Source organism: Pteropus medius, unplaced genomic scaffold (genome assembly GCF_902729225.1).
Source record: "Pteropus medius unplaced genomic scaffold, Ma_sr-lr_union100, whole genome shotgun sequence".
Taxonomy (NCBI): domain Eukaryota; kingdom Metazoa; phylum Chordata; class Mammalia; order Chiroptera; family Pteropodidae; genus Pteropus; species Pteropus medius.
The window spans coordinates 26,651,722-26,794,495 of NW_024352787.1; the positions used below are offsets into that span (position 1 = coordinate 26,651,722).

Sequence of the window (142,774 nt, forward strand, 5' to 3'; positions counted from 1 at the left end):
TCTGGGTGTCTGCAAAGGCAGCAGGTGCCAAAGGAGCTGGGAGGGAACCACCAAGCCCAACTGCAGCCTTTCATGCCCTCGTCAGGCAGTGGGCTATGGCTCTATAGTTAATCAGGCATTCATAGAGTGGTACCTCCTCTCTCTAGAACAGCCCTGTGGGGTAGCGGGGCCCAGGCCAAGTCAGCCCATCCGGCCTCCACTCTCAGGGGCTCCCAGATCGATGTGCAGTGTGACTAGGAAGCAACCAGCAGGCTTCACTGTGCGCTCCATCCCCATTCCCTGGAGTGACTACTACGCGGCTGTCCAAAAGGATGCAAAGGTACTGCAGGCACAGAGAGGCACTTCACAGAGAATACAATCAAATGTGGAAAAGATGCAAATCTAGGTGCAACCCATGATTTAACTGCTTAAACCAAAATGTGCAGCAGGAAAAAAGATCGGAAGGAACTGTATCACAGTGGTGGCTGTGATTACATTCAGCAAGGAGGTAATGGGTATTTCTTCTTTTGTAACTTTCAAGTTTTTCTGTAATGAGATTATGGATGGGTGGAAAGAAAAGAAATTACTCTTTAATGAGTTTTGTACCTGCAGGCACTTCGCACTCCTTAACTGACTTGAGCCCATCAGAGAGATGTTATCATCCCATTAGTAGCTCAGAGAGGTTAAGTAACATTTCCAGTGGCAGAGCACATTAGAGCTGGATCAGAGTCAGATTCAGGCCCCTTTTGATCAGGGAGGGAGCAATGAGGAAAGAACTCAGAAGGTGCTATGGGGCTCTCTCCAGCAGAAAGAGGGTCATGGTCAGCCACACACACACACACACACCCAGCCCCCAGCCACCACTGGACCAAGTTCAGCCTACCCTGGCAGTGAGTGCAGATATCAGATATTCTCGCCTGGGTGACTATATGTCATTGGTCTCCTCATCCCAGATCTTAACCCCCACAGCCTGTTTTCCACATGGTGGTCTGAGGAATACGAACATCCAGTTATTCCTCTGCTAAAACCCTTCAACGGCTCCCACTACACTTAAACCCAAATCCCCTACTCTTCATAATCTGCCTCTGCCACCTTCCTTAACCTCATTCACACTCCTCTCTACCCAGACTTGTCTTCCTTTTTCTCAAACCAAATTAATTCCTGCCTCAGGGCCTTTGCATCATTTGTTCTCTCCACCTGGAACATTCTCCTCCCTTGTTTTCTCTCACCTGGCTTCTTTGCATTGCTCAGGAGTGCCTCCGATGAGTAAAGGAGGATTTTTCACCTCAGAGGGGAAGTAGGGACCTGCAGACGAAGCTGTACGGGCAGATCTGCCTGTGTCGGTCTGCCCATGGGCCACACCGCACGGCTTCCTCATCCTTTCATGCTGGTTGTTTGGCTCTGCCAAGGACCTGGGTCTATGGATTGCCTATGCCTTTGGCTTAAACTTTCCTTTACCCCACTCAGGGCCCAGATTTCCCAGTCTGGCCTCTGGCTGGTTTTTGTTTCTCCAAACTTCTGTGCCAATCAGATAGATAGATAGATAGTGTCTTACCTTGACGGCTACAGTATAATCAAATCAAGGATTTGTGCCCAAAGATGTTCATCACAGCATCATTTATCAAAGTGAAAAATAAAAAACAATCACAATTTTCAACTGCAGAGAATGGGTTAAGAAAATTGTTCTAATTGCCTCTCTCACATTCCTTTTGATTTACAATCCTCCAGTGGCTTCCCACTGCTATTAGGATGGACATTCACTCCTCGCACAGCCCCAAGCTGCCCCCGCCAGGTCCACCTCCATCTCACCAGCACGCTTCCCACTGGTCATGTTCCAGCCTCACTCGCTTTCTTTCCCTCCCTTGTACTCACTTTGATTTCTGCCACTGAGCCTTTGCACGTGCTGTTTCCTCTGCCTGGAATACCCTCTCCTCTTCATCTAGTGAACCATCACCCTCTAGACCCCAGCTCACATGTCCCCTCCTCAGGGAAGGCTTTGCTGACCTCCCAGACCTAGTCAGGCCCCTGTTGTAGGATCTCATGACACTCGGCCACCCCCACCAGACTGGCAGCCCCCTGAGGGCTGGGACCACATCCTGATTTGCTCAGAATGAGAGCTCTAGTGGTTAGGAGTTAGGACTGTGCCAAGAAAGCAAGCCCTTGACTTATATTTGTTGAATAAACAAGACTTTACAGCCATTAGAAATAAAGAACATGTGAAGTTTTAATTACATAAAAATTCACCCAATTGTATTAAAAGGAAAAAAAGCAGATTTTCAAGTTGTTTATGCAGCACAATTACAAACAGGTAAGAAAAGAAGTAGAAGGACGTAAACCAAAATAATAGTTGCCTCCAGGGGGTGGAATTATAGGCAATTTTACGCCTGCAGCAAACTTTCCAAATATCCCACAGTGGGCTATTTTGCTTTTATCATCAAAAAAAGCAAGTAACTAACAGCTTTCTCTACCATTTGCCCTCAGAGCTGCCTTCAGATTTGCCTTCAGCCAGGGCGCCCTCTGCCCGCCAGCAGAAAGACTAGAAGTCAGATAAAGAAAGGTTAAATGGCTGAATGGCATGGTTCTGGGTGGCAGACAGGAAGACTGGTGGGAAGATGGGGCTGGCTCCACAAGGATAATCTCAGACCCTGGAAGGGGAATGAACGGGAGCGGGGAGGCTGGTGGAGGCTGGAGTTTGAATCCTGGCTGTGTTTTATGGGCTGAGTGACCTTGCGCAAGGTGCCAGGTCTCCCTGGAACTCCATTTCTTCATCTCTAAGTGGAGCCAACAGTGGTGCCCGCCTTCTGGGTTGGGAGAGCATGAAAAAGAATAGCTTACGTAAAGTATGCGTCAGTGCCTGTAGCCAGTTAATTTTTAAAGGGATCACAGTCAGACAGAAAGACCTTCTGTATTGATGGCCTCCAGGCTGGCCACAGAGTGGCTTTTCCAAGAAGTCCACTGCCCTACCTGGCCCCTCGCCCTTCCACCCTTGGCCCTGCGCACCTTCCTTGGAGCCGGTTGCTGCCACCGTGGCAGAGGCTGAGGTTGACCCAGTAGACGTCCTGCCCATGGGGCTTGAGTGTTTCCCCCCACGGCTGGGGGGCTTCAGGCCACTGGGCTTCTGCATGGTGGTGCCACTCAGTGGGTGGATAAGGGCCCGCACAGGTCACATTCTCTCCGCCATCGTCACTCACCTGCAAGAAGAGAAGAGGAGTGGTCACATTATAACATCTCTCTGAAGCCAACACAACGGGACTCCAGGAATTCCAATCCTGTGAAGCAGGGATCATCACCCCTTTTTTCTATATAGGGAAACTGAAGCACAGAGCATAGCAGCGGCAGCAAGTGTGGGCCCAGCGTGGTGGTGGTGCTCTCAGGACGAGTGTCCTGGTCTGTGAGACTCGGAAGTTGGGCACACTCTCTCTACCCACCTCCTGGGTCCAGGAAGCAAAACTCAGGAGCAAACTGGCTTGAGTCTGTAGCAATGCCATATGAACCCCAGCAGCCCCATACCAGGACCCCAGCAGCCCCATACCAGGACCACGAGAGTCAGCACAGCCACCAACAGCTGAATGTGGCTCTTACCACAGAGCACAGACTGGTATGGATTCTAACACACATGGCAACTTGGTGGGTTACTCTCCATCAGCCCCTAGGTTCTCTAAGACCAGCCAATAACTCACATCCCTCCTGATGTGGGCCAAAGTAACACCTAATTTCATCAACCAGCTCATTGTTCTATCTTGCCACATGGGCCACACTCCAGCTCTAGGGCTCACCATCCCAGCACCTGCCCACTCCACCCAGTGTGGGGACATATATACAGAGAGGCCTATACCAGCCTCAGGCCTATACCAGGATGGACTCACTTGCCCTCCTCTGCCTGCCCTTTCACCGTTATAGGTCCTTGCCTTTATGACTAAACACAGAAGAGTGCAATGCCTTCAGAGTATGGGGCACGAGTGTTTGACAAAGGGGACTCCAAAGAGGGGAAGTCTCCAAAGTGATCAGTTCGGGGCACCAGGTGCCAACAAGATGGGGCTGGCTGCAGAGGGACGGGAGGAGAGGCAGAAAGGACAGGCCCACCATTCCCCGGCCTCCTCCCGCACTGTCCTGTGTGTGTACACCCATCCACTCTTGCACCAAATGTCTATGAAGGGTGCACCGTGGGCCAGGCCTCATTCTGCCTCAGAGCCACAGGCCTCTGCCTTGGGGAGCACACGCTCCAGTGGTGAGAGGAAATACAGAGCACCAGGGGGTGAACGGCAGATGCTGGGCAAAAGTTTCAGTTCTCAGGACCTTGAGAACAGGTGGGGATCAATGCTGATGCAGTCAGGGCTGCCACACTGTGCACTCATCCAGCCATATCCTTATCCCACCCTTGGGAACAGAGCATTGCTCCATTTTAAAGAACTCATTTCTCCACTCTTGATCCACGTGACCTATGTGGCTGAACCTGCATGTACACCTTGAATAGACACATGATCCAGGCTTGGTCAGAGCCCCCATAGCTAGCTGAGGAAAGATCAGGTGACCCAAAGAGCATCAGGGCTTGGACTCTGGCCGGAAACTTTAAGAAGAGGTGCTCTCCTTGCTCTGGGGCTGCCGGGCTGTGGGTTGGATGCCAGGAGCTACAGAGGCATCCCAGTTACCGCATGGGAGAACCTGCCAGGAGCGATGCCAACACAGAGACAGTAGAGCTGAATTGTTGGATTTGGAAGACCGGGATTCAGATGAATCTGAAGCTGGTAACTGGAGCCCCTCACTTGCATCATGCGACGAATCTTCACGCACATGTGCACTGTCTTCTCTTTTTGTCAAAATCTATTTGAGGGACACCGTTGCTTGCAACCAAAAAAGTTTTCACTAATAGAGAAGTTCTGACTAATACAGAAGCTAACCCAAAATGCTCACAGTAGGAATATGCAAAGTGTCCCCAGAATGGCCTCGGGCCAGTAAGATGAGCCAGCCATTACCTGTCCTGTCCTGTCCTGTCCTGGTACAGCTGAAAGGATCAGCTTCTCATGTGGAGCTGCCGGCCATAAGAGTAGAGAAAAATAAGCTTCCCCAAGGCACACAGTGATGATACCTACAAGCCCAGGTGAGCCGACAGAATGAGGCATGCCTGCCAACCCTGACCTGGCCTCTGGAGCCTGCCAAATCCAACACTACAATCCCCTGATTGACAGTTCTGATTCCCTAGGAATTCAGGAGCCCAGAGTCACCTGATCAGGTTAAGGTATGAGGCTACTTCCTTGCTCCCCAGGACCTGGCCCTCCAGGAAGCTCATTCACTGGGGAACTGCCCCGTGGTTTGTGGACATCTCTCTCTCTGAGCCTGGTTAGGCTGTGTCAGCATCCCCAAGCCTGAGAGGGACTCACTGAACCAGCAACGGCATGTGAGAGTGGTCTCTGGTGACAGAATGAGTGGCCACTCTGTGGGTGGCCAAATGGGCTTCCTGCTCCTGTGGCTTAGCCAGGGGACCCTCTGACCTAGGAAGTCTTGATGCAGAGCCAGAGCCACACATGCCTGAAGCAGAGAAAGAGTGTATTGCTGGGTCAGAAGCGAGGTACAAGGACCCCCTCTCTGTGCTCTGTGCCCATTGCCCCTGCTCTGCCCAAGACCCTTCCAGAGAAAAAGCTACGAATCGTATGTATATCTAATAAAAGACTTGTATTCAGAACACATAAAGAACTCTTACAACTCACTAAGAAGGCAATCTAACAAAAAATGAACAAAATATTTGAATACCATTTCACAACCATGAAGATATGTAAATAGCAACAAGCACAAGAGAAGATGACCAACATGGCTAGTCACCAGGCAATGAGGATCGAAACCTCAGAGAGATACCACTTCACACCAACTAGAATGGCTAAAAACAGAAAAACTGACAATGTCAAGTACTGCTGAGGAGGTGGAGCAACTGGAACATCCGTGTTGTTGGTGGAAATGAAAAATGGTACAACCACTTTGGAAAAGTTTGGCATTTTCTTAAAAAGTTAAATACATACCTACCACCTGACCCAACCACCCGAGAGAAATAAAAACGTATATCTAAACAAAGATTTGGAAAAAAAAAAGTTTGTAGCAATGATATTCACAATAGCCACAAAACAGTAACAACTCAAATGTCCATCAACTGGTGAATGTACAAACATTTGGACATCTATACAATAGTACACCACTCAGCAATGACAAGGAACTACTGATAATTGCAACAATATAGACAAACCTCAGAAAACATTATGCTAAGTGAAAGACTCTAGACACAAAATACTACATATTGTATGATTCTAATTACATAAAACTTCAAAACTATAGACAGAAAGCAGATCTGTGGTTGCCTGGGGGTAGGACCAAAGAATGACTGAAAAAAGGCATGAGAGAACCTCTACATTCCTGGGAAGTAGAGATGTTCTAAATCTGGATTGCGGTAAGGGCTACACAGCTGTATGTTTATACTAAAAGTTATCTTTTAGTATACTTATACTGTATACTTAAAATGGGAATTGTATCTTGTGCAAATTAAACTTCAATTTTAAAAAAATTTTTAAAAATTCTTGAAGGCTCCCCATAGAAGTTAGTGTGATGGCCTTCAAGGCTCACCTCACCTTCACCACTATGACCCACCCTCACCATCTCTACTCCAGTCACACTGGCCTCTGGCCACTCCTGGATCACACTAAGCATGCTCCAGCCTCAGGGCCTTTGCACATGCTGTTCCCTCTGCTTGGAATACTTTTCCTTCAAATATCCAGGTGTGTTGCTCACCTACTGCAACGTCCCCTTCTAAGATTAAAACTCTTACCCAGTCCTCCCTACTTCGACCTTGCTTTTTCTCTGCTGTAGGAGGACAAAGACTTGGGTCCTAACAAGAGAGCCTGGTGCCTACAGGATAACTGTTAAATGAATGAATGACACTGGCCATGGGGTAAGAGTCTCAATCGCCTCCTCAGAGCCCAGCACTCAGGACTGAGTGGCTTGTGGTGATCAGTCCAGCTGGCTGTCTGATGCTACGGCTTTTCATATAGCTGGTCTGACCTCCCCACTAGCCAGCGTGCCTTGGAGACAGGAACTAGGGTTATAACAGTGTTCTTGCACTGGAGGCTCCACAACCAGCCTTACTGCTGATGACCCTGCATTTCCTCACCACTTGCCTGACACTTTCCCACCTCCTAGTCTGTGCCTATACCTTGTCTCCCACCTGCTTCACATCCAAATCACCTATGAAACACCTAGCTCAGTGCCTCTTCCAGCAGGTATCCCAGGATTTTGGCCCACAGGAACACAGGATAACACCCTGGGCCAAGAGAAAGGATACTGTTCTCGTTTATCTTCATCTTGCCTCCTGAGCAATCACAGGCAACCCCCCAGTCTCTCCTTCCTGAGAACCCAGCCCCAGCATGGTACCTGGCACAGAGCCAGTGGCCTGGAAACTCCATAGAAAGTACACCTGCAGTGCACTTTCCATCAGCACTTTCAGGTCAGTACTGGACTGATCACCACAAGCCACTCAGTCCTGAGTGCTGGGCTCTGTGGAGGTGATTGAGACTCTTACCCCAAAGGCCTTCAAGGCCACGAACCTTGAGAGGCTTCCAGGAGAGGCTCCTACAGTTGCCCTCCTGCCCTCCCTGACCCCAAATGATCCCAGCAGCCTCGAGTAGGAAGAACCTATTATGTGCCAGGCCTTGTCGGAATATGGCCTCATTAGTCCTTGCAAGTCCTGATGAGGCACTGACCATCATTCAGGTAGAGCATCTGAAGCTCAAAATGTTCACACACAGCTCAGTAGCTGGGACCAGCCTCTGGTCTGGCCCTCCACTGCCTCCTTGCACTGCCTGGCCCAGGCCTGGAAAAACCTTTGTGAGACCCCTGGCCTCTGGGGAAAGCGTCCACGTGCCCTGCACACAAAAGACAACAGCGGAGCTGCTGGGAGAAGAGAACAGAGGCAGCGCGGACTCAGTCCCTGCCACCGCTGCTGAGGGTGCGGGGAGGACGAGGGGAGAAGAGGCAAGAGCCCACTCCCCCACTCCTCCCAACCTCCCTTCAGGCCTCCGGAGCTGAGGGAGCATGAGGAAGAGAGAAGAATGGTGAACAGAAAGAGGGGGAGGAGGACTCAGGCCAACTGGCTTTTGTGACTCAGCCCTGCTCATGGAGTAGAGGAAGAGAAGGGGTTTCTTGGAAAAAGCTCTCACACAGTGATAAATTGGCCTCTGAAAACACTGCAGCTGATCGGGGAGGACTGGGAGGCAGGGGAGGGAGTAGATTTCAGCCTCATGGCGGTCCAAACCCCAGACCCACAATGAATGGCTGTGGGAGCTTGGCCCAGTGCCTCAGTTTCATCACTTGTAAAATGGGGTAAAAGTATTGCTGCCTTGTGGGGGGCGCCAAGGAGTGACTCAGAGGACACAATCTACAAGCATCCCTCCATGCCTGGCACACAGGAGCTGTTGGGTAGGGCAACTGTTGCTACTGTGCAGTGTCTATTATGATCTCCAAAGGCCTGGGGTGCCCACACCACCTCCCCCAGGGACTCGGGCCCAGACGAGGCTGGCGTGGGAGAGGCAGGAGAGGGTGTGTGGCATTCAGATTAACAGGCCCCCTTTGTGCTTCTCTCAACTGCCATTTACTGAAGACAAACCTGGGCTGCATTTCAGGGTCTCCATTTCAGCTGCCCAGGGGTGATGCACTGCAGTTTCAGTGGAGATGAGGACCGAGAACTTTCTGCCAAACGGCAGTCCAGGGTACAGCCCCGACGGAAGGGCAGCTGGTGCCAAATAGGGCAGCGGAAAGCCCATCGCCTAGTGCCAGCCTGCCCAGAGGGAGAGGGAGGCAGCACTGGGAAGGGGGCTCCCAGGCCAGACTCCGCTGGGGGACTAGGCCATCCTTACCCCGGGCCTCGTGCTGGGGGGCAGTGCTGTGGCAGGACGCTGCTGCTGGCTGAGGCTGCACAGCCCAGACCTCAAAGAAACTCATCCTGCTCTCCCAGGGCCGCTCCTCCTCCTCTCCACCCAGGGGTCCTGGCAGTTGGGATACCTGTGCTCCCCACTCCTCTCCTGAGCCTGAGACCCAAATGAAGGTATGTGTGGTGCCGAGATGAACTTACAGTACGGCCTCTGTCCACTCCCTGAAACCCTGAGGCTCAGCCCACAACGCACGATGGGGGTGGGGGTAGGGATGAGGGAGTGGGCTCTGTATCAGGGAGTGGGGTGGGGTTTTGGAGACAAGGCAGGGAGTGAGGGGACTGCGAGGCACAAACCACACTCTGCCAGGTCAACCAAATAGCTGAGGATTTAGTGGCTAAAATGTATGTTTGTGGGGGATAGGGGCAAGTAAGGCTCAGAGACCGGATGGGTCAGGGATAGGGAAGGTGGTCTTCCAGTGATGCCCGGACATCAAGCTGAGAGGATAAGGATCCGTGGGGGACGTCAAGCAAGGGATGTGACAAATCAGATGTGCACATTAGCAAAACCGCTCTTGGGAGCTGATAAGGACCATGGAGGGAATAGGGGGCAAGGAAGCTGCTGTGATAGACAAGGGATACGACAGTGAGGCCTGAACTGCAACAGAGGCAGGGGAAAGATGCTGAGCAGAATTTGGTGGAAAATAGGATATGGGGGCGCCCGGGGCTCCAGCGGGTGGTAGAATCTCTCATACTGGGAGGGACCTGCTGGAAGAGACCTAGGAGAAGGTAAGGAGTGGAAGGGGCATGCTAGGTGTGACGTGACTGAGGAACTCTAGGGAGGGGGAGAAACGGGAGGCAGAGTGATAGGTTGTGCCCTTGGGAGAGTTCCTGGGGACGGCTAAGGCATGGGCCTGGAGCACCCGTATGTCATGTGAGTGGCTAAAGAGGGAAAAGGCGCCACAGGGTACAGACTCAAGGACACCGCAATATTAGACAGTTTTCGTGGAAAGGATGGAGGACTGGAGGGCCGCTGGGCCTCCCAGAGATGAAGGAAACGCAAGCCCAATCACAAGGAGCTCCCATTCCCCACCTAATCAGGCGAAAAGACAAAAAGCCAAGTGACGCCAAGTGCTGGAAAGACCAGGGAGCAAGGGCTGGTGGGCCATTGCGGACACAGCCTGGGGGAGCACTCCAGGGGCAGGAGACTCAGCTGGAACCACGGATCCTTAGCTGTGCATCCTGGGAGGCACCCACAGGGTGCTTATCGCAGCCTTCCATGCAACAGCTGGGAAATGTGGTTTGGGGGGTGGGAAACAGGGCTGGAGCAGGGTAACTGGGGCTTCATTTCTATTTATAAGATTTGTTCCTTAAGTCCTGCAGGATGTACATGAGTGTTCATTATATCCTCTCTATTCCTTTATTTGAATGCTTAAAATATTTCATAATCACTCTTTAAACAAACAAACAAACAAAAAAAAAGTAAAGATAGACACATGGGGAAGGGGGAGGAAACAGCCCCCAAACAGAGTGGACCCCCACAGGTGCTGACCACCAGGCCAAGGCTCCCTGAACTGACAGCGAGCTCTTACGTGGGCATGGCACAGGCTTGCCTAGTCCTGTCCCCCTGGGCACCCTAATGCTCACAACTGCACCAGAAACCCAGTGCTACCTCAACCTCCAGATCCAGCAGGGGTCCCAATGACAGGTGTGACCACAGTCCCCACAAGCCTGCTCCCAGTGGGCTCCCACTGCCTATCCCATCCAGCGTGGAAGGGAGGTTCATTCTGTCTGCATTTGACCAAGGTTCAGGGAACCGCGCCCAGTAGCAAAGCTAGAATACTCACGCACAAGCGGAGAGTGGGGGAGGGCAGGGATAGGCTCCCTCCCTTGAGTCTTGCCAGCTTGAGGTGGAAGCCAAAGCTCTGAGCCTCAAGCCAGCTACCCGTCCAGCCTAGAAGAACTGGGGAGATGACGCCTGTCTGCCGGTGCCCTGTCTCAACACCCACTCTCTGCTCTCACTGGGTCAGTGAAGCCCCACAGGAAGCTGGAGCCAGCTCTGGCTGTGCAAGCCCAACACTCAGCACAGCTGCCAGCCAGTGATAGGGGATGGGGAGCCCAAGAAGAATGTGGTGGTGACGGGCCCTGCTTCAGATCTCGAGTTGCCTTGGAAGTACCAAGGGGCCTGGCAGTCATCCAAAATCAGTGTGGACAAGGGACCCACTCAAGTCTCAGAGCAGAGCTGGGGCTGGAATCCAAGCTCCACCAGCCAATATGGCTTTGAGGAGGGGGAGGGAAAAGGAAGCTGGGAAGATGGTGGGGCAGGGCAGGGCAGGGCACGCTGTGACAGCAGCGTGAACAGGAGTACAGAGGCCCTCATGGTGCTAAGCAGGGAAAGACAGTCCAACTCAAAAGCCCCAAGTCAACTCCCACCTTCTCTGGCACCTGCACTTGAAAGACAAGCCTGAGTTCCAGTCTCATACACTCATCATCCTCACAGCTTCTAAGCTTGGGGCTGCAGTCCTGTTTTGTAAAGTCAGCATCTTCCCTGTCCTGCCAACAGCCAGAGTGACTGCAGAGCCCTGGGAATGGCCAGCCAGTCAGTCTTGCCTGAGCTGGACACACAGGGCTTGGCCATCCATCCTCCCTCAGCTTTGGAAGGATCCTGTCTTCTAGCAAAGAATAAAGGGGAAAGAGGTTGTGTCAGATCTAGGGAAGGGAAGAACATCAATATAGCTCCCTGCCTTACCTGCAGGCACGCACATGTACGTGCATACACACACACACACACACACACAGTTGGCATGCTCAGAACCAGGGCACAATCATGGTCCAAGATCCTGCTCCAGGCTATGTGGCCACCCACAACCCTGCCAAGCGGATAGCTAGACCCTCCTGCCACTGCTCCAGGATGCTGGGCAGGCATCTAACTGGCTCTGCCAGATGGAGTCCCCCACCAGGGGAACAGCATGGCTCAAGTTTCCCTCTGACCCATGTTTATTCCCATTTCAAAAAATGGGAAACTGAGGCCCAGAGCAGAGAAGTGGTCAACACAAGGTGACAGAGCAAGAGAACAGGACACTGAGGTTCAACGGCTCAAATGAACAAAGTCTGTGCTGGGTAGGAGGATCCTCTAGACCAGACAGAGTCAGAGGCCCAGGGAGAAGAGGGGCCTGCTGAGGTTACCTCACCCAGCAATCAGGACAGACAGGAAGGAATAAGCCCCCGTGTCCTGCCTCCCCCACCACGATGCTGACCCAATTGTTCTTTCACTATTGCCTCCTCCACTTCCGCTTTCTGTGGCAGCTCTACCCAACACATCTAGACCAGGTAGCTGCAGGAAAGCCACCCCATCTCCTGGGTTCTCCTCCCTAACCCAGCCAGTCAGGCCTCCTCCCTATGGTCAGAATTTGCACAAGCAACTAAAAATTACCCCTGAGCAAAGGACAGTCTTTATAATAAGTGGTGCTGGGTCAACTGGATAGCCATGTGGGGAAATAATCATGATCCCTCTTGTGGTTGGCAAAATAAGGCTCCCCCAAAACTTGTGAACCCATTAGTTTATATGGCAAAGAATTAAGGTTACAGATGGAATTGAGGTTGCTAATGAGCTGACTTTGAGATGGAAGATGATCCAGGATTATCCAGGCAGGCCCAATATTAACCACAAGGGTCCTTATAAGTGGAAGAGGGAGGCAGGAGTGAAAGAATCAGAGAGATGGCAGTGTGCAAAGGACTCAGTCCAATATTGGTGGCTTTGGAGACAGAGGCAGGGGCTACCAGCCAAAGGATGCGGGCAGTCTCTAGAAGTTGGAAAAGGCGAAGAAACAGAATCTTCCCTAGGGGCTCTATAAGGAACATGGCTCTGCTGACATCCCAATTTTAGCCTAGTGAGACCCATTTCAGACTTCTGACCTCCAGAACTGTAAGATGATATATTTGTGTTGTTTTAAACCACTAAGTTTGTGGTCATTTGTTGTAGCAGCAATAGGAAACTAATACATTTCACACCACACACAAAAATCAATTCCTGATGGACAGCATGTCTAAATGTGAAAGGTAAAACAATACAGTCTTTAGAAGAAGATGTAGAAGATCTACATAACATTGGAGTAGGCAAAGATTTCACAAACAGAACACAGGAAGTTCTGAAAATAAGGGAAAAGATGGATAAATTGGACAAGATTAAGATTTAAGAGCTTCTATGCATCAAACGATCCCACTGAGAGTGAGGGGGGTGGGCAAGCCACAAAGAGGAAGAAGACACTGGCAATTCCTATATTCCACAAAGGCCCCATATTCAGAACGTAAAAAGAACTTTGACAAGTCAAATTAGAAAACTCAGCAAAGGACTTGAACAAAGCACTTTATAAAAAGAGGGTATTCAGTAAACATATGAAAGGATGTTCACCTTTATTAGTCACCATTTTAACACCATACAGCCGCCAAAATGTATAAAATGAAACAGACTGACCATACCATGTGTTGATGAGGATGTGGATTACTCAGAATGCTCATGCACTGCCAGGAGGAGTATAAATTGGTGCAAGCAATTTGGAAAGCAGCTTGGCATTACATACTAAAGCTAGATAAACCCAACCCCAAAATCCAGCAATTTCATGCCTAGGTACACCCTCAAAGAAATGTGTAGATACTTGCACCAAAAGACATGTTCTCAGGGTGGCTCCATAGTGTACTGGTTAGCACATCTGCTTTACACACAGAAGGTCCTAGGTTCGCACCCCAGGTGGAGCCACAGACCATACCCCAGGTGTGCCAGGCCCTGGGTGCGCCAGGCCCCCTGAGTGCGCGGGGGGGCGCGGGGGGCGCCTGGCCCTGGGTGCACCAGACCTCACTTGGCAGTGAGTGCGTGGGAGGAACCTTCAGGAATCATTCCCTGGGGAAATGGCAGCATCCATGGGGTCGGGGTGGAGTGTGGAGTGGGGGTGAGGGGTGAGGGGCGGGGAATTAAAAGGGGGCGGAGACATGTTCTCTTCCTAATACTCGCAAACCGAAAGTAACCCAAATACCTATCACCAGTAGAATGACTAAATAAGTTGTCATTTAGTCATGTGTGTAAATAAATTCACACAATGAAATAAAATATAGCAATGAGAATAAATGCACTACAGCTATGAGTAACAATGTGTGTGAGCCTTGTGATTAGAATCTTAAGTGAAAGATGCCAGATATAAAAGAGTGAATGAAGTATAAATGTATGCTTGCATTTAAAATTAAGTTCAAGGTCAGGCAACATTTATTTACTGATGGTGTTAGAATCAGGGAAGGGGTCACCCTTGGGTCAGGGATAGTGACTGAAAGTAAAAACAAGAGGGGCTTCTAGAGAGCTGGCCGCTTCTGGTTCTGGGTTTGGATGCTGTTGCACAGGCATTTCACTTTGAGAAAATCAACAAGCATTGCTCTTATGACATGAGCACTTTTCTGTATGGGTGTTGTACTTCAATAAAAAGTGTAAAATTACCTGGGCAGCAGTGGAGGAAGCAGGGGTGGTCCCTACACTCTGGCGCCTTCCCACCCATTAGACTGTCCCAGCCGGTGGCACCCAACCATGGGCACCTACTGGAGTGTCTGTCTCTCCACAGTTCTCTGAGCTCCCTGCAGGAAGCCTCAAGCCCCATGGAATTAAGACACCCAGGGTCTAACACACAGTGGTGCTGTGCTCACTAAACAACTTTCCTAGACACCAACCTTCTTCCCTACAGAAGGTCAATTGAGTCAGCACCCTGGCCTCCTCTCACTCCAGAGCCTTCTCCTGAAGAAGGCAGGGAGGAGGCTGAGCCCACTGAGATCCAGACCTGGTCTCTCTGTGACATGAGAGGCCCAGCCAGAGGGGTGGGGATACAAACCAGGGCCCACAAGGAAGGGCCAAGGTGTGGCAGCTTGGAGAAGGGACGAACAGCCAGGCGGCCAGGGACACTATCTATACCTCTGAAAGGCATAGATAGTGCCTTTCACCAGCCTAAGGCTGCTGGAGGGCAGAGGAGGGAACAGTGGAAGAGGGACAAAATTTGGTGGTCCCAGGGGTGAGGTCACTAACAAGCCCTCAAAGTCAGTTGTTTCTTTCATTGTTCCCAAAAGGCAAACCCTGTTCCCTACTGTCCCCAGCCACCAAATTCTGGCAGAATGCCAGACACCCACACACGCCCATACACACTGTCACATTTCCAGGCCTTTGCATGTGCTGTTCCCTCTGCCGAGAATGCCCTTCCTCTAGGCTGCTGACAAACTCCCTCAGCTCTCATTGAGAGCAGCTTAAGAGGGCTGGTTCTTTGCATATCTCGTTCACTGCTGGGCTCTTAGTACCTAGGACAGCGCCTGGGTCAGGGCCTAGCACACAGAGCTCAAAACATGTTTAATAATCACATGAATGAATGAAAATGCCCTCCTCTGCTACCCTCATCCTCCTCACGTTCAGTTGGAGGCCCATAGCAGCTTGTCCACACCCCTTCAACACACTCACTGACTGGCTTGAAGCGATGTCTGGGAAGGACGCAGCAGAGCAACTCAATGCTCTGAATGACTCACATCCTGCTGGAAATCCAGCACCAAGCACACCTGACATACACAGTGGATGCTCACTGGGTGTTGGTCCAACAAGCAAAGCAGGCAGTGAGACCCCTATCACTGGAAGAGATTAAGCAGAAACTGAGGCCTGCTCTTGGAGCAGGCTTCTTTTCCAGTTGGCATAGCTGCCTTGAAAAGCTCTCCAACATTGTGCAGCTATTATTACATCAAAAACAACATTAACAGGAAACTGCTGAGTGCCCCCCACCTTCCAGGGCTGGCCCACCACAGGCAGAAGGTTGGTCCCGTGTCCATACCTCTCTCTGTCACTGGACTTTGTTCTTCACTGTGTTTGACTCTGAATCTGTGTGGGTGTACCTGGTGCAGGGGACTCAGGGTGGGGTGACACCCCATTCTCTGTTGAAGTGCTCCAGTCTAAGGAGCTACAAATCTGTAACATTTTTTCTGCCCCAGGCAGCAGTCTAAGTGCTTTATAAATATTAACTTATTTAATCTTCATGATAGCCCTGTAAAGAAGATACTGTTATGAGTTCCACCTTACTAATGGGGAAACTGAGGCCCAGAGAGGTTAAGCCATTTGCCCAGCGTGACGCAACTGATCAATGGCAGACCTCTGTCATTGAATCTCAGGTCCTCTGGCCATGGAGCTTATGTTCTTAACCACTTCTCTTTACTTCCTCAGAACCAAGACCAACTCTCCTCCAGGCACCAGGGTTGGGGAGTTACAAGGGCAGAGATTTAGACAGAGGTTAGGAGGGCACCCCATGGCACTCAGTGGCCAGGCCAGTCCACAGCACCTGTGCCCACTGATCCGGTCCTCTCCTGTCCTGGCCTTGTTTCCTGGGCCCCCTTCCCTGCCAGCGCCCTGAATTCTAGCCTCCCTGAACTTCTCATTGCCCCTTCAGACACCCAAGTCACTTGTTCTTCCAGGGATGCCTCTGACCACTTCTACCCTTGAGTCAGCTCCTGAGGTGGAGTGGGTATGCACAGCCCTATATCATGGTGCCCCAAGCTTCCTCAAGAGAGGGGGATTCTTGGGGCAGGGACCAGTCTAGTTTCTGGTGCATCGGGTCTCACCTAGAGCCTGTTAGATACTTATGGAAGGGTTGGCTGCAAGCATCAGCTGCCAGCCAGGACCCTCCAAGAGGAGTAGAAGGATCAGAGGACGGATCCACCCTCCCTCGATTCCTTTGCATTCTAGATGTCATTTGCCCAAGACCACACTCTCTGTCCCTCACTCAGGCTGTTGCGTTATATATAGCATGGGCTTACACGAGACAATGTGAAAATACGAAGCTACGCCAAACTCCTTGTCATTCCAAACTCCCGTTTGCCCCTTACATCTAGCTGCTAGAAAGCTCAGAGTCAAATGATCTCCCATAGAAGGTGCAGAAGTCTCCTCAGGCATCATTTGATTTCTGCTACCCTTGGTTTCCTCTTGCCCCAATTTTCAGTGCCTTTTTCATCTCATTATACTGTTAATTTTGCAAATCACCTCAAGTCCTTTCTGGAATCATACAAGAATACACAAAACGCTCTCGGATGTCTTCCCTCCTCTGCTCCCTGGTCCCTGAGTCCAGCACAGCTGCTGGCCTGAAAGAAGCAGACTGAGCTAAGTGACTGAACTTACAAACAAATGTATGAAGGGAACAGTCTACATTAGAAACAGACCTAAGCAGAATCACAATACAAGATAGCAAAAAAATTGAAGACACCAAATGTCTTTCCTCTCCTTATCACAGAGTCCCACTACCAGGCACCAACTGCACACTCCACTTGGAAGGATGGTGGGCTCCACACTGAGCCCCCAGACAGACACTCTTCTCCCTGTTGCCCAAACTTCTTGATTTTTCTCCTTTTGAGGCCATCCTTCAAGATGCAGCTGCAGTCCTAATCCTCCAGGAAGCCCCCGAGGCCAGGGGTCCCCAACTGGTACCAGTCCATGGCCTGTTAGGAACCAGGCCGCACAGCAGGAGGTGAGTGGCTGGCGACCTAGTGAAGCTTCATCTGTGTTTGCAGCCGCTCCCCAGCACTAACATCACTGCCTCAGCTCCACCTCAGATCATTAGGCACTAGATTCTCATAGGAGGACCGGTCCCTGGTGCCAAAAAGGTTGGGGACCGCTGCCCTAGGACATCTCACCCACCTAAGGCCCTGCCTACCTGAGTAACACCTAGAATAACTTGCAACTATTGTCAGGGCAATGTTCCCATTGGGCATTGAGGTATCTCTTCTACTCTGGCCTTAAAATGTTTCTCAAAGTTACTAATCTTGTTCATATTTCAGAAAGGGTACTGATGTCTTTCTAATTCAGTAAAAGCTTCTTGAAGGCAGGGTCTGAAGCTGGTGTGCACTCTGCTCCCCACACACTGAGAGGCTAGTTTCCTTGCAGCCATCACCAACTCCTACCCTCAATGCCACATGTGGGGGAAGAGGGGGCTGGGGCACCACAGGAAGGAGCTGGAGCCAGGTCGAGACCAAGCAGGAGCAGATCAGCCCCGGACACCCATGGGATTGCCTCCTTAGGGAAGGGAGGTTGGAAAACCAGGCATTCCTCGTGAGCCTAGAATTCCACCCTCTCATGGCAAAGAGGCTAAAGGGGCAAAGAAGGAAGTAGAAGAGGAGTGGGTTTCTTTCCAGCTGCAGCTGGAGTCAAAGGTATAATTCCAGGGATGGAGCAAGGGCTGCTGAGTGAAGACAGAAGCCAGGAAGTGGACGAGGCCCTGCATTTATGCCTTGTTAATGAAAACCACCTGACCTGCTCTGCTTTCTGTTCAGAAGGGTAATATTTCATTATCATTTTGAAGCATTTCTTTTGAAAACATGAGTTTTGTACTATTGTGTCTATGCACCAAGCCTGGCAGTGCAGACCAGAGAAGTGAGAGGTGGGACAGGTTAGGTTGCATGCTGGCAATGGGAACCCCCAGTCCCTAGGTGCTGAGAAAAGTGCCCTCCTCTGCTCCCGAGCCAGGGCTGGAGGAGGCCCATAGGGTGCAGCCTCAGCCACCCTGTCCTCCCCCCACACTGGTCAGATCAGTGCTCTCCGGTTTCTCCCAACGACTCATACTGCTGAATGGTGGAGACTCACACACTGTATCCTGAAGCATCACAGTAAACTGGCCATGAGTCTGCCTCTCCCATCAGACAGAGCTCTCAAGGATGGTGACACCCCCATTCTCCCATCCACCCCCAGCACACACCATGTGTCACAAATGCAGCCAACACTGTATCGGCTGTGCCCAGCGCTGTCTCCCACTCAGCCCGAGACCACGTGGTCTACCCCCCACCAACTGAGCAGACACAGTGGGTGCCCTTCCCTGGGTTGGGCCAGTCAGTCTCGCTCGCACCCCGGGACTGAGGGAAACACCCCCAGGAGGTCCTGTGGCCTCAAGCTAAATCCACCATTTGGGGCAGCCATGCAAACCCAGAGAAAGCCAGCCTACAGGGAGAAGAAAAGGGACAGATGCACTGGGAGAGGCAGAGAAAATGAAACCACAGTCCAGAGAGGAAAGCTGGAGGAGGGGCTGCCTGCCAGCTTCCCATGTCCTGGGGGAGCCAGGCCACCTGCAATTGTTTGCTGCACAAGTTCCCTTTCCCTCCTCTTAACTCCCCTTTCACTTAACCTAATTGAAGGAAGTTCCTGTCCTCTGCAACAAAATTATCCCAGACACATGGTCAGAGCCCTCCCTACTTCCGGCTCAAGAGCAGGCCTGCTTATCAAGCCATGCCCACTACTTAGTTTATAAGGTGAGGCTGGTCTGTGTAGGGAGGGCACTGGAGAGCAGTGCTAGGAAGGCAAGGCACAGCCAGCTGGGGCCCTGAGAGCCAGATAGCATTTGGACTTTGTACTTGAACAAATGGGGTGGAGGTGTCTGAGGAAGGCATGGCCAAAACTGTGCTTTAGGGAAATGAACATGGTAACTGGGCCTGACCGGCATGCAGGAAGGGGGCATGTCTCCCAGGCACAGTGGGTGCTTAAAAAAATGCATGGAGGGCAAACAGGGAAATCTCTCTATGCCTTGATTTCCTCATCTATAAAACAGGGATATTATTAAGATACCCGCAAACTAACACATGCATTTAAAGAGCTCAAAACAGTTCCTGGTATACAGTAAGCACTCGATATGTGCTAGGTTTTTTTTTTTTTAAGCCCATACAAAGGCTAATGTTCTCCCAAGAACCACTGGGCAGGTGCTATGGTCTGAATGTTTGTGTCCCCCAAATTCCTATGTTGAAACCTAACCCTCAATGTGTCAGTGTTAGGAGGCAGGGCCTTTGGGAGATGATTAGGTCATGAGGATGGCACTCTCATAAGTAGGATCAGTGCCCTATAAAAGAGGCCCAACAGAGCTCCCTAGCCCCTTCAGCCACATAAGGACACAAGATGTCTGCAACCTAGAAGAGGGCCTTCACCTGACCATGCTGACACCTTGATCTCAGATTTTCCAGCCTCCAGAACAGTGAGAAATAAATTTCGTTTTTTTATAAGTCTGTAATATTTTGTTAAAACAGCCTGGACTAAGATGGCAGGGAACCAGGAGGGTCAAGAATGCAGCTTCCCTCCTCCTCTGGGCATGAAAGCAGAAGTAGGATACATCAAGAGGGCAAGGTTAATCTTTAGGGTGCCAAGGCCAGGGAGGGGAGGCCATCGTGGACCAGACTGGAAGGAGCAGAAATGGCTGGGACTGTGGGGATGGTGGCCTTCCCATCACCAAGGGAGGCTGCACCGGAGCAGATGGGAGCAACTGACAGAGGAGGCTACAGTGAAGCGGAGAACTGCAGGGCCTTGGTGGTGCTAACAGGCAGACTGCCATCAGGCAAACAGCTGGGGAGGGGATGAGCCCTGTGTGCGCGTGCGCGTGCGCGTGCACGGAGGTTGGAGGGCCACCCGGCGCAGTCACAATAAGAAACACTGGGCATTCAGTCCACCATAATGCACACACTTCTGTCTATTCAATTCTCTTAACAACCCTAATAGGTAGATACCATAAGTACACTCATTTCACAGATGGGAAAATCGAGGCAGAGAGATGTGTAACGACTTGTCTGAGGTCACACAGCTGACAAAGCAGGGATTTGAACCCAGGCTGTCAGAGTCTGGCATCTTAAGTCTTAGCTGCCAAACTGGACAGGAAATGCTGGAAAGGGATTGGTGTCCAAGGGTGAACCCCCAACTTGGGATTTCAGGCCCCGGGTACAGAATTCCAGGCACCACCTTCCCAGCCTACTGGGTATACCTGGGGGTTTGCAGGTACACACTCATGCGCCTTAGGCTCCCTGCCAGGTACCTTCTGCCAGGTTCTTCTTTCTTTGAAACTCCTCTCCATTTCCACCCACCTTTACCCATCATAGACCTGCACATTAACACCACTTATAGGCCAGGTACTGCAGACCCAAGGCATCCTGGGCTCATGGCTCATGGAGGAGGGTGTCTGAGGGGCCCCACCAGGAAAAGTAAGGACAGGACAATCTCTTCCCTCAACAGAACTCCCTTGCCTAAACCCCATGCTCCATCACCTAAATCCTTTGCTGTTCCTCTAACTCAACAGTCACGAGGCCTCCTGCCCTCTTCTCTGACTCCTGGCCCTGCCCATGCTATTTCTCTGCCTGAAACTCCTTTGGCATCCTGGCAGTAAACTTCTGCACAGGGCTCCATCAAGCTTCCTCTCCAGCCCATCCTCCAGTTGTCTCTCCTCTATGCTTTCAGCTCCCCCACCACTGCACTCAGCTATGCTCCCTGGGGGTAGCCGTGCTCTCTGGGGCCAGTGATGCCCCAGTCCTGTGTACCTGCCAGCCCCTGGGCAGTGCTGGGCCAGGTGACAGCAACTGGATGAATGAAGACTCATTGTTTACATTACAACTGGTGGGGAGTCTGCCTCACGCACAAGGTGAGGCGGGCCCCACGTGGTGCTCCCTGCACCCTCCTCCTCCTCTGCTAACAGTCCTAGGCCAGCCCCACCCCCGCTAGACTCCCCCTAGGATCTTACAAGGGTGAGGGCAGCATCCTCTCATTTGGACTTCCATTTCTCACCCAGAAGGGAGAGGTAGGGTCTCAGCGATTGAGAGATGGGTGTGTGACTCCCGGCAAGGTGTCCCTCTGCCCAGCCTCCCCAGGGTGGAGATGGGGCTGCAGCCTGCGTGGCAGTGCCCAGTGGGCATCCGCCCCGCCCAGGCCCCGCCTGAAGAGCCCAAACGGGCGGGTCCTGGAAGCCCAGGGAAGCATCCTTGGAGGCCGCGGCCCCTCCCTGTGGAGAGGGCAGAAAATCTGCTTCCTCAGCAGCATCAGCTTGGGGGGCACTCCTGCGGGAAGCTGCCCTACTCCAGGATCCCTTAACCCCTTCAGCCATGCACTTCAACCAAGTTTTGCAAAGGGCATCGTCCAGGCGACGCTAACCTGCCGGCGGGGGCTCCGTGTCCTCCCGGACCTCGAGTCTGCGGGCCGCGCCCACCAGGCTGTGACCCCCGGGCCCGTGAGCCCAGAGCCTGCGGCGCGTCCAGAAGCCCCGCGCCGCCGTTGCGAGAGGGGACGGGCAGCCCCCCAGCAGATGTGCCAAACCCCCATCTGTGGGTGGGGGAACAGAGGGTGCTGGCGATGCCCTCACGACAGGGACACGCAGTCTGGGAAGCGTCTCCCAACGCCAGCAGCGCCCCCTCCTCGCCTGCAGGCACGGAGAAGTTGGGGTGCACCCCAGGACCAGCTCCGCTCACGCCCACCCGCCAGCCCCGACCCTGCGGCCTCTCCCACGCCCGACAATGCTCCCACGTCCGCCCGCTTCTGCCCAGGCCGGGGCCACCGCATCCCTGGGTTCTTTGTTGCCCGGCGATCCCCCTCCTTCAGGATCCCCCCGCTGCTCCTACCTTCGCCCCTCCGGCATCAGGCTGAGCGGTGGCGGCCCGACGCCGGCCTCCTCGGTGGGCCCGGCCGCCGCGGGGGGAGAGGATGCTGCGGCCGCTCCCCGCCGCCCCCCGGCTTTGCCTTCCTGACGCCGGGACCCTGCGCTCGCGCTCCCGGCCTGGGCCTCGCGCCGCGTGTGCGACCGGCCGGCAGCGGGCGAGCGGGAGGAGCTGACCGAGGCAGCCTGGCCGCTGCCTGCGCGCCCCGCGGCCAAGCCGAGCGAGCTGAGCAGAACGGAGCGAGCGGCCCGGCTCCGGGAGGGAACAAAAGGGGCCGGCGCTGGGGCGGGCGCCGGAGGGCGGGGCCTGGCGCGGCGGGGGTGGGCACGCGGGCGCGCGAACTCGCGGTTCTAGGGCCGCGGCGCCGAGCCGCCAATGGGCGGGCGGGCGGAAAACGCAGCGGAACCTCGTTGTCAGCCAGTAGCTGTGAGTTGGTGGGTGTCCGGGATGCGCCAACCCCGCTCTTAGCTCTGGACACCTATTGGTTCTTCAGTCGTGTTTGGTGAAATAGCGTCCTTCAGACTTGCTCCTCTCGGGAGGATGGCCTAGACCATTTGGAAGAGATGGAAATTCAGGAAGCTGGGGGTAGGGATGGGGAGGTTCCAGGAAGACTTCACAGATGAGGTGACGTTGGACTGGACACAGGAAGAGATGAGGAGGGGATGGCGTGACCGAGGGGCGAACTCTAGGTCTTACTGAGCTCTTCAGAGGCCAAAGGGGTTGGTAATAAATGACACGCGTTTCTTGGTAATATGCTCCCAGCACGTCTTTTCCAAGACACAGATGGAAGCTGTAACCTCCTCCCCGGGACAGGGTCGTTCTTCCGAGATAGAGAGATTGGCACTGCCTGGCTCACCTCCTGGGGCGGGGGTGAGGTGGGAGTGGTGGCGGAGGGTGGGGACAGAAGCTAAATGGCTGCCCAGGGATGAGAAGTGAACGAATCCCAACCAAAGGTGACTGGGTGTGGCCGGCCTCTGTGCCTTTGTGTCCCTTTTCCCCTTTGGTAAACTAACCTCCTCCGAGCCTTTGCCTTACTGAGAGCCTTTGCCTTGCTGGTTCTATCCGTAGCCCTCTCCCTCCTTTCTTTGATAAATCATCACTCCCCTTCAAAGCCCAGCTCAAATTGACCTTCATTTCCCTTGACCATGGGACCGAGGGTATGTTGGGTGGGTTGTGGTATGTACAGCGAGACTCATCTGGAGGGCAGGTACCAAGCAGTCTTGTTTATATCTTTTAAGGCATCCAGTACAGTGCCTGGCTAAGGGTAGACACTCAATTGACACTTGTTGAATGAATGAATTTGCTAAGTTGCCACCAACCATCCCTTCACTGCCCTGGTATCCATAATGTTTGAAAAATGAGTTAATCTCTGAAACCCAGTTTCCCCAACTTTAAATTGGGGATAGTGTTTCACTTCAGTTCAGCAAATGTGTAATGATGTATAATGGTGGAGGCTGGGCACTTGCCAGCCCTGAGGAGCTGGTGAAAGGTGCCAGACCTGGAGACCAAGTCGGTAAGAGGGTGTAGGGTGAGCCCAGAGGAGAGTGGGCTTCTAGGGGAGGTGTCAGCCTGATGGGAAGGCAGGGGATTCAAGGCAAAAAGGCTGTATTCAGGAACTAGGGAGCAAATTGTTCCGTGTGGTTGGGATGGGTGGTCTGGATATTAAGAGATAAGGCCTAAGGCATAGTGCAGTGGTAAAAATCCAGCTCCATCACCTCCAGCTGACCGGCAAGACTTTCTGGGCCTGTTTCCCCATCTATCAAATGGAACTAATGTTAGACTGTCTCCCAGGGTTGTCAAGTTTGAACATGTTAATCTAGGTGAAAGGAGTAAAAAAGCGTGCCTAGTAGGCAGTTAGCATTCAAGAAGTGTGGATTCTTTTTCAAAGAGCAAGGTTGTAAAAGGACTTGAGTGCATATTAGGAGTTTGAATTTTCTACTGTTAATGGGAGATTTCTAATAGAGACTTCCCTCGCCATGGAGAGGAAGAAACAGAGTGAAGGGCAGGGCTTTTCAGGTTGCTTTCCTGGGAATTAGTGATAGAAAGGGAGCCCAGGATGGTTGCAAAGTCCAGGCTGTTGGGGTCTTGATGATGGAAAGCAGGTGAAGCCCAAACAGAAGCCATTCTAAAAGTTTTCCTGGCAGCTCATGGAGGCAGGCTGAGACCCTGAGAGACCAACTTGAAGGCTGTGGGGGTCCGAGCTAGAGCTAGAGGGGGACACTGTGAGAGAAGGGGAGCGGCAGAGGAAACAAAGGGGAAGGCCGGTCCAGGTCAGGTTTTTAGGGCACACAGCCCCTTTGAGACTCTGAAATCCATCGAGACTCCCCCAGATATGTGATATGCTTACACACATGTGTGCACACATCTTGTAGCATGTATCTACACACACACACACACACACACACAGAGTTTTGCAGACAGGTCTAGGTAGTTTTCAGATCTCTTGAAGCCCCACCTGGCCTGTACACTCAGGTTCTAGGGCAAAAGAGGGAGCTCAGAAAAGACAGGGCAGGTGAGATGTAGCAGACAGTGTGATTTGCCCAAATGGATGGATTTCTGCCCCAGACCAAATGGTATGTGGGGCCTGAGGGCACCTCTCCCTTCTTTGACATCTGAGGCTTCTGGAACCAGGAAAGCCACCCAAGTTGTCAGGACATCAGCCCATCAGGGATGGACTAAGAAGCATCCTTATTAGAAACTAAACCATCACTTTGTCCAGGCCCTTGCTTGCTCAGGTGAGGAAATTGAGGTCTAAAGAGAGGCAGAGATTGCAAGTCACACAGATCCTGTTCTGAGGCACCTGAGCTCACTTTTGCCAACTGCTTTGCCAACTGCTTTGCCCTCCGGAGGTGGGTGGAAGACCCACCGGCCCCCTCCCTCACTGACAGCCCTCAGTTCTCTCAGAGCACTAGCTTCCCCTTACCTGGACTGGGCAGGCGGAGCCGCAAAGGTATGACTCACCTGAGAGGAACATTCCTTGCCTGTGCTGCTGCCAGGCGTGTCCTAAGTGAGGGAAGATAGGCTTCTATCTTGTTGAAGCTTGGATTTGGGTTTTCTGCTTCCTGTGGCCAAATAAAGGATGCAGCCATGGAAGGTGGAGCTGGGCTTGATGCCCAGGGCATTAGGCCTGGGGGTGGGAGTGGGAGAAAGACTGGGGGAGGGGGCTCTCCCAACAGACCTCTCACTCAGGGCTTTTGTCTCCACAGAAAGTGCTGATTTGGCCATTTTCTTGCTGACACTGGCTATGACCAGCAGCCCCACAAGAGTGGGGGGGGGCTATTATGGGAAGAGCACATCAGGAGTAACCGGGTGCTGGGGCAGAGGTCTCGGAGGCCTGTGGTGGGGCAGCCACAGGTGAGGCCTGGCTGCCCTGCAGGTTGCTGCCTCCCTGTACTTTAATTATTTTATTTTATTTTTTAGGACCAACAGGTCTTATCCACATGAGGGGATATTATATAATCTCTGAATCTGTTTACAAGGAATTTGTAATAAATGGAGAAACACTCCTATATTTATGTCAAATGAAAAATGCACATCATACAATTGTGAGTACAGTAGAATTTCAACCTTGTAAACTGTAGAGAGAAAAACTGGTCACGGTGGTAGGCTTTGGGAGGGGGAAACCCATGGGAATTTTTCTTCTCCTTTTCTGGATTTTCCTAAACAAGCATGTGTTACTTTTAGAAATAACAAAAGAAATTTAAATCTAAACTCTTTTCTGTTGAAAACAAAAAATGATTGTTTGGGTGTTATGAGTGGCCTGTGGCTGGGAGCGACATCACCATGGAGATATCGGCTGAGGTCATTACCCTGAAGGCCACACCCCTACTTTCAGACACGTGGACTTTTGCCCGAGTTCCCTTCTTCCTTCCCCAGGAGAGGAAGCCATGGCACCTCCCAGGGGTTGGTACAGTCCATGCAGCCTGTGGTGGAGGGAGTCCAGCAGTGACATAAGGTGGCATGGGCACTTCCTGGTAGAGATTTCTAGGCTCCTGGGCCTTTTTCCATGCCATCTTCCTGATTCCCTAAGGGCTGAGTGAACGAGAGCTGGCATTTCTAAGTTGACTTATTACAGGGATGATTCTAAGCACCAGAGCTTCTGTAAACCCCTCAGGACAGCCCATGCTCCATCCACAGATGCCTGTTCACGTAGCAGAGAGGGAGTGGCACCCGTGGAATCCAGGCTGCCTGTGGCCAGATTTGTTGTTTTACTCCCTACGCTTCCTGCTTCTCAGACATAGCAGTGGCTGTGACTGGGCAGCAGTGGGAGCACCTGCAGTAGTCCAGGTGACGCAAACCCTCTGCTGAGGCACGATAAGGTGGATTGCTTCTATTTGAGTGACTCCTGAATGGGCTTCTTCAACTGGGGGCCCTGGCAATGGGGGAAAGTGGAAGGAAAAGGCCATCCTCTCTGTGGGTAGACAATACCCTCAGTCACCAAGGGTCAGGTGGACAGATGTTTAAGGACTTTGCTGCTGGAGTGGATATCTGGCTCTCTGGGAAAAGACTTCAGGTGCTCATGGCCTATACTCACCCTGGGGTTCCTTCCTGCTTGGGTCCTGAGCTGGCCACAGACGCCCGGCCTCCTTTTAACAAGGAAAATCTCCAGAAGGTGCTGGCTTCGAGGCTCCTCTCAGTCCCTCAGCTTCCAACCCCAAGGCCTTCCTTCACAGCTGCTATTCTTCCTCTACCCCTCCTCCTTACACCCCCAAGTTTGCACATCTGGGTATGGCGCCACTCAGCTGAAGTGGTGACACACCCTGGAGGCATGTTTATTCTGTATCTCTATGAGTCTTTTGCCTGGGGACACTGGCAGTGTCTTTCTCCCCAGGACACTGCCCACCGGCCCCTGCTCCTTCCAAGGCTGCCCACCCCTCACAAGGCTGTACTTTCTCTGTAGCTCAGGTCTAAGAGGACATCTCTTTTGGGTCTTTTTTGTCCTTCTGAGAAGTCACACGAATGACCAGTTACCCCACCAAAAACAAAAATTAGAGACCGACAGAATGTTTCCAGTTTGTGATTTTACCATGAAAAGGCACTGGGAAAAAATAACTACTATTGCCATCATTTCCTACAAGAAAGAATGTTCTAATACCAGATAACAGAAAAAAGCATCATTTTGGAATAAAGGACAGCCTTTTAAACCAAATAAATCTGGCTTTCTGGAAAAGTCTTGTTTTGTTCACTTTGCTGCTGATGGAAGAGTACTTGGTCAAGGCTGGCAGCTGTTCCTGGAACATTTGGGAGCCAGTGTCCTAAGGAGGCTCACTCCGGCTTAGAGGCCCAAGGCAGTGACTTTCCCGGTCCTACCCTCCCCCTCCTGGTGCTGTCATCCATCTTGGTTTCCTGACAGAATTGCACCGCCTGGTCTGGCTTTTCTTGGACCAATCCACACACTCTTCCACCTTCTGGGGCCCCTCTGAGCCTTGGATGTCATTACGCCCCCAGTGTCTGTGAGCCAGATGTTTGGAGATAAGCTAGGAGGTCATTTGTCCAATCCTTGCAGCTTTTCAGCAGGAAAGATAAAGTACCATCAGACAGAGCACCATTAGGGAAGATACCAGCCCTTTTAAAAAGTACATTCTCCTGTCTCTAAGCTTACCCCTGTGGTTTCATCGTTTATAAACTGCCTCTTAATCCCATAGATGTCGTCAGTGTGTATAATATGCAAAGTTAGAGCTCTTGTTCAAACTGCTAGTGTCCCAGCAATGAAATCCCTTTTACTGCTTTTAAATCCTTCAGCCCCTTTTTGGCCCAGTATGTAGCTACAAAATCACTTTGAAAAGAGATACGCAGATATACACAGTATAAAGGGATAAGAGTTCTGAGAAGTCTGCTTTGGGCCACAATCTCATTCTCAATGTGTGGGGCCAAGGGCAGCTTCCTGGAGGGAGTGACAGCCCAGCTGTGTCTTGAAGGATAAGTGTGTGGCAGGCAGAGAGAGCAGCCCAAAGGTGATGGTGGGAGGAACCATGAAGAACTCAGGCCACCAGAGCAGGAGAGAATGAGGCTAAGGTGAAGGCAGAGAGACAGCAGGCCTTGGGCAGAGAGGGCCTTATGTGGCTGGGCTGTGGAATTGGGCTTTTTTTCCTAAGGGCAACAGGGAACCCTGAAGGGCTAGGGCAGGGGAGAGACATGAATTTTAGACCCGAAACCTGGCTTCCTAGGCCATGCAGGGACAGCGTGGTGACAGCTTGGAGGAGCACGGTGGTCAGGGAGGTGGGGCTGGGGGAGTGGTTGTGTGGAGAGAAATGGCAAGCATTGCTGCTCAGCCACCAGCCTCAATGCCTGGCAGGGTGTGGGCTGAGAAAGAGCAAGTCATCGAGGACTGGGCCCCCACACTCTGGACTCCCAATCTCTCCCCAAAAAAGGGGGACCCTAGCCCCCGATGCCTCTGAGGTCAAGAGGGAGGTTATTGCTGCCTATAGTTGGGGTGAAGGGTAGACCTCAGTTGCCTGCTTAAAAAGCAAGGCCAGGGACAAGGATGCACTTGTTTTCCAAGCTTGCTGCCCCGCTGGGAAAGTCTATACTCTTCACATGCTCATGAAGGGATGTGTGTTAGAATCTTCCTCTCTGTGGACGGAGCTCCCTGTGACCCTCAGGAATGAAGGCTGGATCCAAAGAAAAGTGTTGCCACAGACAGGGATGATTCCGAGGGGTCCTGATCAGGTATAAGAGCACCTGGCTTCACATCCCTCTGGAGCTGTGGTTATGATGATTTCGCTCCTCACTTCGGAGAAGCAGCGCTGGGAGAGGTACGTGGTGGAAGAGAGGCACAGGCTAGAGAAGCCGCAGACCCACGGGAACTTGAGCTCTGTGTGATGCTTGCGAGGCACCAGCTATGCGACCCTGGACGAGGGACTCAGGTCCCAGCCTCAGTCTCCTTTTCTGGTGAATGGGAATGACGGGCTTCACCTCCACACACAAGGACAGATAGACTCAGTCCAAAGCCCGTAAGCACTCTGATGGAAGCATGGCCGGGGTGCTTGGGGCCACGTCTAATTCTCAATCGTGAGACTAAGAAGAGGGCACATGCACCAGGTGACTTGGGACAGTGGAGCTGTTTGTGTACAAAACATTGCCACACTTGTCTTTTCTGGTTGGTCAGGCCAGGTGAGGCAGAAGCAGAGATGTTAGTCTGGAGTGGCCAGCCCTGGTCAAAGCTTTAACAAGAGAGGAGAAGGGGACCAAGATGAGCCTTTTTTGTCTTGTGTTTGTCAGGAGGGAGGGTGTCTATGAATGTCATCAGCGAGCTGGATCCTCTCCTCCCTCAGTCTGGAGAGCTAAAAGCAACCTCTGCACAAACCCACTATAGAACCCTATAGAAGACATGTAACTACTATGTGCCTCGGTTTCCCCATCTCGCTACCACCCTTCTTTCTCTTTTATTCAACCCCACCCCAGTCCTCCCCACAAGGGCCTAGGGCAGGTGTCCTGCGCGCAGCCCCAGCCTAAGGTGCTCCAGCTCTGTTCAGGGGAAGTGCTGGTGTGGAGCCCAGGTCCCGGCGCCCCCACACCCTCAAGCTCCTTTTCCTCTCTGCAACTCCATCCTCCCAGCCGACCCTGGGAACTGAAGCCCCGAGAGGCCCCGGGGGAAGTCCAAGCGGCTGCACAAATGAAGAGCCATGTTATCTACCAAAGGCTACCCAACATTACCTACCAAAGGTCTTCCATCTATTGAATCACAGGGGGCCCGCCTACTCACACCCAGTCTGCAGCTGCCATCTCCCCAGGTTTCTTGTCCACAGGATCTCTGCCTGAAACCCAGAGGAGAAAGCCAGTGTGTTGTTCTAGGCCACCTCTCCCCACTGTCATACCTGGCAGCTCCTCACAAGTATGGGCGCATCAGGGACAGTTCACCAGCCAGATGGGTTTACCTTGTGGCACCTTTGCCCTGGGTTTGGGATCAGCATGCTGACCTGGGTCTCCTCACTGGAGCCTCCTAGAACTACGGGGATCAGAATCACAGCAGGGCCTGTGTGCGGATCAGCGTGGGAATAGGAGTGGACCAGGGGAGTCTTTTTAGGTGGGCAATGGAGTTGTCTCTAGATCAGGGTGGGATGGGTGGGTATGAAATAATAGAAAATATATATTTGGTCTCTGTCCCCAGTGACTGGTACAGAGCTCCCAAAACTTTTGCGACTTCCTAAGTGATGCATTTCCTAAGATCTGCTCGGGGTGTCTTTTGTTCTGATACTTGGTCTTCGACCCCAGTTCTTGACACAGAGCTCCTAAATCCCTTGGAATTTCCTGAGTGATAGAAATGTCTGTTCCACTGAGGCCACTCTTGGTGGGCTCCTAGATGGGGGCCTGTCACCAGAAAGATAAGCCATGGGTAAAGGCTTGGAACTTTCATCCCCGCCCCCAATCCTCCTAGAAGGAAGAAGGACTAGAAATTGAGTTAATGATTGATCATGCCTATGTGATGAAGCCTCCATAAAACCCCAAAAGCATAGGGTTCAGAGAGCTTCTGCGCTGGTGAACAGGAGGGCAGTGCACCTCAACTTCACAGAAACAGAATCTTCTGCACCCTAGACCCTTCCGGACCTTACCCTTTGTATTTCTTTATCTGGTTGTTCATCTGTATTCTTTATTATATCCTTCATTATGCAATAAATCAGTAAACGTAAGTAAGTATTTTCCTGAGTTCTGTGAGCCATTCTAGAAAATGATCGAATCCAAGAAAGAGATCATGGGAACCTCTGATTTTACAGCCAGTTGCACAGGTGACCATCTGGACTGTGATTGGCATCCGAGATGGGGACAGGGGGCCAGTCTTGTGGGACTGAGCTCTTAAACTATGGCATCTCAGTAACTCCAGGTAGATGGTATCAGAATTGAACGAAATTGTAGGACACGCAACTGGTGTTGCAGAAAATTGCTTGGTGTGGGAAATCTGCACATCTGGTGTCAGAAGTGAAGTATGGTGTGTGAGTAAGGACACACACAGGGAGTTTGCCTGTAGTGGGAGCATCTGTAGGTTAGGGTGGGAGGGGAGATGGAGGGTCTCTAGATCAGGATGGGGCTGGGGGTGGAATCCTAGGCTCTGCCCCCAATTCACTGTGTGACTTTGAGCAGGTTTCTCCCCCCACCTCATCCTGGTCCTTAGTTCACAAAATGGGGGAAGTGTGTGGTAAATTGCTTTTGGTTTTGATTATGAAATATCACACATATAAAGCACATTTATAGGCATGACTTTAAAGATAATAAAATGAATGCCTATATTAAAAATACCTATATTATTAAAGATAATAAAATGAATGCCTATATTATTAAAGATAATAAAATGAATGCCTATATTAAAAATACCGGGCTTAAGAAATAAATTTCCCAGGATCTTTGAATGCCCTATACATACCTTTCCATCCCATCCCCTTTCCAAAGGCACCTGCTTTCTTGAACTTGCTTTTCTTTTCTTTATATGTATGTCCCCTGAAACAATGCTGTGTTGATTTTGCATGCTTTTAACCTGTAGGTAAATGGAAGCATGCTGTAGGTATTCTGTGATTTCTTCTGTGCTGCAGTATGATGTTTGGGATTTGGTCACACAGATGAGGGTGGCCACAAAGTGTCCCATTGTATGCTGTTCCTCAACATAGTCATTCTCCTGTTGATGGATCTTCAGGTTGTTTCCATTTGGGGGTCCTGTTTAGTTTTGTCTGTTTTTGCTGTTTGTCCCTGTCTTATGGTGTTCATTGCTCAGATGCCTCTCGGGTGCATAGTTAGGAGGGAAATTACAGTCTTGGGGAATGTGCACTTGACCTTGATTTGATAACGTCGAACTGTTTTCCCAATTGGTCGTACCAATTTTCACAGCAGAATATAAGTTCTTTTGGTCCAGTATCCATGGTGACACTATATTGTCAGACTTTTTCATTTTTGCTGGTCTGGTTGTTGTATAAAACAAAAACAAAGCAAAACAGACAAACAAAACCTGATTACAAATGGGGTTGGGCATCTTTCAAAAATGTATGGGTCATATGTGTCTCCTCTGCTGCGAAATAGTTATCTGTGCGTTCGTCTATTTTCTATTGAGTGGTTTGTCTTTTTTCTTAATGATTTGTAGGATTATTTACATAGTGATACTATTCCTTTATCAGTTAGAATTGCCAAGACCTCTCCCAGTTTATGGTTTGTCATTTAACTTTGCTTATTGTATGTCTATGAATGAGCAGAAGCTTTTAATATGAATGTAATAAAATTTATCTTTTCCCTCAGTTTAAATCTTTAGGGCCTTGTTTAAACCAGAGACTTTCAGTTTACTTTTTAATGACATAGCTCTTTGTTCAAAAGAAGCCACATATGGATCCCCACACAGAATGCCCACCCCCTTACAGGGCCAATTCTTTCCTTAAAGAAAATTTCCTGAGCAAACTATCATAAATCAAAGACTTAATTGTCATGGAGATTAATGTTACACATTTTTCAATAGTTAACAAAATAAACACGTAATGCTCAGTGTTTAAATAATTGAATCTTTATTGCTATAACAGCAATGAAACCCAGGAAAGTAAAGACAGAATATATCAATGACAGTTTTGCAAATGCAGCCCAAGGTCACCCAGGCTCGGCTGGCAAAGCAGGCCAGCGACACACTACCGGGCCAGGCTCCATGGTGCTCTCTTCTTCAGCCACTTTTTTTTTTCCAAATAAAATCAAGTTAATTCACTTTACAAAATGATTCTTTGCTTTGTGAAGTCATTTCAGATCATTGGTAAATAACAGGCTCTGGTTCTGCACTTAAAATAGAGATATATTTTTAATCCAAGTTTCCAGGGAAAGTAACTGAATAAAGCTTAGTACTTATTTTAAATAACAAATGTATAAAAGACACAAATTCACAGTATTTTGGAATGTTATAGGATCCTGGAACATTTTAACCAAATTTCTTCATTTTATGAAATAGAGGAGTAAGGTCCATTTTCTGGAGATCTTGACATGCAAGACGCCCACAGCAGGTCCCCGGAAGATGAAGAGTTGCCTGGGTGCAGAGGGGGCACGAAAGGAAGCTTCTCAAACCTGAATGGCTGCGTGTTGTCCTGTGGCAGACTGAGAAACTGATTGCTGGCTTACACAGGTAGCAGCCACCTTAGCCTGGGACCTGCATCCAAGGACAGGTCCCTGTGGGGTGCCTGATCTCCTGCGCGCCCCCACCTGGGCCCTGCCAGTGGGCCTCGTATGGCAGCCCTGCAAGGTGCCTTTTGGGCCTGGTCTCCCTCACCTCCTTGACCTTGCCAGAGCAGCACCACCTCTAGCAGGGAGGTGAGGGTCCCTGCCAACCCTATCTAGACTTCCTTTCCACTTGGGTCATGGTTTGGCTGTATGTTACAGTGCAGGTACAGCCATTTGTCTTCCAGCTGAACAGTTCAGCCTCCATGTGGCAGCAGCAAGGAGTGGGCTGAGGTGGAGAGGGCACTGTCCCATGGGCCCTCCTACCTTTTTGGCCTTGAGGCCCCAGCCCAAGGAACCCAGGGCTTAGAAAGTATCCATGAATCTAGTCTCTTCAGGAAGCCCCGCTCCCATGATTGCAGCTGGTTCTCTGAAATACTCTTTCCGATTCCTTCCTACCATCCAACCAGACTGAGGCCACAGATATCTGGGACCCCTCATCCCTGTCCCCCCTTTTTGCCTCAGGTAGGAGATGAAATGACACCTCGGCCCCAGGTTCTGGTGTACTTTTTAGGAAAACACAGGAGGTCTAGGGTGTCTTTCCAAATACAGAGGCTATAGGACCAGGTAATGCAAACTTTAAGGACCACCGCCTCCCCCCGCCCTTAGAATTCTGGTTCTGCTGCTTACTGTTGGTGTGAACTTGGATGACAACCTTCACTGCTCTGTACCTCAGTTTCCCTTTCTTTAGGGCCCTTCACACAGTACCTGGCATACTATAAGTACTCTATGGGGTCAAATAATTATGTGCTCACAGAGCAGGGATTGCCAGGGATTTGCACTGGAGGCTGGGGAACCCCAGGGCAGGGCTCCCCTAGAAGGAGTGACCCCAGTGCGTTGCAAGTGCCCTCCCAGCCCCAGCCAGGCAGGCTCTCTAACATGCCCTGAGGTGATTCATCCACCCTGACCAGCCCTGTGTCTGCCCCCACCCCACACACACTGCTTCCTCACTAGTGTGGTGGTGCCCTGTGCTCCTGCTGTTCTTGCTTCTCTCCCACGCCCCAGCTTCAGCCCCAATAGCACCCATCCTCCACCCTGACTTTCACCGCCATGGGAGGGGAGATCCGGCCCAGGGCTGGTTGCAGTCTCTAGCTCCTCTCCTCTCTCCCTTGAGTCCAGGGTAAGGCCCCAACAGCCTAGCCTATGGCAGGACTAATCTAGTAGATTCCCAGATGGTCCATTTAAGCTGGAATGCTTGACTTTCTGTTTTGTTTTTCATCAGCAGTTTGCAAAGAAAAAAACTTTCTTTCCCATAAGAAGCATTTCTTCAGGTTACTGACACTCACCCCACTCTGAAAAAAAAAAAAGGAAATTTGAGATACTTTTTATTTGGATGAAAATTAAAATTAAGGACTGCCCAAGGAAGCAGTGGAGGTTTAAAGCTCTGATTTTGCGTGGTGACTTGGGTTCAAATCCCCCTGAGGCACTTGCTGACTGCCTGGTTTTGGACAAATCACTCAGGGTCTTATTCAGTTCTCTCTTGTACCTGCATATACAAATAGAAGAATTTCTTCACTACAAACTTGTAGAGATTAGATAAAATGTCACAGTAAATGACTTCTAGCACAGAGCCTGGCATAGGAAAAACACTTGATGTCCAAGGAAACAAAACTTCTCCCTAACTCACTCTCAGTCGAGGTTTTACAGAGTAATGGGAACAGAGAACAGAACTAAGTGAGTGGTAAAAATTCATGAGAAGAAATCATGTTGAGAAAAAAAAAATTTAAGGCGGCATCGGAAACGTAAGGGAGAAAAAAACTCTGAAACTCAAAGTAGCAAGTGAAGGCACCCACCTGAATCCTTTTCTGATTATAATTAAGGAAGAATTTTGTGTTGTTTTCCAAGAATTTCCACATCTTTGGAAGGAGCACGACTTGGACAAAGAATGTGCAATATTCGTCCAATCCATTAGGTCTTCATTCTTCATGAAGAAATTTTTACGCGCATTAAAAATATATATGTGATGCATATTGCCAAGTGAAAGAAGCCAGTCTGAAAAGACTACATACTGTATGATTCCACCTATATGACATTCTGGAAAAGGCTAAACTGTGAAGACAGTAAAAAGATCTGTGGTTGCCAGAGGCTGGGGGAGGGGAAGAGAACTGAACTTGTGGAGCAACAAATAATTTTTAGGGTGATGAAATATTCTGTATGATACTGTAATAGTGGATACACGACATTATACATTTGTCAAAACCCATAAAACTGATGACTGTAAAGACTGAAACTTAATGTAAACTCTGGGCTTTAGTTAATAATAATAATAATGTATCACTGTTGTTTAACTAACTATAATAAATGTACAACATTAATGCAAGTATATTTAATAATAGGGAGACTGTGTGCCTGGGAAGGGGGTGTATGGGAACTCTGTGCTATATGGTTAATTTTCTATAAATCTAAAACTGTTCTGAAAAATACAGTCTATTAATTTAAAATTGTGTACTTGCAAGAAGAGTGATAGGGTGGGAATAACATGGGACCAGGTGACAGGGAACCCTGACAGATAATCACTGATTAGCTGCGTGGCCCTGGGCAAAAGCCCCTTGTCTTCTGAGCCTCGTTTTGTCATCTTTAAAATGAGGGGTTATCCTCTGAATAAAGTTCAGGGAATGTGAGCTGCGAGTAGCTTAGTTCCAGGAGCCCCCAGGTAGTGTAGGAAATGCCTGTTCTCCTGCCCCGGTCACCTTGACCGGCTAATTCAAATTTCCTCCAAATACCACGCGGGCGGTGACATCAACCGAAACACTAAACTGCTTCTGGTCCCTTCTAGCTGGCGGGGTTTCTTCTCTTCTTGGCGCGACCTAAAAACTCATATTTTATTCATGAAAATTGAGGCCCTGGGAGGCTTCGGCATAAACAGGATGTAAATATTTGCGGGCGGTGGGGATGAGGTGGTATTTCAGCAGGGGCTGACCAAAGCGGGGACCTCCAGGACAATGCTTGCTTAGGACCCGCCCATCTCCATCTCCTCTATAGGTTGGAGGTGGGGGGCTTGTGCGGGCTGTACCCCTGCATGGAGACCGGGTTTGGAACTCCAGTGCACTCCAAGTGAATGGCGATGTTGCTTCACCTTCTGCTGCATCCCATTCCCCTAATCATCGGAGGTCTCTTCCTCAGCTTGAGACAGGATTGGCTTTCTGGCACTTGTAGAAGTGCCTGGCCTCCTCTCCAACCCCTTACTTGTCCTTCCTGCATCTGGGCACCCCTTGTTTCAGCTCTGTGGAGTCCTCAGAGATGAAACTGTACGTTTTCATGGTGCCGTCCCTTTGCTTATTCCAGTTGCTCCACCCGGTGTGAACTTACCCCTATGGACTTCCACTGGTTTCTAAGACCCGCTCCAGATGTTTGCATGGACTACACCCTTTCCTGGAACTCAAGGCTCCCCATCTCTTGGGCTCCTCTAAGAGAATGACTTCTGTGCGGCTATCAGGGCCTCTGAGAACTGTCCCTGCTGCTTCCTCCCCAAATCTGGGTTCAGAGTCCTCCCTCCCGCTACCCATAGCCTAGGATTCCCCATATTTCAGCACCTGCGATGCTGAACTGAAGCCCTTCCTCATCTGCATCCCACTCTCTGATAGGGCCCAGACTCTGGTGCTATTTATTCACTAAATAAATACTTGTTGAATAAATGAATGGATAGATAGATAGATGAAAATGTAGCTCAATTACCACCTGTGTCTGTGACCATCTCTGACTCAGAATGTATGTATACTCCCTCGGCCCCGTGGAACTCTTCATTCACAGGCATCTGCCCCATGGACAGCAGACCTCACTCTTTTACTGCCTTACATGCATTGTGCAGCAGTCATTCTTTTCTCACGCGTGTCCCCCATGCCTTCACCCCATAGCCTGTGCGCTACATCAGTGCATGTAGGACACTTTCTAGAGAATAATAAGTGGCAGTCTGGGTGGGATCTCACCGGGTATGGAGGATTTTCAAAGTTACACCCTACACAGGTATGAGGAAAACATTTCTGTATGTGAGACATAATCTTCTTGGAATTGATACCCTTGGAGCTTCCAAAGAATGTGGTGAATGTGTGTGCACATGAGTGGGCATGCTGGGACTATGTTTACAATGTTCATGACACCTTCTGTGAATAATGAGACCCATGCTTGACTGTTTCTGGCATTAGGATAAACGTAAAATATACCCCCAATATTGGAGCACCACCTGGCCAGATTGGATCCAGCTGAATTACCTCCATTACAGTGGAGATGGTATTAAAATGGTAAATGTGATCTCATGCTGAGAAATAATTTCTGGGGATATTGCTATTGAAAGAAATGTCCAACTGCTCAGGTGAGGTTTTTTTTTAAGTACAGTTAATCAACCCCCTAACTGATCATGTGTAAACATGTAGATTTTTTTTTCAGTATATATAACACTTCTTAGCTTAAAGTAGGCTCACTGATCTAGCAGTCCAAATACCCAATGCCACAGAGAGCCCAACGGGAAAGAAAATAAAGACCTGCAAAGCAGCCTAGAGAGCCTGCCTTGCCCCTCACGTTGCTGCCGGAAGAGTGCCCAGACCCCTACTCACACTGCTGTCCTTGCATTTATCGTCTCAGCAGAGGTTCAGCCCTGCCGCATGTCCAGACCCCCAGACCTGCTACATCAGAACCTCCGCAGTGGGCCCAGACCTCAGCATTTGTGTAAAACCTTCTAAGTGATTTTATGCAGCCAGGCTTGGGAATCCTTGACAGGTGCTTCCTGAGACTCTGCATTTCTAACCTGCTCCAAGCTGATGCTGCTGCTGCTGGTCCCTGGGCCACACATGAAGTGGCAAGACTTTAGACAGAACAATTTTTACTTGAAATAAAAAATTTAGGACACAAGTAGTTCACAAGTAATTCTTATTATAGAAGACTAAAACTAACAGAAATGCATTGAGTGAACCATGAGAGAAAGTTTACCTCCTCTCCTTGGCCAGCATCCCCTCCACACCCCGATCCTCCCCAGAGGGAGACACAGCTAACATACGTTGCTTCGGGTAGAGATACAGTTTCTTTTTAGGTACATTGAATTATGTTTTTTCCCCAACTTTTTTTTTTTTGCACAGAATCAGTATACATAGATGGCTTTCATTTTTAGTGACTGTATAGTATAAATATACCATAATTTACCTATCTATTCTACTTCTGATGGGTGTTTCTATCATTTTCTGTTTTCTCCCATTCTAGTGATGAATGTCCTAGTACAGCTGTCTTTGAGCACATGTGTAAATATTTCTGTAAGACTAGTTTCTAAAAGCAAATTCTGGGTCAAAGAATGTATGTATACTTCTAAAGCATTGCTAGAAATGGACGAATTGCTCTCTAAAAGAGTTTTACAGTTTGTACAGATGAGAAAATGAACAAATCATAGAAGAGTTCAATACATATTAAATGTAAAAGGTCAACACACGTTAAAATGTGTTTATCAAGAAAATGAAAATTAAAACAGCAATTACATATACACTCATGTTGTATTACATGTAATAAGTGTTATATATATACGTGTGTGTGTGTGTGTGTGTGTGTGTGTGTGTGTATACACACATAAGATTGGCAAACAAAGAAAAATATGCACTCCCATCTTGGATAACTGGTCGTAACTGGAATGAGCTCAGGTCCCACATCCCTCAGCAGATTTAGAAGTGGCCACTGGGAGGCCAGGGCAGACGTGCTGACTGAGAACAGGAAGCAGAGAGAACTTGGATGAATAAACAAAGAGAACAAAATTAGAAGTAAAGAATCCAACAGCCTAATGATCCAGGCTCTACAGTGGGGAGCAAAGCTCCCCCATACACCAGTAGCCTAGGGTCATCCCCACATCACAGCACACAAATCACTTGAACTCTGCAGCGATAACCTTAAAGCATCAGGAAAAATTCTGGACCCTTATTTTTAAGAGGGCAGGGAAGTGTGTAAAGCAGTTTTCAAAGATTCCCGGTTGTTAAAATTTTAACAGGATAGTTACAATGAAAAGGGCTTTACGCTTTTCCTCACGACCCTTCTGTGAGGTTGTTATTATCCTCATTACAGATGTGGAAACTGAGGCCCATGGTACCCCAGGTTTCTCTGTCAGTAGGAGATGGAGCCTGCATCCAGCCTAAAGGTCCAACTCAATGAAAAACTTGGCATACAGAGGGCACTTAACTAGAACACGTATTTATGTAGAATAGCTTGTTCTCTGGGAGGGTTATCAAAGTATTACTACTCAGGATTTGCTTAAAGCAGATAGCTCTCTTTGAAACCATCAGGCTCACCCACTCTAAAATGCCACCATGTCAGGAAAAATAAAAGTTTTTTAAAAGATGCGTAGACATCTTCCCCGGCCCTCAAAATGGAGGTGTCAGGAGATAGGACCAGAGCTTTTCTGCAGAGGGTGTAAAAATTTAAAAAACAAGAGTCCTCCTGGACTCACTGGCTCAGGAGCACTGGCTTTAAACTTGAGCTGTGCTACCTTTCAAGGCCAAGCTCATAGGTCATCTTTTTGTGGAGCCTGGGCCACTCTGCCACAAGTGACCCTTCCCTCCCTGTGGTCTCCAGCTGAACTACCCCACTGCAGTGGAGATGGTGTTAAAATGGTAAGTGTGACCTCATGCTGAGAAATAATGTCCTGGGGATATTGCTATTGAAAGAAATGTCGAACTGCTCAGATATCACCACCAGTGGTGTGTGGGACACCTGAACATCTGCCAGAGTTCTCAGACTATGAACTTGTCAAACTCATTTTTGCATCTCCTGCCACGGTCAGAACAGGACACAGCACTGGTCCTTTGTGGACTGACCACACGAGAGCCACATTCAGACTCTAAAGCAAGGCCTGTCCTTGTCAAAAGGGATGCCTTCTCCTGGATGCCTGCGGAGACAACCCACCAGAGGTCACCCCATGATCTCAACGAGAATGACAGGAGCAAGAGACACACACTTACACACTCAGAGACACATGACACACACCAGGGAGAGACTCAGAAAGGCAGAGGCAGGTACGGAGGAAGGATCTTGTTCAGATGGCAGGTGCATTTCCTCTGTGGACAGACTGACTTTAACCTCAGGCCACCAAGGCCCCCAGGAAGCTCATGGATAGGCCAAATGTCCTCATAGAGCAGACTTGAGAGCAACTACTCAGACACAGTGAGGAGTACAGGCTCAGGGTTGGACCTTTAGGCTGGATGCAGGCTCCATCTCCTACTGACAGAGAAACCTGGGGTACCACGTGCCTCAGTTTCCACATCTGTAATGAGGATAATAACAACCTCGCAGAGGGGCCATGAGGAAAAGCATAAAGCCCTTTTACCCAAGTCTATTGTTAGTTACTATAACTGATTCTCTGTGGGGCCTGAAGACTTTCACCAGCCCCAGACTTATCAAGGTGACGCCAGGGACAGCAGGCAGAGTGGGGAGCTGGGGGCTTGAGTCCCAGCTGACTCGGTGTGCATTTGCAGTATGGCCTCACTGAATCTCAGCAGCCCTCAGCTTTCTCATCTGTAATAATAATAGTACTGGACCATTGAAATAGTACTTTTAAATATTATCTCTTAGAATTGCTAGGAGCGTATACTAGCACAACCACAACCCTTTGGGACACTAGTCGCAATACCCACGCCATGGGAATGTGGGTTTTCTGGTGGGCCCTGAGACAATTTTTATTGAGAAGTTTATTTGGAAAATTACTTAAAACAAATTTTTTTTTACTTTTGAAACTTACAAATTCTAAAAACCTCATTCTTCCTCAAGCTTCCAAGTTTACTTTACAAATCTTATTTTTCTTTTCATAACTATGGCAAATTTTGAAAATAACTCTTTAAAGTCTTTTTAGATACAATATAATTTAATTCTCTGAAATATTTTAAACTACATTTATAAATTTAAAATGTTTGATTTCCTTTTTAAGTATCTCAGTTATCTGACAAACCTTCTAAGTACTTAAATATATGTTATAAATCTAATAAACTAAACTTGTAATATGTTGAATCTCAAGTTCTCTTAAATATCTTAATACTATTTATAAGTTTAGTAAGATTTTAATCTAAAATCACTTGTTTAACTTAATAATTCAATTTTACACTTTAAGTTAGAATCATACAGTTCCCCTGTTAGACAGTAGTATGCCACATTCTCATAAGCATTTCAAATCCTTAAGATATCAAATAGATAATGATTACCTATAAGTGCCTCAAAAAACACTAATACAAGATTTTTATTTTCTTTATCATGTCTGTACTTCTGAAACTCCCTGAGATTATTCATTCATTCAAAAAATATTTATCAATATCTGCAAAGTGCCAGGCACTCACTATTCAAGGTACTGACAAAGGCAGTGATTAAGATGGAGAAAATCCTTGCCATCATGAAACTTATTCCAATGGGGGATGCACATGCAATACATACATACATAATACATTATCAACTAGAGTTATACGTTACAGAAAAAAGAAAGCAGGGCAGGAAGGGAAGGGATTTGTGCAAAGCGGGGAGCAGGGAAGCTCTATGAGTAGATGACATTGAGCAGAGACCAGAATGAAGCAAGAAGCAAGCCATGTGGACATCCGAGGGAAGTGTGAGTGCAAAGGTCCTGAGTTGAGGGTGTGCTTCGGCCTTCTCGTTTAGAGCAAAGAAGCCCATGTGGCTGGAACTGAGTGAGGGTGAAAGTCGTGGAAAGGGAGATCAGGGAGACAGTCCCGTGAAGGTAAGACACATGGGGCTTTATAGGGCTTGGGGTTTTAACTCTACCTTGACCCTGAACATTCTGTGAGGATTTATCTTGAGACCTTCTCTGGAAAGTCATTCTAATGATCCTTATTAAATTGAAGATGCCTTTACCCGGGACCCAGCAATTCCATTTCTAGGTGTGTACCCTAGAGAAGCTGTCTCAGAAACACAATGGAATACCCTATGGCAGAAAACAAATTCATTCAGCAAGTTTTTATTAAGCACCAACTCCGTGCCAGGCAGTGAACGAGAGTTCATTTTTATTCTTAAAGAGGTTACATTCTAGAAGATGAAATAGACCTACATAGGTAAATCTCAAAAACATATGTTAAACGAAAAAACAAGTTGAAAGTTATTCACAGAATGATTCAATTCATGGAAACTTTTTAAACCTACCAAACAATAGTATAGCATGTTCACAGATAACCTATATCTCATCGAAGTACAAAAGTATATAAAACAGGCTCAAACCACCTGGTCTAGATCCAGATTCTACCTCCTACTCACCAAGAGACCCTGGAGACCACAACTGACCTCTCTGTGCCTCAGTCTCCTCTTCTGTAAGGTGGAAGTGGAAAAGGGAAGAGGGTGGAGAGCTTTAGCAGTATCCATAATGTTTTATTTCTTTTTTTAAAAAAGGAAGTGAAATTTTAACATCTGTCTTAATGGTGATTACATGAATGTTGATATATTTTTAGTATGTTTGAAATGTTTTATAATTTAAAATTTAGAGATTAAAAGATCATAAAACAAAAACAAACACTTCTACACACATTTCTTCCATATGCACTCTTGCCTCCCTCCAGACCCCTTGTCACGTGGCAACCAGAGTGATCTGGCCCCTGTGTGCTCCACTCTTGCTGTCATTCAGTCACTCATTCCTTCGGGACATATATCACACCTACTCTGGGACAGCCACTATAGGTAACAGGATATAAAGGTAACCAGGACAGAGAGAGTTCCTGTTCTCAAAGAGCTGCCATTCTAGGGAAACAAACAATAAACAAGGCAATAAATCCAGATAATTATGTATTATGGATAAGTACAATAAAGAAGTAAACAGGGTGATAGGAGAGAGAACAGTGGGAAACAGGAATGGTTTGGGGAGTTGCCTTCCAGGCAAAGCCAACAGGTGGTCAGTTCTCAGATTCAGAGTTCAGATCTTGGGTCAAAGGCCCATCCCTAGCAAAGCTCTTCCTGATCTCCCAGATGGAGAGGTACCTGATTGCTGATATCCTAACAACAAATCAATGCCTCCTCCAACACTTATCATAATTATAATTAAGTAACATGTGATTGCCTGCTTGGTGTGTTTCCCTCCCTACAATGTAAGCTCCTTGAGAGCCAGAAGCTTGCCCTGTGCATACACTCTGTGCCTATCACAGCAGCTGTAGGCACTCAATATTTGTTAAAGACAGAAACCAAGAGTCAGGCTACCAGCTTCCAGATTCTATAAATCTAATTACAGCGACTCCTGAGGACAAATGCTACCCAAAGGACAAATTCTTATACCATAGATATATTTATAAAATATGCTTTTTCACTACAAAATGAGCCTCTTAATATTGAAAGTGCTAATAAGAATGTCAGAAAACCTCTAATGGTGATGGAACTGCATTGTCTGAGAGAAAACAATTATTTCAGTGATTGTATCACCATTTAAAAAAAATAGCGAAAATTCATTTAAAAATCCTGGAAAATAGCAAGTGAATTTTAAAAAATTCAATGTAAACAAAGCAAACAGCATCAAGCAGGTTCGACGTTCTGGGCCAATGGAGGCTACTGGTGGGTGGAAGGCAGGTGTACCCGGTAATCCTGGCATTGGATTGAGATGCCACCAGATTTTCAACCCCATCCAGCAATAGGGAAGGTGGGCTATAATCTAACAGTGAAAGTCAAGGTGTCATTGTAACCCAAATTTGTTGCCTGTCCTATTTGATACTTTGATTGGAAGGCTCTGGCTTTGGGTTAAGGATTTTGTTTTCAATTTGATATCCTTTCCAGTCTTTCCTCTTTTGTATAACTAATTGCCCTCTTATAAGAAAAGAGTCTGGGAGCTTAGCCTAGCAGTGAATTCAATTTCCTGGGATTTCACAGATTTGTTTGGTGGGAAATGTAGGAATTCATTTTGGCTCATCTTTGCTCTTTCACAAGAACCTGTGGTTTCCCCAACACTCCCTGGATAGTGTGGTCCTAGAGGGTGCTGTATGGCGTTTGGAGGTGCTGTGTGGCCTTGGGGGAGGGCTAGAGTTCTTAGACTCTAAGCTCTGTCTGGGCCTGAGTCCAACAAATCACAGAATGCTCAGTCTAGAGAAAAATGTCCTGATAGTGCAGTTCTGCCCCAAAGGTCATTCGCTTCTCTGGCATTCCGAGCACATCAGTGAAAGCAGAGTCCTGAGAGTACCAACAGGCCTTTTGTAGAGAAAGGTTTTTGGAGAGGAACCATGAAAAGTGAAAGAATTGTACACTGTTTTCTACATTTATTGAAAATGTTTAGTTTCTAATCACAAACATCCAGTGTATGTGGTATGAAGTGCGTGTGTGTCATAGCTGACTCTAAGGAAAATATGAATATTACCACATGGGAATGATCCCAAGGGAAAACCACAAAGAGACATTTCAAGAAAAGTTTATTATTTCAAGAAAAATGTATATTTTCTCCTTCAGAGAAATAAAGGACCTATGAATAGTGATTTTAAAAATACACAAGATGGCTCCATCAGTTTAAAAGGGAACAGAAGAGAGACAGCCAACTTAAAGGACTCTCTAAATCATGTAAAAGGAAAAAGAAAAACTATCAAGTTCTGAACCAAGAGACTTTAATAATTCCCATCATTAAAACAAACTGCTTCAGAATTTGAGTCATTTGAGGTTCCTGCCCAACTGTAATAACTTGAAAAGAATGAGGAAGCATATGTTCTCATCCCAGCTCATAGAACACAGCTGTGACTTGTTCCTGCTCCTGGGACCATGCTGGCCTGGGTGCATAACTGGAATGAGCAATCAGCAGACATCAGCTCCATGCCTACTATGTACAAGAGGAAAACTAGGAATAAAGGGGTAGGTACCATGTCCCCAAGAAGCTAAACACTCAGGTTGGAAAGACGAAGCACAGAATTTACACATGAAAAATGAATATAACAATAATATTGTCTTCTCCAATAAATTTCAATAACGAGCAGGGCTTCTTGGGGGAAAAGAAAACTAAAAGGATAAAAATAGAAAAACGGTCACCTACAATATAGATTCTGCAGCCCATATTTGTTTGACTGACTAATCAATTACTAGAAGACAAGGTCTTCTACCTGATATAATGTGAACGAAAAAGGGGCCACATACCAAACCTGACAAGCTCAGGGGAGGCCTGTATGGTGGGCCATACAAACTCAAGAGACTAAAAGTAATCACATAGGATGGTCTAAATATAAAAATTCCTAAGTAAAAGCAAGTCATGGTGGGTAGTCACATAGGCCTTGACAAAGGTCAACCTTTACTTTAAGTGAGCCTGTCTATTGTCTTTTTGAATCTAAGATAGCATATCTTTGAAATGTCAGAGTAATCTTCTTTTCCAGACTCCTCAAGGCACACTGACATCAGAGCACAAGATCACAGAACTCCTCATCGTTATCTTGTTGCCCAAATACCATCTCTATGTGCCATGAATACGAATTAACTATCCTGTGCCCTCCAATATAAAGAAGTACGTATTTCTCTTTTTATCTGATCCCAGAGAGTTCCCCGCCCCCTTAATCTACCACCAATGGATTTCATGTAACCCTCCTTACAACTCCTCCTTTTATTCTAATGTATATAATAAACTGCAAAAGTGCCATTCTCCAGAGCATTTTCTCAAATTCTCCATTGAGATTTTGCTTCCCAGTAATTTCTTCAGTTTGGCTCAAATAAACTCATAAAAATTCTCTACAGGTTTGGAAATTTCTTATTTCAACAATATAAAGATTTTAATTGCTGATGGAAGGAAAACAGCCATGGGGCTTTGTTTAAAGCAACCCAGTTCCTCACCCAAACTGTTCTGGGAACATGGATCCTCACTGTTGATTAAAGACTCTGAAATTGAACATTTACAGTGCACTAGGCTTTGTGTTAAGCAATAGGGATAGAGATAAATAGGTCCTAATCTTTACCTTCAATTCAGACATTAAAGTCAATTATCATCCCTAAATTGTAATGCAATATGGTAAGTGAAATAAAATAACTATTTTGTAAGAATTACTTTGGCAACATTGTAGAGAATGAACCGTGGCTCCACCACTTACAATCTAAATGACATTGGACAAATTATTTAATGATTCTCAAGTCTGTTTCTTCATCTATAAAACGATAATATGAGTATACACCTCCGATCTAGTGCATAGTAACAGCACAGTAAAAGATAGTCATTATGCATATTTTTATTTGTTATTAATCATTATTATGACATTTAGGCTATGGGAGGAAACATTAGTTCAACAGGTAGAAATCCAGCCCGAAAGAATGCTCAGAGTACTTGTGAAGCTAAAGTACCTATTTCTCTGAAATGAAACTGACTCACATCTTAAAGTACAGCTGCCTCCTCTGCAAAATGGGCGCAATTACCATTATGCAGCATTGTGAGAATTCCCTAGTAATAAACGTCAAGGTCCAGTGCGCAGGAACCCACCCAATAGGAGTTGGTATTGCATCAGAACATTCTGAGCAATCGGGAAAACGGCACCGGCAGATTCCAGACGTCGGCTTTCCGCCACCCAGCACAACTGGACATCAGTCCTCGTCCGCGAACGCCACCAAGTCCTGCATTTGGGTGGAATGCCCACAAGCCCCGGCTCCTCATCCCGCCAGGCTTGCCCTGGCGCTCGGCCTCACCGTGGCGCAGCTGTTCCACGGGCAGCACCGAGAGGGCCCCCGAACAAGTCACACAAAGATTAAAACCACCGAACGTCCCCTCCTGGAGTGACCTGCCTTCTCGGAAGGCGCTGCGGTCTGTGTCTCCCATAGCAACCGTGGCCTCCAACGAGCGATCAGCCCAGTCGGTGCCCTTTGCGCAGGCGCGGGAAAGGGCGGGCCCACGGCGCCTGCTAGCGCCCAGGGTCCCTCGCGTCCCCGGGGCGGAGCTTGCGTGATGGCGTCATAGGGCGGGGCCTCGGGCGGCGGGAAGAGGCGGCGGGAGAATGGAGGTGCCCGATAACCCAGAAGGTGCGGGCGAGAGCGGGCCTCTGGACTCTGGTCTGGTCCCCAGCAAGGCTCCCGGTAGCGCTGGCCACTACGAGTTGCCGTGGTGAGGGCCAGGCCATAAATGATCGGTGCCCTAGATGCGTGGGTGGGCGAGAGGCCGGTCGTGTCCCGGGGGAACCCAGGGGCGGGAGCTTGTTCGGGGGTCATCTGAGCAGAGCAGGAGGCTCCAGGGTGTCATCCAGGAGATTATTGTTTAGAGAGGGCGAGAGGCGTGGGTCGCTGAGCCCATGCAGGGTCGAGAGTGGACAGTCTGACCTCTAGAAGAGGGGTGTCGGTCAGAACTATGCCAGGCATGATCATAGCTTCCCCGTGATCACCCACTCTGCGCCAGGTGGTGGGCCAGTGGTGACGCTGATAGACACTAGGCCGGAAGCGTCGGACGCAGGTTTGGAGCTACGGGTTGTGTGCAGAAGGCGCCCTGGGTATCTGGGAGGAAATGGTGACTTGAGAAATCACCTGCCACTGGTAGAGGTGTGCGGGCTCTCTGCTCAGGTACCACTCCCTATGCGAGCCCCTCAGAACTCCACGGAGCGTGGTTATGGTTTCTTTCCTGTCTTCTGTATGTTCCCATTCCTCCAGCCCAACCCTCTTCTTGATGAGAGCTGATACTTAAATGGAGCACAGTATAGCTTAATGGAACATGGACAGCTGCGCTGTGCAGTCTCCCAGCCACTAGCCACATGAGTCTATTGAACCCTGGAAATGAGGCTAGTCCGAACTGAGTTGGGCTATAAGTGTACAATGTACACTTGGATTTCGAGGACTTAGTATTAAGAAAAACTCACTAGTAATTTTTATATTATGTGTTGAGAATGATAATACTTTGAATACATTAGTAAAATTAACTCCATCTGTTTTCTTTCTACCTTTTTTAATGTTGCTAATGGAAAGTCAAAAATTACATATGAGGCTTGTGTTATATTTTTCATGCACAACACTATACGCTTAGGATACTTAAGTATACAAAACAAACTGCTGTCATGGAGCTTACATTTGATAAAGACAAAATAAAAAATAAATAAGTAGATATATGGTATTTTCGATGGTGACAGATTTTGTGTAGTAGATAGCGTAGATGAGATGATGTTTGAGCAAAGACCTGAACTATGTGGAGAATACTTTCAGGTAGATGGAGCAGCTATGAAGACCCTGAAGGAGGAGCATCTTGTTCAAAGTCCAGCTCAAATTTAAGCTCCTGACAAACCCAGGTGGTGATGCTCTCCATCCTCTGGGCTTCCACAGCCTTTGGTTTCTTTAACCAGTTTAGCACTGTAGTAGAACTAGCTTAGCAATATCTCCCCACCAGTAGGAAAGCCCTTTAGAGCAAGAACCATGTCTTGCTCATCTCTGTACTTTCTACTTTCCTCCCCTTGAAATCTCTAACTCCTTTCACATTGCTTGGCACCTGGAAGGAGCTGAGTTTGAAGAATGAATAGGAACAAACATACTCCATCTGCTGGTCTTGGAGGAGAGCTGTCTCTTTATTTCCTGTAGTGTGTGGCAAACAGCCTTCTTTGTATGCAGCTGCTTCTGGAACAGAACCAGTACCTGCAGAGAGTACAAGCTGGGGGTGTATCAAGAAGAGTACTGTAAAGGGCAGAGGAGACGTCCTCATGGTCATATCATTGCAAATCTACTTTTACTGCTCAGCTGGAAAAAAGTCATTTTCTCTCATAGCATAATTTGCTATTCATTTAAAAGAGAAGTATTGGTTTGATTAGGTCACTAACCTGCCTACTCCACTACAGCCTAATAGAGTTTCAGGATAAACCTGTGGTTTCTGTCTAGCCAGCCCTGCTGTGCACCTGGCACAAGTCTGCAGAAACGGGCCGGTAAGGGATAAGAAGGGAACACGGTTGCACCCATGTCTGTCAGATCAAATGATGTCAGTGCTGCATATGCTGGACCTCTCTTGTGATGGGCAGACTGTTGCCACACAGTAGCACATTGGTCCAGATGATCTGCTCTGGCCCTTCTCCAACAACAACAGGTGTTTTTCTGCTGTGGCAGGTTTGAAGTCTTTGGTGTGTAATTCTCATGCACTTAACTTTTCAAATGGTACTTCATCACTCCCTTAAATTTAAAACCTGCAGCTATTTGGTATATTTTTATTGAATGTATCTCATCTGACAAAGCTCTCAAGGTTGCTGCTCTTTAGTGCTTTCTTTTGGGTAGTGTGAAAATAGCCATGTCAACATCTTTCTGCGTTTTCTTAAAAACAGGGTCGAAAAATATAGACCAGTAAAGTTGAATGAAATTGTCGGGAATGAAGACACCGTGAGCAGGCTAGAGGTGAGTGATTTTTTTTTATAGAACTTATGTAGGTTACTGTGGCTTTGATAAGCTTAAGGCATTTGGAGGACGACAGTCACGATAGTGTGTTGGGGGTGGGGGTTGGCAGGTGAGCCAGAGATCCAGAAGAACTGAGAGAGTGGGAGACGTTTGGTTTAGAGATGACTAGAAGTGGCGAGTAACTTCAGATATTTGAAGGACTGGCTTATTGGAGAGGGGTTATCAGATTTGTTTTGTATTCTTCAAGAGTAGGAGTGGCAAATTCTTTCTGTAAAGGCCGATTAATAGATACCTCAGGCTTTTTGCAAAACATGTGTCTTTGTCAAATATTCTTTAAATTCTTTTTTAAACAATTCTTTAAAAATGCGAAAACCATGCTTAGCTAGCGGGCTTATAAAAACAGGCCTCAGGATCAATTACTTCCACTCCCCCCAGACCCTTCCCACCGCAGTTTGCCAACCTCTGTCTAGAGGGACTAGGTGACAAGGCAGCCAGCTTCAAACAGAGGCAAGCAGAAATGTTCGCAGTAGAGCAACCTTTGAATTCCTAGCCCTAGAGGTCTTTAGGCGGAATCTAGAAGTCCCGACTATCTGAGATGTGACAGAGGTAAGTCTCTGTAGCAATGGGGCTTAGACCTTTAATAGCTAACATGGTATTTATTTATTTTACAAATTTATTCATTTTACAAATATTTGAGTATCTTTTCTGGGCCAGATACGGTACGGTGTTAGAAACCGTTAATATAATGGTGAACAGAATAGACAGGATCTTTGCCCGTGTGAGGTTTTCAGTCTAATGGGGGCAGTGATAAAGTCAGCAGGTAATGTGATAAGCGCTCTGCTAGAGGAGATAGGGGGTGCTGTGGGAGCACATGGGAGGAGTTTAGGGAGGAGTTAACCTGCTCACAGCATCTTCATTCCTAAGTGGAAGAAGTGATAAACCAAGCTAATGAATGGGAGTGAGCCAGACTAGGCAGGAAGGAGGTGGAGAGGAGGCAACAGGAACACCATGTGCAAAGGCCCATTAAGCGAGAGAGCTTGGCTTGTCCTTGGGGAGGAAAATGCCATCTGATTGGAATACAGTGTAGTGCTTCCTAATCATTAGTGTGCATATGAATTGCCTGGGGATCTCGTTTAAATGCAGATTCTGGTCCAGTAGTTCTAGAGTGAGACCAGATTCCACATTTCTTACAAGCTGCTGGTCCATGAGCCCAGCGATGAGAAGGCTCTAGAGTACCTGTATTGGGGTGTGTGAAAAATGAGGTAGTGAGGTAGGCAGGATCCAGACTGAGCAGAGCCTCTTGAGCCATCTTAAGAGTTTGTACTTCATGATGAAGGCAGTAAGGAGTCATTCAAGGGTTTCAGTCAGGTAAAAATGTTAGATGTGTATTTTAGAAAATTGGTTGTGGTTATAGTATGGGAAATGGATTCGGGTGGAGCAGGATCAGAGGCTAGGAGACCACTTAATGACTTGTCAGAAGTGATCCAGGCAAGAATGTAGGAGTGGGGCTGAAGAGAAGGAAATGGACTTTAGATGAAAGAGAAAGAATGACTAAGCCTTTGTGATTGAGGTGCTGTGTGGGGTGAGGGAGAAAACCCAATTAAGAATGACAGTGACCTCCAGGTTGATGCATTGACAGTCCAAGGGAAAGGAAATGTGGGTGGGCCTCAGGTTTGATGAATTCAGTTTTGAATATGCTGAGATGGGCGTTTTGAATATGCCGAGGGGCCTCCACATGGAGAAATTTGTAGCCGTGTCTACTACACAGACCTGGGTGGGTAGGGAGGTTTACAGGTTAACCAGTTTTAATGAACATTTGTTCCTTCAGGTTTTTGCAAGAGAAGGGAATGTGCCCAATATTATCATTGCTGTAAGTACTCGGTCCTGGCCCTGGTGGGACGTCTTAGAGTCTCATTTTTACTTCCCTCTGAAGTGCTTTCTTGTGCATAGAGCTTCCTCCTCAGAGATGCCTATTACCACCAGAGCCCTTACATTTCCCTTGGCAAAAGGGAACATTTTACCCAAGTTGGTTGGGAGGCCTGTGGGTTGGTTGCTGTGTTGATTTGGTGTGTACTGTGGGTTGAGGTTGAGGGTTCGAGGGGGAGGCAAGTGCAAACAGTTGTGAACAGTAAATCAGGAGCTATGATAAGTTCATTCTATTGGCTTGAAGCACTTACTGGAGATCTCATCCCCAGGGTCCCCCAGGAACTGGCAAAACTACAAGCATCCTGTGTTTGGCACGAGCCCTTCTGGGCCAAGCTCTCAAGGATGCCGTTTTGGAACTCAATGCCTCAAACGACAGGTACGTCTGGCAGTTAGGACTGAAGGGCATTGAGTGTTTCACATTTTGTTATAGAAACTACCTTTTTTCCATTTCGTGTTGTATGTGGAGCTTGCCTGGACAGCTTTATGTTCTCCTTTAATCTTTCCCAGTGAAAGAGAATGGGAATTCCTTGCCTGTCAAGGTAACGTCATAGGTGCTTGACTTGTTGGTTTATTTTTTTAATGGAAATTTAAAATATTTTTTATTGTGGTAAAATACACGTAACATAAAATTTATCATCTTAGTCATTTTTAAGTGTACAGTTCAGTAGTGTTAAGTATATTCACATTGTTATGCAGTGGATCTCCAGAGCTTTCTCATCTTCCAAAACTTAAACTCTTTATCCATTAAACAACACCCCATTCCTCCCTTTCCCCAGCCCCTGGCAGCCACCATTCAACTTTGTTTCTATGAACTTGACTGTTGTAGATGCCTCATATAAATGGTTTCATACAGTATTTATCTTTCTGTGACTGGCTTATTTTACCTAGCATAATGTCCTCAGGATTCATCTATTTTGTCGCATCTGTCAAAATGTCTTTCCTTTTTAAGGCTGAGTAATATTCCACAGTGTGTATATGCCACCACGTTTTGCTTGTCCATTCATCCAACAGTGGATACCTGGGTTGATTTCATTTTTTAGATATTGTGAATTGTGAATAATGCTACTATGAACATGGGTGTACAAATATCTTTTTGAGACCTGCTTCATTTCTTTTGAATATATAATTAGAAATAGAATTGGTAGATTATTTGGTAATCCTATATTTACTTTTTTGGAAACCTCCATACTGTTCTTCATAGCGGCCACACCATTTTACATTCCCATCAGCATTGCTCAAGGGTTCCAATTTCTCCATATCTTTGACGACACTTGCTATTTTCTGGTTTGTGGTTGTAGCTATCCTAATGAGTGTGAGGTGCTGGTTCACTTTTTAGACATGAAATAGTAGAGGATTATGAAATGAGGACCTGTTAAATAAAATGTCTGCAAAGTCTACCTTTGGTTATTCCTAGAGGATGTGGTTCTCAACTCTTTAATTATCCTAGTTTTGAAGATCTAGTTTTGAAGATCTGTATATACTTGAAACAGGCAATGTTCATGGAATACAACTAACTAACATGAATGAGCCTGTAATCAAAACATTTTGTCAATGCTGCTTCCAGATGTCAAATACAATTAGGTTCTAGCTTATTATCTCTTATTCTTCTCATACTTGCATCATCAAACTCACTATTCTTGAAAACTTTGGTGGCTCATGATTTTGTTGAAGAGAGAATGGCCCATAATTGCAAAATATTTTCAGTTTTACACCTATTTGAATGATCAGTACAATGACTTCCATTTCTATGTCATCTATTTCCTTCCAGTCACCTCTGTATACACACCTGCCTTCAGCTTTTTATCAATTACAAACTATCCTGTAAATGTTGGTGTACAAATATGATGGACGATGAAAGAATGTTGTCACATGTTCTTTTAGCAAAATGGAATGAAGTCCTTCCAGTTGAGTGACTAACTAGGTGAAAGTATATTTAGTTTTTGTCCTTAAAATATATTGTTCACTCCTTAATTCTTTTTTTTTTTAATTTACTTTTTAGTAAAATATAGTTACTATACAATATTATATTAGTTTCAGGTGTACATAGTTTTTCAACATTTATATACCTAGTGAAGCGATCACCATGACAAGTCTAGTAATCATCTGACACCATACAAAATTATTCAACATTATTGACTATATTCCCAATGCTGTACATTTTATCCCCATGATTTATTGATTTTAAAAATATGGAACGTTTCATGAATTTGTATCTCATTCTTGCACAGGACCCATGCTAATCTTTGTGTGGTCCAGTTTTAGTACATGTGCTGCTGAAGCGAGTATACTTGATTAAGTCTGAGGATTGAATCAAGTGTAGGATTTTGTAGGATTTTGGCATCTGAGGAAACATAGTCTGAGATGTCGCTTATATGACCAGTTTCACCATCATTAGACTCTAGAGTTCTATTTGTCTCTGCAGTTATTTTCTGATTTGTCTAATAATTATGAAACATTTTCTGTCAGTTTTTTCTTTTTGACATGGGTGGAAAATGAAATGTTTTGAATTTTTAGTTATGGTCAATGAAAGCCTGAAAAAGGTAACAAGGATGATGTATCTGAACTTCTTTAATATCTTCTGAAAGGGTAATGCAGTACCTCAAGAAGCACAATAAAAAAATGAAGGATGAGATAACAATAATAGTATTTTTTCTCCCACTATCGTATTGTTCTTCTAGGCGGTTTCATCATCCTTTTATTTTCTTATGATTTTAGTCATTTTTAGCATAGTTGGGAATAACTGATGATGAAATAGCAGTTTTAATATATAGGAAGAATAAGATCACTAAGACCTTAAAATGTATCTTAGATTATAAAATGGATCCATATGGTAATTACAAGATAAAACAAGTTTCATTATATTAAAAGTAAGTAAATTTTTTCTTTATTCTTCTGAAGACTTCCAAGAAGGAATAAAAATAACGAAATTTCAGTTCTTATAAATAGTTGGAATTGCTCAAAAAGGAAACTTAAAAATGAAAATTGAGTCCATGTGGTATATTGATGGTTAAAAGTTCCCATGAAGGTAACTTAATTTGTCTCAAAAGGTGACAGGTAAATTCTGGCTTCTTGTTTCAGGGGCATTGATGTTGTGAGAAATAAAATCAAAATGTTTGCCCAGCAGAAAGTCACCCTTCCCAAAGGGCGACACAAGATCATCATCCTGGATGAAGCAGACAGGTAGTTTGCCAAATGCATTTTGGCCTTGATCTCTAAATCTCTTATCGGGCTTTATTAAATCAGGAGAAGAAGCTCTAACCCTTGCATTTTTATGGTATGTTTGCTTATCATATCTTCAAAAGCAATTTAAAAGGGGCCTGAGAATGTGTTTGTTCCAGCATCACTTACGTGAATAATTTAAATGACATTTTATAAATTGTGAAATACATGTAAAATTTGCCATTTTTAATCATTTTAAAATGTACAATTCAGTACACTCACATTTAGTACAACCATTACCAGTATAAATGAAAAGTTTTAAATAACATTAAAAAAACAATAACATATTCTTTGAAGAAAATGTAGAAAATGTTAATATCTTGCTTTATTTCTTCTTTCTACACTGTGCATTTTTACATAGTTGAGATCATAATACATATAATTTTTGTATCCTGGTTTTTCCTTTTAATATAAAAGGCAGTGTTCCACATTATCATATCTTGTTTGAAAATAGCTTATAATTGCCATATTATATTCCATAGTATCAGTGCATCTTAATCATTTTATTGTAACATTATTTATAGCAATAATAGCAGCTAACATTTATCGAGCACTTATATGTATGCGTTTACATTATACCAGGCATTCTGCTAAACACTCTACCTGTTATTATCTCATTTAATTGTCATTAGACACACACAAAAAGATAACTGTCATCACAACCCTGTGAAGTAGGCAGTATCATTATCTCCTTATAGGTGGTGACACTGAGGTTTAGATAATTTGCCTGTGGTCCTACAACTAGCAGATGAAGGAACAGCGAGGTGAGCCCAGGCAGGCTGACGCAGGGCCTCTGCTCTATGCCTGTGTGAGCCTGCCTGTATAAGACCCAAACAGGGTCCTGGAGAGAGGCCAAGCATGCTCAGTCAGGAAGTCAGGGTTCCCAGGCTCTATAGGGAGGGATTTGTGGCCGGTGGGACCTGGGTCCCCATTGCACATTGTGCTCCCCATTGCAAACTGTGCTCTTGTGTTTTTCTTCTCAGCATGACTGATGGAGCCCAGCAAGCCTTGAGGAGAACCATGGAAATCTACTCCAAAACGACTCGCTTTGCTCTTGCTTGTAATGCTTCAGATAAAATCATAGGTGAGAGTCAGCTTTGGGTGTCCTGGGGTCCATATAGTGTTCACATTGGCTCTTTAGCAGCAGAAGAGTAGGGACTTTTTGATTGCTTATTGTGGGCTGAGCACGACATAATCAACTTTTTCATTTAATTCTTTGCAGAAGTATTAGCTCCACATTAGAGATGAGAAAACTGGAGCTCAGCGAGGTTGAGTAGTTTGCCCAAAGGCACACAGCAAGTGGAAGAGCTGGGATTGGAACCGCACATCTGTCTATCCATTTTGATATCATGTACACAGTGTCATAGTCACTGCCCCTCTCCAAACGTGTTCTTGTACTTGCTGTGTGCGTCTGAGTACTTGGCATGCACTGTGTCTACATACTGGGCTTGTTATTATCAGCAGTTGCCTCACCTCTGAAACCTTACGTGTTAATCTTCTCTCAGAGCTTGTGTATGTCCTTCCAGCTCCCTCCCTCCTTCCCTCCTAGCAAGCTATCTGTTTTCTAACTGCTTTGAGCCCTCCCATCTCAGTGTCTCAACTTCCTGCTGGTTTCACATCCTTCCCTTTCTGATACAGACTGTGGACACAGTCCAACTTTCTCTTTCGCAGCTCTCTTGTTCCACTGTCCTTGCCGCATGTCTGCCCTGCTAAATCCCAGCCTGTGTGTGCTCAGCCATCCAACTCCCCCTTCTCCACCTGGGCCATTGTGCACTGCTGCAGACAAGCATGTTACCAACCATGATACTCCTGCAGAGTTGGTGGGCTCTCCGTGTTACCAGGAATCCTTTATGTCCTTTTACCTTCCCCAGGTAGACATTGTTTGCTCATTAATTTATTCAGCCATTTATTCGACAAGCATTCACTCCGTTCTCAGTAGGTGTGAGGCACTGCTGGTGTAGAACATACAGAATTTAATGAGAAACATTCTCTGCCTTCAAGACACCAATGATGTGGTGGAGGAAACTGCCTAAAGTTCTTGATTGTTGGTCGTGTGTGCAGGTTGTCTCCTTAGCCAGGGGTAAGACAAATCTGCGAGGGCCAGAGTGAAGTTATTGACCCTCCTCCGATGCATTTTGCATAGGGCTGTGCGTTAATGAGTTATTTTAGTGATTTGAAGCTGCGCTTCTTGGTGGAGGAAGCTCTGGCCCTCCCTTTTCATGAATTAATTTTTCTGATATATATAACAGCATTCGGATTATTTTCAATTTCTAAAGAGATATAGCAAACGAAAATGAAACCTCTAAAATTTATTTAATGTTGGAGGAAATGATTTGTGATCAAATTGCTGCAGAGTTGACTTTGAAACTTAGCAATTGAACCTCACTTCAGTTCCTGAAGTCATACAGTTAAAAGAGAGGCATACGTTCTTTGAGGAAGGCCATGGCTGCCTTAATCTGACATGTGTTTAAATTTTGTGAATTCAGCTTTTAGTACTTCTCTAAAGATAAAAATCAGCTAAAAGAAACTTCTAGTGTAGTCAGAAGGTTAATTGCTTTTAGACATGGACTCTAGTTTCTAATTGATCTCTCCTGTCTGTGCTGATAAGCCAAATATATAAACAAAACATTGTGAGGCTTCCTAATTTCAGATAAGTTGAGATGGACTACCTCTTAGGGAAGCTGCTATTTGAAAAATCTCATCTACTTGACAGATACTGAGCACGTTCTATATTCAAAGCCTCTGCTCTGCATAAGGCACAGCGGAGGCTGCAGCTCTGTGTGAGGCTCTGCCCTGTACTCCAGGAGCTCACGCACGGACAGGAAAGGGACTCCCGAACCAGCAAGCCCTAAGTCATTCCAAATCTTTTGTCTGCTCACCACCACAGCCAGCCCCTCAACAAAATCAAATCCAAGGTCATCTCACCTCTCCAGTGTCTTGAACCCTTGCCACTCTTTGCTTCACCATTTCTCCCCTTTAATAGTTCAGGCTTCCTCCAACTTCTCTTGGACCCAAGTCACTAGCTGGCTCTCATCTCAGACTTGTGCTGAGGGTCATCTCAGCACAAGTCTGACCCTCCTACTACCTCTTAACTCTCTAGTGGGCTCCCATTGCCTGCGTAGCTGTGCCTCCTCACCACCCCCGGGCTAGCACACAGGATCCCATTGACCACAGTCTCATCTTTCGCTCCATGCACTGTAGCCTCAGCATCTCTCACCGTTCCCCGAATGCCCTCGGCCTTCTCAGCACTCTTGCCTTTTTCTTTTTTTTTTTTCCTCCTAAACCAAAATGTATCCGGCTTTATTGAAGATGCTTTTCATAAACAGTCATGGTATTTCAAACAGGACATAGATAGTCGTTAACAGTATACAACAACTTTCAAACTCCCTTCTTCAGTGGACTACCAAAATCAGAAAGCCACTATAAAACCCAGTGAAGTCTTCGTCTGATGTTCTGAACAGGGAACGTTTAGAGTGAGGGCTGACATATCACGTTAAGCATGTTGTTTAACTTTTTATAAGCCAACCCCAATTTTCAGGAAATGAAATAAAAATGGCAGAATTATCAATCTAGATCCACAATCTAAAAAAGGAACTGCTGCTCTATTGAGGAATACCATCTCAGTGGTGATACTAGAAAGTCTGGGTTGCCTGACATACTGGTAACCAGTTTTTTGGGGTCAGGTCCCAACAGGTTTGAGAGTCAAGTCTATGCTTAAGGTGGAGAGGGAGGAAAGGACATGAAAACAAATTTTTAGTTTTTCCACACCACGGGCATTCATGTCAAGGTGGCTAATGTTTGTCAACATCAAGGGATCCTTCCTCTCAGGAACCAAGAGGAAGTCTCAAAACTAGAAGAGAAAGGTGTTTTTCTCCAGATCGATCCAGCTCTGGAGACAGTTTGTTACTAATATATGTCATTCCCCCAAGTGTTCTGTGTGCTAGCAGTACAGTTTAAAAAAAGTAAAACAAAATTCTGCATTTTTATAAAGCTTGATAATATTTCAAACTGTATAGTCACCAGAAGTACAGTTATCCAAAATGCACACACTTCATTTGGCATCTCCAGCACCTTCAGCTTTCGGTGCCAAGTCTGTTTTGGCATCTCCATTTTCTGCAGGGTTATTCCCGTCCTTGCCGGCATCAGCTTTCCCCTTTTTCCATTTGCGTACCTTCTCTCCCTGCTTTGCAGGGGCCTTTTTAGGCCTGGCTCTGGCTTTGAGGAGCAGGTTTAGCAGATAAACTTGCGGATCTCCTTTGTGGTTCATTCTTCACCTTGGCTTTATCTCCTTTACCATCCCCTTCAGCCTTTCTCTTGGACATGATGGTAACGGCAGCAGGATGTAGGCACTGGACACGGATGCAGCATTGTGTGGGCTTGGTCGATCCTGGGGTCATTCTTGCCTCTTCACGCAGCTGCCAGCCCTCTTGTCTCTGAATATGCTGTTCTTTCTTACCTTTCCAGCCTGGGAACCTTATCCCTAAAGACCCAGCACAGAACTCCATCAAGAAGCTCCCTTCCACCTGGCTGAGTTGATTGCTCTCTGGCCTGTGATCCCAGAGTTATTCCTAGAAACCTCTGTCATGGTCCTGTCCCATTGTCATAACTTTCCCGTCTGTGCCTCCTTCTGTCCTGATGAAGTTAAGCTCTGAGGAGCCAGGACCTCATAATATTCATCCTCTGCATCCCCAAACCTGGGGAGGTAACTGGTTTCTTTAATGCAAGTAAGCTAACAGGAATATGTTCCTTGAAAGTGTGTGTGAACAAAGCGGGAGGTGGGGATCTCTGCAGTCTGGGGATATCTGGGTTGGCTCCATGAGGAGGGAGTTCGAGATGAGCTTTCAGTGATAGTTGTGATTTAAGTGGAAAGAAATTGAAGAAAAGGACATCCTAGGTGGGAGGAGCCCTTCGGGAGAGGCAGGGTACCAGATGCGGGGTTAGGAGAGTAGAAAGATGAGGTTTACAGAAGATTTTACGTGGAAGGGTCAGAGGTGGACTGTACTGTAACATTAGGGGGCTGTTGAAAAGTTTGCCTTGGCAGGAAGAGGTGACAGATAAAAACATTTTGGGGAAGGCCAATGTGGCACCAAAACAGAGGATGAATTAGAGAGACCAAATTGGGGCTCAGAGGTCATGGAGAAGCTATTGTCATAGTCTACACCAAAGGTTAAGGACAGCTTCCAGAATTCTGCATTTGTCTAGTGGTTTTCAGTCCTGGCTGTGGTCAGAATCTCCTGTTGGGCTTTAAAGAAACAACACAGATGTCTCATACTTACCCCAGACTGCCCAGAAGGGCCCTAATGTCCAGCACACACAGTGATTGGAGTCCACGTGGGCCAGCACTGGCTCACCTGCCGGCTGTGGCACATGGATGTCTCTATCCCGGAGGATTGTTACCTTTCTGGAAGCTGGCCAGTCAAGGTCATCCCGGGCACTGCTGGCTGAGGCCTCTCGTTGCTCATTGGTTGATATTTTGAAGTTTAGCCCCAGTTACTCAGGCACTCGTGAGCACCTGCTGGGTAGAGAGAGTGTGCCAGCACGGCTGGGCCATGCGGGTTGTGCAGCTGCTCTAAGTAACCGAAGAACCAGCAGGTTGATGCTGTCATTGGCTGGGGAGCCTCACTTTCTTCCTGTCTTGTTCAGAGCCCATTCAGTCCCGATGCGCAGTCCTCCGCTACACAAAGCTGACCGACGCGCAGATCCTTGCGAGGTTACTGAATGTGATCGAGAAGGAGAAGGTGCAGTACACTGACGATGGTCTGGAAGCCATTATCTTCACTGCCCAGGGAGACATGAGGCAGGTGCGTGCGGTTGCTGCCCTTAAGGCACAGAACTCCTGGGCTTGCTCGGCCCTTTATTTTAGGGGGAATAGGGAAGTGACTGCTCCACAGAGCTCAGCATAGCCAGAGTGGGGAACATTGACCCAATACACCGTTGGGGCCTTGGGCTGATTGAGAGCAGACCTGCCAGGAGCAGTGCTTAGCTAAGAGAGATGGGGAAGGGCTGAGACTGAAAATCACCCTGGATGTGCTTATGCTTTTGTTCCTTGACAGGCATTGAACAACTTGCAGTCTACTTTCTCGGGATTCGGCTTTATTAACAGTGAGAATGTGTTCAAGGTACAATAGCTGGTTTGAGTATCATAGCCTGCGAAAGCAGTGTTTATTTGTGGGGGCCAGCAGAGGTGAGTGGGACAGTGCTGAGAGGAACGAGACAGGTAGGCTGTTGCCACTGTGCTGGGGCTCACCCTCAGTGGGTGGGGGTCAGGGAGCTTGCCCTGCTCCCATTTGTCCACTTTTATTTCCCAGAATGGAGGGTTGGAAGGGACTTTGGGATGCCACCAGTGTGTGATAAATGGAAGTGTCGCCACTGCTGCCTCAGGTCCTGTGCTCGGTGCTTTCCCCTGCGTCCTCATCCCCACAGCACCCCTACGTGCAGATGTTCTCATCAGCATTTTGTGGCCAAGAAAGCAGGCTCTGGCGGTCTGCCCGCGATCATCCAGCTGCTTGAGGCCAGGAGCGAGCACCGCGCTTTCCCCTCAGCAGGCTCTGGCTCCCACCGGAGACCTTCCTGCAAGCACGTGCCCCTTCTCACCACTTCCTGCACCTGGAGTAGGGTAGCAAAGCTCTTCAAAGCCAAGCCGAGGAAAAGGATTCTCACTGTCCCACCTTGGCAAAAGATTTTTGTTTTGGGAATACTTTCGAAAATTGGCTACCTCGTCCTAAAAACTCAGTGTCTGATTTCTCCTTTCTTTGAGGGTAAAAATTGGGTAGAGCTGTCCTTGCGTTCAATCTATAGCTCTTTCTTACCAAGTTTGTGGTAAAGAAAGCTGTGCTAAAAACTTTGCTTAGACCTTGGCAGTGATGTCTTTTCAAGGACACTGAAAGGGTTAGTCACCTGTAGTGACAGTTAAGATCTTGTTTCATCCTGGAGCACAGGCTTGAGGACTCCAGAAACAAGGACTTCTGAGGGGAGTTAACTAAACTGTTAGGAAAAGAAGGCCAAAGGTGGGCTTAGGAACTACCTTGAGATATCAAAAGATTCATTTAGATTTAAATGTTGATACTGCACTAGACTCTCAAATCTAGGGCCAGTGAAAGGAGTTGCAGGAGGCAACCTTTGGGCTCAGCTTATGCTGCACCACCCCCCAACAGTCAGCTCTTCAGGTCATACTGAGGCCGGAGGTCCCTGTCCGGGGAAAGCCAGTTCCAATTCTGGTGGGAGACCGGCCCAAAAGACCTCTTAAGTCTTAAGTGGGTTTTAAGTGGTCATCCAAGTAATCTAAGATGTGACTAATGGCTTTAAAGCTGCCCCAAGCGGACATTCTTCACTGGCCCTTTGTTAAGTCATCTTGTGTTTGAGAAATCTGTAACTGGTGTCAGAAGCCTTCCCACTGCAGTAGGTCGACATCGTACTCTTCAGTTTGGTGACTTGTTTGGTGATAAGAGGGGCTTTCCCCAGCCTGGTCCTGTTTACTGGAGAATTCAATGACAAAAACAAGTTGAGAGGTTGGTTAGGTAGATCTCCCAGAAGCTGGTATGGCAGGGCTCCCCCTCAGATGGTCTCCTCAGCCCCTGACTCGGCTCTTTCTCCGTTTGGTCAGGTCTGCGATGAGCCCCACCCCCTGCTGGTGAAGGAGATGATCCAGCACTGTGTGAACTCCGATATTGATGAAGCCTACAAGGTCTGCCTCCTTCCCCGCTCCAAGGGACCTTCCACTTAAGCAGGGCTAAGGGAGCTTCCTGTGCTAGGGACTTAAATGCATCACTCCCCTTAATTCTTAAAATGATGCTAGGAGTGGGTACATTCTACACATGAGAAAACTACGACTAAGAGAGGCTAAATTCCTTTCTCTAAAATACTGTTTCGTAGTAGTAGACCTGGAATTCAAAATCGTGTCTTTCCACTCTAATTTTATTTTCCACAAGAGGAATTTGTCCACCTAAGAAAAGATCAGACCAACTCCTTACTTTGCAGTGAAGCCATCTTTCTCTTTATTGAGGGGAGACTTCCATCTTCCCAAGAACATAGGAGTGGGCATCTTGGGACCCAGAAGTCCCCGGCCAGCCAGGAAATGGGGGACCAGGGTGTTTCTGGTCTGATTCTAGACCTTGGTCCTGTGAGCAGGTTCCAGTGGGCATATCATTGAGGTTTAGGTGACCCTCACGTCACATAGGTGGCAGCGGTATGATTTAAGGCCATTGGTCTGATCACAGCAGGTTTCTCTCCCCCTATTTCCCACCAAATTAGGCTAGAGGAGACTTGCGTTTAGGGTTAGACCTAATGTGAACCTAGAGCACAAGGCAGAGAGACTGAGGCAGAGGCCGAGGTACACGGACTGGGTCACTGAGTGGGCCTGAAGGAAGCCTTCAGATTTATGCGCACAAAGCTTCCCTGCCACCTGAATCTGCCCGAAGATGCCAAAGCAAAGGCAGAAACAACTAACTCTAGATCCTGCAGTCCAAATGGGGTGGGGCAGGGGTTGCAAAGGCAGGAGGACAGATGAGTGCTGTAATCTCCGCCCTGGTCAGGATATGTTCAGGGATGCAGGGGTCATTAGGACTCTGGAAGCTAGAGAAAGCGTAGCAGATACAGGGTTCTGCTGCCTCTCTGGGGTATACTGGGATGATTGATAAAGTGTTTAAGAGCTTTGGCTAAAAACGTTACTTGGGTATAGTCATAGACCTTGCAATGCATTTTAAAACATTTGCAATATTTTCTCCCTGCCTACTGGGAAAATCAATTAAATTACTCAACACAATCTAAAGGATGCGGCCCACCAGAAGCTCCATGGTATTTGGCTGATTCTCAGAATCACTTGGGTTTTCTAGGATGATCTGTCCGCTCCCAGCAGTGTGGCAGGACCGAGACTGGTGTGGCTTTGACCTCATTTTCCCCAAGCGTCCTTGCTGTTCACAAAATTCAGTAGCCTCAGTGTATCTTCTCTTGTCTAGATTCTCGCTCACCTGTGGCATCTCGGGTATTCACCAGAAGACATCATTGGCAACATTTTTCGAGTGTGTAAAACGTTCCAAATGGCAGAATACTTGAAACTAGAGTTTATTAAGGTCAGTGAGAATACAGCAGTGCCTCTCTTCTCAAGAATGTGGGCCGTGCTATGGTTTTCTTTATTTTATTCACAAGGCCTGGCACCAGGAAGGTGCTCATTAAGTGTCCCCGACTACAATGGAGGTGGGGGATGGAGGTGGGGCGGCTGCTTGTTTAGGGGGCTGGGAGTTTATTCAAATAGTTAGTGACCTACTGTTCCTTAGGATGACTCTTTTTATTAAAGATTTATTCGTTTACTCATCTTTAAGGTCAGATTAATTGAGGTAAATTTACATAAGAGTAAAATGCAGTCTCTTAGGTGCATTCCCTTGACAAAGTCATTCAGTCGTGTAAACACGACTCTCTAATCCACCCGCAAATTTACGTGCCCCTCTATAGTCAATTGGAAACCACTGATCTACTTTCTGTTTAGGAGACAGAATTTTCCAGAATGTCATACAAATGGAATCAAGCAAAAATGTAGCCCTTTGAGCCTTGCTTTTCTCACTTAGCTTAATGCATTTCAGATTTGTTCGTATCGTTGAGTCAATGGGTCATTCCTTTTTATTGCTGAATTGTGTTCCGTTGAATGGACGTAGGAGTTTGTGTGTTCACCAGTTGAAGGACTTTTGGGTTTTGGTAACTATGAATAAAGCCAATATAAACATTTGTGTACATGAATTAGTGTGAATGTGAACGTAAGTTTTCATTTCTCTTGGGTAAATTCCCAGGAGGTGAGATTGCTTGGTTGAATAGTAAGTTTAAGTTTAACTTTATAAGAAACCAAGCTGTAGCATTTTGCATCCTACCAGTAGTGTGTGAGCATGTCAGCTGATTCGCATCCCTGCCAGCTCTTGAATGCTCAGTTGGTTTTTTAAAAGCCATTCTAATAGATGCATAGTAATATCTCATGGCCTTAATTTGCATTTCCCAGTAACGAATGATGTTGAGCACTTTTTCATGTGCTTATTTGCCATCCAGAATCTCCTTTGATGAAACTTCTGTTCAAATCTACCCAGTTTTGTCTGTGGCCATGCTACCCTGAACAAGCCTGATCCCTTCTGATCTTGGAAGCTAAGCAAGATCAGGCCTGGTTAGTACTTGGATGGGAGACCACCTAGGAAGACCAGGTACTGTAGGCATAAAAAATTAAAATAAGGGATTGTAAGATAACAAGGTCCTTGCAATCTGTGACATCAACCAAGGGTTGCCTCGCCTAAAAAATATGAAATAACAACAACAAAAACCAAATCTACCCAGTTTTTAATTGGGTTTTTTTTATTACTGAGTTTTGAGAGTTCTTTATATATTCTAGATGCAAGTCTTTTATCAGATATGTGCTTTATAAATATTTTAATATTTTCTCCAAGCCTGACTTTATATATATATATGTATATATATTTTTAAACAATATCTTTCAAAGAAATAGCTTTCTTTTAGGAAATATTTTGAACTTAAACATAATCCAAGATATTTTCTAGTTAGAGTTTGAGTTCATTGCATCAATTTTGAGTAAACCATTAGTTTAGATTTAAAAAAAAAAAAAACTTCTCCCTCACTTATTAACCAGATTTAAATTTGATTTGTTTTTCAGGAAATTGGATATACTCATATGAAAATAGCAGAAGGTGTGAACTCCCTTCTGCAGATGGCAGGGCTTCTGGCCAGGCTGTGTCAGAAGACAGTGTCCCCGGTGGCCAGTTAGAGTGGAGAACTCAGCGATTGGGTTTCAAGAGTCCCTGAGAGACAGGAGTCACAGCCTTCCACTTGGAAAAAAATGCTGTCACTGGAACACACCTTCCTCTAACACACCATGGCCTTCCCGGTGCTTCCGCACGTCTCCACGAGCGTTTGCATTCAGCCCCAGGCTCAGGGATGTAACGGGAAAGGCCCAAGAGAACCTGTAGGACACAGCACCCAGTCTGGGCGTGTGTTGGCATTTTAGCTAATAAAGCAATTTTGTTGACTATAATGCAAGGCCATAAGAAAGCCAGCTTCCTATCTCTGCATGCCTCTCACATCCTACTAGTCGAAAAGATTGTTTAGACTGGATAAGTTAATCTCAGTTTTTCTGGAAGCCTGGAGGACATTTCCATGGGGGTTGTTGTAATTTACTGACTATTTAGAAAGGCTTCTCAGACCCGGGGCCATGATCCCATGAGAAAGGACTTACAGGGATCACAGAGGAAAATGGAGACAAATGGAAAACTCCCACTTCGCTGCCTTTTCTGTGCAGTGCTTACTGCTTTAGAATTCCCCCCGGGAATTTTATATTAACTTATAGAATTGCTTTTTTTTTTTCTCGCAAGGTACTATTTTTGCCATTTTTTTTTTAATTATGAAAAATATCAATTATAGATAAAAGAATGATATATTCTCTTATTCTTCACACATTCGTCTTAACAGTTTACCAACACATGTCCAATCTTATATCTTCTGTGCTCCCACCAGCCCATCCCACTCTGGGAATGTTCTGAAGCAAATCCCAGATGTCATTTTAGAATGGTGTTTCTAGGTGGGAATGACTCAGCTTCTGTGATTGGTGGTCTCCTAAAAAGCTTTGAAAACATTCTTGTGTGATATGCTGGCTCCCAGAGCCACAGCGGTGTGGCCGTGTGCAACCATGCTGCAGATAGTGCTGGAACAGCTGGACAGGCCCATATGCTTTTCTCTTCCTGCCCAAGCTGGTTCACAAAGGCTCTAGTGCTTTAGCCTGAACCTTCATAGCAGGAGGAAGCAGGGACGGGATAGGCCTGTTGGCACTTATACTTAGTGTCATCCCTCCCGGGCTGGTTAAGTAACTTGCCCAGACCATTTCGTTGATAAGGACACTGAAGGGACACAGTGGAAAGGCTCTGAGATTACTGGCTTGTTGGGTTTGGGTTTCAATAAGGAGAAAAAAAATTAAGGTCCTCAAACTACAAGGTGAAGTTTTACAAAGTATTTATACATACTTTTTCAACTTATTTTTCTTTTGTAGCCTCAGCGTCCCTGTAAGGTAGAGAAATGATTGTGCCCAGTTTGATTGAAATGAATTGAGCCCCAAGCGAGGACCTGGGGCTCCGCCTGGAGCTTCCTTGCAGCCCTGGCACACCCCTGGCCTCTGAGTTCGTGAGGCCAGGACCATGGGGTGTGAAGTGACAAGTGGCCAAGAGTTGTGTTCTGGTTGTTTTTCTTCTAATTTCCTAACTTGTAGCATTAACTTCTTATAGGAAGAACAGACGTGGCATTCTGGCAAGAGAGCTGGACTTGGGGACCAAGGTCCTATCCCCAGCACTCCCTCCAGGCCTCAGGGTCCCTTTCTGTGAATTGAGAGCCTGATTCATTCCCTTAGAAGGTTTTACATGAAGCAGAGAAAGCAGACACTGGAGAATTGCTGCTCTTAAACTAAAAAGGTTTATTGAGACGTTTTGGTTGGAGGAGGCATATATTTTTACCTCTAACTGACTTTTCTGACTCAAGGTCCCCCTGGGCCCTTACCCTTCCCATGAGACAGTCATGCTGCTCAATCAGCTGAGGCAAGGCCAGCCCTAGAGCAGAGGAAGAGCTTGGGGCGACTGAAGGGCACACTGTTCCACCCTGCCTGCCCTCTACAGGACTGATGCACTTTGTCCACAGTGGACATCCCCACTGAAGGGGCATGAAGATGGCTGTAGCCTCAGCTCTTCCTCAGTGAACTGAGGCCCAAAGAAGAGCACCAAGGCTCCCCAGCTGCTGACATTGAGTACATATAATCCTTGTAGGAGACAAGATAGACAAGATCTCTGCCCTGGAGTGTAGAATATTAAATATGGCTCCACCTATATAAATTAACTACATGGTTATCAGCCACAAAAAATATCAACCAACATTAGTAAGCAATTTGGGATTCAAATCTGCAGCAAAAAAAGGATGAACACCAGGGTTGCACGATGTTTTCGATGTCCTAGGCATTCAACCACAGTAGAAGCTTCACTGCCCTTGGCACCAGGCTCCTGCTCTGCCTGAGGAAGGTGATTCCATGTGTAACTGCCCTTTCCCAGGCAAGGTCCCTCATGGATGTCCTCGGGACATGATGTATCTCCCAGGAGTAGCCATGGTGGGGTCCAGAAGTTTGGAGAAGTGATTGTCGTGAGGCGATAAATTGCCCTGTGAGCTCAGGGTTTCTTGGCTCCATCAGTGAAGACAAAAAGTGTTGGCTAAAAGGAAAAAGTATGCTTTGGCTAGCACTTAGTTCTCTCAGCACAGGAGTTGCCAGTTTCCATAAGGGGAGGGACACACAGTCACAGTCAGCATTCAGCTGCCCTCCCACAGCTGGCTGAAAAGAGAGCCTGCCCATCAAGCAGCTTTAGTTGTGTTTCTTCCAGGAGCTTCTGATTTTCCTTTGAAATCCTGACTGCTCTTTGTTCCTAACCAAGGCCTGTGTTATTTTGACCTGCCTTCAGTGTCTATCTGCAGCCTGACCTCTCTGGCTCCAGGCGCAGCTCCCTAACTGCCCATTTCATATTTCCCCCTGCGTGGGCCTCTCCAATTTAATAGGCCCAGAAATATACACCTTGTCTACTTATTCTGCCTCCCAGATAGATCTCAGTGGCTGACAGAGACATTCTTTCTGCTCAGGCATAAACCAGCATTCCTCTTCACACCCACGCCCAGTGCATCAATGAATCCTACTGTCTAAAACACCTGCCGCCTCCCTGGGCCAAGGTGGCACCTTTTTCCTGTACACTCGACTTATTGGTTTCCCTGCTCCCACTGCTGTCCCCCTGTGTAGTCAGTCATCCCTTGGTACATTCAGGGGATTGGTTCCAGGACCCCCTCCCCACAAATACCCAAACCACAAATGCTGAAGTCCCTTATGTAAAATGGTGTAGTACATGCATATGGGCTACAGGAAGTTATGCCTACACATCACTTCATTTGCGTGGATTCAGTGTTGTGCTTGGTATGTGGCAAATTTAAGTTTCGCTTGTTGGAACTTTCTGAGATTTTCCAATTTGTGGTTTGTTGAATCCACTGATGCAAAAACACATACAGAGAACTGACTCTATTCATTTCTCTACTCAGTAGCCAATGATCCTTTAGAAACATCAAGTCATTCTTCGTCGCAAACCTTCCCATGTCCACCCTCACCCGCTGCAAAATCTCAGAAAAAACCCAGGTGCTGGCCCTGCATGGCAGGCCTCCACTTCTTTCCTCCAGCCCTACCACTCTCTATCCCCCACCTCTCACCATTGTTAGAGTCTCTTGGCACACGCCTTTGCTGGTCCCTCTGGGTGTCCTTCCCCTAGAAGGGTGAGAAGGGGGCTCCGAAAAGCCTCCCTGGCCTCTCTTAACTTACTCTGCCATCTCCTGCCCCCTGCCCAATGTGACTTCCTGCCTCTCTCTGTCTCCACAAGACTTATCACAACCTAACTTGCTGTTTTTACCCTCTGTTCTGTCTCTCATCTCACGGGTATATCTGTTGTATCTCTCTCACCAGAATGTCAGGCATTCTGTGTATTGTTTATTAGTGTGTCCCCAGCCTTGAAGGTGGGATTCGCCCCTGGCTGGTAAATACTGGGTGAATGAATGGACAGTGGGGTTCTCTACCTTGGGCTCAAACTTCTGTGGATGGCTCCTGACCCAACCATGCCTGCCACCTGCTGAGAGGACTGCCTGTGTCCCCCAGATTGGGACTTTGGACAACCTTCAAGGGCCCTGGAGTTGATCCTGCCGCCAGGCAGTGGCAGAGCCTGGGCTCCAATGTCCCCTTCTCCACTCACTATAAGTGTGACTTCAGGCACGTGGCTTAGAGCTCTGTGCCTGTGGGGCAGCAAGACATGGTGTGTATGAGCACTTGGCACGATGCTGGCCAGTGCAGTGACTGTTTGATGTGGTTCGGCCACTGTTGTCATTAGAACCGTCTTCTCCCAATCTTGCCCCTTGTCTGAATCCAACACTGGCCACGTCCTGCTGGGTTCATGCTTTATGTTCAGTGTCATATCTAAGATGTAGGTCCCATTAGCTCCTTTTGCAAGTGAGGAAATAGGTCCCAGGAGGTTAAGTCACTCGCCCCAGTTTGCAGAGACCCACCCAGAGCCCACCCCTTCTCTCCTCAACTCATCAGCCTTCCCTGCCTGACACACCCACAGCCTGAGACCTTTGTGCCTGCCATGAATCTGTCACCTCACCAAGCTGTGGGAGTTAGTGGCAGGGTGGGCAGGGACTGCTTGGGAGGCCTAGCACCCTGTAGAGCCACCCCCATTTCAGCACCCATAGGTGCTGCCTCTTGGTTCCCCCTCCCCCATGGCTCTTCCAGCTCGAGCTCTCATCTTCTCCCTTGGAATAGGGTCCCTCAGACCAGTGAGGCCACCACCCTGCACTGAGGCAGCTATACCTTCTCCCAGGTCTGCCCTAGGCTTCCGTGGCCTCTATGTCCTTGTTCACGTAATCAGGCTCCCCATCATCCTCATCTGGACTTCCTGCAGGAGAGGAAGGTGCTTCTCTTGGGACTCGCTCTGTGGACCAGCAGGCAGACAGTCAGATGGTTCACAATGGACACACCCAGCCCTGTTCCCGCAGCCAGAATGCCCACCCTGGGGCTCAAACCCCCAGAGGCCACAAAACAGCCTGAAGGAAAAACTGCACTGGATGGTGTGTCTGTCCTGGTTCTGGGATTTGACAGAGATTTGTCCTACCTGGGGAGCAGAAGGAGTGTGACTCCATTCATGCAGCCGGATGGGCAGCCTGCCCAGGAAGACCCAACCTCAAGAGGCCATGGCTGCCGAGGGGCATCTTGGCATGGTTCAAGGCCAATGCAGCCATTAATGCACTGGAGGCTTCACCGTGGAATCAGCTGGCCTGGCTGCAGGGGAGCCCACCCCGGCCTGGCCCTCCCAGGCCAGACCCCATAACTTCCTGTCCCCCATCCTCCCAGGCCAGGCCCCTTTGAACCTGCTGAAGTTGACCCCAGGAGCCCCTGCTCTCCAGCCACATACCCATGACCCTCCTGGACTCTCGCCACTGCTCGATGGAAGCTGAGTTCTGATAGTCTTCAGATCCCTCATCGCCTGCAAGGAGAGTAACAGGAGAGGGGGTGCAGGGGGACACGACTAGTCCTCAGGCCAGTGAGGTGCCATGGGCCCTTTCTGAGAGGCATCCTGCCCCACCGCCGTGCTGGGCAGCCCCTCGGGGGAGGAAGGGATCACTCTAGCACATTCCCACTGAGGTCCAGAATGATGGGTCCTCCTCCCGGGCCACAAGGTAGCACTTGACCCAAAGGAGATATCAGTAAACTTTCAGGCTTCAAGGCAGGCGATACATTTGAGCTGCGGGTACTTCAGATCTCATTAGCCCCTGCCAAGCTCTAGGTCGACAACCTTACCTGATTCGGGTTGTTTCTGCTTGCAGATGAGCACATTCTCATAGGAATTAGAATCCTCATCATCTGTTGGAGAGAGGGGAGAGGGCTTGGGGTGCACTGGGTCCTGTCCATCAAGCCTGGCTTTTCCTCCCTCCTTCCATCCCACCCTCTTTTGACAGATGACTTGTTCTGCCAAACCCCAGGGTCCCCCAGGGCCTGGAAAATGCTATTGGACAAGGCTCTTAATGGGTTCTGGCTGGCTCCATCAGCTGCCACCCTGGGCTCCCTCTCTGTCCTCCAAGGTCACTCCCCAAATGAGCTAGGGAAGAGAGATTAGAGGATGGTGTGGCATTCAGGCCCAGGATGAATAATTGGAGGGAGGGAGGCCCATCTCTATCAGGCAATGAGGGGCAGGGAGAGCCACTGGGGGGCCAGGAGAGACAGGAAGCAAACCTAAGCTTATCTGGAGGCAGGACCCTTCAGGCAAGGCTGGGTGGGCTTGGAGCCTCGCCCAAGGTCCTAGGCTGGGTATGACATATCTGAACCTGGTACCCTGGCATTACAATGCCAACCACTGCCCCACCCAGCATCCATCTGTGTCACAGGCGCTCTGAGAAATGAGGGCCCCATCCCAAATTGGAAGAGGCAGGGAGGAAAGAAGAGGAGCCCCCACCCCAGCATGGCCCAGGCAGGAGCCCAGGCCTATACACCTCTCAGCAGGCACTGCCCACCCTTGGTCCTCAGTTTCTCCTTCTGTAAAGCAAAAGTATTAAGGGCCTAGGGTTCCAGCATCCTCAGAGCTTTCAGGGCTCAGGGTCCATCCACAAAGCCATCCCATCCAGAGTCTTCTTCTGAGGTCCCATTTGTGTCTAGCCCTGAGTGGGGCCTGCATGGCAAGGGGCCCAGCTTCCCCTTGCCTCTGCCCCCAGCCCCCTCTCGTTTCCTCATCCCTGTGGCCCACCCCCACAACTCCCATGCATCTCTTCCCTCCTCTGCACTTGGGCTTCTGCCATGGTGTCAGCTCCCTTGTCCCCCCGCCATCACCACCAAACTCTGCCATCCGTCTAAACTGAGGCCCAACCTCCTCTGGCCCCATGAGTGTGACTTCTGAGCTGAGCTTCTTTGCTGCTCCTCCCTACACCCCTCCTCCTCCTCCTCTGCCTCACCTTCCCTGGGCTTCTGGAACTGCCCCCAGTTGTAATATTCCATGGCGATGGGGTCTCTGGCAAGAAAACAGACAGAGCACCAGTTTCTGGATAGGCCCGAGGTCGGGGTGAGGGCTTCATGGAGGACAGTGAGGCCAGGGCTGCTCCAGCCATCACTCCCCCAGGGGCCCATGGGGGGCTCAGCCAGAGTCTCCCCCTATTTTTCCATCCTAATTCCCTGGATCTCTGAGCCACCCTGGGGCTGAGGACATGACTGTCTGGCTCCAGCCACCTTGCCATGTGACCCTAGACAAGTTCCCGCCTGTATTAGGTCTCGGTTTACCCCTCTGTGAGACGAGGCATCCAAGGGCCCTTCCTCTCTGGGGTTCCAGGTGCCGCTGTCACTTGTCTCTGACTGGGTAATGCTGGATGAGTACCGCCAGACAGCCCCTCCCCAGAGCAGGGCCATGTCCCTGTTCCTGTACCCATAAAGCCACGGACACTTGAAGAGAAACAATGCTACTGAGGGCTTGCCTGGTCCTGGGCTGTCAGGTTCAAGGCCAGGGCGCCTTCATAAATAAGAAAGTCAGGGCAGAGGAGATGGGGAAGAGGTTCCAGGGTAGGGAGAAGGCCACTCACATGTAGGCTGCCTCTGATCCATGTCTGCTTCCTACAGGAGGAGGCAGATTTAGTCCTGAGCACCAGGTGTTGGGTCCCCACCACAGCCCCCATGTCCCCAGAGCCCACCTACCTTTGCTGAAGTTCTGGTACCTGGGGGATGCAGAATCTGGAAGAAAGACCAGGTATTTCCTACCTTCACACCTTTGTACTTGCTCTCTGTCCCCTCTCCCACTAAGCTAATCCCATCAGGCCTCCCAGCCTGGCTTGTGATCCTCCGTGTGCGTCCTCTGCAAAGGCTTCTCTGTCAGGCCTGGTTCCCCTGCCCCCTTCCCCTGGGACCCCCCTGCACAGTATTTGTCCCATAAGGTATTCACCTGTCTCAGTCCCACCTCACCCCTGCCCAATACTGTGTCTGAGGGTCACTCACCCTGAAGACTGGGGGAGAAACACAGGAGCTTGTCCTTCCTGCAGGGCAAGGGAAGGTAGGGGCTGAGGAGGGGCCGGGGGGAGAGGTCCTAAGGTTTCTGGGAGTTTGAAGGCCACAGCCCCACAGCCCTCTGGTGAGGCCTTCGGAATCCAGGACTGGAGCTCTGAGATCCGAGGAGAGATGAGGTCTTGGCCTGGGCTCAGCCAAGTGGGAATGCCAGGGACCTCCTTCTCATTTCCTCCTGTGGGGCTGTGACCCCTCTAGGGCCAAGACAGGGGGCTCATCCTACCTTGCTGATGCCGTATCATAGACTGTGTCCACCAGGGGACCTGACCAGGCCTGCCCAGCCACTGCAAAGAACAAGGAGGTATCGGTTAGGCCCCCAGCCTAGCCCATCAGTGTAGCCCCCTCACCCCCTCACCCCACCAGATCATGCGTGGCCACAGCCTCAGGGCAGTGTGGACAGAAGGGATTTTGATATGAACCCCCAACCCCAAGCCCGGCCCCTGGGCCCTACTGTTGGGCGACTCACAGGAATAGGTCCGGGCCACCACAAAGTTCTGCTCATTCTCTTGCCTGTAAATACATAGCACTGTGCTGACCTAGGGCCTGGCCTTGCACAGCTCAGGGACGGAGAGATAGGAGAGATGGACAGATAGGGACAAGGAACAGAGAGTGGGAACACGCCAGAGTGAGAGTGAGGAGGAGCTGCCATCCCTCCGGGCCTCAGATCTAGAGCCCTGCCCCCTGATACCCTCATTCTCTGGACTACCCACCCAACCACCCACTGGGTGCCTGCCCTTATCACATGGCCCTGGGTTAAAGCCAGCTGCCAGAGGGACCTATTCCCCGACAGGGCTTCCCCAGGACCCCCAAGAGATGGTCAGGAGAATCCATGGGTAGGGCAAGGGGGCAGCCCTGAGATTCTGGGGCATGATGGTTAGGGTGGCTGCTCAGAGACCCAGTGGTGATTTCAACCAGGAATGACAAACAGGCTGCCCCTACCTACCACCTCAGGAGTGTTTAACATTCCTAGGAGAGCATACCCCTCGAACATACTATTTATTCCCAGATAACTGGTGGGACAACTTTAAGGCTTAGGAGACCCATCTAGGTATCTAGCCATTGCCTAATGTCCCCTTGTTCCTCTGAAACACTCCCTTGTACCTAAGTGTGGCCACATGACTAAACCCTGGTCAAGGAAAAGTAAGCTTTCCAGGAAAGCTTCTTAAAGGAGTCACTGACAACTGGGGTACAGCATTTTGCCCTTCTCCTTTATTCTTACTAAAGCCTGAAATGCAGAAATCAGGGCTGGAGCCTGAGCTGCCATTTAGGACCAGGAAAGGCCCTTGAGAATGGAAGCCACCATTAAAGATGGTGGAGCAGGTTAGCTAACTGTTAAAGCATTTTGGTCTCCTCCTCTGGGCTAATATGGGTCCTGGCCCAGCCTTCCAGGAGCTCCTGGGGCACTGGGGCTCAGGGTGACCTGATTTAGGCAAGAGGCTTTAAATCCACAGGATAGAGTCAGGCATGGCTCCCAGGAGGAAGCGACGCAGAAGCTGGCCGTGGCACACACAGTCTTTTCATGTAGGCTGGCAGGACTGAACCCGAGTGAGGTAGGAAGAACCTAAGGCTCCTCTCTCTCCTCCTCCTACCCCAGCCCCATTTTCCTACCTCTTACATGAAGAGGTTTAGTCTGCACAGTTCTAAGATCAATCGGGAGCCTGCAGTGGTCAGGGACTGAGGAAGGAGGAGAGAGGAGAAATACTGAGGCCAGCTTTGGGGCAGGGGCATGGGGGACAGCAGGGGATCCCAGCCCACCCCGATGGAGGTTGTGGGCTAGAGACCTAGAGGGCCGAGTGGCCAAAAAAGCCTGGAAAAATCCAGCCCTGGCCGCAAGAGTGGGCCTGGATGAGAAAATTCTATTTTCAAATCTCACTGTGGTTTTTTTCAGTTGCAAAAGGAAATGAGAAAGGGTGTGTGTGCGCATATTTGTATGTGAGTGGCCACCCGGGCGTGTACACAAGTGCTGCATGTGCAAAAAGTGCATGCATGAGCAAGTGTGCAGCGAGCGTGTGGGTGTGAGTGGGCGTGCAGGCCCGTGGATGCGTGCACACGTAGACCTCAGAGGTCTCCCAGGTTCTCCATCAGTCACTTTCCTATTCAATGTAAGAACACCAATGGCGGCTGTCCCCCGGCCTGGGCTTGTTCTTGGGCCACCCCCTGGTCTGCTGCATGTAGCGTGGCTGACCCTTCCAGGGCTCACAGAGGGGCCCACTTGCCTTCGAAGTGCCTGGAGTTCCATCCACCCAGGGCTCGCCACTTTGCCTGGGTCACTGACCCCATTTTATCTTTACCCCACGTCCTTGCTGCACATAAGCCCCTGCTTCCGGCACTTGTGTGGCCCCCTTGGCCCTTAGGACAAAGGCCAAGGCCTCATCCCACAATCAAGGCCCTTATCCAGCTCATCTCTCTCAAGACGCACTGTACCTGCCACCTCGACCCTGGAAGACAGAGTCCACTCAGGTCCTATGTCAGCGACTGCCCACCATTCTCTCTCTCTGGAATGTCCTCTCTCGTCTCTTTCTCTCTGAAAATTGTTTCCACTTCTTCCGTTAGGCCTCCTCTAATTCCCCAGGAGACATGCCCACCTCTTCCCCTGAGCTCCTTTAGTAGCATTTTCCAGGGGAAGCTCAGACGCAGCTCACATTGTGCTCTGTGCCCAGTCTCTGCCCCCCATCCCATCACACTGCGGGGGGCAGGATCCCTCTGTCAACACGGCCCCCACCACCAGCACAGCAGGCTGCAGTGGGGTCACAGGGAGACTCTCTGGAGGTACTCCTGGGCCAGCTGGAGAGTGGCATTCCCTCCTCCTGAAGCCTTCCTTGACCAGGCTGAGGCAGGGCCTGGACAGCCCCTGGGCACCCCCTCTCCCTCCTCTGACAGCTCAGAATCCCCCCACCTCCACCTAGCCCCGAGCCCGGCATGGAAAAAGTGTGAGAAGAAGTGCGAGAAGTGTGAGAAGAAGTGTGAGAAGAAGTGAGAAAAGTGTGAGAAAAAGTGTGAGGGAAGGCGTGCAAGGATGCCTGAGGGGACACCCACGTGGATGTCCACACCCAAGACACACAAAGTCACTGGACTGGGGACACTGTGGCACTCACAGGTTCCTCTGCTCATAGATTTTCTCTGATCGCTTCACACCTGCAAGAATGGGTCGGGATTAGCAAGTGTCCCGGAGCCAGGGTGGGAACTGAGATCCAAGGCACCCTCCCATCCTGTCTCCCCTGCACCCTGTGAGGCCTCAGAGAAGACATGGGGGCTGAGCAATCAATCACTCTGAGCCACCTGAAGTCAACAGGGTGTTTCTCATCATTTATTTAGGAGAGCAGACGAAGGGAAGGTGGATGCCCCAGGCAGCCCAGCCTCCCTCCCTTGTTCAAAGCAAACACCCCAGATATTCGCCCTTGACCTAGCAAAACCAAAGTCCCACAGTGAGCTAGCTCCATTGTCTTCAGGGACAGTTTAGGGCCAGCCCTTGGGGATGTCACCCCCACTCTTTGAGGTTTATCTGGCTGCCCTTCCAACCACAGCCAGGTCTGGGCCTATGAGTGTCTCTAGGTACACCGCCTTCTCCTCTATCGTGCCCGTGACCCCACCCACTCCGCCCCACAATCTCGCCTTTACCTGGGCGGGAGCAGTGCACACACAAGCCGGCCACGGCCCCCAGCAGCAACAGCAGCAGAGCTGCCCCTGGCCACAGCAGCTCGGTCTCCACACTCATGTCTGCTCCTGGCCACTCTTCCTGCAATGCTACAAAGTGGGGCACCCCATGAGCCAGGGTCGGGGGCTGTGGGGCCATCCCTCCAGGAAATCACCCAGCCCCCACTCTCAGGTTCTGACCCCTACTGTCCCCAGCTAAGTCTAGGGGAAGGACCTGCAGAAAAACCAAACCGGGACCAGACCTATTTTTTTTATCTGACTGCGGATCCCCACCCCTGCCCCCAGGGCCAGCATCAACATTTGATAAGTGCTAGAAGGTTCTGGGGACTCACCAGACAACACCGTGTGTATGTGCACATTCCTACACACACCCTCGCTAAATTCACACAACTGTCTTTTGAGGGAGAGGCTCACTTTTCACAGATGAAGAAACTGAAGCCAAACATCTTGCAGTTACTAAGTGGAAGGACGGGATTCAAGTTCCAGCCTTCAGAACCTAACTCGAGCTTTGTTCGCTGTATCCCTTGCCTCCTATAAATCCTGCTTTGCTCCCCAAGCTCAGAGTCCGTGAACCCTTCTGCACAGGAGCCCTCAGCAGCCCCCATCCATGGGCACTTCTCCGCTCCATCCATGGCCTCCTGGGTAAGCTGGGAGTGGGGTTTCCATTCCTTAAAGATCTGCATGCCCAGATTCCTCCTGTCTTGGGAGCTGGGAGTGGGGAGATCAAGGAAGACTTTTTGGAGGGTGAGCCTGACAGCACGGGAGAAGCGCACTCAGGATAGACGGACCTGGCATGATGCTCATGGTGGCTGGTGGGATGTGCTGGGAGGGCAAAGGCTGGAAGGGAGAGGCTGCAGGGTGAGGAGGCCCTGAATCCTGGGCTGTCTTAGTCAGTGGCCGGTCCCAGCCTTGGCGCCACACTGTGATTGTCAGACCATGGCAATCACAGCCATGCACCGGGGCCTGGTGAATGCAAGTACAGCCTCAAAATAGCCAGGACACAGCTGAGGGCAGCAGGGGACCTGCAATGGGGCCATGCCCCAGGTGGGCAGGTGGAGCCCCCTCCACTGAGCATTCCCTCTGTTCACACCTGTGCTTCTGTATCGGGCACCTGGGAGGAAGGCCTCTCCCCACTTCACAACTGGGGAGGATGAGGTCTGGGGAGAAGCTGAACTTTATACTGCCCATTTCTTGCTTCCTGAAACCTGTGAGCTTCCTCCATATCTCTGAGCGTCCTGATTCCCTGCAGCAAATATAACAAGGAACCTCTGTGCAGAGCAGAGCCTGGGTCAGGGACTCATCACAAAGAAGTCACTTCTCCTTCTCCAAAATGCCACGTGAGTCAGTGGGAACACTAGAATTCCCAAACCTTGTGACTGGCCAGCCTCAGCTCCCCGTCCTCTTGGAGCCTGGGCACTGCTTCCCCAGCCTGCACACCTTGCTCTGGCTCGTGTGGCTGCCCCAGCACGCTCCCCTTCCCGAGCACTCTGTCATGGCTTAAGTCCGTCTCAGGCTGTGTGAAGTTGGGAGCACTTGCCTTATAGAGAGGACTCCTGGGGTCAAATCCTGCCTGTGCCTCAGCAGTTCCTAGCCTCAGTTTTCTCATCTGTGAAACGAGGATCAGTCACATCCAGCCTGGCTCCTGGCCAGGGCTTCCTGAAACAAACCTGCGGAGGGGCTTATTTCCAGTTGGCTGGTTGGAGCAGCTCCCTCAGGCTCCTGCCCCTTTGTCTTTTGGTTAGGACAGCAACTCTTCCTGCCCCCAGAGGAGATTTGGGCACAGACATGTGGGATGGGTCGTACACATGCTCCCTGCAAGAGTCTTGGACAGAGTGGTCCACTCCCAGCCACTTCCACAGGCTGTTTAAGACCCCAGAAGCAAGTTCATACTCTCAGCCTGGCATTTTTGAGGCCCAGGATCTGGCCTGCTGACCTCTGGGGAAGGGTGGCCCTCCATCCCGGAAGACCCCGACCACCGGAGAGCCCCCTTGCTTCCTGAGGTAAGAGGTACACTGTGGGGTGCCCCCAGCCTTGGCCCATCTCCACCTACCTGGCCATAGGGGAGGATGGGGAGGGAAGCATGAGAACAAAAATGCTGACCACGAACACAAATGGAATCTCGGCGTCATGGGTCTTTTGCCCTTTAGTTAAAAGGGGGAAATAATGACACTCTTCCCGTGGGTTTGTCACATGAGGCTTGGCATTGAGATGACACATATAAGGTGTTGGTGCGGGGTGGAGCACAGCTGGCTGTGACCACCATGACTGGCCATCATCTTGGTCTCCATGAAAGGGGCAGGGGCAGCCCCAGCCTGTCAGGGCCGGAGCTGGTTGGGTGGCCTGCAGCAAACCACGTGGAGCAACTTTACCTCATCCTCAGACACATGGGTCCTGAGCCTCCCTCTACTGCCCCATTTGGGTATCATGCTGGGACCCTGGGAGGGGCTAGGATCAGAAGAGAATGTGACCCTTACCCACACACCTCAGTTAGTTGTCACAGACACGTGCAGCATCACGTGGGAGACACCAGCTCCTCTCTTCCAAGGGAGGTCCAGAGAGATGAGAACTCTGTCCAAAGTCACACACCTGGCCAGTCACAGAGCCAGGACCCAAACCCAGGGCAAGCTGCCTCCAAAGGCCACATTCTTTTAACTTTTCTTATATTACTTTTTTAAAAATCATGAAATATTTTTTAAAAAACTAATCTGAGAAAATCTCCTGTAGCTACTCCACCTTCCCAACTGAATAAATCTGCCCTCTCTCATAGCTTTCTACTTATGCTCTAGAGCAGGTGGGACGGGGTGAAGGTGGAGGGAGAGGAGGCTAGCCCCAGGAGAGGCAGCCCCAGCAGCCCCAGGAGGCCCCAAGAAGCCAGGCAGGGCTGGGTAGGGTTGGGGGTGGGGGAGGCTGCCACAGCCGGTGGCTCTGCAGGCCAAAATAGCACAAGGGGAAGTGGGCAGTTTTCATGCGAACAAGGTTTGCAACAAGCCGGCTGTGGGAAAGCCCTTGATTCTGGGCCGGGTGGGCCTCAGTGTCCAAGCCTTCTGCCCAGAAAGGCCCTTGGAGATGATACTGCTCACTCTCCTAGTTCTTGTCATGCCGTAGATGGAGAAACTGAGGCCCCCTAGGGCCGCAGGGCAGGCTGGGCAGTGAGGGTGGAGCGAGAGGTCCCAGTCTGAGCCCTGGGAAGACTATCCACTGGGCTCTGCTCTGAGTCTATTTTGTTTCCCCAAACAACCTTGGCTTTCAGATGAGGCTGGCTGAGAGGTCTGAACGGAGCCTCTCAATGTTCAGGTGACTGGTACAGGGCTTAGGAAGCCCTTGTCCCAGGGCAGAGATAGAGGATGGTGAAGGCCAGGGCCACCTCTTGACAGAGCTGGGTACAAGGAGCTCCCCAGGGATTACAGCCTCTCAGGGCTCCAGCAGAGAGCTGGCAGGCCAGGCTGGGGAGTGAGAGGTGGCGGCCAGGACAGTTCCTTCCATCTGGCCTGGGGCAGGACCTGGGTACGTTTGCCTGTAGAGTCTCTCCCAACCTCCCATAGCCCCGTGGCAGAGATGTTACAGTCCCATTTTATAAAGAAACCAAAGCTTATGGGTCTGGACCTAGGGAGCCACTGTCCTGGTCCTTCACCAGTCTCTGGAAATGAGGGGACCACTCTGGGGCTTCCCAAAGCTGTGCAGGCTGGGCTAGGGGAAGTGAGAACAGGAAGGGGACCGGAGCCCCAGAAACAGATTGCCTCTCTGAGTGCCACAGGGCCCGGGGTAACAGCTCCCTAACCAGGGGCACCAGGGTAGTAGGGCTAAAAGATGGGGTTCCAGGTGTCCTAACATATTCCCCCCTCCCTTTCAGTGGGCCAAAAAGCACCCCTGCTAGGCCAGCAGGGCCACTCCAACCCCCTCAGGGTGTCAGGGGTGGAGCAGCCTCAAGACTCCTGCCTCAGGGCCAGGCTCCAGAAACTCCTGGGAAAGGCTTACCTGAGAGTTGGGGGCTCTTCACCACAACCACTTCATCCTGAGCCCACACACCTGCCTGAGCTGATGCTAACGCCACAGACACTGACGGGCAGCAGGCAAGGCGGCGGGCTTCCTGTCAGCCACTGAATCATCCCTCACACATCCGCTGCCCTGCCGGACAGGCTCTGCTGTGAATAGAGACAGAAAGACTCCCCCGCCACTCACTTGCTCGCTGCTCTCTCTCTCTCTCTCTGTCTCTCTCTCTCTCTCGCTCTCGCTCTCACTCTAACACACACACAAATTGACATAGGCATAAAGAGAAAGAATGAGACAAACACAGGCACAGAGAGAACAGAAAGACATGGATACACACACACGCTAAATACACATACGTAAACACAAGTCACAGGGAGAGGAAGAGACACAGGGACAGGGAGACAGAATGAAGTGGGGGTGCTCACATGGACACACGAGGCAGCGAGAAAGTAAGAAGATATGAAGAAACACACACTAAAGAACATACATAAACACAGAAATACACATCCACACTGAAAACATGAACACACCGAGACACCCACACATACAGAGAGAGAGAGAGAGAGAGATATTGAGACAGGGAGAGAGAGAGAGAGAGAGAGAGAGATTGAGGCAGGGAGAGAGAGGCAGGGAGAGAACGAGATACACACACACAATATACAGAGATACAGAGAAGGACAGAGAGAGACTGGCAGTGACGGAGCCTGAAATCAACCAAGAGACTCAGACTCAGAAGGAGAAGGAGACACGGTTAGATAGAGACACACACACACACATAGCCTATCAGAGACGCATTCAGAGTGAGAGAGCCAGAAACAGAAAAAGACACTCACAGAACAAGAATCCCAAGAATGAGACATATAGCACACACACACATATACACACACTCACACACAGAGAACATGGGACATATGTGGACCGGGCAGACAGAACAAACAGCTCACAGCAAAGAGCCAACAGAGGAATGGACAGCTACGGGCATGAGAGGGAGGTGGGCAGAAGGACGGGAGAAGGAAAGACAATCATAGCTCCTCCTCCATCCTGGGAGGCAGTTTTATCACCCCCATTTTCCAGATGAGGCTTGTGGAAGTGTGGAGCAAGATGACACCACTGACAGTGTGACCACAGCCCCATTCTGACTGGCTGCTGCCCCTACACCAGCCCCTTCCCTTATCTGTGAAAGATGTGATGTAAGGTCTGAAAGGCACTGGTTCACGGGGAGAGATGAGTAACCACATGAGTAGTGCTGCAATGTTTATGCTGCTGGTCACTAGTGACTTGCCCAAGGCCATGGAACTATTGGTGAAACCCCACCCACCAGAGACCCCAGGGAAGCCCCCGAGGGTCCCCTCATCCCCCATCTGTCTGGCGCTTCAGAGCCTGATCTCTCTAGCTCTGGGGGCCCCTCTTGGTTCAGGGCTGGGTGTCTCCTGTGGCCCCAGCAAGGGGTGACCAAGACCTCCAGCAGCCCAGGCTCAGCCAGGGCTGGTAAAGGGGGAAGTACAGACAGGAGGCTCAGCCTTAAACGAAATGGAAACCGAGGGCTGGGTCCATGCTGCTGCCACCTCGTGGGGAAGAATGGCGGCACACGGACTGGAGCTTGTTTTGGGTGAGTCCGTGGGCCCTCAGTGTCAGACACTCCCCATCCATCTCCATACATGGTGGGACTAGAACTAAAACCAACCCAATCTGATTTCCAAACCTGTGCCTGTGCAATGACCACCATGGCCCCTCGTTCCATGTGGGAAACGCTACATTTAATCCCCAGTCACTCTAGCCAGCTGGACGTTAGTTTCTTATACAGGTGAGAAGATGAAGGCTCACATAGGCTAACTGGATTTGAACCCAGACTACCAAAGCCTCCGAAGCCCATTGTCTTTCCACCACCCCCAAGTGCAGAGACATCAGTCTCTGCTGGGCTCCTTGCTGGGCTGCCTCCTGACCCTCCTCACACAACTAGGACAAACCTGCATAGATTTCCATCAATCCCTGGATCACATACCTCCCAGGGGTTTTCTGCTCAGAGACGGTCAGAAGCCCCATATATAATGGGAACGAAGCTCTGTTCTACACTCCTGGCTTCTGTCTTGGGCCTTAGCAATGGCAGGTGCTGGAGTAACCTCCCACTACTGGCAAAAAGTCTCCAGGTCAACCATAGTGTGGCCAGGAGCCCTCTTGTGTCCCGGGCCCACAAAATCAGGGGCCTGTCAACCCAAAGACCCTTTTTGGACCTGAATGGAAGGAGTACCCTGCCCCCTTTCTAGGCAGTTCTCAAATTCCTCTGAGTTCTATTTTATTTATAAAGCATTCAGTTGTGAATTAGAAATTAAGATGTAAAAAACTATAGACAGTTCATGTCATTATATAAATTCTAGTGTTTTTTTCAAACAACTCCATGGGTTTTGGCATAATACATTGTACATAACAAAATTTACAATTTTAACCATATGTTTAAGTGTGCAATTCACTGGCATTAATTATAGTCATATTATACAACCACAACTATTTCTAAAACTTTCCATCACTGCTAACAGGACTATCTGGCTTTTCAGTTCACAGCTGAGGAAGTTGTGTGCACACTTGCTATAGAAGCAAGATGCCTAGGTAGTAATGCACCAGCTCTAAGAACTCTCAACAGTCTACGGCCATGTCACCCTGAACAAGCCTGATCTTGTCTGATCTCAGAAGCTAAGCAAGGTTGGGCCCGGTTAGTACTTGGATGGAAGACCACCTAGGAATACTGGGTGCTGTAGGCATAAAAAAATCTCAACAGTTCCAAGGCTGAGAGTCTCCTATTACATTCTTTAAAGGCTGATGAAAAGCTATGGAATTAATTCATAAAAATGCACCTTAAGAAGTACACACATTACTGAAGTCCCTGGAGCCGGCTGCCACCTCCGGCTCTCAAGGTGTAAGCATCATTCCCATCCCTCACATCCAGCCACTTGGTATTTCTCTTTGGTTGTGAACTCACTACCCAATAGAACCTAGAATATCCCATTCTTCTACCTCCTCCCACCTAAACTCCCATTTTTCATGTTATTTCTAAAGTTTTATAAAAATTTTAAAAAGTATCATGCTGCCTGTAAGCACTTGCTGCCTATAACCATGATCCATCCATTTGAGAATAGTTCATTCCTTTAGACTGCTGTACTACAGCCATCATCTGAATATAGCTCTGCAGCCATGTTATTTCTCTAGTACATACCTGGGAAGGGAGCTACTGGACTATGAGAATATCCAATTTTCATTTTCGAGTTCATTCCCCAAAGAAGCTGCACCCATTTACACTCTTATCTATGACCAGACCCACAAACTCTCCAGCAAAGTGGTTTGTCAGGCTTCTTGACATGTGCCATTTGAATGGGTACAAAATAGTATCTTCTTTGCAGTCTTGACTTACAATTCCTTAATTGCTAATGAGAAATTACACATAATTTTTTGGCCATATTTCATCTGTGAAATGTTAATGTTTTGGTTTTCTCTTGGGTTGTTTTTTACTGATTTGCAGGAATTCTTCATATACCCTTCATCTTTTAGTTTGTAACTTGTCTTTTCCTTTTTTGCTTTGATAAAGTACTTTTAAAAAAATCTAGTGAGCATATTCTTAACTTTAAGAGTATTAATGTCTGTGAGAAAAACTTCTACCAATTCCAAGGAATCTTGGTGCTATTTATAGGAACTCTAGGTTGAAAAACTTCTCTGATCTCCCTCCCTCCCAATCCCAAAGATAAGCTTCTAGGCCAGTAATAATTTTATTAACATTTTATTAACAGGTACAAGAAACAAATTCTAATGTCCAAACTGAATACCAAAGAGCCTACCCCTGTGAAATAGTTTGCCTTTATTTCGATATTTAATATTTTACAGTTAGAGGGTGGTTACAGATGGGGGAAGAGGTTAGTAGTAGGTTATATTTAAGTACATAGTCTTCATATTTTGGTTCACTTTCATGACAAAAGATGATTAAGATACTGGATGTATTTATAAGCCTATTAACCTCACAAAAGTGAGAAAGTAACTCAAACATCTCAATGTTGTTAAAAATTGGTCAAGAAAACATGGTAGAGCAAAGCTCCTCACCAAAATAGGACACGTAGCCAGGCCCAGGCCAACCTGCTCCTTTAAGTACGAGAAGCCCAGCTGTCCATGCAATCTGACCTCTGTGCAGTCTCCCTCCAGGGGGACCTAAGGCTGATTCATCATCCCACATGCCTGGCAAACCCAGTTCAGGAAGGGGTAAGGCAGACCAGGGAATAGCCATCTGTGGCACACACCATGGGCTGCTGTTCTGTATTGAAGATCCTTTAGAAAGCCCAGAAAGACACTCCATCAGTCTTCCCTCCCGACTTCTCTGAAAGAGCACTGGTGAGAAGTTCCATTGGGTAGACAGCAAGGAGCAGCTGAACAGAAAACGGGCTGCCTACCTCATTCTCTACTAGCTCAAGAAGCCCTGGGGACAACACTGGGCCCCCTCAAGTCTTACTGCGGTTGACATTCCAGAGTGAACCTTGTCACAGTGGCAGTGACCCTGCATGACCTCAACTGCCACTTGGAACTGGAGAAAAGGACTGAGGAAAAACCAAAGTGTATTTAAAGCACAACTCCTGAAAAGAGCCAATTATGAGGCTGCTTAAAAAACAAACAGGCACAAGAATCTCTAGAGGCCACAGATCACTGTCTCATCATACCACAAAGGAGCCTCAAGCTGGAGTGGCTTTCCAAGCTGAAGTTATTTAGCTCTTCTTGTTCTAAACCTAATCTCTACTAAGTAATCTTCACTGAGAAAACTAGGCTATTCCTTAAAAATCAGGAATTGAAAGTGGACACTAGGTAACAATTTCAATACCTCCCTCCTCCACCCAAACGTCTACCTCCTGACCTCCTCCCTCTTTCCCCATCCTGTTCCCTAACACTTACCTGAAGAAATAAGGCATTTGAGTCATGATGGGAAACCCAGGTTTCTCAAAGTCAGCTGTGGAAACTATTCCTTCCCTAGGACCTGGAGAAACAATCTGGCCTCTGACAAAATGGATTCTGTGGTTAAGAACGTTCTGAGAAACCCACGCCCCTTATTAAAAGGGCCTCATCTGGAACTTCGACAAAATTTCTCTGAAGCCAGCTCAGGAATAGCAGAGAAATCAGGCCTCAAATATCTGCCTAACCCTCTCTCTGGAACATTTACATAGTTGGTGTACACGTTTGTGAAAATGACTCTATTTATTTAGGTGCTTCTATGGGAAAGACATGCCCTTTTAATTCAGTTACTTACAGATGGGATGCAGATACTAAAATGCTTTTGGTAGTATTTATTACAGAAATATTACACACCAAGGGAAGAGGTGCTTGTGAGAAGGAACTGTAAAGTTATAGCAACATCTGAGGGAGGCAAGAAAACAGCTGCACAGGACTTCCATTTCAACTCCAAGAAATTTCCGAATTTCTGGGAAACCAAGGGTGTGAACACTCCCTTCAAAGGCAGACTCCAAAAGGACCTTTGGAAAAAAGCCTCAGAGTTATATTTCAAGCCTCTGGCCACTAGCACCAAGAAATCCCTCCAGGAGACCAAGTCCTAACTCCTCAACTTAGGGCAAGAGGGTTTTCAGTCTCAGGGATTCTCTCCCATAAAGAAAATACCAAGCAGGCATCAAGTCCTCTCTTCCATGCTCTTGCCTGGGGAGCAACTGAAGTAAAGTTACTCATGTACTGGTCTCAACAGTACCCACTCTTCCAACTTGGTTTCTCCAGATAAAGCTGCAGTCAAGGTTCTTGCCTTAAGACAAGTGAATCCTGCAGGGTGCCAAATGCTCTACCACCACCCTCCTCCGCCAGCCAGGCATGTCCCAAAGAGCTCAAAGCTCTGCACCTTGCCCACTAAATCCACCAAAAACCATAAAACTACCAAACTACACAGCAGTGCCTCCCAAAAACATATGACCTGCTTGCCATGGGAGCAGCACCCATCACTGTCAAAAAGAGTGCCTAGAATTTCTTCTAAGAACAAGCTGTTTAAAAATGCAAGTGCACATTGTGCAAATAGTTATTTTTTCCATAATGGGAAAAAAGTCCCTTTACTCAACCAAAAACTACAGCCACACCATATGTAGGCTTCTGTGTTAGGTAAATTACATTTTTAGGAAATGAGGGGGGAAACAAAAGCTGGCATCCTATTTCTGATCATCACAAGCTCTTTCAAGATAATTTCACCAATCCTATAACTTCCCAAAGATGCCTTTCTCACTTAAATTATAGTACACTCCACTAAATACAGATGCTGCTTCCCAAATTTAAAACTGTTAATTTCATAAGCAGCTAAAAAGAACTCAAAAATAAAGACAAGCATTAAATATTACGTAAGGTTTTCTTTTATTTAAAAGATCATTCACAAAATACCATATCCATAGATTTACTTTCTGTCATATAGCTGAATGTGTAAGTGTTTGGAATTCCATTCTTACATTTAAAAGTCAACTGGATTGCCCAGAAGTTTAGATGAATTTGTTTTGTTCTTAATCTTTTCCACATTGAAGATGTAAGTAGGTCATCTGAAAGCATCAGGTTTGATTACAACCACATAATGCATGTCTTTCTTAAGTTTTGGTGTTACACAAATGGTTCTTATTTCAGAAGCAAAGATGACAGGTGGAAGGAAAGAAGGGAGAGTTCTGTAAATTGCTGAGACCTTGTAACAGAGTAAGAGAAGCAAGGGATGCCAGCTCGCGACAAACTACTATCTAAGCACAATGCGCTGCGTAGGCCAGGCTACCCCTCAGCCCTCCAGTCATGCTGGTGAGGGTCTCTAGCTGCTGGCTGACCCCGAATTGCTCACAAAGGAATGGACTGAAACTCGGGTGTTAAAGAATTTAATTTGTTCACAAATAGGTGTTCAAGCTCAAAAGCTACTGTCTAGCCCCCAATCCCTGGGTAAAAGCTGAACACCGTACATGGGTACAATAAACTTTGTCCCAAAGATGAGACCTAGGAACTTACAGCCACCTACCAGTTATTTTAAGGTTCTTGACAGCTCTGCATAGTAAAATTCTCAATTCATCAAATAAACAGTAAAGTGCCAGATTCTAGGCCCATTTTCATCATAAAATTAAGGGATGATGAGAAGCACAGTATCTCATTGTTACTCATACAAGGGAACAGATAAACACAAGGGAGAGATGCAGAATACAGACAATAGGGATTTGGAAAAAGCAATGTCCACACTATAAAGTTAGCCTAGCACTGCTCTACCACCTCTACCACCACCACCACCCGTTAGTCCCCCAAAGCACCTGTGCCCTGCAGAAGGGAAACCAGCAGCAGGAGTTTGCTACATCCAGCCAGCCAGAGGAGCCTCTGATAGAGCTGGTGAAAGGAGGGATCCAGTTTGGACATGGTGTTGAAAGAGCAATAATAAAACATGTGAACACAGTAGCGCATTCAATTGATCTATGTGAACTCCCCGCCAACATTTCACATTACCTTTAGGTTTCACTGTTTGAAATTTGAGCCCAGTCTGCTTGAATAATCCATATGGGGTGGGGGTGGGGAAGTAGAGACAGGACTACCTATAAATAGAGAGGGGAAGGAATTTGCAAGGATCAACAGATACTTTATCCTTGTTTTCAAAACAAGGTGCCTCAAATACTGTATGTTGATCAAAGCTGAATAAAAACAAGGTGCTATCCAGTCTGTGACTTCTCTGTTATTTTTTTTTTTTCGTGGAAGCCACAGCAATACAGAACTCAACAAGCAGGTCAGAAGAGAAGCACTGAGGAAAATCAAAGAAAACGACTGAAGTCTGGCCAGGGTGTCTGAAGTAAAGAGAGAAAGCAAAGGAGAAAAATGAAGTAGCACCTCAGTCTGAAGAGCTCCCACATGGTGGCTACCTTTGTTCCTCTAGACAAACTCGTGCTGGAAGGAAATAAGGAGCAAGAAGGAGAAAAGACAGAAGGAAAATGGGGGAAAGGAGTGGCAGGAAAAAAAAAGCACAAAACAGGCACTAGATACAGCAAAGCCAAGAATGTACTAAAAACCACTTGTTAACTGCTGACATGCACTCACAAGCTCTGTTTCCTTTGTAAGAAAGGAGGACATAGGTCAGGCGCAGGAATGGTAACTGCAGGACTGCCGGTCCAGGGGGCTGGCCAGGCTGTGGTCTCGCTCTAACTCCCCCCATTCCCTCCCAACCACAAGCTCATTCTTGCTCCTTCTGAACGACTTCCTCTCTCGGCCGGGCTCCCCCGAAGATAGCAGAGTTGGGATTGGCTACTTGATTGAGGGGTGTTGCAACTGTTCGAGGTTTAAGCTGGAGCCGTGGTCTCTGTGCTCTTTCCTCTGAGTGGGGGGAAAAACATGGTTTATAAAGAACAGGACCCCATTCCCCATTGGGCAAAATGACCGAACCGATGCTGAACTCTCCAGCCCAGCTCATTATCTAAAAATTAACAAAACTACTTTATCCCTAGATATGCTAATAAAGGTAAACTTACTATTTAAGACTAAGAGTGGTCTACAGTAACAACTGTGCATGGCCTAAGAAGGCAAATGTCCATGAGGTACAGTCAACGTATCATGAAAAGGCTCCCTCCATTTACATGTTGTTGCCATACCTTCTGTTGGTTCTCTGAAATCCATATTGAACCCTCGAAGGGGAGGACCATCTCTGAAACGACTTCCCATTGGGGGGCCCGTTCGCCGGTCACCTGGGCGACTCCCTCCCCTGCCTCCTAAGAAGTCATCCCTGAAGCCTGAAGAAACAAGACGACAATGAATCACTTTTTAAACTACTTTCTCAAAGCTGTTTACATAGCTTGTATGAAATGTTTGATTTTAAATTTTAAATTCTTTATTTTGTCCAGAATCTGAAGTTTTTCCAAAATACGGTGCATTGAAAATGAATCCAAATGTAATAAATCTGCTGGGTAATTTCAATGCTACAGACTCTTTAAATAAAAAAGAATCTTAGGACAGGAAAATAAAATAAGCTGTTTAAATTCTTAGCTTGCAGGAAAAGTAGAAAAACACTATTATGAGGCTATATTCTAATATGGCTTAAAACGATATGAAAACCCTCAAAGCACATTTTATTGTTTTCTAATATAAATTTATAGTTATTAAAAAGATAAACCTGAAATTTAGAAGTTACAATTTAGAACGCAAAATCACAAGAAAAACCTAGATACAAAGACAAAATAAAAATACGAAGTCACCTCTGGGTGACACTCCCCATTTTCCTGTTCTTGCTGCATTTCAGTGTGGATCATTCTAAAAAGCAAAGCACCTGTGTGGTAAACAAAGCAGTTATCCAAGTAAGGCTCACTCACTAAGGGGGGCGTGCTAAAGAGAGCAGAGTACCTCACCCAACCTGTACCTCACCTCCTCTAGTTAAAAAGGGGTTTTCACCATTCATTTGTGTATCCGCTAAAACATTTACCAACGGAAGTAAAATGCATCCATTTAGAAATGTTAAGAGTAAGTTACAATTCTCATCAGTGTGTAGATAAAAAGAGTATTTTCTCAATGGACTTTAAAAACCTTAAGCTTTTAAGTTTATATTTCAGTGAGTCTTTCAGTTACGGCGGTTTAAGCCAACGAGACTAACAGTATGGCCTGCTGAAATGAGAGTTAACTTCCAGTAAAAATTTAGAAAATAAGACTGCAATTAAACAAATGAGCTTGTCCCCTCTCAAGCTCCCAAAGATGACTTTTACTCACTCCATGGATGGTGCCACTGCTCAAAGCTTTATAGGAACGTATCTTTGACAAGAATTCTGAGCCTGATGCATATTCTTCTATAGAGAGTTGATCCCCATTATTCATTGATTTCATATTTGCAAATTCATCTACTTGCTAAAATTTACTTGTAACCCCCAAATCAATACTTGCAGCACTTTTGCTGTCATTCAGATATGTATATAGCAGTGAAAGATTTGAGTTGTCTGACACGATCTCAGCTGAGGTGGAACAAGGCAATACTCTTCTTGTTTCAGCTCATACTGTAAATAGAGCCTTTTTATGACCTATTTAGTGCAAAGTTTTTGGCTCTTGTGCTTTTTGTTGGTGATTTCTATTTACAATGATCCCCAAACAGTGCTGAAGAGCTGCCTAGTGTTCCTAAGTGTGCACAAGAAAGCTGTGATGTGTCTCCAGGAGAAAACAAACGTTAAGATAAGCTTCAGAGAGAAGTTACAGTGCGGGTGGCCAATATTATGAGTTCAATGTTAATGAGTCGACTATATTAAATAAGGTGTCTTTATTTTTTTGTATTTTATTATTAATTTTTTTTAAAAAATTGTTATTATGGTGACATTAGTTAACAAAATCCAGTAATTTTCTAGTGTACAATTCAACAGTAAGGTATATATATATACTGCATTGTGTGTTCACTGCCCATAGTTAGATTTCTTTCTGTCACCACATATTCGACTCCTTTTACCCCATCTACCTCTTCCCGCTCCCCCATCCTCTGGTAACCACTAGTCTACTGTCCATATCCATGTGTCCGTTTGTCCTGTTTGTTGTTGCTTTTAGGTTTGTAAATAAGGTGTCTTTAAACAGAAATACACACTAAACAAGTTTATGTATTGATCAGTTGACAGAATGCTGTGATGAGGTTCCCAGGAACCTGACCACATTTCCCTGGGAGCAGTGGTTTAATATTTGAGGTGATTCTATAGAACCTAACTTTCTGCATATGTGGAGAATCAACTCTGCAATGGTGGTACTTTTCCTATTCTTTAAGGGTGGCAAGGGTTTTGGAAATGGATAAAGTTAACTGAAACTCAGTTCAGAGACTGAGTTGAACAATATCAATTTTAGCAAAACAAGTAATGAAAACAATTCTAAAAAGATTTAGACCATATAGCATTGCTTTGGGGGAAAACACACTGGGATGCATACAGTCAAGTATAAAGTTCTTCACAGTCTTTTAATCTGACACTTTCCCCAAACTATTCTAAACTGTGAAGTATATCTTTCCCTGTGAGTATGGAAATAAAGTTACCTTCTCTTAACAAGATTAATTTTTGGTACCAGTGTTTAGCACGAAACAAATCAGCTCGCACCCACAGTGACAAGGCCGATAAACAACTGCTACTTTGTCCAAGTATGTGACAAAGCACAGTAGAGAAAAAAAACCCAATGTACGTTAATTAACATCAGTGACAGCTTCATTTCGAAATATGATATGAGTAGGGAAAAGCAAGGCTGAAATTAACAAATACCTTTTAATCAAGTTTAATGATAGATTTCTAGGAAGCATACTATTCAAGAGTCTTAGTTTTCTTTATAAAGCTAGGTTAACACATTGGCCATTTCTGGAGGTGGGACTATTTTATTTTTATTTGCTTTTTTTTCTTTGCATATTTTGATAATGCTTGATATTTCTCTTTTACAATGAGCAGGTGTCATTTTAAAAAATGGCATCATTCTTTTAAAGAGTAAAAGAGATCTATTTTCAAAAATAATGTATATAGGCATTACTCCATGTGGGCACTTCATCAAAACATTGCAGTTCACACTGAACTGGTGGTGGCAAAGTAGTTTCTCCGGCTATGTTCATTAGATGTCTCTGCTTCAGAGTAAAAGCCCAAGATAAGCCAATAGTAGAAAGGCATTAAGTTACTTAACTCCCACAGTTCCAGAGCTATGAGCTCACTGTGCTATTTCCATAGTAGCAGGAAATGCACAACTGGCAGGTCAACGACCACCACTCACTGAGTCATTACTGCTGCACCTGGATTGGCTTTGAGATGACATTTGTTGCATGTTTCAATCAGAGACTAGCTTATACATAAAATTACAGGTTTACTGGATTATACTGTACTTTTATGAAAAAGCTCATTTCTGATTGGCTATAGGACTTTTAAAAATTAAATTATTCAACAGATATAACATTTGTTTGGCTAAAGCAGTACTGGAAATAAATTTAAAAAAATTTTAGACTCATAAGACACCATTTATAAAAATTTTAGACTCATAAGACACCTTGTACCAATTTTCCCATACTTACCAATTACTTTTTACTGAGTTTTGTTTTGACGGGAGGGTGGACGGGTGGGTGGGGGTGTTGATGTTCTCATATAGTGGAGAGTGTAGAAATAACCTCAAGTTTATAGGGGAAAAAACAAACTTATTTTTAATTTTCTACCTTTCTGTTACAATTGACATTTTTACTACATATATGAATTACTTTTATAATTAAAAGATGAAGAAATGTTTAGGAGATCTTTCAAAGCAGAGACCTGGCGTGCAAACCGACTTCTTGAGTTGAGCCAAGGAGGCACCTATTGGTCTGCCTTGGTAAATTAAGAAAAGAAATGGTAAAGCAGATCATGCCCACCACACCTTTCAGAAACAAATAAGTACCAGGACTTTTTACTATCTAAGAGGGAACCACCACAGTTATAAGGCTTTCTGTAGGTTTCTAGACCCTCCATACTATTTCTACAAATAATAGTATACTTATATTTTGTACACACAAGAGCCAACAAGAGGATTCCTTGGTCTAGACCCTGAGAAAGATGACTGCAAGAGACAAAGGCACATATGAGAATGACCAGTAGATTAAAGAAAGGTAACAAAATAAGGTGGATCAGTCTAACTCGCCCACCATGTAGAACCTTTCAAGTCCTACCCCCAAACACTTAGGTTCTAACAGAGGCTTATTGCATGCCTGGGTACCTTTTAGGAAAGTTTCATTTGTGAAAGGAACTAAAGTAGTAGTCCGGCTAGGCCAACTACTCACAAGAAATGTACAATAGCAGCAAGGCCATTGAAAAAGGTTAAGTGGTGATACTTTAAATACTGATACCGGAATTGAAGTCATCCCGGGACTCCCATCCACCTCTAGATTCTCGAGAGCCACCCATTCCTGAGGATACACAAAAAAGATAAGTTGAGGTAGGATCATTACCTTGCTGCACAAACAGGAGAAATTCACTGGGACGAAGTACAACTCATGTGATGGGAAGTTCAATGAAATTATAGAGTTTTTGCTGCCGACAGGGGGGATAAAAGAAAACAACAACAAAAAAAAACCCAGGCTTGCAGAAGCATCATTCATTTTTTCTATGACTTTACATGTTTTTAAAAGATCACAAAAACCTATCAGACCTACAAGACAGAGTTCTAGTAACCTTCCAGAGTTGTGTAACCAGTAGGCATACAGCAAGTTTTATGTTGTTTTAGAAGAACCAATCACCTCTGTCATCTGGTCCACCTTTCCTGAATCCAAAGCCACCTTTATCTTGTTTTCTGCCTTCTGCAATGTCCACACGAAGTGACCGATCACCCAACAGCTAATGATAAGGGGAAAACAGTGTTAAGTATTAGCAAGAAAAATCTCAACTGCTAACATGACAGAGAAAACCTGAAGATACTTACTGCACCATCGTATGTCAAGGCTTCCTTAAGGGAATCCACCTCATCGAATTCTACATAGCAGAATCCTGTAAGAGAAAACAAACCCTATTTCCTCAAGGAATTTTGGGTTAAAGATATGGTGGGATCCCTAGTTGTACCACTTTTTCACTACCAGAACTACCACTTTTGTTGCATCTAGATGACCGCAGACTAGTAGAGCCTGAAAGAGCAAGTTTTACTTTTCAGTAAGTAGAACTTGATTAGCATTCCTCCCTCTCAGTTATATTGTCGGGAAGTACTAATCAAACAGGAACTGAAATAGCAGCTGTGTTTTTATAAAGCTTTCTTCTTGTTTTAACCATAATATTAAAACCTATCCTGGATCACTGCAGTGCTGCTGGTTCTGACTTCTGAATGATTTTCATATAATCTAAATAGGGTTTTAAGACATTTCAAATTCAATACTGAACATGTTTTGAAGGAAGTGGCCGAAGGTGCCTGTAGTTGGTATAAAAACCTCTGAATAAGCTTTTTCTTCTACCTGCAACACTTTTGTCCATGTCCCTTCCTCGCCATCTGGAGTCTACCTCTGGGTTAAGTACTCGCCCTGGCCTAATATGCTCACCAGTAACTTGTATAACCCCCACCCCTGCTGGAGCATCCTCACCCTGTGGGATGATTACACTTCACCTTCAAAGCCCACTAGACTGCAAGTGCTTTGAAGGTCTGGGTCCAAACTTTTCCTGTTCACCATTTGCTCAGTAAGTTACCGACAGAAAAATGTACTGCTAGGCAGGAGAGTGTCTACCTTGCACTCAGTTTCTTCCCTAAGTGGATTCAATATTTAGAAAAATTGAGAAAACCACCCTCAAATTCAAAGAGGAATCAGCAGCCAAGTCACACCACAGAGGATGATTCTCTATGAGACAAAGTCTAAAACCTGCTGCTACTGACTCAGCCCAAGGTTGGCTTCACCTACACATTTTTACCTTAAGTTTGAATTCCTAATACTTGTTAGCAGGCAAACTGGATAGGACTTACTTTCACAAGCTTTACTAATACGTATGTATATGTATATATATACATACACACACACATATATATGTATTAGTAAATACATATATATACATACACACACACATATATATACATATACATATATATGTGTGTTTTCCTTGTTTGATCATTTACTGTAAGAAGGCTTCAGATACTTAAGTCAAAAAGCTTTCGAAAAGATGAAAATACATGGAAGCACTAAGATGAGCAATACTTCTGTTTCTTGTATAGCTCCTCACTGTAAGTCGCCACAGTCGCTCTACTTTTTGGGGCTGTACTTCTGGATAAATAATGAAAAACAAATGCCCTTGCACTTGCATCATGCACTTAACTACTGGGCACATTTCTCCTCGGGCAACCTTGAAAACTAGATGAGAATGTCGTTTGATTCTTCATTCTTATTCCTTCTTTGCTCAAGTGCCCTTAAGATACTAATCTATGGATACTAACTTTATCTGAAATTTGAGCCAACCCTCCCCCCCCAAGCACATGCTCTGAAATCACAAATGTAGAGTGACAACACTTACTCGATTATCTTTGGGATTTTATAATAAATAACTAAATTACAGGAAAACTACGAAGAAAAATGCATGAGTTGGCTAAGGTGAAATGCACCCAAAACGTCTTTGGTTTTATCTGTTCACTTCTCTCCCATGTAACTCCTTCACTGACAGACAGGATTGCTATGTAGGTCAGGCAAACAGATTAACTTGGGTACATGCCACATATTTCTACAAACTAGATTATGTATAAAATATTTTCCCCCAGAACTGAAGACCTGGATTAAAGTGCTATTTTTTTTTTTAATTTCAGCTACTTGAACCATGCGAACACTTATAACACTTTCATAATTAGAGCCCTTTTGTTAACACATTTTTGGTTTAGACTCTCCCCCTTATAATAATGTACTTTAAGAATTCCCCTCAAACTCACCTTTAAATTTGTCTGTGTCTTTGTCTCTGACTAGCCGTACACTCCTTATGCTGAGATCCTTAAAGATAGCATCTATGTCGCCCTGAACTGTATTAAAAGGTAGATTTCCTACATAAGCTGTGTAGGGGGGCTCTGTGGGCAGCTCCTTCTGGCTACGGGAACCATGGCCACCAGCACTGCCACGGGACCTAGGAGGGAAAACAGACAGGATTCAAATTTGCCCACATGTTCCTGCCCTAGATCAGGAACAATGAAAATGTATTCCTCTCAGCCATACCACCAAGGTGAAACGTTCCACTCTAACATACAATAATATCAATTGGAAATTACAGAGTATTCCAGAACACTATTTATGATGTCTGTTTTTGGTAACACAGATCTCCACAGAAACACAATCTATGTAAACATGCATTTCTTTTGAAAATCAAATCCAAATATATCCTATGATTCTCTTGTATTCACTTAGAATCAGCATCTGCAAAGTGTTTACATCCTAAAATGCCCTTTCTCACACCCAATAATACTAATATATACAGAAACGTACTGTCTAAAGTCATTGTGTTGTACTCAGGAGGGAATATCAAAGCTGCTGATTACACTCATAATACAATTGTTTCTTGCTATTGTCTGGATATGGATAACCACACTCTAATAAAAACTTTAGATTTTGTGCAGCAGGTACTATGTATGTACTATTCTCTCTACTCCCCATGCGTTACTTCCCTGGATCCTCAAATATATGGTACATATTACTAATCCATTTCCTCAGATATAATGAGAGTGGTTTACTTATCCTTGGTAACAGAGCTATAAAGTGGCAAAGACAGGACCTTGATTCTACCGCATCATTACTAATTTGCAGAGGTATCAGTTTAAATCCCAGCTCTATCACTTACTAGCCACATAACTTTGAGGTGTTACTCAGCTTCTCTAAGCTTCACTTATTTGTGTAATTGGGCTAATACTGACAAAGACCTTGAGTTATTTAGAAATAAGGTGCTTCTTACATTGCCTGACACACAATATACATGTTTAGAGTAACAATTATCACTGCCATCTACAATTTGAGGTTAAAAATGTTTCCCAGATAATCAAATGTCAGCTAATAAATGCATGGAATTAAGAATCACATGATTAGAAAATCACTACTCTGCAACTGCCAATGTAGTAATAACTGATCCAGGCCAGGCTCATCAATGGATGCCAAAACCACTGATAAACTGAGTTCTGGGTGAACAAGATATTCACATGATCTTGAATAACCCCAGACATTATTAATCTAATGGAGGAAAGAAAGTTCCTTCTCAAATGGAAAAATCTGGCAGTCACCTCCTTAACCAGGTAATTGAATTTAGTATCACTAAATAATGGGACAAGGTTACATTATATGCCTTCTATACTGGCATGGATTCTTCAAATATGTCAGTCATGAAAGATTAAAAAAAGGCAGGGAGACTAATGAAATAGTACAACAAATGTTATGTGTGATCTTTGGATCCTGGAATGAACAACTATAAAAGAAAAGCAGATGGAGAAATTTGAACATGATATTATAAATATTACTGTATCAATGTTAAGTTTCTTAGAAATGATCATTGATATTGCAATTATTAGAAGCCTTTCAAGAGAAACAAAGTATTCAGGAGTGAAGTGTTAAGACAGCCAACATTTATTTTCAAAGAGTTCCGCATAAAGGATACGAGAGCATTTATGTATATAGAACGTAAATGTGAAACTTGTGAATAATCTATCAGAGGCCACTGTATCATTCTTTCAGCTTTACTGTAGGTTTGAAAATTTTTCAAAATGTTTGCAAAACACAATAGAAAAAAATTAAAGAGGGAGGCATTCTTTTGAAAATGATGTTTAAAACAAATGAGTCTTCCTCACAACAGTCATTCTTTTTGCAGGGGAAATTTAATGTTAGTCTTGGAAAACAACTTGATTTACATATATTGTTAGAAATACGAAAAATTCCACGTCTTCCTTGAGATGAATTCTCAGTAAATATTTCGTAACAAATATTCTTTAAAACATTTTTCTAAAGCAGAACCAAGCCATGATGCAATTCTTAGATGGCTAAAAAATTTCAATTTAATAACTCAGAATTCTACTTCCCAATAGAAGTATTATTCTGCATTATGTTCTAAGAACACCAGAAAAATAGGTTAAGTGAATTGCATGCCACTTCCCCTTCTCCCAAAGTTTAGCAAATGTGACTTATTTTTCATTTCAACACTACTGCTATTGTACAACACTACTGTTATTATCTCAATAACCATAAAACTTAAATTATTTTCAATAAGATATCTTTGGGATTGAATACTTAAGATACAGTATAAACATATGGAAAAATGTCAAAATGGAGGATGAATAATACACTTTAAATTCTCACTTAACATCGACAGGTTCTGTGACTTTAAGCAAAATAACATCACAAAACCAATTTTACCATAGGCGAATTAATATAAACAAGAGTTAAGTTCCTGTAGTATCCCAATGCTCTAATAAAATCACACTGGATGAAATGATGTTATTTGAGGACATGTTCTGTAAGTAAAAAAAAAAGCAAAAGCTACAATGATTTTTTAAAAATTTAAGGTGAATAGGAAGATGAAGAGATGGTAAATTCCACAGGTATGTGTATGATGAATCAGAAAAATGGAGGTAGGAAAGCTTGCTAAAAAGGCACATTAAATGTTCATACGAGAACTTATGAAGGGTGCTCAACACAAGACTGAAAAGATACAGTCAGACAACCTCTGACTCATATCAGGAGGCAGGAGAGCCTTGATAGGGACTGCTGCTACCTAGGTGAATGGTAATAAGATGATGGGGGCACTACTAAGAATGCAGTAGGATGAGAAGCCAGCTCTAGTTTCGGGAAGATAGAAGAATCTCATTTCAGGAAAGCAGTATTTTAAGAGCTAGAGATGTGGAAACAGCTAATTAACCCAAGTCCATCAACTTGCTCATTTCATTCTAGCCTCACAAAACCACTAGTGGCTTAACAGCCTAGACTTTTTCAAGAATGACTGTAGTAGTTCCAAATACTACCCCATCAGATTAGTAAATTCTACAGGAAGGCATTGGGATTGGGGGTATCTAGGAAGATTTCAATTTATTTACTAACATTTATGACAAATCTACAGTGTGCCAGCAACCTGAGAGACAAATCCCAGAGACTACATATGTGCATAATAAAATATATTATCAACCAAATTTAAAAAATCAAATTTCAGAAAATTCTTTGAGCTAAAATTCCTGATACTTTTACCACTAGTTTAAATTTAGAGATGACTATTATCTAAATAAATAAGCTGTTACATGGAAGCACTTCCTAAAACAGGTTAAAAATAACAAATAGGAAAGGCTCATTTGATACCTTAATACCTAAAGTTTCCTTGTCAGTTATTTGATAAATATTTCAAATCTTTTTTTATAAAGAAATTTAAAATTGATCAGAAAAACACTTTTTAAATACTGACTGCTTTATAAAAGTTTAATAACAATTCTAAAGTGTTATGGAAAGGCTAAATCTGCTAGAGGCTATACTGTTCGTGCAGAAGCAGGTGATCAGCAGCCATGAGTATAAAACAGACGACAACAGACAATATGAGTGGCAGGCCTCGGCAGACCCCTTCTCCATTTAGAATAGAAACCTGAAAGTCTGTGCTGCAAACTCCCAGGCCATACCATCCTTGCCACTGAGCAATGATCCCCCCTGCTCATTATTATCCCTTGGGGGAGAAGTCATTGATTTTTAAAACAATATATGACAGTTTTAAGGTAATAAATTACATCCTCAGTATCAGGAAATCCAACTTTCAACTCCGAGAGTAACCAAAATCCTTTACAGACAGATCACTTTTCTTCAATCAAATCAACTAAATATCTGAATGTCCATTAAAGAGTCCAGTATAGAGGGCACAAACCTAAGACTCAATTCCCTCCCTCAAGGAGCTGAGGGGGATCCAGGCATCTAGAAAAGAGAAATCCAACCCCAATCAAAGAACTGCAGAACAGGAGACAGCAATGAGAGCAGTCTCTGTAGAGTAGAACAACAGGAACTTGGACTACACTTTCCAGATAGCAGACAGGGAGAGAACAATGAACTCCTATAATAATGTGTGAATAAGCAAAGATAAGTAGAAGTGAAAGAAGACTATAGGAAGGGTGACCATGAGAAAAAATATTAAGAGTAGAAATTATTGGGGGTGGGATTAGATCCAATAAGGAGGTGAAAGAGAAAACAAATGCTCAAGACTTATTTCCAAAGTATAAAAGTTAATGAAAACCGAAGGACATATGCTAAGTTATTTCTGGGAAAAATTTTATAAAGATTTCTAGATGTATTAGAAACTATATACAATTTAAGCACTGTTGCTGTCACTCAAAACTTCAAGACCAATGCAAAGATAACAAGATTATAGAGTATTAACCTCTCTCTTCGGGATTTGAAACATTAGGTGTTCTATTACTTCTACGTGATAACTGAAATAATTTCATTAGGGCTGATCAACAACTCTGGTCTTTCTTACTTATTAGCACATATGATTTGGCACGTGGCACTACGTTAGATCCTACATAAAATCACAATAAGACTGCCTTTATAATAGTAAAATACAAGTAAGAAACAATCTACTGAGCCTCTTTTTAAAAAAGAGAAAGTAATGGTCAAAATGTGTAATGTATTTAGTTCCTATACAATAATCAAAAAAGATTAAGCTCTCAAAAGCCGAGCCTTTATATCATTTTAAACTACCTCTTACTAATATCTTACATTAGTAAGATACACTAGTTATAATCATTAAACCAATACTGATACATTATTAGCTAAGTTCAGTTTATTCAGATTTCCTTAGTTTTTACCCAGTGTCCTTTTTTTCTGTTGAGGATCCTATTCAAGATGCTAAACTGACATTTTAGCTGGAGTTTAGGCTTTTAAAAATTAGCCGATGCAACTTGGATTAAAGGCACTTTCCAAGTAGATCTCCCTCTAAGGCATTTTCCAAGGCCTTCAATCAGCATTCAAACTTAAATCCCTTCATCTAGATAACTGTCATTTACTACAAGATGTGCATGGGAGCTTTTGAAAGCTTCTGGTAAACACTGGGGGCAAAGCAATGTCTATGGTAAATTCTTCAATAAGCCTTATTTTCAAGGAGCTCTTTTCTGCTGTGAATGAGATCCTCATAATTCAATCACATCTGTAAGACAAGAAAAAAAGGCCTTGCAGGGAAATGCAAAGTAGTTCTAAGGCAGGAATCTCCAGAACTATTATAATATCTGGTGCTTACAAAGAGAAATTGAAAGAATAAAGTCAAAGGCCTAGCAACTACTTCAGCATTGCAAACAACTTCTCACCAATATTTGTATTCTTATTTGGAAAAAAAATTTAAATTAAAAACAAGAGGGTTACATGTATTTAGATGACATCCCCAATTAGATACTTAAATGCTTTTCAAAAATTTTTTTAGCTGTGACCAACAGCAAAAAATACATTTTACATCACAACTAAACACATGTCTGCATATTAACTATACAAAAAAAAAAAAAGCTTGCCCAATAGTACTAACTCATAGTATAATGTACACTATTCTCTATTCTACTTCAACTTTAAAAATGCCTCAGGACTCCCTAAATTGATTTCATCATCTACCAATAGGACACAACAGGCAGTTTGAAAGCCTCGTTTTAGATGAACAGCAATCACAAGGGGGACTTCCAGTTTACAGTCTTTTAGAGAATTTTTCTTTCTAGGAAAATAACATTTGTCATAATGTACTAAAATTTTGGATTCCCACACATTAAGAAAGCAAATAAATGGGTATTAATGACTTTATATAGGTGAAAAAGGTTACTCAATCTGAAAGTTCCAGATTTTCCAGGGGAAATAAAATCTTAAACCTCAAATCTATTTATTGGTCCTCAGAGAATACTGCCACCAAAAAAACAAACAAAAACAAACAAACAAAAAAAAACCTGTCTTAAAGCTATGGTGTGATCTAATTCTATGAATTAGTTTTGAACTTTATAGGCCAAAGAGTTCTTTTTTTCTAAATTAGAATGCTTATTATTTGAGACCTGACATCTACAAACTACCATCTCCAATTAATTTTAAATGAAACCACATTTTTATTCAATGTTAGATTTTATTTGATTCAAATAACTTACAACTATGCAACTTACTTTAAAAATTTTAATTATTTAGATAACTACGAAATGCCAGACAGGACACCATTTAAAATCTAGAGTTCAAAGGCATTCAGTCAGAGCCTTTTCTTCATTCAACATTTGAAAAATCCAAAATCTAACTTACTTGTATTAAAACACATGTATTAATAATACTTAAAACTAATTTAAATAAATTTATTTAAAAAATAAAAAACCCTTAATATTAATAATTACATTAGCCAATATCAAATTTAATTTACAGCTACCTCGCATAGTCACAAGAATTAGATGTATTAAAAGTACCTGGAAAAAAAGCTATATACACTCCCCCTTTACAAACAAATAGCCAAGAAAAAGAGAGGACTCTATCAATTAAGAGATTTAGTAGGCAGAGCAACCAAATGCTATGTGCAAACTCTGCCTGGTCCTGACTAAAACAAATCAACTGCACGTCAAAATATATGAGCTAATATATGAGCTAAATATTTACTGGACTATTATATTGTTTTCAGATGTGATGATGACGTGGTCATATTTTTAAAGTTTTTACCTTTGAAATTCATGCCGAAGTACTTCTAGATGAAATAAATGATATTAAGATGTGCTTTAAAATAATCCAGAAGTGTGTGGGAGGAAAGTGAAGCGAGGAGGTATAGATGAAATAAGAGTGGTCGCTTTTTTAAAAGAGTGGGTAATAAATACATGGGGTGGGTCATTATACTAGACTCTGCTTATGTTTGTGTTTTAAGTTTTTTATAATCAAATATTTTTTGCAGATTCAAACAAGTCAACTATGTGAAGTAATCTTTGGGACAACTGGGAAAAAATGACCGTAGACTTGGTAACAGAAAAACTGGTGATTAAAAAACCCTTACCAATTAGAAACATATACTCCAGTATTGCCAAGTATTTTAAGATAGAATGACAGGATGGCTGGGATTCGTTTTAAAATATTCTATCCTCTCCCCGCAATGTGGAAGATAGATGAAACAGGAATAGCAAAATGTTTTTGAAGTTAAAACTGAGGAATGAATGGAGAGTGGCTTAATGGGTAGAGTTTCTGTCTGGGATGATGAATAAGTTCTGGAAATAGTGGTAATGGTTACACAACACTGTGATTACTGAACTAATTGTGAATATTAGTGCCACTGAACTGTACACTTAAATGGTATATTTTACGCTTTATATATATACAGATATATATACACATACAAAAACAAAAAACTAAGTAATGGCTACGTGATATACTAGTATCTACTTCTGTTTATGTATGAAAATGTTCGGATTAATTTTTAAGTGTTAGGTAAAATGAGCAAGTAGTAGATTCCAGCCCAATCTAGACTTCCATTAACAGAAAACTAGCTCAAGTAGCATTTCTTTATATCTTCAGTCTCTAGAGAGCACTAAAAATGTACTATACTTCCTTTAGTTCCAGCTCTTCTCTCCAGAGCCACATCTTTCTTCTATTTAACAGTGCCTTAGGCTTACTAGCTGTTGTACCCTTGTTATGTCTTCTCTTGATATCAGAGACCTACACTGATCTTGCAACTGGTCTTAGCATGAATCAAGATGGAGGCATCAAACTGCATTATTACTCATGCTTCACCATGTACTTGCAGTATTTAAGGGGGGAAGCCAGCTTCAATAAAGAATACCTTTGATAAAGCAGTAAAAATCATTAATTTTATTAAGTCGTGACCTATTTTTTAATCTTATGTTATGAAACGAGGACAAAGCACTTCTGCTTATAGAAGTATGATGGTTATCTCCAGGAAAAACACTCTTATAAGTGAGTTACAAGCTGAACTAGCTATTTTTTTCATGGAACACCATTTTTACCTGAAAGAACTGACACACTACGGTTATTTAGACTTGGGTATTAAGCAGATATTTTCTTGAAAATGAAGTGAGCCTGTCAAGTCAAGGAAAACTAATAGTATTTGTTGCCCATGAGAAAATGCAGGCTTTCAAGCAAAAAACAGAATTTTAGAAAACTTGTATTCATTAACATAAGCTTGACAGCCTCCCAATACCTGAAAATTTTCAGATGAAATTGATCGTGATACTATGAAACATGATTTTTGATACTGTATAACAAAATGTGTCAACGTCTGGAAGATCTGCATTAACTCAGCCAACTGTTTTCCAAATGACCAATGTGTATCATGTCATTCGAAATATAACATAGACTGAAAGAGTGTAACAGTATGAAAAGTCTATGGAGAAAGTTTCATATTCTATATTGCAACTAATCTTTATGGAAACTACCACTTGTTGAGTTTTGGTATAGTAGCAAATAAGAATATCCACAATTACCTGAAAAAGCTATTCAAAGACTCCTTCCTTTTCCAACTATTTATCTGTATAAGGCTGGATTTTGTTCATATACCTATGTCAACCAAAAAACGATCTCAGTGAACATAGAAGCAGGTGTGAGAAACCAACTGTCTTCTATTAAGCCAGACATTCAAAAGGCTCCAAAACCACAACTGATTAATTATAGAAGAATGTGTGCAGAACAAGGGAGATCATAGTCTCTACCTACCCTATACCAGAGTACAATGCTTAACTGGAGATGCTATATTTTCAATGCAGTATCCACATACTGGAGCACATACAGAGGGCCCCCATCAAGAAGGAACATTTTAGAAATCGTGACGTGGGGAAAACATCAAAGAACCTAGGACATTCACTTTTTTAAAAAGAGGACTCTGATGAAAAGAAAAAGAGGCAAGGCATGCTCTCTTGCCCGACTCTCACTTCCTTTTGGAGGGGGATGCTGGAAACTAGATGATGGAATCTGACCTTGGATTGACATCCCCTGCCCTCAACATTCTGCTTTGTTATGTTATGTTCCAAGCTTCTGAGAAGACTTGAATTTGTGTCAAGTCTCCTCAGAACACTATGGTTAATTTCAAATAGAAAAATAAAATTTAAAAATATACTAAGAAATTTCTTAGAAATCTCAGAGGCATTTATATTAAATACTCCAAGTATAAATTCTGTAACAAACCAATAATTTACAAGAATAAATTACTTAGTACTCATTTATAATACTAGATTAACAGATTTCTCTTACTTGGATTTAGAAATACAAGCAGTTAAGTAAAAACTCACTCCCATTAACTCAAGAGAACTTTTTCCACTCTACTAGCTCAAAGGGAAATATTTTAAGAAACAATTATAAATCAAAAACTACCAATTATTAAGCATTTTTTATGTATCGGATACTGTACTGTGCACTTTACATATACCTCATTTAATACTTACAGCAGCTCTATAGAGGAGCTTCTATCTTACATGTAGAGAAAATGAGGCTCAGAGAGGTAAAAGAACTTGTTCCAGATCACACAGCTAATACACAGCTGAGCTAACATTCAAGCTCTGGTTGGCCTGATTCTAAAAAAGCTAAGGCCTCTGCCTGAACTGTCTCCCAGAGACCGCTTGGTAAAACCAAGTATTTGTGATAATACTTTTTACAGAGGATAATGATTTGGACTCAAACATTGGGAGACTGGGGAGTGGAGAGAAGAATGACAATAAATCTAAACAACTTGCTACTTAATAGGATTTTAGAATAAACTTTTCAATATCTTTATAGATCCTAGTAACAGGAAACAGTTACCATTTTTATGTATTGCTTTCCCTCCTGTTTTAAGTTAAAACATGCTTAGAAATATAGACAGAGATGCCAAGCTTAAGTCCTACAAGACTCAAAGTTTAGAATTCTAACCCCCCTAACCAGAACCTGATAAAGAATACTTTGATTTACAGTTTAATCAATTTTTAGCAGGTACCACTTCAGCAACCTCAATTCTTGCAAACTCCAAGTTCCAACCTAATTCTCAGGATTGATGGTTTTAGCTTACTCAATGCAGTTAAAAATGTAAAATCACATTACTCTCCACTTTAGTGCCAACGGCAAACGATAAACTGGAGCCTCATATAATTTAGCAGACTGCAAAACCAAAATACATCCAAGTTCTGGTACAATCAACTCTTGATAATTTGGAATTTTGACTTGCTTTTTGAGCAACAATGCTGTCCCTGATTCTCTCCTTGGCGGAGCACATGCCTCTACAGGCTGGGAAAATAAAGCAACTGTTCAATATTGCTTCCTGACCAGTGAACTGGTTATTATATACAACTATAAAATAAACTTATGAGGAATGTATAATTATAAAAAACAAGTTTATAGATTATGACTGTACATTTCAAATCTGCTATTCTTTTCACCTGTGACCCAACTGGTTTATAGTTGAGGCATCTTACCTAGCTAATGCATTTAGGCTAGAGAGAAGGTGCCTTACAAAAGTACCAAACAAAGCAATACAAGACTGACTTCTATAGATAATAACTTCTATGATACTTTAAGCATTGTACCTGAACATATGCAAACAGAACCGAGACATCTGTTGGTATGAACGTATTTCAAATAACAACTGAAATTATCATCGAGGAATAAGTGGTAAACTATCCTATCATCTTGCTAAATTTCAGAGAGCCCAATAACTGGTAACTTCTGACCTGAAAAAACAACACTGACTCTTTGGAATAGAAAGGCTTTGGCACAGACCACACCACTACAAGTCTGGTCCTCTAAAGTTTTCTGACTCACTCCAGGCACTGTCTAAATAAACACATAAATTCACTAACAGGTTTTAAAAACTACTTTTAAGAATCTGAGCAATATTTTCTATGTGCTTTTACATAAGTATAAAGTCAAATGGAAAAATTCCAAGAAGTTCAGACGTAGAAGGCGCTTAACAGTAAATGCCCTTCTCTCTTTTTATTTAGGAAGGTCAGGAGATGTAGAGTTACTGTTCATAGCAGTCTCTGGAGTCCATCTGGGCAAATGGCTAACATTTTCATTGTCTTTTGATACTTGAAATGTACCTTAAGAGAATTTTACTTTTGATCACTCTCAGGGCTCTTCAACTGCCAAAACTGACATCCACTAGAAGTCTACCTCAAATATCTCCAGTCACCAGAAGAGTTGGCAAATTTCTGAAAAGGCAGAATTAAAAAAAAAAAATCCCTAGACTCAGTATGACTTATTGTAGTCCCAAATCAAGTAAAATTCCTTGGGTACGTCCTAAATGGAAATACTCTGTTTAGTGTAGTTTCCTTGGGCACTTCTAAATGAAAGTAGAAAAAAAATCCTAGTTATTAAATTTCGAGATGACCGAAGTACAAATATGATGTCTAGAAACCTTCCCCAAAGGCAATAATTTTATATGCCATCCAACATCTATTTCTTTTTTATTAGCAAATAAAATATTCTTTGAAATAACAGGTGGCTCTACTTCCATGTAACAGTGTCATGAATGGTATTGGGTATACTCCCTCACCAAAAAGTCTTTGTTTGAGCCATTCCCAAACCAAGATCATTCTACACCAAACAAAGATACTTTTGGGATTGAAACTCAGGAGACTGGACACCTCAGTAGGTACTATTGTGGTGTTATTCTGGGAAAGTAATACTCTCCGTAAAAGCACACAAAGGCCAAGTGTGTCTCTTGACAAATAGCAAGATGTTTACAGCCTATCTTCTAAATTCTATACGAGGTTACTTGTATTAAAAAAAAGAGCCTAGTGCTGGTTCCTGGAATTAAACACCAAAATCTTTTTATTTCACCAGTCAAGGACTTTTTTTCTTTTAAACTAGGCACCTAAACTTTATGTAGTCTGTATCTGACCAGAACCTGAACAAGGCTTAATGCGATTCCTTGTCTAGGTCAGAACGAGAAGCTAGGAAGAAACAAAATTTTCAGTCAGCAAGCACCTGTCAATAAGGAACTCTGACCCAAGAAATAATAACGAATGCTATATGATGTATGTTTTGGTTGGTCTCTCCATTTCTGGTTTGAATCGGACCCATTCTCGGGCTCCAGCAGCCAAACCCCTGCCTCACACTTAAGGGAGAAGGACATCGTCCCTCTCTTGGCCTCCCGACCTGTATTACAGTCAACTGGCCTTACGGCGAAGCGGGTCAAGGAGCCTGCAGTACAAGCAAACAAGAGGCCGAGACAGAGACCGGGATTGGAGCGGAACAGGCCGCGGCCTCCAACCCGCGCCGAAGCAGAGACCCACGCAGGCTCTGCTGTCCTGGGGGATGGTGTTGGAAGCAGGAGCTCGTCTTCCCGGGCGCTCAGTGCTGCTGAGGCCTGGCCTCACGGCCGAGGCAGGGGGAAGACACGCCGTCGTCGGCAGGAGGCAGAGGAAGAAATCCGCTCCGCAAGCAAGACCTCGGGAGTCTAACCGCCGCAGCCTCGTCCCCGAGCGCGCCATTTCCCAGCCCTCCAGGCACCTCTCCCAGGCCTCCGCTGGCCCAGCCGTCCCCTACCTTCTGTCGTGCCGGGTGAGCGCGGGAAGGCAGCCGTCCCGAGGCCCCCGACCCCGCCCGCTCCCTGCTCCCGGCCAAGGCCCACGCACGCCCGCCTCACCCTCTGCCGCCGCCGAAGCTGCTGTAGGCCCGATCGTCGTAGGTATCGAAGTCCGCCATTTGCCGTCTCCGCTCCGAGAGGAACCAGGGTGAGCGAGGAAGGACCCCGCAATATAACTCCCCCCACCCCGCCGCCGGGGCTGTCCGCAGCGCCGCCTGATCGCAAATCGCACGCACGCGCGCGCGCGCGCACGTAAGCCGCGCCGCGCCCGGCCTGGGCCAATCCTGGCCCGGCGCACTGTGCGGCCCACGAGGTCAGACGGTGCGTTTGCGGGCACTTGGCCTCGCGCCCCAGGCCATTGTGTGCTATCTGTGCGGGATCACACGCTGCCGCCGCCTGCCCACGTCCCGCCCCGCCCCGCCCCGCCCCACCCCACCTGTAGACGCCTTGCCCTCCCTCGGGAACCTCCGGCGGCTCCCTTCTCGCGTTCAGACAACCACTCTCCGGGCTAGCCTCGGACACTGTGCCAGGCCCACTGCGCTTTCTGCTTTCATCTAGCTTTTCGTACTTCAGACCTGGCGGGAGACCCAGAGTCTTTCTCCGCTTGGTCCCACTCTGACACCTTCCCTGCCAAGGAGTCGCCGGATAACACCAAAGTAAGGGTCTCCTCCTCCAAGTTGGAGACCGTAGAGCTGGACACTCGCTGAGAATGCCCAGGGGCAAAGGGCCTGGAAGGGGTGACATTAGGGTCAAGGTGCGAGCGTGCTAGTCGTTGGGGGTGCAGATATGAATCACCTTCCAGGGTCTGCTGGAGGCCTGGGTATTGGGGTGGGGTGCAGTATGAGATTAGACTGTAGATTGTCATTGAACAAGCAAAGAGTCCGTGCATCTCGCTTTTGCAGAAGTCACTGCGCTGGAAAAGAATTCAGTCCTGACATCAATTCCATCTAGCAATAACAAAGAAGATACGCAGTGAAAATTAATTACACTGGTAATTGCTCAAGTTTGTGATTGAGGCTGTGGTAGTATTGGATACTCCAAAACCTAATGTGTCTAGGTACAATTTAAAAGAACCTAATACAATTCCTGTGCATATACCCAGTAAGTATATTAAAGAAAGTATACCCAGTAAGTATAAGCGTATAAAAATGCTTTTATATTTAAAAATTTTCTGCTACTTTATCTCAGTACTGGGATTGACAGAGCAGCTGTTAACTCATTGTTTAAAATGTCTCCTTCCTTCCAAGTAATAAGACCTCTTAACTATCAGACCCAAAGAAACATGCATGTCTACTCTTACAAGCTGTGCGACCTCAAGTTACCGAACCTCTTTAATGTCTCAATTTCTTCTGCATAAGGAGAAGATATTACCTACTTTCTCAGTATTGTAGAGATTAAACGAGAAAATGTTTGAAAATACCTGGTCTACAATAATCTATGTTGAGCACCTACTATGCGTCTGGCAGCATTATGGGTGTTTTACATATATAACTTCCAAATTTCTTATATAAAAGTTATAGCTGTGGAAACACCCAGAGAGACAAAGTGATTTGCCCAAAGTCACACAGTCTTGAACTTAGCACATGGCTCAGAGAAGTGCCAATGGTTTCTTCTCTCCTTGCAGTTTAAACTTGGACCGCCCCCCCATCTCTTTCCCATAGCTCCATTACTCTTATAGTGCACTTAAATGCATTTGACTAAGTGAAAATCTTAATATTTACTCTTTATTTCAGTTATATTGAGATCTTAATATTTAGTATTGATGGCTTTACATTTTTTATTCTGAAGTCTTCTAGTCCAGAGACACCTCAAGGTGAGCTCCTGGAGGACAAGTACCATGTTGAGAGGGTTCCCTCTGCCATCTACCACAGAGCTCTGCATGAGAAGGGGGTCATTTATCATTAATGAAGTAAAAGGAGGGGAGACTTGGAGGAAGGCCTATGGGTGAGGCTCTCCCAGCACCATACCATCCATGGGTCATCCCCTCCTTCCTGGCTCAGTTGCCATTTCTACCCAGCCATTACCCATGGCCAGTCTCGTGGGCCATACTTCTATCTAGACTGTAGGCCCTTTTTTCTTCTGTTGGTCTCCAGCACACAGTGTGCTTCCCACTCAGGATCCAGAGTCCTTAGGCCAACCCTAGAAAGTTTCGTAAACACAGTGACTGCCTCCATGGCAGAGGTGTCCAACCTCTCCTGAGGTTGTCCTCATTAGCTTTGTTCCTAATTTGTTTCCTAACTCCTTCCCTAGAGTAGATAACTCAGCCCTTACCAGGTCCTTGAGCCCTGGGCATGAGGGAAGGCAACCCTCCTTGAAGGCCCCACTCAGATACTACTTTCTCTGAGAAGCCTTTAGTCTGTTGGTGAACCTGTGGATTGCATTTCTCACTGCCTGTGTTTAAATCCTGTCCAAGCCACTTACTACTAGCTGTGTCACCTTAAGCAAGTTGTTTAATGTGTCAGGTTTTTTTTTGTCTGTAAATAGGAATAATAGTCATTGCGATAACAGTTTTCAAAATTCATGCTGTTTTAATGTTTTTAAATGTTGGTGTCTTGTTAACTTATCTAAAATTTGAAATATGAATCATTTTTGTGTTGAGATTAAAATCAGTGGCAAATAGTCAAGTGAAAAGACACATCGATACTCTACAAATCTATATAGATCTATTCCTGTGTAAATCTTATTGAGTGTCATATCTAGCTACTGCAAAGCTTCTGTTACAGGCATGAGTGTTACCCTAGGTCAAAGACTTTCCAAACAAGTGAAAATGAATGCGAAAAAAATGGAAATTGACACATGAAATCTCCATCTGATGAAAATAAAGAGGAAAAAAAAGTACTGAATATATATATATTTTCTTCCTAACCAAAACAAAACTATAGCTTACTAGCACTAAAATGTGTAGATTTTGCAAAATAACTCAAAAAACAGGTCGAAAAAGATCACAAATATATCAAATAAGAAGTGGAAATATTTGAAGAAGGATGCTTCGACTCTGCTCCTTTGGTCTGTTTTCCACATAGCAGTCATAGTATTTCTCCTAATCAAAATCGGTATGGGGGGGAGTCTGTAAAGCACACTGGTTTAGTGCGAGGGCTTCAGCGCCAAACAGCCTGGGTTTGAATTCTGGCTCTCCAGTTATTGATCTTATATGATCTTAACAATGCTGTAATCTCTCTATACCTCAGTTAACCTCTCTATAAACTAGAAATGACAGTAGCACCTGACCAAGCCCCTAAAACAGGAACACAGGAAGCATTCTCTAAATATCAGCTGTCACAATTAAAAAAAAAAATCAGAGCATGTCATTGCTTAGACCTTCTCATCTTTCTGAGTAGGAAGCCAAAGCCCTTACTATGGACTATATTTGGTCTGCTGTCAGTCCCTCCTTTCTTTTCTCCCATTGCTCATCTGCCCAGCCGCACTGGCTTCTTTGCTCTGCTCCTCTAAAACTTAATGACTTTCCCACTTCAAGCCTTTGCATTTATTGTCTCCTGACCGCCACATGGTACCCACCTTCACTTCCTTTAGGCCTCTGCTCAAAGAAGCCTTCCCTAACTGCTCTATTTGAAATAGCAACACCCCCCAATTTTTTCTGCCCTGTGGTCCTTTTTCCAGCACTTGTCTCACCTGACTTCTCATCTATTAATTGTTTTCTTATTTAATATCTGTCTTCCCTGAGAACAGGGAGTTTTGCTTTCTGCTTGCTGATGAAGCCACAGCACCTACACAGCAGGGCCCGCCTCAGAGGGTGCTCAGGAAATACTGGTGCTTCTCTGAAAACTGTAACCAGCGAAAATATTTGGAGTTAGATGAAAACCGTTTCTTCATTCCACTTTTTCCCATCCTTCAACTTGGGTAGCTTTGCAAAGAGCTGCAGCCACTGGAGCTCTTAAGATCCTGTGACTCAATAATGGTACCATTCATTTGCTTTATAAGTATTATTTTTAACAGTTTTATTGAGCTATAAGTCACATACCACACAATTGACCCATTTTACAATTTAAAATGTATAGTTCAATGGTTTGAAATATATCCATGGAGTTGTACAAACCTCTAAACAATTTGAGAACATTTTTGTTACCCAAAAGAAACTCTGTTCTCTTTAGCCTTAATTTATTAATCCTAACATTCTCCCCCCAGAGCTAGGGACTAACCAATCTATTTTCTGCCTTTATAGATTTGCCTGTTCTGGATATTCCATGTAGATGGAACCATGAAATGTGTAGACTTTATGATTGGCTTCTTAGCATAATATTTTCAAGGTTTATTCATGCTGTAGCATATGTCAGGTACTTCATTCCTTTTTTATTGCCAAATATAATTCTATTGTGTGGGTATCACATTTTATTTATCCATTCATCGGTTGATGGACTTTTGTTTTTTTTTCTATTTTTGACCATTATGAATAATGCTGCTATGAATGTTCACATACAAGTTTTTGTGTGGACATGTGTTTTCTCTTGGGTATATACCTAGAAGTGAAATGCTGGATCATGTGGAAATGCTGGATCAATAACTGTATGTTTATCTGCATAAGGAACTTCCAGACTTTTCCAAAGTAGCTGCACCATTTTACATTTTTACCAGCAGTGTATGAGAGTTCCAGTGCCTTCCCATCCTAGCCAGCACTTGTTATTATGTGTCTTTTCGATTATAGCTATCTCATGGATGTTGCATTTCCCTGATGGCTATGAATATCTTTTCATGTGCTTAATGGCCATTTATATGTCTTATTTGGAGAAATGTATATTCAGATCATTTGCCTATTTTTAGTTATTTGTCTTGTTATTGAGTTGTACGAGTTCTTTATTCTAGATACAAGACCCTTATCAGATACATGATTTACAAAATTTTCCTCCCTTTCTATGTTTTTTTTCCACTTCTTTTATGGTATCATTTGAAGCATAAAGTTTAAAAATTTTAATGGTGTCTAATTTTCTATTTTTTTCTTAGTTGCTTATGCTTTAAATGTCACATCTAAGAAACCATTGCCTAATCCAAGGTCACAAAGACTTATGTCTGTGTTTTTCTCCTAAGAGTTTTATAGTTTCAGTTCTTATATTTAGGCCTTCAATCCATTTTGAGTTAATCTGTGTATATGGTGTAACATAGGGTTCCAACTGTATTCATTCACATGTGGATATCCAGTTGTTCCAGCACCATTTGTTGAAGACTGTTATTTCTTTATTTAATTATGTTGGCACCCTTGCTGAAAATCAGTTGACTAAATGTGAGAGTTTATTTCTGAACTCATTTCTATTTTATTGGTCTATAAGTCTAGCCTTATGCCAGCACTGTTTTGATTACTGTTGCTTTGCATTAAGTTTTGAAATCAGAAAGTGTGAATGCCTTCAATTTCTTTTTTTTTTTTTTCAAAATTGTTTTGGCTATTTGAGGTCCTTTGAATTTCCGTATGTATTTTAGGATCAGCTTGTAAATCTCTTGAGAGAATTCAGCTAGGATTTTAATAGGCACCTCATTGAATATGTAGATCGATTTGAGAAGTGTGCCGCCTTAACAATTTTAAGGCTTCAAGTCTGTGAACGTGAGGTGCCTTTAAATTTATTTAGGTCATCTTTAATTTCTTTCACCAATGTTTTGTAGTTTTCAGAGTATAAATTTTGCATTTCTTTTGTTAAATTTATTTCTAAGGAATTTTTTGGATGCTATTGTAAAATGGGATTGTTTTCTTAATTTCTTTTTCAGTTTGCCCATTGCTAATGTTTAAAAATGTAATTGACTTTCATGTATTTATCTTGTATACTGCAATCTTGAACTCATTTATTCTAATAGCTTTTAAGCGATTCCTTAGAGTTTTCTGTGTGCCAGATCATGTCATCTGCAAATATAGTTTTACATTCTTTCCAATCTGGATTCATTTTCATTTCACTTTCTTGTTGAACTAGTGTTGAACAGAAGTTATGAGAACAAATACCTTTGCCTTGTTCCTGATCTTAGGAGGAAAACATCCAGTCTTTCATGATTAAGTATGTTAGCTGTGAATTTTTCATAGATAACTTTATCAGATTAAGGCAGTTCTCTTCTATTCACTATATTTTTTTGTGATTTATTATGAAGGAGTATTGAATTTTGTCAAATGCTTTTTCTGGTTTTTGTTGTTGTTGTTGTTGTTGTTTGAGGTTTTGTCCTTTATTTTATTGATGTGGTACATTACATTGTTTGATTTTTGGATGTTAAACCAACCTTGTATTCTTGATATAAATCTCATTTGTTTATGGTATGGAATCCTTTTTATACACTGCTAGGTTTGATTTCCTAGCATAATGTTGAGGATTTTTATATCTATAATCATAATAGATATTGATCTGTAGTTTTCTTGTGATATCTATTTGATTTCATGTGCTTTATTTTTTTAGATGGCTCTTTTTAAAGAGAAAATCATTTCCATTTTAATTTTTCATTATTTAATCTTCATTTTGAAGAGGTATTCAGGTTGTTTTTTTTTTAAGGCTTTATTGAAATAGACAATTAATAGCTTATATTTACATTGTACAATTCAATGAGTTTTTTTTAATTATAGTTGGCATGCAGTAATAAATCCACATAACTCACAAAGCGATCGCCCCACTAAGTCTAGTACCCCTCTTCCCTCTTACATATTTTATTACATTATCAACCTTCTTCCCCATGCTATACTCTATATCTCCATATCTATTCTGCAACTACCCAATCCCCCAACCCCTCTCCCATCTTGTAGCCCTCAAAATATTCTCTGTATCTGAGTTTATTTCCGCTTTTGTTGTTGTTTATTTTGTTCTTTAGATTCCACGTGTTTGGGAAATCATGCAATATTTGTCTTTATATGATCCATTTCATTTAGCGTAATACCCTCTAGGTCCATCAAGGCAATATCTTTTTCCATCCTCTTTTAGTCTGTGTGTGTCTTTTAATCTGAAGTGAGTTGCTTGTACACAGCATATGTAGGGGTCTTGTTTTCTTATCCATTCAGCCACTCTGTCTTTTGTTTGGAGCACTTAATTATTTTCCATTTGAGGTACTTGTTGGTAGGAATGTAGTTATGACCATTCTTTATTCCTGTTTTTCATATATGTTTTTTCATTTTAAAGGGGTCCCTCCAACATTTCCTGTAATACCAGCTTGTTGTTGATAAATTCCTTTAGCTTATTTTTCTTTGAGAAGCTCTTTATCTGTCCTCCAAATGATAGCTTCACTGGATAAAGTATTCTTGGTTGTAGATCCCAGGTTTTCATCACGTTGAATATTTTGTGCCAAGCCCTTCTGTCCTGCATGGTTTCTTTTGAAAAATCAGCTGCCAGCCTTATGGGTGTGCCCTTGTAGGTAATTAACTGCTTTTCTCTTGCTACTTTTAAGATTCTTTGTATTTCTCTATGGCCATGCCACCCTGAACGAGTCTGATCCCATCTGATCTCGGAAGCTAAGCAGGGTCGGGCCTGGTTAGTACTTGGATGGGAGACCACCGAGGAAGACTAGGTGCTGCAGGCATAAAAAATAAAAAATAAGGGATTGCAAGCTGACAAGGTCCTTGCAATCTGTGAGGTCAACCAAGCGTTGTCTCACCTAAAAAAAAAATAAAATAAGAATCTTTGTATTTAACCTTTGACATTTTAATTATGATGTGCCTTGGTGTGGGTCTCTTTGGGTTCCTCTTTCTTGGGACTCTCTGAGCTTCCTGGGGTTGTATGTCTGTTTCCTTCATCAGGTGAAGGAAGTTTCCTATCATTATTTCTTCAAATAGCTCTTCAACATCTTGTTTTCCTTCCAGTATCCCTATAACACGGATATTTTTACATTTAATAGTGTCTCATAGGCTCCTTAAATTACTATTATAGTCTTGCCTTCTTTTTTCTTGCCATTCTGACTGAGTGTCCTTGGCTTCCCTATCCTCTGTACCGGTGGTTCAATCTTCTTTATTCACTCTGTTTATTCCATTTTAACTATATTCTTCATCTCAGATAATGTGTTCTTCATTTCTGACTGGTTCCCTTTTATAACTTTCATTTCCATTTTTATGATTTTTTTGTATCTCTTTGTTAAAGTTCTCAGTGAATTCATCTACACTTCCTCTAAGTTCATTGAGCATCTTTTTTTTTTTTTTTTTTATTGCCTATAGCACCTGGTATTCCTAGGTGGTCTCCCATCCAAGTACTTACCATGCCTGACCTTGCTTAGCTTCTGAGATCGGACGAGATCGGGCACATTCAGGGTGGCATGGCTGTAGACCGTTGAATATCTTTATAACCACTGTTTTGAACTCTGCATCTGTTAGATTGCTTGACTCCATTATTCCTGGATCTCTAGTCTATTCTCATATGATTTCTGCTTCTTTGTCTTCCCATTTTGGCAGCCTTTCTGTGTCTGTTTCTGTGTACCAAGCAAAGCTCCTAAGTCTCCCAGTCTTATTAGCATGGCTTTGTGTAGTAGGAGTCCAGTGGCACAGTCCTGAGAGAGGTTCAGCTGCAGGCCAAGTTTAGCCCCAGCCTATGCCTCTCTGGGGCCACCTGTTAAGATTCAGCAAGCAATCCACAGATGCTGTGCTTATAGTTGCCTAAAGAAACCAGAAACCGAGGCTAGCTGCCACCAGCGTGAGTCTTAATGCTGCTCAGCAAGGAACACCTGACTGGCCGAGGATGCACCTGGATGTGGCTTGTGGGGGCCACAAGTTGGGAGAGGCAGAGTTTCAGGGAATCCTCTGGGTGGAGCAACCTCTGTTATCCAGTTTCTTGACGTCTCAGCTATGGCGGCACTGTGTCTGCACACTGGGAATGGGGGAGGGCTCAACAGAGGAACAATGGATACCGCCGGCACTTCTGCCCAGGAGAGAGCATAGCCTCTGGCCCTCACTCCGACAACGCAGTGTCCACCTGTAAGTCCCTGGTGACTCCCATGTAGCCGACTCAGCACTGGTGCTCAGAGCGAGCAGGTCCATCACGGCGAACGTCCTCTCATGGACATGGCCCCTTTAAGAGGCGTCTGCAGCTACTGGCTGCTGCAGCCTCTGTCCCACTCAGCTGCTTGGGACTGGTCATCCTTGTGTCTTCAACTCCCTTCTACCTTCTACCATTGCAGGTTGATTAATTATTTCTCTCCCTAGTCGTAGTGCTTCTGTTGTCTAGATCTCGGGCTACTTTCCTTGCTGTTTGCTCCGGGTTTCAGTCACAACTTTGATTTGGTCGCAAGAGGGATGAACAATGCCTCTATCATCTGTGTCATTTTTTTTATCCTCAGGTTGTTACTTTTGAATACTTTATTTTTATCCTTTTAATCTGCTGACCATTAATTTTTTTTAATAAATGTAAGTTTTTACTTGACATTTTGTTAAAATGTTTATATTTGAAATACAATACTTAGTTTCACTGACTTTTGTTTATGCATCCTAAACACTTTTTAGAAATAAATTTTGTAAGATAAATACCGAAATACTAGTATTGTCCATATTGTCATATTCTACTTCATGAGGTCATTATCAGGATTAAATGATATCAGTCATATAATGCTCTTAGCATAATACCAGACACGGCAATAAAGTTATAAATATTGTCACATTTAATTTATTGTCATTATTACACAAAAATATCCATGTCTCTCCCAGGTGTGAACCCTCCCCCTGCCCCACTTTAATGCCCACACTGTGATCTCAAAGTCAGGCGGTATTGTGACAGCTAGTCATTTAAATTATCTGCCTTTCCAGTAGATCATTTAACGTCTCCTTCAGAACAGGGAGGATTTTAGCCTTTTTTGGGTTCCCTCTGGCTACCTGAGGCTCTGAGTCACAAGAGGGGAATGGGGTGGAAAGAACAAAACAGGGATGCTGAGGGTTATAGCCAGGAGTCCCTTGCCTCAGAGGACTTGGAACATGTGTGGTGGTACAGTCTGGCACCATGAGGCCTGAAGGCAGAAGGGTGGGGCTGTTCACTCAGCAGAATCTAGGCTGCTTCCAGGGTGGCTGATCTGGCCTGTTTTTTCCAGAGCTCCTGCTCAAACCTATACCTAACTTCTTATGGCCTGGGCAAAAATCACAAGCTGGGGGGTGGGGGCAAAGACGATATTTTACCCTTCTACAGAAGAGGCCCCCCACCACTTCAGTCTTTCAAAAATTGGAACAGAAGTCACATAAATATCTTGATTTCTTGTTTGTCTTCCCAAACTGGGAAAATCTGGTGACCATGAGCCTTGGCATTGAAACTGAGTATCAGTTCTCACCAGGGCATTCTGGGCCTCAAGTCCTCCTGGCCTCCAGGGCCATTACCACACCGTATTGAATTACACTCAACCCCTTTCATCTCTAAAGAATAGATGCTACTATCATTGTCTTTTACCATTTTATACAATGGCATCAGACTACAATTTCTTTTGAAAATGTTTCCATTCCAAATTATTTTTCTCAGATTTATTTATGTTAATATTTGTAGAACTCGTTCGTTTTTTTTTTTAACAGTTGTATGGTATTCCATTATGTGAATAAACCATAATTTATCCGTTCCCCCACTCTGGCCAATTGGCGGTTGAATATTAAACTACCTATTTAAAAAATGGTTATAGATTTATTTGGGTTTTCTGTTTCTTCTTAAATACATTTTGGTAAGTTATAGTTTTAAGATAAATTATCTATTTCATCGAAGATTTTAAATTTAATGTCATAGAGTGGTTCACAGTACAATCTATTGTATCTGTAATATGACCCTTTTTCCAATAGTGTCTTTTTCTCTCCCTCCTTTTTCCTCTTCTCTCCTTACCCCCTTCTACCTCTCCCCCCTGTCCCTCCCTCTCTCTTGCTAGAAGATTTATTAGGTTTTAAAAAGAACCACTTTTGGGGTTGCGGATCCTCTCGTTTCTTTGTTCTCTGTCTTATTGTTTCCTTTATTCTTTCTTCGGGATTTTTTCCCCACCCTCTGAGTTGGATGCCCCAGCTCACTGACTTTTGGTCTCACTTTCTTTCTGTTTTTTCTTTCTTTAGCTTAATTAATTAATAAATTCTTTTATGGTGACATTGGTTAACGAAATCCAGTAAGTTTCAGCTGTACATTTTAACAGTAAGGCATATATATATATTCACATCGTGTGTTTGCCTCCCATAGTTAGATTTCTTTCTGTCACCACATATTTGACCCCTTTTACCCTGTCTACCTCCCCTCTCTCCCCTACTCCCCTATCACTGATTTTCTGACATACATTTAAGGTTATAAATTTTCCCCTAGGTATTCCTATGGCCATATCCTACCAGTTTTGTTGTACGATGTTTTCATTTCTTCTTTGACCAGTAAATACTTAGAGTATATTTTAAAATTTCAACTGCGTGTGTTTTCTCTCTTAGATTTCTCATTGTCAGAGAACGTGGTATGTATGATATTAATTTTTTTGGTATTAAGGTTTGTTTCTCACTTAGCAGATGGTCAGTTTTAACAAATGTTTCATGTGTATTCTCTAATTGTTGAATATGGAGTTTTATGAAGGTAGTTTAAATCTTCTATGTCACACTGATTGTTGTATGCTTCATCTGTCTCTCAACGAATGGAAGAGGTATATTGAAATCTCTCACTATGATTGTGGATTTGTCAGTTTACCCTTGTAATTCTGTAATTTTTGCATTGTATATTTAGAGACTTGTTATATGCATACAAGTTTAAATTATTTTATCTTCTCGGTCATCTTATCCTTTTAACATTACATAGTGAGGTTCTTTATTCATATTAGCTTTTGTTTTTGCCTATCAAAATATGTCCATACTAATATATAAGACACACATATATAACAGCTTTCTTTTGCTTAGCATATTTTTTTCCTCATCCCTTTACATTTATTTACATTTATCCTTTCTGAATATTTTAGGTGAGTTCTTATAAATAGCATATGGTTAAATATTATTAATAGTGTATGATCAGGTTATGTCTACCTTTCCATTGGTAAGTTAGTCCATTTTCATTTATTGTAATTACTGATACAGTTGGATTATTTATGTCATCTTATTTTGTGTTTTCTATATACTTTTTCTTTGATTGCCATCTTCTATTAAATTGATTAAAATTTTTATTCTGTCCCCTAACTTTTCCTATAATAATTCTATTTCAAATATTTTAAAATTTAGAAGTTGTCACTTCAATTTCCAGCATGCATAAAAAGTCTAAAATTAATCTCAGACAGAAAAAAGGACCCTAGAACTCTTTAATAACTCTCTTGATGTCTATAGAATAGTGGCTCCCAAAAGATACATAAAGATGGAGGCAAGAATTGGAGTGATACAGCTACAAGCCGAGGAGTGCTGGTAGCTATCCGAAACTAGGAGAGGCGCATGGAATGGATTCTCTCTTAGAGCCTTCTGAGGGAAGCAAACTTCATGATACCTTAATTTCTGGATTTTTGGCCACCAGAACTCTGAGAGAATAAATTTCTGTTTTTTTTAGGTCACCCAGTTTATGGCAGTTTGTTACAGTAGACCTGAAAAAACAATTACAACATTTTAAAAGTTATCGATTTCCAATATTTTATTTTCAACACTAAAATTAGGCTTTTAAAAAATTCACGCCTATTTAGATTTATCCACATACATACTAATGTCTTTGCTATCGCATCATATAATCTACCACTTTATTCTGAATTCTAGTTCTTCCTGGAATATATCTTTTATAATTCTTTTAGAAAGGATTTCTGAGAGATAAATGCTCTCAGTCTTTTCTGAAAAAAGAAATTAATTTCACTTTCATTACCGAAGGATGATTAAGCCAGGTATAGATTTTACAGTTGAGAATGATTTTCCCAAAGAGTTTGTTGATGTTATTCCATTATCTTTTTTGTCTTCGGTTGCTGCTATGGATCCTGTCGGGTGTCAGTTCTGTTGTCAGATAATCAGCTTTTTTTCCTTTGGTAGCTTTAAATATTTTTTCCTTTTGCCTTTTTCTTCACTTTTACTGTGATAGTTCTAAATGTAGACTTACTGTTTCTAAGCATGAGAGGATTCATGCTTCTTGTACCTTTTGTCAAATCTGGAAGTTTATTCTAAATAATTTTTTTTGTTTTTCAATTATAGTTGGCATACAATATTAGTTTCAGGTGTACAGCATAGACATTTATATAACTTATGAAGTGATCACCTCAATAAGTCTAGTACCCATCTGGTACCATACTTAGTTATTAATATTATTGACTCTATTCCTTATGCTATACTTTATATCCCCATGACTATTTTGTAACTACCAATTTGTACTTCTAAATCCCTCTTTTTTGACTCACCCTCAGCCGCCCTCTCATCCAGCAACCTCAAAATGTTCTCTGTATCTATGAGTTTGTTTCTGTTTTGTTTGTTTATTTTGTTCTTTAGATTCCACATGTGAGGGAAATCATATGGCATTTGTCTTCCACTATCTGACTTAACTCCACTCAGCACAATACCCTCTAGGTCCATCCATGTTGCTGCAGATGGCAAGATCTCATTCTTTTAAAAAATTTTTTATGGCTGAGTACCACCTCTTCTTTATCCATTCATCCATTGATGGATACCTAGGTTGCCTCTGAATCTTGGCTATTGTAAATAATGCTGCAATGAACTTATGAATGCACATGTCTGTTCAAAATAATATTTTGAGTTTCTTAGATAAATACCCAGGAGTGGGATTACTGGGTCCTTCTTTGTCTCTTGTTATAGCCTTTGTTTTAAAGTAATTTTGTCTGGTATAAGTATTGCTACCCCAGATTTATTTTTTCATTTCTATTTTCATGAAATATCTTTTTCTATACCTTTGTTTTCATTCTGTGTGTGTCTTATGATCAGAAGTTAGTCTCTTGTAGGCAGCATATGTAAGGGTCTTGTTTTCTTATCCATTCAGCCACCCTATCATTTGATTAGAGCATTTAATCCTTTTACATTTCAAATAATTTTTGATATATATGTAGTTATTGCCATTTTATTCATTTTTTTATCTTTTTTTTAAATTCATATTAAAGAAGTCTCTCTAACATTTTTTGTAATACTGGTTTGGTGGTGATGAACTTCTTTAGCTTTTTTTTGTCTGTGAAGTTCTTTATCTGCTCTTCGATTGTAAATGATAGCTTTGCTGGGTAGAGTAATCTTGGTTGTACGGTCTTGCTTTTCATCACTTTGTGTATTTCATGCCAATCCCTTCTGGCCTGCGAGGTTTCTGTTGAGAAATCAGCTGACATTCTTCTGAGAGTGCCCTTGTAGATAACTAATTGCTTTTCTCTTGTTACTTTTAAGATTTTCTCTTTGTCTTTAAACTTTGGCATTTTAATTACTATGTGTCTTGGTGTGGGCCTCTTTAGTTTCATCTTGTTTGAGACTCTCTGCACATCCTGGGCTTGTATGTCTATTTCCTTCTCCAGGTTAGGGAAGTTTTCAGTCATTCTTTCTTTCTTTTTTTATTAGCAAATCTTGATTTTTATTATTCAGCTCAGGCAAAATAGAAACATGTTACTTTAGAACTTCTTTTCAACTATAGTAAAAAATTATTTGGTATTACATATTCTTATACCCAAATTCTAAAAGTAATCTTTAGTCCCAACTAAACTTGATACTCAAAGAATAAAAAAAGTTTTTAATGATATTTACATAATAAATATAATTTTAATTTCTAAGTTCCTCGTCATCACTGAAATGTGTGCTTTTCTTTATCCTTGGGTGTCTTAAATCGTCTGATGTTGAGGGACCCCCTGAAGTTAGTTTCCATTTTTTTTTGTTCTTCAATTTGGGCTTGTTTCTATCCGTGCTAGAGGTGGGAATGTTATGTAAAATATATTAGTTACCCGAAAAGCTATGGCCTGACTGAGGCTGCCAAGAGTTGGATCTTCCCCTTTATCTTCACTTCCTTCTACTTCCTCACTTTCATCTGGTTCAGGAATTTTCTTTTTTCCTTTTTCTCTTTCTTCTCTGGAGGTTCACATTCTCCAAGCATATTTTTAGGACAGGCATAACTTAAGTGTCCACTTTCCCCATTTTCATAACACTTAGATTTATCAAAGTAGTTTCATCTTCGCATGAACTCAGCTGCTCTTCCATTGTCAATAGCAATGCTTGCTTTTATCACTCTACCAAATAACTGTCTGTTGTTTATTGCCCTGATACAGTGTTGTGCAGAATCTTTATCCAAGAATAAAATAAATACGACCCTTTTACTCTTCCTGGTATCTTTATCTTTCATTATAGTAACCTTTACAACTCTGCCATACTTGGAAAATATCCAGTATAAGTCACTGTTGGTCAGAGAAAAGGGTAAGTTGGATACATACACTGTGCTTTTACTTGGGGCCAATCCACCACTCATTTCTTCCTTACTTCTTAGTAGTAGTTAAAAACAAGGATTCCAGCTGGATGAATTAAGGAATTCATTTTCTCCAGACACTACTTAAAAGAGTTTTCTGGTCCTTCCATGTGGATTCTTCACACTAACCCTTTCAGTGCTGATCATCAGGTTTTCAATTCCTTGCTCTCTCTTTTCTCTTTCTGGTACCCTTATGATGCAAATGTTGGTACGCTTAGTGTTGTCCTAGAGGCCCCTTAAAGTATCCTCATTTTTTTGGATTCTTTTTTCTTGTTGCTATTGTGATTGGGGGTTTTCTGCTCCCTTAGTTTCTAAAGTACTGATTCAGTCCTCTACTTTGTGTAATCTACTGTTGATTCTCGCTAATGTATTCCTCATTTCAGTTATTGTATTCTTTGTTGACTGGTTCTTTTTTATGTTTTCTATCTCTTTGTTAACGTTCTCACTGAGTTCATCTACTCTTACCCTTAAGAGTATCCTTATGACCACTGTTTTGAACTCTGCATCCGGTAGATTGCTTATCTCTGTTTTGTTCAGTTCTTTTTATGGAGCTTTGTTTTGTTATTACATTTGGGACATGTTTCTTTGCATTCTCATTTTGGCTGCCTCCTTGTATTTGTTTCTATATATTAGGCAGGGCTCCTAAGTCTCCCAGTCTTAGTAGAGTGGTCTTAATACGTAGGTGTCCTGTGGGTCCCAGTGGTACAGTTTCTACTGGTCACCTGAGCTGGGCGCTCCAGGTATGTCCCTCGTATGGGTCGTGTGTGCCCTCCTGTTGTAGTTCAGCCTTGGTTGATATTTGCATGTCAGTAGGAGGAAATGACCCTTGGGCTGATTGGTTGTGAGGACTGGCAAGTGAAGGGCTGACCCTGTGGAGCAGGATTCACTCTAGCAGAGCTCTGGTGCCTGCCCAGTCTGCCCTTTGGGTGTGTCATTATTGGATACAGCCTGGGTGGTGCTCCAGCTCTGGTCCAAGCTAGCTACTGGGTGTACCAAGTCCAGGGCTTCCTGAAAGGGGCCCCACTTCAGGCCAAGTTCAGCTGTAGCCTGTGCACTGCCCAGGATCACCTGGTAAGAGTCACCAAGCAATCCACAAGTGGACGCCACCTATGCTGGTCTTAGAGGTTCCTCGAGAAGTCAAGCCATGAACCGAAACTGGCTCAGCTTGTGCTGGGCTTGAGGCTGCTCAACAAGAGGTATGGGGCATGCTAAGGCCATATGCTGCTTGTTTGGGTTTTGTGAACCTTTGAGAGACGTTAGAAAAGTCCTCAGCATGGGCCAACACAGGCCATTTGCATAGAAGGGCCACTAGAGGCAACTTGGGTAGGCCTGCAAGTTAGGAGGGGTGAGGTCTCAGGGAGCCAGCCAGCAGGGTGACTTGTAGTAGTCAGGCTGATGGAGACTCAGATGTGGTGGCCTTCTGAGTCTGCATGTTGGGAGTGGGGAGGACTCAACAAAGAAACAATAGATTCTGCCAGCACTTCTATTTGGGAGAAAGCTGCCCCTTCAGCCCTCATCCTGAAGCCAGACAATTCAGTTCCTCTGTATATCCCTGGCACTTTTCGAGCTGCTGCCCCAGCGCTGGACCTCAGAGTGAGTGAGTCTGTCAGCGAGTAAGTTCGCATGCGGGCCCTTAAAGAGGAACATCTGCGATTCCTGCAGCCCTCCTTTTCCCTTTTGCTCATGCCCCCAGATTATCACCGAACTGGGACCTGTATTCATGTCAATGTCTTACTCAGCCACAATTTCCACTGTTTTTCATAGCCAGATTGTGGGGACTTCTCCTCATGGCACTGAAACACTGAGCTGGAGCCAGGACCCCTCCGCTCCTCTTGGGGGATGTCTGCAGCTGAGATACCCCTCCTGATTTTCAACTGCCACATGTGGTTGTGGAATGAGCCCATTTCATGACTGCCCCTCCTACCAGTTCTTGAGATGGTTTCTATGTCCCCAGTCGAAGGACTCCTATTCAGCTGGACCTCAGGTGATTCTCAATAATGGTTGTTCTATAGTTTAGTTATAATTTTGATGTGGTTACAAGAGGAGGTGTCTACCCAGTGTCTGCCTACTATGACATCTTGACCGGAAGTTGGAAATTTCTTGTTATTTCTTTAAATGTTGTCTTCCTCCCATTCTTTTCTTCTCCTTATAGAATTGTATTAGACCTATGTCGAATTTTTCTCTCTTATTCTCTCTTCTATGTCTCTTAACTTCTATATTTTCCATCATTTTAGCTTTTTGTATATTCTGGACACAGATAATGTATTCCTCAGCTAGGTCTCCTAGTTCACTAATTTTCATTTCAGGTACATTTTACCTGTTATGTAACTCATTTCATTTTTAAAAATATATTTCATTGAGTATGTTTTTCATCTTTTAAAAGTTCTATTTGGTTCTTCTCTAAACCTGCCCCCTATAAAGTCTTATTCTTTAGAGTTCTAATCTCTGTTATTTTTCCCTTAATCATTTGTTAAGCATTTTATTGAATTGCAACATACATCTGGAAAAGTGTACGAATTACAGGTGTATGCCTCACTAAATTTTCAAGAACTGAACAAACCCTTATAACCAGCACCTGGGTCAGGACACAGAACATTCCAGTACCCCAGTAGCCTCCCTAATGCCCACTCTCAGTCACTTCTTCCTTCCAAAAGCAAACATGCTTTATAATCACTTTTGAAGACTTATTTTGTGTTCTCTTTTAGATTGTTATGTATTCTGAAGATATTCTGTTTGTCGTGTCTTCCAAGTTTCACTCCTAGTGGGTTGTGCCCCTAGGGATTTTGACATTTCTTACTGTGAGCTCATCCATAAGGTGGCTGACTCTTTATTATTATTATTATTATTATTATTAGTAGTAGTAGTAGTAGTAGTAGTATTTTTACCTCTGTTAGAATCTGTTGCAGCTTCGATCCTGGGAGCATGGCTTCAGGGCTCTCTCACTTTTGTTCACGCCCCCAGAGCATCCCCAGACTGGGCCATGTATTTATGTCAATGTATTGGCCAGGGAGTTTCTAGACTATCCCTATCCAGTAAATTGACATTCTGAACCATGTCATGCTGGCTTGGGAGTTTTGGATTCTCAGACTGAAACACACAAGCTTGCTTGTCACCTCTTGTAGACGGGCTCGTTCTCTCAGTTTCACCCTTTTGCTGAGAGTGTGACTTTTCAAGGGTCCAGATTTCTGCAGAGAGCTTAGGTCCACTTTGACCTTAGGTGCACTCCAAGGCTGTCTCCTGTCCCCATATGGACTTTAGGCACAAGTCCCTGCTGCTCACCCCATTGTCACTCCAGAGCAGATGCATCAGCTGTCATCTGCAGGGCTCAATCCCCTCTTGTTTTTTTTTTGTGGGAACTCAGCTGTGCATTTGAAATAATTTCTGTTCCGTTTCATTGGTCATTGTAAAGAATATGTGATAAGAAAAACTTTAGGTTATTTTAGTTTACTAGTCAGAAACACCTTAGGAGGTATTCACTGAGCTATTTAATATTTGAAAGGTAGTTATTGAAGCTGTGAATTAAATAGCTATCTGTGACGAGTGGCCCCTATATTGGACAATGCAGCCTAAGGGAGGAAGGAAAAGCTGATTGTGGCCCCATAGACTTGGCAGGTTCAGGTCAGACTAATTCCTGAGCGTGGACAACCTTCATTCCAGCCTTGGTCCAGGTTTCTGACGACCTTGATGGAGGGCAAGTGAGAAGCATGTGGGTTGGTCCAGATTCCATTCTGTGGATTGGACCTGCCAATGCCTGATGTATTGGTCCAGTCAGCAGGATAAGCCCTTGCTGTTCATCCCATCCTCACTCTAAGGCAGAGGCATTCGATGCATCATAGGGAGTATATCAAGGGTCTGTATTAAGCAGCACTTATTTATCTGTTTGGGGCATGGCATAGAGTTGTAAAGGATCAGGGACACCTTGAGCAAGAGTCTGAACCCCACATGGCCTCTTGCCCTTTTAACCTTGGCTTTCTTCCTTTCCTTGTCCCTCATTCTGTCTTCAGCCTTTTCTGACCCTCAGACTCTTCCTGGAAAACCCCTTCTCCAGCAGGGGTACTCATCCAACCAGCTCCAGCTCCCCGATGTGCCTCAATTATGGCCTCACACATCTCATGATTCCCTGAACTCATCCTGCTTTCCCAAGCTTGTAGGCCTTTGCCCATGCTGTTCCCCCTTCCTAGCAGGCCTTCTCTATTCCCCCCTACCCACTTTCCTGATGGGCACATTTTAATCCTCTTTTAAAACCATTCTCAAGTGTTACCTCCCCCAGAAAGCCCAACTTCTATATTCTCAAAACACTCTAACATACATATTCTATTCTAATACATATATAAATACAAATATGTAAGTTTCATTTTTTTTTTAAAAAGAAGCTTTACGTGCACACTGTGCAAGATTCAAAATTCATCCATTAGTATAGAGTGAAAAGTTTGTCTTCCTCACACCCTGGGTTCCAGACCACCGAGTTCTCCTTCCCAAGGACGGTTGTTGTCAAACACCCTTCTGTAGGGCTGGATGGATTTCTTTTAACCTGGCAAGCAGTCAGTGAGTGTCTGTGATGCAGGACAGGGCAAATTCCCCCAAGTGGTGGAGTCTCAAGCCCTGTACCCAGAGAGAGTTCTTGACAGTGCAGGAAGGGCCCATCAGAGTTAGAGTCAAAAAGAAAGTTAGAGAAGGGGTAACTCTCCAAAGACAGAGCGAAGCCTCCTCCCAGAGGCAAAGTGAGAGAGCTGAGAGGGACAGAGAGGTAGAGAGAAAAGACAATGAGGACAGAGAACAAGACTAAGAAAAAGCAAAGACAAAAAATCCCAGAGTTTTCAGAGAATTATTTATATATCATTCTTTGTTCCTATAAGTTAAAGTTTAAAGGCTTTTGTTTAACCATTTTCCTTTGATGATATGGGTACACAGCGTAAAAGATAAGGGTATGTAGCTTGAAAAGGCATGCTAGCCTTTGATCCATAGGTTCCCGCATGGTTTTTAGTCCCTAGGGAATGAATGATCCTGTTTATTTTGTGTAGGGCATGACTAAAAGACTGTTTTCATGTTTTCTCTTCACTGTATGGGTAAATGGTTTGTTAGTAATCCCAGCAGGAATCTTCTTCCTCTGTTCTGCAGGTTTCCCATGGTCTGGCAACAACACATTGCAGACTTTGGATATAGCTTGATTTAACATTTAGTTCTCTTGCCTCCTCCCTACATTACCTGGAGGGCAGGGATAATGAAGGGTTTGATGCTTGAGCAAAACTCAGCCATCACATCAGAGGATAGGGGTCTGGGATAGTAAGAGGGAATATAATGGAGGTGTAATGAGGGATCTGGCCCTAAACTTAAACTTGCGAACCCCTGACAGAAGCATGGATGATAGTGCTACTGTGAAATTTACCCACCAGCTTCCCTAGGGCACCAAGGGGGTGAGAGCTGGATTTTTTCTGGGCAGGACCTTATACATAAATGTCAGCAGTCAGCGTTGCTCCTGATGTGGCCCTAGACAATAGTGACACATTGGTGCTGTGGTGGAAAAAGGGGTGCTGTAATAAATCTAACTGAAAGTACCCTCACAGGGTGATCTGATCATAAATTCCTAACTGGGCAGGTCATGGTAGGTTGTCATGCCCCAGGCTTATAACTTCTTTAGTAGAAGGCTTTTAAGCAAGCCCTGCCCATTGTTTTTATGGATCTGTTATACACACTTTTGAAATGCCAGAGTAATCCTTTTTTTCCAGACCCTTTGAAGACATAACCACCCTCAAGGGAGTATTTGAGATCTTGTTTTCCAGCAATGTCGTCACTTCGCCTCAAATAAACTCATAAAAATTCTCTACGGGTTTGGACAGACGTTTTCTTACGTCCATGACAGTGAAAATGTTTCAGGATGGGATTTTCCCACCTTCTTTGGAATACCAGTGAAAAAAGGACTCCTTTGATAAGGCGTCTTAGAGATCTACATCCATGGGAAGGCAAGGGCTGGGGAGGCAGTTCTGTAGGAACACAACAGGAAATGTCCACTTTGAAATCAAGTGCTGACTTCTCTTTTCAAAGAATATTTTTGTGACTATCTGATCAAGTAAGATTTAGATTCAAGTCAGCAAACTTTTGAGTACCTACTGTATACTAGTCCCCAGGCTAGGAAATTATGCTCTTATACTTTCATTTAATTTTTACGGCAGCACAAGAGAACCACATGGAGAAAGCTGTGCAGGGAGCACCCTCCACTGTTTCATAAGTAGGGACTTGATAATTACTTCAAAGATTGTTCGGTTTATATATCCAGGCATTTGCTGATGAATTTTGCTTTTGTACCTCTTTGGACCGGCTCAGAGGTTTCCAAAATGTGCTGTACAGAAGAAGACCAACTGTACATGGTGATGTTGTAGCTGCCAGCCCCCGAAAGACACATGGACCACCAGAAATCAGTGAGTTATAGGAAACACACTCTTTATTCAGCCAGCTGGGTCTGCCAGGGGTACGCAGACCCCAAATTAGGTGGCCCCGAAATGTAGAGGTACAGGGTTTTTAAGCCCTAAATCCCATTCCTCATTCTGTCTTAAACACGAAGGTCTATTTTTCTCCTATTCGCTACCTGTCAACCCACAGGTCAGGTGTGCAAGTGGGGGTACAGAAGCAGAAAGCTTATTGTTAGAATGTTATGTTCCCATGGGCGATAGCCAAGCAGTAATTTTCCAGCCAGCACAGTGGTAAACACAAAATTGGGCAAACTAGAGCAAAAGCTGCACCATTGGGAGCATGTCTGAATTTTTCTTCTAAAAAAAAATCTTTTTTTTGTAACAAAGAGCTGGGAACAAAAGGAAGGGAGAGGTTAGAGGGCTTTGAGGGTTGGGGGTTCATGCTGGGAGGAGACCCTCTTTGGCACAGCTACTGGACTGTAGGAGCCTGCTGCCCACTACCCACACTAAAGTTTTCATTTCTGCACTGGAATTCTGCTCTGATAGCTCAAGCCTTGGGTAGAAAGGGAAGGTCCACGTTTTGAGGGTGAAGCAGATCAGAGAGCTTGAACAAATTGGGGAGCATGACAAGATTATCTGAAGCGATGAGTCAGGCAAGTAGTAAAATGAGACAATGTTGAGATGGCACCCCTCCCAGGAAGACCTCAGAGGCATTTAGTGGAGAAGAGACTGAGCTTCCTGAGACCTTGTGGAACAGGTGCTGCTGGAATGATAGCTATTTGTATTTTAAAAGCTAGAGAACTTGTTGACTGGGGCTACAGGTGTCACCATGCTTGGTTGGAAGTCACCATCTGGTCCTGCCTACCTGACCAGCCCCATCCCTAGCCTCTCCCCTACACTGCATCCTCTTACAGTGCCAGACTCCTCGTAGTCCCAAGACACTCCCAAGTCTTTGCCCACATCCGTGCCTTTGCATACTCTGTTCCTACTTCCCAGAATGCCCCCTCCCTCTCCATCCTTGCTGCTCCCACATGTCCACCAGGCAAATGCCTACTCCTTCTCTAAGCTTATTGCAAGTGCCATCTCCCTTGGGGAGCCTCTTACAGCATTGATGCCACAACACTGTCTATTGGCATATCTGCCTCCCCAGTGTGCTGTGGGTCCTCCAGTTCAAGGGCCACTTGGTTTTCATTTCTATCCTACCCACCTACTGAAATGCTGGCAAATGGATGTGCAACACATGTTTGCCAAATAAATGGATTTCTGAAAAAGCTAGTAGCATTACTTCAGGATAAGTGAGACCTGGCTTTAAACTGTACTGATGTGGAATTTGTAGTCATCGGTAAAGTCACTCTGAGATGCAGTGAGCTCTGGTTCCCAAAAAGCAAATGCCATCCATCTTTAAAGTAATGTAATAGACATGCACTGATTTTTATCTTGCCATCATTGCTGTTTCTCAGGCATTCACCCATCTTCTACACATATGCGAGGACAAAGGATCCAGGCATTGGCAATAATAGTATTTATCTTCCTGGGGATATGATCCAGTGGGTCAATCAGTAGCCTTTCCTGCATTGATGCACATTTGCAATGAGGCAAACACTCCCTTGCTGGGGTTGCTAACCTGGGACTGCTAACATATGCCACTGGATTTGATTTTTGTTTTTCTTTGTTTTCCATAAGCCAGTTTGAGTTGGTTTCTATCACTAGCAATCATAAGAGTTCAACTAATAAGGGCTAAATCAAGTAAAGTGAATGCTCCTTTCTGGTGGAGGAGACATAGCAGCTCTAAGCAGTACAATTTTAGGGTTAGATAAATAAAATGATGCTTCCCAGTATGTTGAAAGGTCTGGAAACCATGTCCTATATGTAAAATGAGGTAGACCGGGGAACTTTTAGTCAAAAGAGAAAGCTGAGGCTGAAGAGGGGTTAGATTTACCATCCATGTGTTGAGAGGAGTGAATTTGGATAATAACTGAAAGATACAAGATCGAGAGGGACTGGACAGTGATCAAAGCTGTCTGAAAATGGAAAGGCTTCCTTGTCAGAGAGTGAGATCCCTGTCTCTGGAGATATTCCAATAGAAGTGTAATACGAATCAAGAATACTGATGAGGCAATTCTTGCCTTGGTTATAACAATAGTCCCCAGTAGGGGAAATACTGCTCTTCCTAACGGGAAATATGACTTTTTTTTTTTTTTTTTTTTTACTTCTCTCAATGACTTGGAGGTGTAATTCACATTTAATGAATCCAGTTCTTTGGACCAATTTACACAGTAAAGGTTGCCTAAAATGCTAAGAGTGCCTGTATTGAGAAGCACTGGGAGAAAGGATTAGTTAGAAGAGTAGTTTTAAATTTTATTTTAGTGGTAGTATCAATCTGATACAGAACCCTAAAATGTAACAATTACATTTTCAATATTTAAGATATAGATACACTCATACTTGTGGGAAATGATATATGTATAAGATTATTTCCAAAAAAGTAGAAGCAATTTAAATATAAATTATGGTTCATCCACGCAGTGTTATATACACTGTGCAGCCCTAAGAACTAATGAAGCATCCGTCCATAGGTACTTATTTATTAGAAATACTTAACCTAATTTTGTTCCTCGAAAGGCATGTACTAAAATGTTCACAGCCGCATCATTAGATATAACTAGATCTTGGAACCTGCACAGATGCCCATCAACAGTAGATGGTTGAATAAATGGTTAGGTATTCCTTCACAGGAGTAGCTCACAGAAGTGAGAATGAATCAGCTATAACTACACACAACGTGGGTAAATTTCACAGACATGGTGCTGAGTAAAAGAAGCCAGACACAGAACATATTCTGAGTCTATTTATATAATAAAAATGCAAAAGCAGGCATTGTAATATAATATATACTTAATAGAAATGCAAAAGCATGGGATAGCACGGTGCTGGAGTTGGGCTGGTCACCTGAGTGTGTTCACTGTGAGATTTCATTGAGCTTTTCCCTTACGTACACTTTTATGTATGTGTCTTACACTTTGGAAAAAAAGTTGCGCAAGAATGAGAAACCTTTCATGTACTGGAATGAAGTGATTTCTGAGATTATGAGGTAGAAAAAAGCAAGGAACAGAGAAATATGCACCCATTAGAAACAAGTTTGTGCCTGGGGAGAGAATATACCTCCATCTGCTGTGGACAGCTGCAGTGTAAATCATTCGCACCTTTTGAATTTTCTACCATGTGAATGTATTTCTAATTCGAGAGAGTAAAGGAAATTTGGATTTGGCTTTAACGAACGTTATGGAACCCCTTCCATAAGCCAGGCACTGGCTGGCCATGCTTCCTGCAGTTCTTTTAAGAGAAGGTGGGCACTGCTATCACCTCACCTGAGCCTGAGAGGGTCGGTCAGCCTTTGCCCGCAAGTACCCAGAGCCTGAGTGATTGTGGCTGTGGGGACTGCAATGGATGTCTTACTTCTGATGGAGGGAGAGAATTTGAGAAGCATCTGCATCTTAGGCCACCAAGCTCAGTGGTTTTCATACATGCTCTTTGGTGCCCTAGGGTTCTAGAGGGGGCCATGGAGGGGGCCATGGAGGGAGCCACCATAGCTTTAAGCACTGTGATTCTATTCTGTATTCTCAGTCTGTGAAGCTATTGTTTGAAAAGTATTTCCACTGCTGAAAGAGGGTTGAAAAATTTTTTCTAACTGAGTCTCTCACCCAGCAGTTCCCAGCATCTTGGGTGACATAGTTCTTTTTATGGGACTGTTTCCCATGTTTCAGGGCCATGAGCATCCACTGTCTACCAACATTTGCAGTAATCGTGACCACCAAAAAGACTCCTTACAGTATCCAGCTGGAGTGGGTGAGGGGAGTATGGTTCTCTAACCAAAGAAAGAGACTCCTTATATTTGATGGTCCTCTAGCCCCTGTTGGAACACCCCCAGAGACGAGGGCCTCACCACCTTGCAAGGCAGCCCAGGCCACACTCAGCAGCTCTGATCTCTATACACAGCTTTTCCCTTTTCCCTGTAATGTCAACCAGTTAGTTGCAGATGTCAGTCTAAACACAGAGAGTAAATCAAACTCCTGTCCCCTATGTGCACTGCACCACCCATGAGATGGTCTTGTCAAAATATTTAATGTGAACCCAGTCCAGCCTTTTACATTTAACTTCTGTTCCCAGTTACAGGAAATATAGGGGATAGAGGAACGAGTTAAATGACACCTCAAGGAAATGAGACAAATGAGGCAATTGGCCTGGTTGCTTAAAAAGGAGACAAAGGATTGGTTGAGGCAGTGTTTTAGAGTAACAGAACAAAGACAAAACAGGCAGGGTAGTCCGCAAGCCTTGACTGGATCGTGATGTGACCAAGAAAACAACAAAACAGCTATAAAATACTTTCTAAGACAATTGGAGAAACAAGAATGGACTAGATATTAGGTAATACTGGGAATTATTGTTAATTTTCTTGAGTCTGATAATGGTATTGTGGTTTTGAAGAGAATGTAGTTTTAGGAGATGTATGCTGAAGTGTTCAGTGTATCCAGAAAGTGAAATGTTATGATGTTCGCCAATTAATTTCAAATGGTTCAGCAAAACCAACCTACAAACAAATCCACCCACCTGCCCACCCTATACACATAGGCAAATGACAACAATTATTGAATGTAGGTGGTGAGTATAAGGAACCCATTAACATATTAATTCAACTTTTCATAATGTTTGAACTTTAATAAAATAAAAATTTTAGGAACAATCTCTCTTCAGAGACAGCCCATTGGGCAGTGTTTTATACTTAGTGTGGACCAAAACGGGGGTTTTATGGAGAGTGACCTCACATAAATTCCTAACTGGGCAGGTCATGGTGGGTAGTCATGCCCAAGACATATAACTTCTTTAGTAAAAAGTTTAGCTTTGCCTTAAGCAAAGCCCTGTTCATTGTTTCTGTGCATCTAGATTAACACACCTTTGAAATGCCTCTTTTCAGACCCCTCCTTCTAAAGAGTGACCATGCTCAAGAGAGCACATAATCTTAACTTCCTGTAACCTAAATCACCACCTTGCTTTCCTCCCACCTTAATGTAATCTTCCTTACTTCCCTCCTTGATTTCAAATGCAAAAATGAAACTGCAAAATTTATTCTCTGCAGCATTTGAGATCTGGCTCCCCAGCATATGTCGTCAGTTTGATTCAAGTAAGCTCACCAAAATTCTCTAGATGTTTTGAATTTTCTTACGTGGGCAGTAGTGTACACACTTGTGTGTATAGCCCTGTACAATCATTCTTAGGTAAACAAAGGAAGTCCAAAAGCCCTGTTTATATGCAGAAAGGCTTGGGAAAGCAGGATGCCTTTGGGAAATGTGAGAAGACTTGTGAAGCAGCAAGCTGTGGTGCTTCAGGGGAGCAGAAAGACTGGGGCGAGGTTGGAGAGGTAGCATGGGTGGAAAGGGGAAGGGCCTTGAATGACCAGGTTAAGGAAGCTGATTCCTCTGCAGGGATTTAGACAAGCTGCTGAATGGCAGGGTCAACTTTGGCAGTGAGGATGATGATGGACCAGAGAGAGAGGAGCCTTAATCTCAAGTGCCTTTAGGGGAAAAGGCAGACTGGTTGGAGTCTGTGTTTATCAGGGGATATATGAGTCCCCTTTGAAGGGAACACTTGCCATGTGGGGACAGCTGATAGTCCCTCCAAGGGGGTGGAATGCATGTGGGCCCAGCAGATTTCTCAATGTGGCCAGAATTATTTTTTTAATATGTGAAATCTAGTTTAAGTGTTGGCCCATTTAAAACAAAAGCAAAGTAAACCACTGTTGAAGGCAGACAAAGACGGTCTGAGGCCCTGATCAGGCTCAGGGGCCAGTATTCCAGGGCTAGAGGCTGGAGATGAGTTAGGTGTGGTAATCCAGAGGCAGTGCTAGTGGCTGACGTAACTTTGACCTCAGGTGATGGCTTAGAGGGTGGCCAGCAAAGGCCGCACTGCAGAGATACCCAGAAGTGTATTCCACCTAGGAGACTTGGTGACTAAGCAGATTCAGAAAGGGGAGGGTGTGGCCCAAGATAACACTCTGGAGATGGAATCTCAGAAGGAGGATTGAGTGTGGGGGACACAGACTTTGAAGAGCTTTTGAGCCCTCCTGCAACAGGCTGGAGAGAGGAAGAGCCTGGAGCCCCTGGGATAGGCAGCTGTGCTAGAGGACAAGATCTTTGAAGAGAGAGTCAGGAAAGGGCTGAGGAAGGAATGGAGGAAGGAGGGGAGAATGGAGAAGGAAAAAGCCATCCTGTGTGGTAATTCACTCAAAGTGTTCCTGATCCTTCACAACTCTGTGCCATGCCCCAAACAGACTAATAGGTGGTGCCAATAGACCCCTGACACATCCCCTAGGGGCTGTCCTCCAGGCTGACTGGCCCATTTAGCAAGCACTCTTGGGTCCAAATCCATAGAATGGAATCTAGGCCAACCCACATGCTTCCCACTTGAGCTCCATCAAGGTTGTCAGAGACCTGAACTAAGGCTAAAATGCAGGTTGTCCACATCCTGGAATTAGTCTGATCTGAGCCTGCCAAACCCACAGGGTGGTGAATTCCTCTTCCCCGTTTTTTTTAGGGTAAAGGAAAATAGACTTTTATTGAGCAGTTAATATGTACTGGGCTATAGTCAGGCACTGTCTAGTTTGATCGGATATCAGACCTCCACAATAGGCATTCTCATTATTTTATACTGATCACAAAGTGTCTGCCAATAATTTTTCATTCATTCATTCATTCGTCATACATTTACTCAATATTTTTTATGGGCCATGAAACTGCATGAGGCACTGGTAATACAAATGTTTAAAACACTAGGAATTGAATCAGAAAACTAGGGAAGTAGGTTGTATATTGTTTTTCAAATTACACAGGAATGATCACCACCCCCATTCCATTTCTGGCTCCAACTCCGCCCAGATTTTGCATACTCCCTAAGAGGCTATATCAGAATTTTGGCAGGAGAAGAGGGGCTTTGAAACATACTCTGAGAAACCTCCCCATATGTTTCTGATTTGGCAGGCTAAGATAACCAGAAAACTCTACTATTAAAGCTCTTTGAAATGTGTGATAAAATTTAAAAATTTTATTCTAAAGGCACAGCTGAGCTCCCATGAAAGGAAGGGAAATCTCAGGAGTCCAGAAAGAAATAGGGGATTAAACATTGTAGATGACAGCCAGTGAACTGATAATGTGTCTTCCCTTAGGTGTCAATAAGGGTCAGTAACCAGGAGTGACAGGAGATGAGGCCCTGCACTGGGATGGCCAGAAAAAAAAACAGGATAGTACAGAATGCTCATGTGTGCATGCGTGTGTGCATGTGGTTGTGTGTGTGTGTGTGTGTGTGTGTGTGTGTGTGTGTACACATAGACAGACATACTATATATATACAGCAGCCTAGGCTCGCCTATAATGGAAATTGTACCCAAGAGCCCGGTAAAGCTTGACCCTTGAAAAGCCACACTCTCAGTGAAAGGATAGACTAGAGATAACGTGTCTACCCAGGGAGGTGATAAGCTTGTCTGCCTCAGCCTGAGAATTCAAAGCCCCTGTCCTGACTTCAGGTATGTATGTGATTCTAGGTCACTCAATAGCAATGGTTCAGTGATTTGCAGCACAAGAAATGAATAGAAATAAAGATAGTCCTGAGGGAGAAAAAAAAGTGAGGATGGAGGCCTGGGGAGCCCTTAAGATATGACCCCAGGCTGTAAGGGATTCTGAAAATAAAATGAAAGACAAAACAAATGATAAGTTTACAGTTAAGAAATGCCAAAGCCTTGGAGGAAATAATTTTCCACATGGGAGACTCAGAATAGAACAATTAGGACAATCAGAGCCCCTAGATGTTGAGATTATACAACAAAACCTGAAAGAGAACAAAAAATTCAGTATGTTGAAAATTATTAAAGTCATAAAATAAATCTAAACCTTAAGAAAACAAACACTATAAACTCCACATGATTTGACAAAGAACCAAATAGTTTCTAAAAATGAAAAATGTAGTCGCTGAAACAAAGATCACAGTAAAGCCCTCAATGAGTGGATTTAGCAGCAGATTAAACACAATGGAAGAGAGGATTAGTGAACTGTAAGAGTGATTTGAAGAAGCACAGAAAATTGAAATGATGAAAAAATATGAAAAAGAAGTTAGAAGACGCAGACAATAGAATCAGAATTTTTAACATACGCCTAATAGAATTTCGAGAAAGAGTATGGAAAGAATTAGGTAGAGGTATTTGAAGATATCATGACTAAGAATTTTCCAGAATTGTTGAGTCATAATTCTCAAGAATGAAGAAACACTATGAATACTAAATATATTTTTAATGGACCCATAAGGAAAAAGATTAAAAAAAAAAAGATTTTATCTCATAGATACTTTCTGAAAGCATTACTAGTAGGTTTGCTTCACAAAAAAGAACCTTCTACCAGAGCATTATCAGAAGCAGTGAGGAAAGAGGAGAGAAGTGAAAGAAGGAAGACCTTGGCAAATCCTCTCAAAAATCAATGATGAAACTGGCAAAAGGATCAAATGCAACCTTTTCAGTACTCTGGAAGTTAACTAAAGGCATACAACAAATTGAAGGGCATTTATTCAAGAAAAACTCTTGAATCTTGGTAATAAGACTGGATCTGTGGCATTTTATCTCCAGACTGCTCCCATTTCCCTCCAAGTGACATGGTAGTGTTGTAGCCGCCAGCCCCCGATAGACACACGGACCACCAGAAATCAGTGAGTTATAGGAAACACGCTCTTTATTCAGCCAGCTGGGTCTGCCAGGGGTACGCAGACCCCAAATTAAGCAGCCCTGAAATGTAGAGGTACAGGGTTTTTAAGCCCTAAACCCCATTCTTCATCCTGTTTGAACACACAAGTCTATTTTTCTTCTTTTTACTGTCAACCCACAGGTCGGTTGTGCAAGCGGGGGTACAGAAGCAGAAAGCTTATTGTTAGAGCGTTATGTTCCCATGGGCGATAGCCAAACAGTAATTTTCCAGCCAACACAGTAGCCAAGAAAACTGGCAGCATCACTGCTGCTGGAGGGGCTGACCTGATTTAGAGTTCTGCAAAAGAGCTCATGGTGAGGGATTATGTCGAAAATAATATCAACTGGTGGCAAACAATTGGGAAAGACTGCTGTCACTATTGCCTAAGGCTACAGTGCTCTCTGGAGCAAGCAAAAAACCAGGCAAAATTTTAAAAAGATGTAGGGCACAAGATAGCCATAGGGGACTTTGAGAAACTCCAGCATATTCTTGGGGATCTCAAAGAAAGCACACACTAAGGGCTGCATGTGTATGCAGAAGAGGACCCTAACCCCAGGTCCCTGGCAGACCATGAGGCCTTGTAAAGCAGAAAGTAAAAACCAAGTCAGACTGGTTACCTGCCTGAACTTCATGTGCCCCAGCACATATATAGACACATATAGATCCTCGTGACAAAAGCAGAAGGCACTGGCACAAGCTGTTTAAAGAAAACTTCTGACCAACCATTGGCTGGCCATGAACCATCAATTTTCTAACAATAATTTAAAATCTTAGACCAAATGGTGAGCTTTCTAGAAAAATGCAAATTATCAAAACTCACTCAAGATAACATAGAAAATCATCAAAGAAGTTGCATGATATTTTAAATCTTCCTAAGATGACAACGTTCGGAACAGTTTTACAGATGATTTCTGCTAAACATTCAAGGAATTGCACAAGAGTGTAATACATACTCTTTCAAAGAATAGAAAAAAAAAAGAAGAGGACCCACAAATCTATGAAGTTAGTATAAGCTTAATGCCCAAACCAAACAATATCAACAGGAGAATGGAAAAATTAGAGGACCATCTTCCTCTGAATTATGGACGTATCATAAAAAAAAACTTAGCCAATAGATTCTAACAGTGCGTATAAAAATGAATACATTATAGCAAAATTTGGTTTGTTCCAAGAATGCAATATTTTTAACATTAAAAAAAATCAGTGTAATTTATTACATAATCGTTTTTAAAAAGGAAAACCATATGAGCATCTCAATAAATGAAAAGGAAATGTTCCATACATTTCAAAATCTATTCATGCTATGAACTCTTGGCAAATATAGGAAGAAATTACTGCCTGATACAGAATATTCACTGAAAACCTATAAAAGTATGATTTTCAAAAGAAAAATATTGAAAGCACCCCTTTACAATTAGGAGGAAGAAAGATTGCCCACTTATCACAACTTCTGTTCTACATTATACAGGTGGTATTAGCCAGTACAGCAAAACAGGAAAAATAAACTAATGATATTTGAATTGGAATAGGTCATATTGGTTCACACAAGAAAAAAGAACTGTATATATGATTATCTATTATTGCAGGTTTGATTATTTATGGAAGACTTACCAATATTTGAAAAATTACTTTAATTTGTTATTGGCATGTTTGAGCTTCTTAAAGTAAAATTATAAAGCTTTTCATGAGTTGTTTGGAGCCAACCTCAGAAGGAAACACCACATTTTATGTACACGATTGCTCTGCTGTGTTATCTCTGCAGGTTACGAGAAAGAATGCCCTCTAAAAGAAGGAAATTATATAATTTTAAAAGCTGTATTAATTTGTATAAAACAACTGGTTCTGCTATAAACTCTGGCAAAAAAGCTTAGTAATTTGATTTTGCACTTAAATGGTATTTTTACAGTGGAAATGATCATTAAAGTGACATGATTCCAACAAATACAACATAATTTTACTTTATTACGAAGTGCTGTACTGATTTGCCAAATTTTTGTCGTTTGGCAAAGGAATGACCTTCTTTAGAGTTGTATTTTCAAGTCATTATAGGCTGATTACATTAACTGGAAACTATTACCTACATTTTGCAGCACTCTAAACTTAGAGAAACAGTTGTTCACATCTTTTAGCATTTTACATTTGCCCAGCTTATAAAATCGCCACGTGTCAGAAGCACAGTCCTATAATTGCTAAAGCATTATATGTAAGATTAGTGGAATGTAATTATGTTTTGAAGTAATTGTGACCACAAAACATTCTTTCTAAAAGGAAACGTGCATTATTTGACTTATAAATCAACTCAAGCATAAATCCCAGGTACTTAATGCTTTTAATAATATGGTACCACAAAGGGAAAAACAGTAAAGTTAACCACTAAATGCACTGCAGTGGTTTTATTAATGGGAAATCCTTATTTCCGATTATTGAAGGCCAGATGTCATTTGAAAAACAATACAGTAAGTAAATTTTGTATCCTATTTCTAGGCATGGGATTACAACCACTAAATAATATTTCTGATACTGACAGTTGTTGCATATGGAATATTTTTCCAAAAGACAATTAGCCATTTTGCCTTTGTTTTATGATGCTTAATGTAAGTGACCAACTTGTCAGGTTTCTTATAAAAGAGAAAGTTAATATATGTATGTAAACCCCAGAAATAGTATATGAAGAATTTGAAAAAGTGTTTTTCTACTTAAAATATTGTCTACAAAACCCACACGATTAACTCAATAGATTCAGAAAAAGAATTTTATAAAATTCGATATGCTGTCATAATTAAAAAAAAAAACACTCAAACTAGGAATAGAGGGAAACTTCTTCAGTACAATGGAAAAAACCCACAGCTTAACATCACACTGAAAGCTTTCTAAGACCCCAAGTAAGACAAGGATGTCTGCTCTCACCACTTCTATTCAACATTGTACTGGAGGTTCTAGGCAGGGCAATTAGAGAAGAAAAGCAAATAAAGATATCCAGACTGAAACAGAAAAAGTAAAACTACTTCCATTTGCATATAGAACTACCTCCATTTGTATATAGAAAATCCTAAGAAATTCACAAAATAACTAGTAGAGCAGTTCAGTTCAGCCATGATACAAGACTCATGTACAAGAATCAGCTGTGTTTGTATTACTAACAACAAACAATCCAGAAAGAAATTAAGAACATAATTTCATTAAAGAATAAAATACTTAAGAATACATTTAACAAAAGAAATATGATTTATACACTGAAACTATAAAACATCATTGAAAGAAATTAAAGAA

The 142,774-nt window shown here is 44.6% G+C and overlaps 4 protein-coding genes and 7 pseudogenes across 15 annotated transcripts in view; 4 read left to right on the forward strand and 7 right to left on the reverse strand.

Annotated features, from left to right (window-relative positions):
- CLIP2 (CAP-Gly domain containing linker protein 2) overlaps positions 1-22,585 on the reverse strand; it is a 76,999-nt gene extending 54,414 nt beyond the window's left edge. For 2 of the 4 annotated variants that reach the window (XM_039849535.1, XM_039849534.1), the window contains exons 1-2: positions 22,286-22,584; positions 2,980-3,170 (exon numbers count right to left, since the gene is read on the reverse strand). In XM_039849535.1, the coding sequence (XP_039705469.1) occupies positions 2,980-3,103 (124 nt within the window). In that variant the 5' untranslated portion in view covers positions 3,104-3,170; positions 22,286-22,584. Of the gene's footprint in view, positions 1-2,979; positions 3,171-22,285 lie in introns of all 4 variants that reach the window. The other 2 variants (XR_005650003.1, XM_039849536.1) reach the window with 2 other exon arrangements.
- A 24,719-nt stretch (positions 22,586-47,304) lies between these two features.
- On the forward strand, positions 47,305-65,885 carry RFC2 (replication factor C subunit 2). 2 transcript variants are annotated; one of them, XM_039849342.1, is made up of 11 exons: positions 47,305-47,389; positions 49,651-49,720; positions 51,549-51,590; positions 51,916-52,022; positions 54,725-54,826; positions 55,849-55,949; positions 60,509-60,666; positions 60,919-60,984; positions 62,469-62,549; positions 63,820-63,933; positions 65,508-65,885. In XM_039849342.1, exons 5-11 carry the CDS (start codon positions 54,756-54,758, stop codon positions 65,616-65,618), a joined length of 702 nt encoding a protein of 233 aa, XP_039705276.1. In that variant the 5' UTR covers positions 47,305-47,389; positions 49,651-49,720; positions 51,549-51,590; positions 51,916-52,022; positions 54,725-54,755; the 3' UTR covers positions 65,619-65,885. The 2 variants fall into 2 exon arrangements, with proteins under 2 accessions (XP_039705276.1, XP_039705275.1); XM_039849341.1 differs by having other exon boundaries at positions 47,315-47,471.
- On the reverse strand, positions 53,830-53,928 carry LOC120592078 (uncharacterized; annotated as a pseudogene).
- Positions 58,917-59,187, reverse strand: LOC120591720 (non-histone chromosomal protein HMG-17-like; annotated as a pseudogene).
- Positions 64,937-65,055, forward strand: LOC120591929 (uncharacterized; annotated as a pseudogene).
- A 1,405-nt stretch (positions 65,886-67,290) lies between the features above and the next one.
- Positions 67,291-82,442, reverse strand: LAT2 (linker for activation of T cells family member 2). 7 transcript variants are annotated; one of them, XM_039849346.1, is made up of 14 exons: positions 82,085-82,442; positions 81,126-81,275; positions 77,115-77,240; positions 76,592-76,631; positions 73,963-74,006; positions 73,720-73,780; positions 73,431-73,468; positions 73,134-73,169; positions 73,022-73,052; positions 72,404-72,459; positions 71,259-71,321; positions 70,873-70,944; positions 70,272-70,392; positions 67,291-68,091 (listed from the first exon to the last, which is right to left on the reverse strand). In XM_039849346.1, the coding sequence occupies exons 3-13, from the start codon at positions 77,209-77,211 to the stop codon at positions 70,289-70,291; spliced, it is 642 nt and encodes a 213-aa protein (XP_039705280.1). In that variant the 5' UTR covers positions 77,212-77,240; positions 81,126-81,275; positions 82,085-82,442; the 3' UTR covers positions 67,291-68,091; positions 70,272-70,288. The 7 variants fall into 7 exon arrangements, with proteins under 7 accessions (XP_039705280.1, XP_039705282.1, XP_039705284.1 ...); XM_039849348.1 differs by lacking the exon at positions 82,085-82,442 and adding an exon at positions 77,483-77,582 and having other exon boundaries at positions 81,126-81,722; XM_039849350.1 differs by lacking the exon at positions 82,085-82,442 and adding an exon at positions 78,688-78,756 and having other exon boundaries at positions 81,126-81,722.
- A 1,335-nt stretch (positions 82,443-83,777) lies between these two features.
- LOC120591876 (uncharacterized) lies at positions 83,778-83,896 on the forward strand (annotated as a pseudogene).
- Positions 83,897-87,482: 3,586 nt separating this feature from the next.
- On the reverse strand, positions 87,483-109,271 carry EIF4H (eukaryotic translation initiation factor 4H). 2 transcript variants are annotated; one of them, XM_039849343.1, is made up of 7 exons: positions 109,109-109,264; positions 96,486-96,673; positions 94,518-94,582; positions 94,336-94,432; positions 93,946-94,005; positions 89,744-89,881; positions 87,483-89,468 (listed from the first exon to the last, which is right to left on the reverse strand). In XM_039849343.1, exons 1-7 carry the CDS (start codon positions 109,165-109,167, stop codon positions 89,329-89,331), a joined length of 747 nt encoding a protein of 248 aa, XP_039705277.1. In that variant the 5' UTR covers positions 109,168-109,264; the 3' UTR covers positions 87,483-89,328. The 2 variants fall into 2 exon arrangements, with proteins under 2 accessions (XP_039705277.1, XP_039705278.1); XM_039849344.1 differs by lacking the exon at positions 93,946-94,005 and having other exon boundaries at positions 109,109-109,271.
- A 7,146-nt stretch (positions 109,272-116,417) lies between these two features.
- LOC120591870 (uncharacterized) lies at positions 116,418-116,536 on the forward strand (annotated as a pseudogene).
- Positions 116,537-117,155: 619 nt separating this feature from the next.
- Positions 117,156-117,274, reverse strand: LOC120591897 (uncharacterized; annotated as a pseudogene).
- A 6,352-nt stretch (positions 117,275-123,626) lies between these two features.
- LOC120591596 (zinc finger CCHC-type and RNA-binding motif-containing protein 1-like) lies at positions 123,627-124,324 on the reverse strand (annotated as a pseudogene).
- Between the last annotated feature and the right edge of the window lie 18,450 nt (positions 124,325-142,774).

Excerpts from the sequence above, each read along its gene's own strand:
- RFC2 (XM_039849341.1), top strand. The coding sequence starts at position 47,365 with ATGGAGGTGCCCGATAACCCAGAAGGTGCGGGCGAGAGCGGGCCTCTG. Across the intron at positions 60,667-60,918 it reads CCCAGGGAGACATGAGGCAG|GCATTGAACAACTTGCAGTC; the intron begins GTGCGTGCGGTT and ends GTTCCTTGACAG. Across the intron at positions 62,550-63,819 it reads ATATTGATGAAGCCTACAAG|ATTCTCGCTCACCTGTGGCA; the intron begins GTCTGCCTCCTT and ends TCTCTTGTCTAG.
- EIF4H (XM_039849343.1), bottom strand. The coding sequence starts at position 109,167 with ATGGCGGACTTCGATACCTACGACGATCGGGCCTACAGCAGCTTCGGC. Across the intron at positions 96,674-109,108 it reads AGCTTCGGCGGCGGCAGAGG|GTCCCGTGGCAGTGCTGGTG; the intron begins GTGAGGCGGGCG and ends TTTCCCTCCTAG. Across the intron at positions 94,583-96,485 it reads AGACACAGACAAATTTAAAG|GATTCTGCTATGTAGAATTC; the intron begins GTGAGTTTGAGG and ends TTTCTCTTACAG.
- LAT2 (XM_039849346.1), bottom strand. The coding sequence starts at position 77,211 with ATGAGTGTGGAGACCGAGCTGCTGTGGCCAGGGGCAGCTCTGCTGCTG. Across the intron at positions 76,632-77,114 it reads TGTGCACTGCTCCCGCCCAG|GTGTGAAGCGATCAGAGAAA; the intron begins GTAAAGGCGAGA and ends CCATTCTTGCAG. Across the intron at positions 73,781-73,962 it reads GGTGGCCCGGACCTATTCCT|TGGCTGGGCAGGCCTGGTCA; the intron begins GTGAGTCGCCCA and ends TGTTCTTTGCAG.